This window comes from Nesoenas mayeri, assembly GCF_963082525.1.
Source record: "Nesoenas mayeri genome assembly, chromosome: 8".
NCBI lineage: Eukaryota > Metazoa > Chordata > Aves > Columbiformes > Columbidae > Nesoenas > Nesoenas mayeri.
The window spans coordinates 28,454,107-28,576,136 of NC_137554.1; the positions used below are offsets into that span (position 1 = coordinate 28,454,107).

The 122,030-nt window shown below is 44.4% G+C and overlaps 1 protein-coding gene across 2 annotated transcripts; it reads right to left on the bottom strand.

Moving 5' to 3' along the window:
* Positions 1–6,155: 6,155 nt before the first annotated feature.
* Positions 6,156–110,360, bottom strand: XPR1 (xenotropic and polytropic retrovirus receptor 1). 2 transcript variants are annotated; one of them, XM_080348527.1, is made up of 15 exons: positions 110,139–110,360; positions 103,011–103,062; positions 42,532–42,633; positions 35,959–36,182; positions 31,776–31,925; positions 31,272–31,355; positions 30,685–30,766; positions 27,303–27,490; positions 26,893–26,991; positions 22,936–23,101; positions 21,500–21,691; positions 9,921–10,087; positions 9,294–9,433; positions 8,266–8,487; positions 6,156–6,830 (listed from the first exon to the last, which is right to left on the bottom strand). In XM_080348527.1, the coding sequence occupies exons 1-15, from the start codon at positions 110,205–110,207 to the stop codon at positions 6,770–6,772; spliced, it is 1,998 nt and encodes a 665-aa protein (XP_080204653.1). In that variant the 5' UTR covers positions 110,208–110,360; the 3' UTR covers positions 6,156–6,769. The 2 variants fall into 2 exon arrangements, with proteins under 2 accessions (XP_080204653.1, XP_080204652.1); XM_080348526.1 differs by having other exon boundaries at positions 26,893–27,072.
* Positions 110,361–122,030: the final 11,670 nt, after the last annotated feature.

Genomic DNA, 122,030 nt, shown 5'->3' on the forward strand with positions numbered 1-122,030 from the left:
GACGGGGCACGAGTGGGAGGCGAGGGTGTCCTTACCCCTGGAGCAGCATCGGGAGAGGGCTGGGAAGAGGGAGAAGAAGGCGGAAGAAGGGAAGGAAGCAGGGAAGGCAAAAAAAAAAAATTGAAAAAAAAAAAGACGAACCAGCAAATCCCAGCCCCTCCAGCCCAGCCTGAGCTCAGCCGCTTGGCTGGGCCATGGGGCCGCGGCAGCCCTGCCTCCCGCCCAGGCCTCCTCTTCCTCCTCCTCCTCCTCCTCCTCCGCACGCACCCCACGCTGGGGCACCCAGCCAAATCCTGCCCCAGCCCCGACGCCGAACCGCCTGCCCCCTCATGGCCGAGGGTGGCCCCAAAGGGCGATGTCACCATGGCAGAGGGCGGAACGCAGCACCCCGCGCGGGGACACAGGGACGCCCGGCTGCCTTGGCCGGCTCTCTGGAATGTCCTTTGTCTGGGCTGTGGGTTTGGGAGCGAGCGGGTGAGGGCAGCGTCCCTCCCCAGGCCTGCGGGGGGGCACCGCTGGGAGGTCTGTGCTGCACCAGGGGCTGGGGCTCCAGGAGGGCAAAAAGGGTGAGGAAGGTGGTCCTGCCGTGGTCAGGGTGTTTTCTCTAACAGCCGTCAGACCGGCAGCAAAGCCTCCCAGCTTTGGGCACCCTCCTGCGAGCATCACGTGTTTGCAGACGTGCAAAATGTTGCTGTTTTTCAGAGGCCAAATCCTGCCCGGACCCCCTGTCAAGGCAAGGCCAAGGGCTCCAGACCGAGCATCTTCAGGGGGAGGGTGGTGGGAGCTGAGCTTGGTGTATCCATCATCATCATTATCATCCCCAAAACCAGCGTGCAACACGCACCCCACAGAGCCACCCGCATGGAAACCCCCTCCCCTGTCCTCCTCCCCCTCGAGACCCCACTAAACTCATAAGGCCGGAGCGGGGTCCTGGGTGGGCAGCACTTACCTGGAGCCACGGGGGCCGCCGTCCCCGGGGGGCAGGACGGGAGCTGCGGGGGCCATGGGCGTCCCGGCCCCACGCCGGCTGCTGCTTTAAGCCGCGGCTTTTGATTTTTGTGATTGGTTTCATAATCCCGATCAAAAGGAAATCACCAGGATTATGAAATTGTTTTAATCCTCCCGGGCTCCGGCCACACTGACCCCTGCCAGCACGAGCAGCAAGAAATCAGTTTTGTCTTCTTAAAATGTCCCCTACCACCCCAGTGGCCCCACATTGTCCCCTGGCTGCTCCCAGGAAGGTTTGGCTGGAAGACGCTGGGACCCATCCTTACCTCCATGTCGTCCTGGAGAGGGATCCCGGCTCCTCTGCCGGGGCTGGGGAGGTGAAATTCGCCTGGGAGGTGTTGTCCCCATGACGCTGGGGACAAACTGCCCGCTGAGGTGCCAAAGTCAGGGCAGGCGGGCTTCTGCCACCAGGCAGGGAGCCGCGGGCAGGATTAAACCTCTGGGATGCAGCTGGTGTGAGCAGCACCAGGCTTAGAGTGATTTCAAGGCACCGGGCTCTCTCTTCTGGAGGAAGATTGATTGCAAGAGATGATGATTAAGAGATTTAAGAGAGTAAAATGAAAGCACAGACCCCAGACAAGTCAGGGTTGGGGCTGCTCAGCCTCAGGTCACCCCCTGTGCAGGCAAGATGACACCCTGAACCAGAGACAAGGTGGAGAGAGGCGACCAAAGGCTCCCAAAGAAGGACCAAGAGCCTTTTGGTGGTCCAGCACAGTCTGTGCAGGAGGGTTCCTCCAGCATCACTTGCTGTGCGTTGGGTTTGAGCCCTCAACGCCTTCCTGTGAACCCCAGGCAGGTTGGGAAACCCTCCTGCCCACGTCCTTCCTCCAAACACCTCCACCTCTTCCCAGGACACAGGTGTCCCCCACCTCCGGCCACCGGTGACAGCGCACAGCTCCCGAGGGCGCAGGAGCAGCATCCGGACGGACCAGTGGAAGCAAATCCTTCCTGGATGGATGCAGCACCAGAGGTGGGATGTGGGAAGAAAGACACACAGACCGGGGACAAAAGAGCCATCAGATCATTGGAAAACAAAGAGCTTGTAATAATGAAAAAAAGGACAGATTTCGTAACCAATCACTTTTTCCTTTGAAAAACACAATCACAGTAACTTTGCTTTATACAACCACCTAGAAACTATGAAACAGTATCACATTGTGCATTATTTTTTTTAAAACCTACTTATCAAGAAGGGTATTCCACACTTCAAAATTATATCCATTTGGGGAGGAAAGAGGAGACAGCTAATAGCGCAGTCACAGATACATCATGAGTCCAAGCAAGCGGCAATTCTTTGTCCTCACCTTTTCCACTTAGCCAAAAAAGAAGAGTGGAGAAGGGGATAGCAAAAGAGAAAGAAGGAGGAAAGAAAGAAAGAAAGCACCCACAGAGGACTAATCACACTCCATAATTACTTTTGACATCTACAGGGCTTCATAGAAAGATCATTTAGACCAACACAGCAGGGAGGGGAGAGGAAGGCGGCAGCAGGACCAGGGGGGAACTTTGGCATTTCTACCCCAGGTCCCTTCCAGTCGCCGATCCTTTGCCAGGACCTACGGGATGGGGAGGTCATCACAAGTTCTACCAGGCTGCCCAATTTTCTCCTCTGGAGCAAAGAGCTTGCAATTTTGGTTTCTAGAGCTTGAGGGACTGTCAGGCCATGGGGCATCGTCCCAAGCGGGGTCGGTGCTTCTCGCTCATCGCTCCAAGGCTGTGCTGGGGCCAGGGCCGGGGCATCAGCATCTGGGTACACCAAATATCACCAGTCCTCTCCTCTCCTCTCCTCCCCCTGCAAACTCCACATTTCTCTTGCAGCCAGGCTGCTGCAGCAGAGACCGAAGCCTCCGAGGGATGCGGACACCCCAGTGTAACCCCACGGCGCTGGCGGGTTGACAGCTCATCCCACGGGACAGCATCACAGAAGGGAGGCAAGGTTTGATGAGGTGACAGCCACCGAGCCCAACCGTGACTGCTATAGTTACCACAGGGATTTTCCAGTATTCCCCTCAGGAGCCCTGGCTCCTATTTCCCAAGGAGACAAAGCCATCCAATCACCTTCTGAAATAAAAATGTAAATTAAAAAAAAAATTAAGGCAGAAGATCATCTTCCCCACTGCGAGTGCAAAGCAGAACAGTGGAGAAGAGGAGGGAGGACACAGGGCCAGGATGCAGCGTGTGACCAAAGTGGCTTTTGTGTTCCCAGGGGGACTTGGGTTGTGTCCCAGTCCCGGGGCACATCCCAGCGCGAAGGCCTGACGTCAGGTCCACAAACCCCCCAAAAACCTGGGGTGCATGCCAGAGTCAGGCAAGCAGCATGCGGCAGCATCCCCGCAGGGTAAGGCCAAAATCACTCGGCTGTTCAAACCGCAGGCAAAGCTCGAAGGCTTTGTGTCATGTCCCTGGCTCCTCGGAGATCTGCAGTAAAACCCCCAGGGATTGTCATCTCCCCAACCCGGATCGCACTCCACAAAATGCTCTCTTCCTCCCCATCAAAGATCTTCACACTGAAGGCTGCTGTTGGCCATTCCCTCTTGCCCTGCAGACCATCAGCTTAGGACAGACGGCAAAGACACCGACTGAAGGAGGAGGAACAGAGTGGGCACCTCCAGTACACAGCACAGCCCTCCCCAGGCTGGGGGACCCGGCATTGCTGGTGACAAGGTCCCAAAGCCACCCAGCGAACGCCAACTAGCAAATAAACCCTGGATGCTGCAAATCCAGGCCCCCTGCAACCCGAAAAAAACGTGGAAGAGCAGGAAGGATGGAAAGCAGCAGGGACATCAGCATGAAGCAAGTTCAAAGGGAATCTCCAGAAGTCACCGGCCACACTGTGGCATCTCCTCTGCATCTCCATCTGCAAGGGTTCCTGCCAGCCAAAAGCGGCTTCCATGCCGTCCTGAGCCAAACGCAGCCACAGCCTCTGCACTGACTCGCAAGAAGAGGGGAGAGCTCAGCACCCGAAAGCTTCACAGCGGGCAGAGCACAGACCTGCCCGAGCTTCCACTTTCCATCCAGCTACATCCCAGCAACTAAAATGCTGGATTAAAAACAAATAAAAGCTCTTTTTAACTTTGCTCTCCTCCCTCCAGGAGTGTTTCCAAACACCCCTTAGCAAAACCTGCTCACAGAAGGAAGCCACCCCAGGCCACTCGTAAGGAGGGATGGGGTCATTTTCTCTCATCATTTTCTCTCACCATCTGCTCGGCTTTGTTAGGTCTCCCCTTTATTGGCCAGATGTTCTCGGAGATGCGGAGCCATCCCGGCTTTAGTGCTCGCTCTCAGGAGGAATCTGCACGTCTGATTTCTCAGAAATCTCAGGGAGGGAGGGAGGGAACATGCAGACACAGGACTGGGGAGCTGGGAGCCTCCAAAAGGCTCCAGGAATTCAGGCTCCTTTCCTCCTAGAGAGCATCTTCACTGCCAAAAGGGATGATGTTTTATTTTAGGAGATAACATTTGCTAGCTGTAGCATGTCACCACCCTTGTTCTTATTTCTCCTGCCAGCAAAGACAGAAAAAGGGAAGGGAAAAAGCAGAGCAAGGAGCAGAGCAGACGGACAGACTGAATTCTTGTTTCCCCATGGGCTTTGATAAACTACAGAATAGGCATTTAATTACTTGCGACTTGACCCTCCCCACCAGGTTGGGAAGCAGACGGTTGGATGGCGCAGGTGGGACACAGCCCACCCAAACCATGCCCTGCTCTCCCCATCACTTCCAAGTGTCTCTCTGTATTTTTCCCTTCCCTCTAAAAGGATGAATTACCAGTAAACTCTGCTTCTTTTTGTAAAGAACCACCTGTTCAAGGAACAGCACTGGTTTATTTTGGATTGCCCTCCTGAAGGTCTGGCTTCTCTCCTCTCCCACCGCTCTTGCTGGAAACACCTACGCGAGGTCTGGAAATGTCAACAAGCGCTGCAACGCAAGTTCGGAAACGGAAATATTTTAATGGGCTTTATATCTCAGGCTCCGCTTCCATATGAACGGGGGAACCTTCTGTTTAAGCAAGAACGAAAGACCTAAAGGGGTTAAAGATGGGAAAACAGGCTCCAAAGGGGTGACGCACCACAACCCCTGCTAGTCCAGAGCCCTCCCCGCCGGAGCAGATGGACACAGGAGCTGCGAGAAGCACCACATCATACACCAGCTCCTCCACCACCCACACGCGGAGGCATCTCCCTGCAGGTCCCTTTATAAGCCAAGAGCACGTCACAGAAATGCAGGTGGTTACAGGTTTGCAGCGCTGCCCTCAGCCTGGCACGGGTCCGCCGCCGCCTAATCAAATCCAAATGAAACGTAGAGAACTAGGTTTCCTTCTTCAGCTCCTCTGGGCAAGAGGCACAGCAGGCAAACTGAGAAAAATGCAACGTACCGGTTGTGTAAGAAACCATGCTATTAGCTAATTAAAACAATAATAACCACCTGACAGCAGCTGAGCAGGGATTCCTGCAATTCCATCATGCAAACTAGGGTGCCGGGATTGCGCCCGACAGAGGTTTTTTGCCAAACAAGAAGCCGGGAGGAGACCTGTTTTTGAATTTCACCGAAGGTGAAATTCAAAAACAGGTCTCCTCCCGGCTTCTTGTAGGCACAACACCATCTTTTCCGTGCTCCCCAACAGCTCTCCAACGCACAACCGCTCCCAAAATCCCATCCCTGCGCAACTGCTCGTGGAATCCATCACCTCCTCGCCCCGTCCCGCTCCACTTCTGCAGGAGAACACCAGGAAACGTCCCTGCTCGCTACAGGGGTGCCCTCACGCCATCTATTAAGGCTTTGAAAAATGTTGGGTTTTGATCCGGAGAACGCAGTTCTGAAGCCTTAGTTCGCCTGGTTTTTGCACTGTTGGTAGGACCCAAGTTCTCCTTTCAAAAGGGCCTTTAGGATCATCTGCACGGAAAGTTGGCACCGAACCGAAAGAGAAACTTTGGTTTAAAATAAAAACAGAAAAGAAAGAAAGAGAGAAAAGGTAAACAGAGGTGCAAGAAGTCTCACGCGAGGGGTATTTGCAGGGCATCACCCCACAACCCTGGAGATCCAGATGTACATTCCTGGCTTTGTTTTACCGTTTACAACCGTGATTGCACAGGACTCAAAATCACTCTCATATGGTTGTTAAGTTTCATAAATAATGTGAAAACTATATGCAACAGATACATCATATTTTTCAAAAAATTATAAGAAAAGTTACATCAAATTAAAAAGTAGCTTCATGAATGAAGATACTGCTCTAAGTGCACTTTCCCTGCAAGTGCAGCCAGTGCCTCAGCGCTGGATATGAAGAAAAAAAAACCCAAAACAAAACCAAAAACATCAGGTTTAAAAACTTAAGTCCGGTTTCAACCAGTCAAAACCGGGCCAAGCAGAAACCGAAGGTGCTCTCGGCACTGTCCCATGAGGGAGTCCCTACGATGCTTCGTTATCCAGATAGGTTTGTATGTCCTTGTTGAGACTGTAAACAATCCTTCTTTCCTGAACTGTCCTCTTTATTGGCAAAACAAAGTAAAATATTTTATTTCTTTTTTTTTTCTTTCTTTTTTTTTTTTTTTTAAATAGAACATTAAAATTAACCCAGAAGAAAAGAAACGAAACACAGTGAGCTTGTTGGAGTCCATAGGATCTGGTCTGGAAGAGCTCGGAAAATGTGTTCAGTGTTTTCTCCTGTTTTCAGCTGGAACTGTACCAGAGATCGGGTTACTTGGGGAAGAGGGGAACAGAACGAGAAAACAAAGGAGGCGGCATCGGAGACCACGGCCATCTCATGTGTTCGCTTCATTCGCTAGGTCGTCTATCAATACCTTGGTGTCAGAAGCCTTGGACCTGCGAAAAAGAAAACACACAGGAAACGCTCACTGGGGAGAAGAAATTTCCATTGCTACATGCAGACAATAACACTGCAGTGTGCTTGGAAATGTTTCTTCCACAGAGACGAATTTTTTCCCTCTGCTGGAATTGTTTGGCACTCTCCCACTCTCACTGGGAATAGCAGAGCGGTATAAATACGTCCCAGCTGTACCTGAGCATCCTCCTCCCGTGGCTCTGCCCATGCCACACTGCGCCTGCTCCACCTGCCCCAGCTGCTCAGAGCTACAGCAGCTTCTTTTGGAAGATGCTGGACACGTCCCAGTTCGCTTCTCACTCTCTACAACTGCCTGAAAGGAGGTTGGAACATGGATGGTGTTGGTCTCTTCTCCCAAGTAACAAATGATAGGATGAGAGGAAATGGCCCCAAGTTACATCACGGGAGGTTTAGATTGAATATCAGGAAAAATTTCTTCATGGAAAGGGTTGTCGGGCACTGGAACAGGCTGCCAGGGAAGTGGTGGAGTCACCATCCCTGGAGGGGTTCAAAAGATGTGTAGATGAGGTTCTCAGGGACATAATTTAGTGGTGAACTTGGCAGCGTTAGGTTAATGGTTGGACCTGATGATCTTAAAGGTCTTTTCCAAACAAAATGATTCTATGTCCAAAGGGTAAACAGACATGGTGGTAGGGAATTCAAACAGGCTTTGGCCCACATCCCCTCTGCATCAAGTTTTTCAGTGTCTAGCAGCCACATGAAGACTGTTGGTATCAGTCATATCTGTGTACTCTGAGCCAACACCGATACGAGACAAACATGGCCCAAGTGCTGCGGCTCAGGCCAGAGCACACCCTTTGTGTGACAGACACCGGCTCCCCGTCCTCCCATCTAGTGATGGAAGAGGGAAATGTGCTGCAGGAATTGCACAACACCGCTGACATGCTGTGCTTCAGCACCCCAGGGAGCCCAAGCTTGCCTCTTGGCCAAAGGTGGGGAAATGTCTAGGCTGTAAGGAGGTGGGGTGGGGAGAAAAATGGCATGGCCATTTAGGAGAGGAAGGAGTCTGAGATGTCACACAGGAAACATCAACCAAAACATAACTGAAACGTTGGGGTGGTTTCAGACCTGGAAATGGCCAGTTCAAGAGAACCTCTCTTCCAGGTTTGGATTTACAACCTCTGGCAATGGCTACAGGCTACTTCTTGCAGAAGGGGAGTTTTGTAAAGGGAACTCTCTTTTCCAGTGGTTTACCAGAGCCCCAAGATGATGCAAAGGATGGATCAACCCTCCATCAGAGAAATAGTCACTTACTAATTGGACCTGTCCTCCCTTTGAGTAACTATTAGACTGTGATCTTTGCATGATTACCCAGTCCATAAAAGGCCACCATGCGTTAACAACAGTTCCAACACGTGATTTGGTTTGTTGTGCTAGAGGAGAGGCAAAACATACTGTGAAGCAAGGCGAGGTCTGCGCAAGGACACGCTCTGGCTGCGCTTCCACTGCTTGTTCTTGCGGCGGTTTCGTACACCATCCTCCTGGTCCATCATCTGATCCAAGAGCGTCAGGTCATCGGCGTTGAGCGGTGCCACGGAGATGTCCCTCACGGCACGGAACTCACCACAGTTGTTCAGGTGCTCGTTTTCCAGGCGGAAGAAGTTCCACACAAATCGCCTGGGTGGAGGAAAAAAGTGAAAATTACCAATTTGGTTCCACTTTTATGGGCACCGCCTGTGTTGGGTGAAGCACTGATACCTGCGCCTAGATACCACGGACTGTTCTCAGTGATCTAAGTGCCTCTGGGAACGCCCTGGGACTATGAAGAAACAGCAAATGACTAACAGCAGCATCTGCTGCAACATCTTCCCAGCCCTCTGGAGAAAAACAGATCTGTCAGGCTCATTCCTTGTCCTAATGATGACGGCCCTCGTCTGGACAGCATGCAGGCAGAAGGCATGACAAGCAAAATGCAACCTCCACCATGTACCTGGGGGAGGTTCAGCTTCAAGCGCTTTTACTCATTTCAGAAAGCTGTGGGGATCGGTCTCTAACTAGAGTACAAGTATATAAAGAGGCTTACAGCCTTACAGGATCCAAACCGATGACGTAGAACCCAAATTAATGTTTGGAAAAGCAGCAGAGATTCGAGAATAACTGTAAATCTGAGAATCAAGGGAAGTTTCATCTGGAAATTGCAACAAGGTAATTTTAAGGAGAAATTTAGTAATAACAAAACCCTATAGATTAGGTCTACGATCAGAGGAAACTGCAAACACAGCCCCACATTGCTGCGGAGCCCTCCACAGCTTTCTTCACTCAGCACCCTGCTTGGATTAAATGTTCCTGTCAGACCTAGTCTTCCATTTTCAAGGACTAGTATCTTCCATGTCCAAGGAGCAAGTCATTTCCCATCGTGCTGATGTTAAAACAAGTAATAAAAACATAAAAGTGAAACAAACTGTTAGATCCAGCAGCCTTACCGGAATACTTCAAGCGGGGCAAATACAGTCGAAATGATGTCCCCAGCGTACGGAAAGATTTGCATGGATGTGAGGGAGATCTGGATGGTCCACGCAAAACGCAGGATGACATCTTCTACAATGGCACAATAGTAGTATGCCTGAAGAATAAGAGAGGCAATCAGGACAGGTCATCGTACATGTGCTGCACAGAAGACAGACCTCTTCAGGCCTTCAGGAAGATATAGAATTTGCTGTTCAACCACCAGAGAAGTGAAAAACATGACATGATTTCTTTCAAATAAATAACAGAATCACAGAATAATCTGGGTTGGAAGGGTCATTCAAAGCTCATCCAGTACCACCCCTGCCATGAGCAGGGACATCTTCACCAGCTCAGGTTGCTCAGAGCCCCGTCCAGCCTGGCCTGGGATGTCCCCAGGGATGGGGCATCCACCACCTCTCTGGACAACCTGGGACAGTGTTTCACCACCCTCAGTGTCAAAAAATTGAACCATACAGCTAGCAAAATGAACTATACAACAAGAAAATCCCAGCCCACAGCACTCAGGAAGCACCAGCAGTCACCTGCAACATGCTCCACACATTTCATTAAAATAGTAAAAGCCTTCTCTAATGTATACGCACTTTCTGTGGGTAGACAATTCCTTCTCGAAGAAAGGTATTTTCACCAGCATTTTTGTCGAAGAGACCCCAGTCCATCTTCAGGTCCCAAATTAGGGTATAGCATGAGCTGATGAAATAGAAGATAATCCACAGGTAGAAGAACACTTGGGTGTCACTGTGGTTTTTAGCTGGAAAAGAGAAGAACAACATACTTCTGTACAACTTAAAGCAGATTGCTTCCTAAAATAGCTACAATTCAGATGATTTGATCAGTGGAAATAACACCCCTTTTATTCAAATTCTGGGAAAATCTGTCTAGTTAATCTGAAACAAACCAAAAGCCTTATCAGGACCAGCTGTATATTAATTCTGCTTTAATTTCATGTAATGTTTTGCACTTGGGACTATAATTTGTGCTAATTTTTTCTTGAAACTTGTGGTAGACCTGTCATTCTAAGTCTGAACGGCAGGTGGAAGCTGAGGGCCATTATTTCACAAGGGACACCGGCTTGTACAAAAGAAAACACAATCGGGCAGTGCTTGGTTGGGAGGGTTTTGTCAGAGAATATTTTAGTTTGCCTGAATATAAGCAACTGTGGATTAACGTGCTAAAAGCCTGAAAGGGGATGGGCAGCACGGGAATTTCCAGTGGCCATTTCAGAGGTTGTGGTGGCAAATTAAGCAAAAAGAAGGCAAAATGTTAACATGTACGTATAAATGCCAAAGAAGACTCAGTATTTAAATGCCCAGGCAGAGCTTCTCTTTATGAAACACAGGACTGTGGACCCAAAGTCTGCTCTCCTGTGGATTCGTTTTTGCAACTAAGCTGTTTCCTGTCCCCCCTCAAAAAGGTTACGCTGCTCTCTCAATTCAGCTAAATTTCCTTACATCAGTCAGCTGGGTAAAAACAAATGGATCTGGTCATTCTGTTTGCTTTTAATTAGCAAATCTGGGTCATAAAGTTCATAAAAATACAATATATTGTAACGCTTTGCCAAGCTGAGTTGCTTTGCATCTCGCTGGTGTTGGGAGTCTTGCCTCCTTTCTGTGCAGCCACTGTAATTGCTCACTCACCGATTCTTTCTAACAAAGCCAATAACACTTCCAGTACAAAAAACCCATAATGTTTCCAGTCCAAATCCGATGCTGCCACGCTAAATGACAGTGCTGTTTTCCATATACGTGGCTTTAAAACAACAGAACCCCCGAAGCTGATCACAGAGGGAGCGACAGGGCAATTTTCTCTCTCCTTCTCATTTCTAACAGTTACAACATAAAGGCAGCAATCCGATAATAATTAATGGAGTTGAAAATGAGAGGCATCGTGTAAGAATACATTCCTCCCATTACACCCTTCAGGCTTCCTGGACATGATGCGTAGGATATAGGTCAAACACATGCGCTCATTCTCCGTTCAAAACACTCCCCTCTAAAAGCAAATCTATTAAAGCCACTTATGCAGCAAAGCCCATCTGCGGCGACGCTTCACATCGGCGGAGGGGAAGGACGCGGGGTTTGCGGCAGCTCACAGGCTGGACTCGCTTCCCTGCTTTCTGCGCAAGGCTGGAAGCCTTTGAGCAGCAAACTGGCGTCCTCCGTAGGCTCGGCTTTACCCGGGGACAGGTCCTGCATCGCGTCATCCGCCGCCGCAGAGCCGTGACGTCAGCCGGCACAGACCCTGCAGGCTCGGTGTCCCGGCACATCAACCCTGCTGCTTTGAAACCGCCTCTCCTATTCATTTTTTAAGCACAGCTGCCCACCAAACAGGACACAGGTGAGGTTTTTGGAGCTCAGCAATTAGGGCTCTACCGCAAGATTTAATTCCTCACCCCCACCAGCTCCTCCAAAGCCTCCACAACATTATTTCAGGAAGAAAGGGCAGATGCTGACATTCAGTGACTCAGACATACTAAGCCTATTCTGTCCAACATTATTTTTAGTTCATTAGATCTCCATTTTTAGTTTCCACTACCAGACCCTAAACAATAATTCAGAGAGGTAGTTAAGTGCTTTCAAAGCATCTAAAATGCTCCAAACTACCCTGTGAAGCTGTGTGTTCCTATCAAGCTTAGGTCTGAAGGTTAGGTCATTATGCCTTCCATCCCCCCACTTCAGGACAGAACACAAGAATTCACAGATTCTTACTTCACATCTCCATGGAGCAGACGCAGAGAAGGCAGCTCTGTGCCTTCAGCCACATCCCGGCGTGAGCCACGTCCTGCAGCTGCAGGGCTGAAGAGCATTTGTAAACGACTAACAAAACTACATCCTAGGTTGGCAATTACATAGGAAGGAGATTTCAAAGGTTCGTGCTGCTTAAACCTAAATTGCCTTGAAGGATGCTGTGTGCAATTACAGAAAGAATGAACCCTGGGAAGAAAAAGGCCCAAGTAAGAAATCTGGTGGCATTAACCCCATCAACCTCCAAAGGCTATGCTTGCTCTAGTTAGGTTACTCTCGTGGTGTCAGGTCCCTTTCCCTGCCCCTATTTCTGCAGCAGTCCTTTCAGAGGCACCTGGGGTCACGCTGCTTGCCCCTTGCTCCTGCTCTCTTTCTCACCGACCGGCTCTGTAATGCATTCAGCTCCTGAAAAAATCCATTAAAAACCCCCCAACTTCTCCTCGATAAAATGCTCTAACCAGAACTAGCCTATTGTCTTGGCCTTTGAATCCCTTCCTTTAACCACTTATCCTCCTTTTCCTTCTGCCTGTGATTCTGTTTGATACCTTCCTTCCTTCTGTCCTCATTGGTATTCTGCTGGTGTACAGAAATATGTTTCTGCTCTAGGCAAGCAATTATATCTCAATCTCCACTGGCTGGTCCTAGTGGCCCCTCTTCATCGCTGCTCAGGGGGCTAGAAAATCAAGGCATTCATATTCTGCCCAGAGGGCTGCCAGTTTTTCAGGAGCTGTGCATATGTATGATGATGTCAGGGTCTATTTGAGCAGGAACTGTTTCATCCTGGTGTTTTTTCTTTGTTTAATGATGTGCTAGAAAGCACCAAAAACCATTAGAGAGTCATAGTGTCAGGATGAACGTAGCAGCCCGGACACCTGGGAGATCTCAGCCTCTCTTAGAGAAAAAAAAGACCAAGTTTTCAATGTTCTGTGGACTGCAGCACGAGGTGGGTGAAGGACCCTTCTATTCCACGCTCTAAAGGGCACCACCACCACATAGCAACTTCCTAAGCAACCGTTACTCAAAACAGCACATACAGAAGCACAAAACTCGGTGTGTAAAGTTGCAGGTGCAGCTTTATCCTCCCTGTCAATGGGCAGATTTTAATATATGTTCATGTGAGTGTGTCTGCAACGTGAAGGTGTTCAGCTACCTCAGAGGCTCTTCGAGTCCGCAGTGCCCCAACATCTTCATTTGCTGCAACGTCAATGGGAAGCAGTTTTACCATGGGGGCTGTTTGCAACTTTCACCACTGAATATCCATTAGCATCCTCAAGTTTACCCTATAAAAGTCAATTCCAGTAGATGCTCTACACAAACACACCTAACAAATTGCTCCAGAAGGTCAACTAGATAAATAATGGATGGTTCCTACCTTCGAGCTGAAGCTGTGAATGGCCACAGTCCTAGAAAACAGCCAAAGGCACTTGCAGCAGCAGAATTTACTGCCTGCAAAAATTGCTGATAGACAATATCTTGGATCCCAAACGCAGCCCCAGGGGACAAAATATCTGACCAGCATTCTGAGAGAATAATGCTCTGCAGAAATTACAGCCCCTTCTAAACACAGGCAAGAGAAAGGTTGCTTTCCATCAAAGCTAGACAGCAAATACTATCCCGAACGCTGTTAATATTGACTTTACTTCCAAAGAATACTATCTGTTTACCCTGCTGAATTATTCTGGGGAATGTAAACACTATATAGTATTCAACACAGCAAAAATCAATGCCATGTAATATTGAAGCTCCGGATAAGAGCACAATGGCCCTCGATAAGCACTCCTGGTGTGTCAGCCGCCACAGCTGGCTGGGCTTTCTGCTGATGGTGAGATCCATGATAAAAGCCATGATAAAAGCTGGGAGAAGCGTGAGGTTATCAGGAAACACGGGCAAGTAAACCCTGCGACATCAGGCGAAACTGACCCCACCGGGGCAGTTCTGCCTCCAGCGCCAATTAAAAACCTCCTGGCCAAGGCATGCCAAATTCAGTCTCCTTTGGTGACCAGCCTTTCAATCACAGATGCAAGCAGAATCAAGGCAAAAATATAGATATTTACAGTGTGCTAACCAAGCACAGACACTAGAGCACAGGGCACACACTTTCTGCCTGGGGATGACATGTGCCCATTAACTCCATCCCGGCACACAACGGGAGGGGGGTGACAGCCAGAAGTGACTTATCTCCACAAGAACTGCCACCGCAATGACATCCCAAAGCATCTGTCTAACACCTTACTGCCTGAAGTGCAGCACCACCGATCCCTCAGTAATTACATGGCTTAACAAAGGAGCAGCAGCAGCAGTGCCTTTCTGCCCAGCCAGCACGTACTGCTACTTAACACTGATCCATGGCAGAGCCGTGGCACACGGTGGACTTAACGTAGGGAAAAGGCAAATAACCTGGAGGAGCACAAGGAGAAATCGCCATCGTGCACCAATGGGCTTAGTCAAATACCAACCATTTTGCATGAACAACCTTCTCGTTAGACTCTGCAAACTTCCGCCATAGCCTCCGGGCACGATTTAAAGCAAAGCAGCAAGATACAGCGCAGCAAAGAACTGTCAAGGGGCAACATCTCATTTCTTCTTCTAGTTAGATTCTACATTTGTGGAGTAGGGAAATCCCCAAATTGTGTTTTGACTAAAAACACTCTGCAGGTTTGCATAGAGTTTGTAGGACGATATGACTGTGTCTAATTTCAAGACACAGCAGCAATCTCATTGCTTATATCTCTCAAACAGAAGAACGTGATTTAATTGCAAACAGGAAAAAGCACATCAGCCATGGCTGAGATTTGATCTGAGTCTTCTTCTGGTGGCTTCTCCAGCATTTGAGAAGTGTAACTGCTACTTTGAGGAGGACGGGGTTTCCAATCTAACCGTTTGCCAGCAGTCTCACTAACAAGAACATCTGGGTTCACAATCAGAAATCAATAACGTGGCAATAGGGGCCTTCGCTGGATAATTTAGGGATTGGGACCCAATGTCATCTGCTACCTCTATACAGCTTTGAGATCCAAAAGCAGATTCCTTCAAGATATAATAGCAACCACAAAAATCAAAATTAAAAAAAATATTGTTGGATGATTGCATCTCTCAGATTTCTGCAGCAGAGAGTTCCAGACCTGCATACATTTGAAAGGAAAAATCACTTGATGCTGTCAGTTGCTTTTCTTAAATTGTTCCATTAAAAAAAGGTCAGGTTTTCCCCTCCTGACTGCCCATGAAACGAGGTGTCACCAGGCCATCCTTTTTACTCACACCCTATTCATTAGTGTTCCCACTTCTCCAGCCACCTTTAACACTGCAGTGTATTAAGCCACACAAACGGTTACTATTAGTCCGCTTTCCAAATCCCAGCTATTAAAATCCATCTCTCTCCCAGCTGCAAGCTGAAGAAGCGACAGCACGAATCACCCAGCACCAGGTGCTGAGGCTGCTGGCACCAGGAACGTCCTGCTTGACATTTGCAGACCTACAAAGCCCAGGAAGATTTCCCTCTGGGATTTACATGCCTCATTTGTGCTGACACTCAGGGTGCAGTGGCAATTCCCAAAATCCCCTCCCAGGCTCCCGTCTCATGTCCCGCTCACTTACCCGACCAGGGTGGTCCTGCTGGGGTGCTCCTCACCCTTCCCCAGCTCAACCCCAAAGAACCATCACCGGGACTTGTGCCTAAGCAATAGAGCAGCTGACGAGCCGGCGTGAAGGAGCCGGGCTCGCCCACGGTGCTGCCGAGACCCACGACAAAGCTGGGAGGAGGTCAAAGGCTGGGATGGAGATGTTTGCCCATGGCAATGCCTCCAATTCTTCACTAATGACACTGTCGCTGCTCTGATGGGAAGGATCAGAAAGACTGGCTAATGAATACAACTCATTACTGAAGGTCTCCTGGGCACGGGTTGACAGGGTTTCAGACAAAAATTCATCCTAGCTCACAGCAATGTGACAGACGTTGCACGTTTCGGCTCCAAGTAATCTTCCTGATGGAGCTGCCAGGATGCTGTGCTGAGGCAAGCCGCAAAAAAACTGCAAGTATTAAGAAAGCAGCCAGGAAAGAAGCCAGTTAATCCCATTACAAAGTTTGTTTTACTTCAAGAGGTCAATCCAAACGCTCTACAGGGCTCTTGTGACATCTAAATCAAATGATCTGGCTTGCCGCAGTGCTGAGAAAGAGGGGGAGACACAGGAGATCTCGTATCAACACAAACACTAGGGAACAGGATCTCACAATAGCTGCTTGTTTCAGTCATTCATGAGATTTGTACTTGAATTCTATACGTCCATTTATTTTGCTTTACCCCACTCCCTAGAAATGACGTTTCTCAACTGAGGTATTATAAGCTGCTGCACCAATGCCTGATCTCTGTGAAAGTCATTTTAGTCCCGGTTCTCACCTCACCTTGCCCTCCCCTCCTGCTGCAACCATTCAGGATCACAGTTAATTACTGTTCTACCTACCAGTAAACTCACCCCACAGGGGTTGCACCCTGCAGCTTCTAACACGGCAGTAACCAGGAGGAGGTGACACAACCCACTAAATACAGAGCTGAGGTGCAGCCAGGTATCCCCCCATAGCTCCCAGTGCAATTTGATGTTATCATCATCCTCCCCTCCATCATCATCCTCCACCTGCAAGTCCTACTCCTCCCAGGGCAGCTGTGGTGGGACACAGAGAGAGAGAACCAGCGATCCATTCCAGCATGAAGTGGCTACACCAGCCAGTGTCACCGCTGGTAGCAGCTGAAGCCATCGTGATTAATGAGGAGTGGGCCCCAGCTACAAGACCTGGGAATTTTCCACTCTGTTTTCAAAAAGCAGCACATTTCCCACTCATCTTCATCTGGTCAGACCTGCTCAAACTTCTCTATTAGTAAGGGATGGTCCAACAGCTTCCTGAACAAGCCCATTAATCAAAGAATGACTCCTGCCTCGACACTTCATGTCTCTATTCCTTGGCAAACCAAGGAGTTTCACACCTTTCCCAGGCTTTAAACAAATCGCAAATTCCACATCACTTCATCAGGAGAAGCCTGTTTCTGAATTTATGGTGAGAACATGGACAGAAGTGCTACTCTTTAGAGACAGCCCTATTTAGATAATTCCTGTATTTTTAATTACTGTCAGTTTCCTGGGCTGTTTAATGAGGAAGTACATGGCAGTGACATTATCTCAGACCCACCTAAGGCTCTCCACGGCACTTCCAAACCACTGACAGCCAGCGCTCAGCACTCTTATTTGGAGTACCTGGAAGGTGCGTGGGAGCAGTGTGAAAGAAGAGATGTTTACCCAAGTTTCCAGGCCATGTGGATTAATTTTGGAATAATTCAGAGGTTAATAAACAGCTGGATAGTCCCCAGACCACAACGGTTTCATTGAATAAGGTGTGTAAATCAGAGAGACAATGAAAACTTGCAGAAACTGTCTTTCAGTTAAAGGATAAAATCCCACACAGCCAATTTTAATCCATTATTAAGTGCAGTTAACACTTTTTCCTGAAAAAAACAAGGTAAACACACAAATGCTCACGCTGAAACAGCAAATCCCACAAAGCAAAATGATGTAAGAGTACAAAGCATTGGAGAAGCTCAGTTCTTCATGCACCGATGCCAAACCTATATTCCCTGGGAAACTTCCAGTGATGCCGTGGGAGCAAAAGGCACCAAGGTAAGAGAAAATTGACAGACAGTAGCAAAATGAAGAAACATCTCATTTTACAAAGAACAAAGTTGGAGCATAAATCATGCATAAAGCTTAAGAAGTGACCAGCACTCAGAACAGTACAAGGCAACTCTAGTTGCACTGTTCCTCATACAAGACAAATACCTTAATATAACAATCCTATCTTATAAAGACCAAACCACGTCTGAGTGAGGAATTAAATCAGGGCTGGCTATACTAGGTATGTCAGCACACTCGATTAAATGTAAATGCACTTTATATGTGAGGGGATCCCTGTGGAACACAACTACAAGCTGGACTGAAGTGGAAGCAGCTACACCGGTGCATTTGTTAAGGAAAGCACATCTGCTTTTGGCAGAGCAAAAACACATCAAAAAGCAGATGTGCATCAAAACAACACTGCACTTCGGGTAAATATTCTGCAGTAGACATGAGCTTAATAATTTGTTTCCCCAGCACCGTGTAGTTTTCCATAGGGATTAAATAATATATATTATATATACATATATAGTATTCAGTTGGCTGGCACTAGGGGAAGGCTGCTCGGCACTGCCGCGGAAGTTAAAGCAAGGGCAGGAAAGTTAAAGCAAGGGCAGGAAAGTTAAAGCAAGGGCAGGTACCTGCTCAGCCATGCTGGGAGCAGGCAGGAGCCGGCGACACACACTCCAGTTGCCAGGTAGCTTAGAGTTACAGATCTGCCTCATTTGCCTGTGCAAACATACCCCACAGGAGTATATTTACAGAACGCGGCCTTTGCTTCCCATTCCTTTGAGTGATATAAAAAAACCCCCAAAATAATGAGAATTCTTCCTTTGGGAGCTCAGCAACAGTTGCCCTGGGGCTGCTGCTGAGCAGGCAGCTTGCATCAGTGCTCGTCCACACCACCGCTGCCCGCTCCCAAATCATCTTAAGGGGTAGCTACTCTCACTTCAGCTTCACTAATTCAGGAGCTGATAGCTCGGTGTTAACTCTGTAAAACTGGTCTAGTCCCAGGACAACAGGATTGACTGTTTGGGAGAGAAAATCTAATAGATACTACCAGTCCGACATCCCAACTGCACTTAGCAGAGAAAATTGCATTCTGCATCTAAATCAAAAGGAAGAAAAATAAAGCAACAGCTTCTCTAAGGAAAGGAAGAATCGGAATTACGCACTGCCCAAGCAATATGAATTATTAAACAGTGGTATTTTAGGGAAACTGAGATACTAGTCAAGAGTCCAGAATACAGTGTATAACTGGGAAGATCCTTCACTACAGCAGGTTTGGAGAAAGGACTATCAAGTATGACTAGAAGCAGCACACATCACTTAAACATAATACGGTAGCATTTAAACATTTCTTCAGTTTGAGTTGTTTTCCAACAAGCATACAAAACCACAGCACAACAATGTCATAAGTGCACTCTATGTGAATTAGCTGATTTACAACACCAGCAAACACCCCCAGCCACACAGTCCATCTTCCCCAGCCGGCAGACACGAGCTAAAAGCCTACAGAGCAGCTACAAATGATTCCGTGTTCAAATCATGGGAGGAACACCAGGCTTTCTGGAGGGCTGCGATGTCCCCAGGGCTCCCAGTTGGAGAACAGGCGCTGGTGTGCATTAGCTGACCTTCCCAAAAAAGGCCACCAGTTACTCTCGTCCTGGTAGCCAAAAGCTGTTATTCCACAGGTCATAGGCTTGCAAACACGGGTTTGAAAGACTATTTAAATAAAACTCTTGTTACCACAGCAATTAACAGGCTCATCACTTACTGCAATTTAGAGCAAGTCTAAGGAGCAATGAGCTTTACCAATTTGACACTTATTTTGGGCACTGTCTGCTTTCTTAAAAGCAAGCAGCTATCCCCCAACAGATGTTTTGTAGGTAAGAGATGGGTGTTCGTGATCCTCAGGCAGACACGGAGAAAGTGTGGGCGAGCTGTGCATCTATTTTCAACAGTAACATCATAACAACTTGACAAAAGACCATCTGATTCCAAGTTCAAAAAGAACTGGGAATCTATGTAAAGCACACAGATAAAATCGGAGCTTTAACAGGTACAGTTATGGCAGGATGGGAACAGGCCTACAGGGCTGACGAGACACAGCAAGGTCTTTAGGCAGCCCTCTGAAAAATCACTACAAGCCCAGACACTTACAAAATCAGTGCTAACACAATTTCCAAAGGCCCTGAAGCTTCCAAATTTTTTTTTGTATGACACCAACAACTCTCTGCTATTGATTCCCGATAATAAAACTGAACGGACAACAGCTGGGAGTCAGGAACATCTCTCAGCAATTGGAACAATTTACCTGAGTTATAAACACCTCATTGCAACCCACTCTCTGCCCGCCAGTGATATTTGGCAGCAATGACAACAGGGCACAGATACAGGCTCCGAGGGGAGTAGGAACGGGTCAAATTCTTCGACGGGACATTTTGACAGATGCTAGCTTTCCTCTAGGTTCCAAACTTATCCCAACCTTCCCGCAGGAAGGAGAAGCATTACTCAGCCTCCCCAGAACAGGCAAAGTATGTATTAATTATATACATGATTATATTTGCTATAATAAAAGCATATAAGCAGTGACTACAGCCAGGCAATCCGTACGTATCTCATCTCAGGGTTTGGCGGTGGTGACTAATGGGACCGCAGGGCTGGAAATGAAGAGCTGCAGGATGTCACCAAGCAAATTAGTTAAAATGGGAACAAGCTTGGGGGGACACGGCAGCGGGAGGAGATGCTCAGAGGGGTCAGGCGCTGCATCCGCCGTCCCTCTGGATACGGAGCATCCAACTTCCAGCCTTCAGCCAGCCCACATCAGTGCACGTCTCTGCCGCTAAAACTCAAGTCTTGACCAACATTATTGGTGTGACTTCAGGCCCAGCTATGTCAAAACAGCAATTTCTTGGCCGCTAGAAGGTTTCTAATAACTCTGCCAGCCCTCTAAAAAAACCAGAAGTATGCCTTGAACACTTCTCCCTGTTCCACCACAATAATATTTCAGGATAAATAATTGCTCGGGAGTGTGTGCAGTCACTAATTCCTGGAGAAATAGGAGGCACATGTTTTCAAATGAAAGAACGCCGCTTTCAGGACTTAAGAACAATGAAAGGCAGGGCGGCTGCCTGAAGTGCAGAAACTAAAAGCTTTTTCCCTTCAGAACAAGAGCAGAATCGAGTAATTGTCGTTTCCAGGGAGATGGGGAACTTGAGGGATCAGAGCTCAATCTGCAGTTAAATGGATTGGAAACAACTTCCTATCAGCCGTAGAAAATACATGGATAGAGACACACAGGAAAATCCAGGGAGGGCATTTTCCCAGCACTGTGCGCATCTCCCTGTGTTCAGGAATGATGGAGTGACTTTATTCAGATGATCCAGGTTAGCAGTTCACAAGTGCCAAGGGAGAAGTATTTCCTAGGTTATCCCCCACCTTATACATCTCCCATTCTACCTCCCTTCACAGAAAAAATGGACAGGTATTTCAGTTTTCTCCTTTAGAGAGAGAAACCTGAAAATACTCTATTGTGCTCCAGAAACATCATTCTAAGCAGACCAGGTATGTGAAAAAACCTAAAGGGAGATCTTAACATACTCTTTGCAAGCTAGGCAGGCCTTTGCCTTTCCACTGAGATGTTTCACAGATGCCAAAAGACAAAAGTTCATGCTTCAATGGGAGGCCACATCCCAAGCTTCTCCCATGTAAAAATCAAATCTCACAACTTGCAAAGGATTTTCCAAAATAACCAATACCTTTATGAGTGCTGTAGAGGGCTGCAAATGTCACCACGAAGAAGGTGGTGGAATATTTTCCAGCGTTAACCAGATGAAAGGCCCGTTTGTTATCACGGTAACGGCGCAGGCACTGGATGAATCGCAACCAAGCAGGGATGCACTGGACCACGGCTCTCACTCCGTAGGAGTAGCTGTAACAAATCTGATTATCTGCAAGAAGAAAGTTTCAGGGACACAGAGTCAGTAAGTTTGCAAACTCCTGTCATGTTCCTTTCTGTAAGCATAATATCACTTGACACGACAGCAACTCATGGCTTCAACAACTGGGGCGAGAGGCAACGACACCAACATGACACCGTTGTCTGAAACCCTTCTTTTTATTGAGAAAAACACCAGGAAAACCCCAGCTTTGCCTGGAAGCCCCAAGCAGGCCGTATTCTTACATTGTCTTGCTCAGCGCATCTAAACCAAACATCTCATTAACAAACATTTGTTTCTTATTCAGACTAATGGCGACATCTTATTAGTTGATATTTATCCCAAAGCACTGTGTTATCATTACACTGGACTGGAAGAGCACAAGTTGTTATCTGCTCAGTTGCTTTATCTTATTTTTATTATTATTTGAAATAAATAAATATCTAGTTACTTGCAACACCATCTGAAAGAGAAAGATCAGACGGATTGGAAGAACGAAGTGAACACTGATGCTTATTGAAGCATACTGCAAATTCTTTCAGCAGGTGTCAAAACCATCAGCCAACACGATTTGTCAGCAGCCACCGCTTAAAATGGAAAGACAAAAGCCCGATCCTGGGGGAGACAGGTACGAGTTTGCCTCTGGGAAGGCCAAAGTCGAAAATTCATATGCCAACCATGCGGCTTTTCTGGCTGGGAAGAAGAGAGGCAGAGCACGCACAGCCCGGCGTCACAGCGTCAACTCTAATTGAATAAGGGGTGGCATTAACGAGCTCTGAGGAAGTTCCTAAACCCTCTCTTGCTCCAGGGCACTGTGATGAAGCCTGTAAGATTCAGGCTACAGCACAGAAAATCGTGGTTAACAAGCTCATGCGATTCATTTTCATGCTGAGCAACAGAACATGCTAAAATCAAATACATGGTTAAACCACTATGAAATAAAACAATGCCAGGAAAATGGATTTCTCTCTCCAATCAAGAAGTGTCACGTATAAATTCCTTGATGAACATATAAATCAGGCCAAATGGCTGGATTAGGAAATGAACACTGATGTGAAATTCCATTTCTCTGGATGGAAGTAAGAAAAGGGAGAATCTCTGTAATGCTGTGTTTACAAGGAACGCCAATTATTTTAGTTTCCTACGTCCCTGATAACCCTCTTCAAAACAGACAGATGATGATTACGGAACTGTCTTGCTCAGTGTTTTTCAGATCATTTTGCCCACGTTCGCATGGGCCGTCAGCTTTACGCTACCTGTATTTGCCAGAAGTCCAGCATTGTCCTCCCACTGAACCTCAAAGCTGTAGAAGCAGATCATGTATTCCAGATCCATGAGTATCACGACCAGGCTGTTGAGCTGATCAGCCAGCCAGAAATCTGCGAAGCCTACCTTGTGGAAGGGAGCAGTGAACACTCGAAACTGCCAGGGAAAAAAAAGAGAGAAAGGAATAATTCATGACAGAGTGTCAAAGACATCTAAATGCAGTGGCAGCGCATCACAGCATTGAACAAATATGGAAGAAATGCTTCAAGATTTATTGGTGACCTTTCGCTCCTGATGATAAAAGAAGATAACCATCTCCTCACTTTTATTACAAATAACATTCCTGCTTTTTCCCTTCTGCATGCAACTACCCATGTCCTCTCCCACCTTGATGGTTTTTTACTGGCAGAAGAGCCCAGTCTCCTCCAACCAAGCTCTTTCCCAGAAATGCCCAGTCTCCATGGAGGAGCTCTGCACAGCTCTGCTTCTCCCATGGCTCCTTATTTTGCCCAGTGCTTTCTTTCAACCATTTATGTCATGTCTGTTGACATCTTCCTCACTTACCTTCACCCTCACACTTAATATCACTGAGATTACATGCCCTCAGCATGGCCATTAGCCTGACCATGGCTCAGTTTACTTAACACTTTAGTTGTTCTTTGATGTTAGAAGTTGCAAGAATGACTGTTACTGCTAGATCTGCCAAAGTCTCTAGCAGAAAAAGAGTTAAAGAAAGGGCGGAGGAAATCCTCTTGACTGTCAATTAGATTCCCCCTCAATCCCAGTCCACTTTCTCTCTAAGCCTGAACAGCAGTTTTGCTGCTTTCAAATCAGACAGTTTTCATGGCCCATTACCTTTGATTACAACTCTCTCTACCCGGTTAGTTATAGTTACTAACGGCCAATTTCTCAACGAGACGGCACTAGCACCATCCGGTACTTCAGAGATTTATGAACCTTTAAATTAATGAAAGCACCAGCTAACACTGATCTTTTATATTGCTCTCCTTATTAACCTAAAGGGTGCATGGTTACAGAAACCTGGGAAAGGACTGACAGGTTCCCATCAGCCTGTAATGCTTATTTAAGGCTCTGGTCCTAAATTTCAAAGCCAAATAGGGGATTAAGACTTAGCGGCATAAAGCAGACATGGATCTTGACCCAGAAAGCACTGTGCTCACGTAGGACAGCACCTATTACAAATGCTGAAAGAGTGCCAGGCGCCAGGGAAGTCTGTCCTCACAGCTGTCCAGCTGCACAACAGCTGCTGCAGAGGTCAGAGAAGCCACACCAGCCTTTCTTTGCAAAAGGTCCTTCCTCTGTTTTACCAGCACTCCCAGATGCCATCTCTACCGGTTTCACCATAGACTATTTTTTTTTCCATAAACAAAAACAAATGAAATGTAAAAACAGCTTTACAGATACATATCCTTGGAAAAAAAATAAAATGAAATAAAATCCATGCTGTTATTTAACCTAGGGAGAGACACTTCAGCACTGCCAAATGAGAGCATAGAATTTTTAAGAGAGTAGAAGCTTTCCACCTAAAGGTTACAGCAGAGGAGGAATCAGTAGATCTGTACGCAACCTTGTGGGGGAACGGGTGTCTCAGTCAACTCTTCTCAAGGAGCTGAGCGGCTGTTTGAACCCTCTAAACTACAAAAGGGTGCTGGCAGCAGAAGGCACTGCCTGTGGGCAGGTACCAGTGGCAAGTCTGCAATTCCCAATTCAGAAATGTCTGTAACATCCTCCAGTGAAGATGGATTGCAAGAATAAAGTCATAAAATACCAAAAGCTGGAGCTGACTCTCAGTTTCAAGTCATCGGTTGCAATCATATATCAACGGTGGCACAATCCAAGCACAAGACTTCCTGGTGCTGACCTCTGCAGTTTCAATAAGCGCTGAGACTGGAGATATTTGAGCTGGAGCTAAAGACTTGCTAGATTTTCACCTCTCCCAGCCAGGCTCCCTGCAGTTGTCTGGCGGAGAGCGTGGGCTCGCAGACACCGCGCCATCCCCTGCGCCGGATCCGATTCCTCCCGGTGAACCGCTCTCCTCAGCCCACATGAGCACGCTCGCGGGCTTCTCATCCGGCTGCAAAGGGGCAGAGAATGCTCCCCTAAGCACATGGGCGAGAAAGAAGAGCTTGGCATGGGAATTAAACTTACTACAGGATAAATAACTTCTTTCACTCCGAGGAAGATCAATTCAGGTCCAACCTGCAGTTCCTCAGGTGCGAGCAAAGCAGATCCCACTCATGAGTATCAACAAGCGGTTGTTGATGGTCAGGGGTGGATGCAGTAAGCCTCCCAGATCCATCGCAAAATGCTACAACATGCTAAAGTATGATCCCGATTTGGTTTTAGAAAAATTGAAGCTGCCAGTGATGCTGTACTACACCTGATACGTCAGACATCAATTGAGGCTGGAAATGAAATCCATCAAGCATGTGAAGAAAAACACTCACCAAAGCAAAATTTGTGTGAACAGAACGGTTCTAAAAATCGTGCTATTTAAACCTCCTTTCACCCAGACAGTTGCTGGCAACTGCAAGGAGAAATAAAATACACCCAGCTGGCCAATTACATACAACAGAAATTAGAATAGCCTAACAGCTACTCTTTATGTGGTTTGTCTGGCCTATTTATTCACCTTCCTCCTTCCACATAACACACAGCCAGAGGTACTGTGTCATTTTCCACCATTAAGGTGATCTTGCATTTGATGAAGCTTTTTTCCCCAGGAAGCCTAGGGATGAATTGGCCTGTGCATGCTCAAATGTGTATCTGTACCAGAGACTGCAGCACTGTCTAGAGAGAGCTGGGATAGAGCAGGTCCTGGAAACTAAGAGCTCTGTGAAGATTGAGAATCTTACCCTGTTAAGACATTAAGATAAATTAGAACATATATTGCTCATGTGGTTAGAGCACTTCCAGAGCTTCCCCCTGCACCAAGGGACAGCGGTAAGACTAATGAGGCTTGGGACTAAAGGTACCTCTGTGAGAGATGGCTGAAGGCTGTAAGGCAAAAATAGGAAGGAACTGAAATAGTAGTAAGCGAGCACATAAAATACCGAGGTTAACTAGCTGTGTGTATACCTGCACACATATGCCTGAAGCACGATTCTACGTTTCATCTTTGTCATGTTCCAAATAAAGTTAAATGTTTTAAATGGCATTAAAATGGTTCTGCAAAAAACATCAGTCGGCCAAACCCTCTTCTGCCTGATGCTCTCGGAGCAGTTCCAGCAAGAATAAGGTATCGAGGGAACCCACTTGATTAAAGTCAATTTAAAAGTGCATACAGGGTGGGGATGAATATGTGAAACAGCCATTGGGGAAGAAACTGATGAACCATCCAACAAGTTTAAAAACTGTTCTTTTGGAGCTCCCACCTATAACTGGAACACTGAAGTAGCATGAAAATTTACATCCAATTTACCAAATCTATCTTACAAGGAAAGTAGAAGTTGGCTCTAAAATAAATTCCTTAAAATCACAAACAGATTTGCTGAAAAAAAAACCACCCATGAACATAATTTTATAAGCAGTAACCTTTGCAAAGGTTCCCTCTCCATCATGAGCCCTCCCAGTGCTGGCACTCGCCCAGTTTGGGCTGAGCAGCATGCACGCAGCCTTGTCTTAGAGCCCTGTAACCCCATCAAACTGTTTCACTACATTCAGGAACAAACAAGCAAAGATATCCCAGTGTTTCTGTATGTACAATAGTATGTATGTATACAGCTGCCTATAGGAAGATTAAAAAGTAGCTACCTGCAATGAGAAGATAACGATAGGCTGGTACAGACAAGCTCTGTGATACACAGTGACATAAGCACCCCTTTTCCCTCAAGATTAGTGCTGCTTTTATATACTTAACTGCTGCTGCTCAGCTACAGCATTTTTTAAAACTTTATTTATCTATTTAAATCAGGTTTGAGACTTACCAAGAGTTTGAGCAGCCAAAACCGGGACTTGTAATAAAAGGTTTTGGTAGGGTTGATGAGAAAAAGCAACATGAAGCCGTACAAGATGAGTGGGTTCACCTGCATAGGGATGTAGATGAATTTACCATATATACATGCCAGCAGGCTCAGGCACCACAAAACCCCCAGGAAACCAGCAATCTACAGAAAGAAAGAAAACCACATAGATACTTTATGAAAATATAGCTCTGAAACCTACAATGAATTCTCATTATAAGGAAAGGGAGAGCAGTGCTCAATCCTGTAATCTAATCAGACTTGAGCGACTTCCTCTCCTAATTGTGTTAGAATTCCTTGCCAGGAAATGGTGCAGGATTTATCCTCCCGATACACCACACGGCTCCACCACTCCTCCAATCTATTCTGTTTACCTCAAAGAGATGTTGATGGGACAAGTTGCTGCGGGGATTGAGTTCGAAGATGAGGACGTGATTCACTCCAGCCTGTCTCCAGCCGTACGTGTTGATACCCAGGAGAAAGAGGAATTCTATCAGGAGAAAGCCACCTCGATAGATTCTCACCAGTGGCCACACATTTGGTCCATCTATAAAAGCCACACCTGGCAAAGACAAAAAAAAACCAATCAATCGACCTTAGTGATGGTCCAAATTGTGTCACAAAGCTGCTTTATGGTGGCTCTCAGACTCTTGGCTGCACCCCAGGAAAACGGGGTACACTCGTACACACCCACATACTGCAGCATGTGGAGGATGTTTTGTCTAACCTGTCAGTGGATTTAGGAGTATTCTGGGGAAAATTCACTCTCCGGTTGGCGTAGTCGGGTCATTAGCAGCATCTTAAGTCCCCTGTCTCACGCTACAGGCACGAGGGACAGCACCAACACAAATAGTGACTATATACGCTCAAACATTCGGGTTTAATGGAGACGAAATCCCAACAGACAGATACACGAACACTTCAGCTCCACACAAAACCAAGAGGCACCATTTACAGCATTTAAAACAATGCTAAACTGTGCCTAATCACTGAACTCAATGCAGCCGTAATGTAATGCATATTCATAACTAACAATGTAATTTCCAGCCGCACCCAAACAGAAAAGCCAACATAAGGCAGCAATACTGGAAAGCCTGTTGCTTCTTTTGTTCGGTCTTCAAGGTTCTGGAAATAAATTTGCTTTATTTCAAACAACGCCTTATACAGCATCAGTTTTCTCTAGCACAAGACCCTTTGCAAAATAACTATCCCCCAATTGCCCAATATGAGAAAAGCACAAATAAAATTCAGTTGTTTGAATCCTCACTTTCAGTTTCACAGAGTGTTTCTTACATGCTTTTTAAGATGGGAAAAAAAGAACATGCAGTTTTAAAGAATCGATGCTGAGGATTTATTCTCACAAACCCTCCTGTCTAAATTACAGCCCCAAGTTTTTCAAACTTTTCCTCCGAGAAAGCATATTTGGAAGAAGTGTCTGTATTTTATACCACATGAAATTATGGAGGAAAATTGCACAAGGGCCAATTACTCCAAAACTGTTGCTTTGAATTTAAAACTTAAAGAGGATATTGGATTTAGGCAAAACAGAATCAAATTTTGGATGGAAATGACAGACACCATGAAGAAGGTGAAAGAAATGAGTCCTAAATATGGAACAGCAAAAGCATGAATTTCAAATTTTAATCTGAAATGCCTGCAGACAAAACCAAGGGAGGTGCTTCCAAACAGGACAGAGTAGCCCCAAAAATATTGAATAAGAAATGAACAGGGAGAACCAGTACAGATGTGCCATGTGCTGGTCGAGACAGAACACCCAGACAAAGGTTTATCCTGAGATGGACACAGTTCGATATGACAATATAGCATGTGACTGTCATAGCTAATGCCCGCTAATCTTATTTCTGGACTCAGTGTGTTCGAGGACTGTCATTGCAATGTGGAACAGTAGTCAGTTCTGGAGAAAAAGCAGATAGAGCACAGTGCTGAGATGCTAACACGCAGAAGCTAAGACTAATTCTGTGTATTCTCTCCTCTGATACCAAGACCCTATTTAGTTTAGCTTTGCAGTGTAAAAGCCAGATTCAATTCCCTTTCACTGGTTCCTAACTGAACTGTTTCCTTCACTACAGCCAAGCAGTTTGACCAGAGACCCTCAAGGTCCTCAGGGAAGTGGCCACCAAAGGCGTCCGAGGTCTCAAGCTGGCGTGACCCAGCTCTGTACTACAGCCCTAAGGCAAAGAGATTTTCCATTCACATACTCATTCCACTTAAATCCAACACTACAAGTTTGGCACCTACAAAAGCTGCCACAGCCTCAAAATTTGTCCTCTTTAGGGTGACACCCTCCTGGGACCCACCCATAGCATTTGAAACCTTTAATAGACCCCAAATTATAAAATGTTGCTGTTCTACTTTTAAAATTATGCACTATAGAAGAGGTTTACTACTAGAAATCATGTTCTAATGCTGTTTCACACACTCTACACATACAACACTAAAATCCTACCTCAGTCAATAATAAAAATGATTTGGCAAAAGTAGCATAGAGGTTAGCAAAGTAATATCCAATTAAAAACAAACACTTTGCAGTTAGAATATAGTTTTTGCCCAGTATCTGAAGTAACATATAGATATCAGGTCATGTCTACTGATGCACACATACCTATTATTCACACTAGGTTAGTAACATCTGCTTTAGAGATATAATAATTTTTATGAATTCATTCTCACAACTGTGTCACTTCTTCATTCTTAATACTGATAGACAAAGCAAATACAACTGGCTTTAATCGTATTTGCATCTCACACAAAGATCAAACATGTACGTTACAGAAAAAAAGAAGCTACGATGAATAAAGAACAGCTTATACACATTAAACGGACCCTTCACACAGATGGGTCAACTTTCTGCCTCTACCACAGCAAGACCAAAAGGAAAGCGCTGCAAACAGCTTCTCAAACAGAGAAACCTTATCCCAAGAGATGGCTGGATCCAATTACAGAAACATCTGATTAAAAATTCTCTTAAGTCAAAAACACAGACATGGGCTTCCCCTAACGCAAGAGCTCGTATGTTGACTTATTAAGCTTTTTCCTTTGTACTGCTTAAGCAAGTTTTAACGCTACTGAAATCACACACACAATTAGTAAAGCCGCTTGTGATTAAGTGCCGTATCTGGATCTACAGGACTGACATGGCTTTTACTCTAATCAGAGTCTAACTCAGAACGTGCAAAGCAGAATAAAACCAAGGCCTGAGATACGCAACAATTTATTGTAGCTTTTAAACAACCTTGCCAAAACCTGCCAACAAGAAAAATTCTATTCATTCCATGAATAGGCAGCAGGCACTGAAATCCTGGACATTTCTACAGGAAAATGTGTTGAGTGGCATAATGCTTGCATGGCTCTGTGCCTGAGAGTCAGTACCATGCAAAACTTAAGTTCTATGAGCCCCTCTCTCAAGGTGGGTGAGAGCTGTGTGTTCACAGAAGGATAACAGAAATCTGCCTTTACACATGCATGTTGCACCTCCAGGATATCCCTCCAAGAATAAGAAAGAAACCAGAAGAACCAACCATAATATGTTCGAAGTCCAAAATTCACGTATATAACACAAGAAAAAACACAACCTATTACTGAGCAGAACTAATAATTCACAAGTGTGATCTGTCTCAGGCTGATTTAACCTCAAACGTCCTGACCAACCCAGTTCAGACCCAGGCCCTTGCTAAGTGATGAGAACACCCCCAAACCACAGTACAGCAGCCAGCCGGTCCCCCCGAGGATACCCACCTGAAAGTATGACAGTGACGTTGAGTGCAATGAACAACCCACAGAACAATCCAACCCTGAATGTTGTCCAGGCTGGGACAGGCTGTGAACAAAGCAATAGTGGAATTCAGGGAGAGTAAATAGCTTATCAGCAAAGTTAGATTAATTTGCAGAGTAAATTTAAAATCGGGGATACAGTGCCCTGATCGCTGATCACACTTTTGCTCTTGAAGCGAGGTTTTTTTTAAAACTGAAAATGCTGCATAATATTCTTGCTTGTTGCTGTGTTGAAACAGAGCTTGGCCACCTCAACACCCCTTGAAAAATATTCCAGAGCACGCAAACACTAAGCATATGCCATTATTAGCACAAATTTCCTTTTACTATTTATCTCATGCTTTCATTACCTTGTCTGCATGCATTAGGAATAGTAAGTAAGCTATTTCCAAATCTTCCGGAACTAAAGCAGATTATGTGACCGTGCTCCCCGCACAATTTGTGGAGCACGCTTGCATCAATTATTTTCACTACTTTGTTCAAATGTTGAATCTAATTTGGCAACTTGACAAGCTGGAGAAGCTGCTTCACTATATAACCCCATCCCTCACCTGAGCTGCTCCTAAGGGTGGAACACGCAAACGTTTCATAGCTTTCTGTCTGTCTCCATCTTCTAACTCGTTGGTCACCACTTCCTAAGGAGATAAAGATACATATTGCAGAAGTTCATTCTAATGATAAGCACAAGGTACTGCATTAAAATAAAAAAAAACAGCGGTTGATTTCCAAGTTACATTTGAGCCCTGGCCCAATACTCTTCTAACGTGTGGTAACAGAGACATGAAAAGCTCACTGCGCTGCATCATGTTTAATATTACACAATACAAGCTAATCCTGCATGAGCTTTTCAGAATGAAAAGTTCCCAGCTGAGAAGAACATGCCCAAACTTATGTAAGTGCTGCCAGAAATTAGTGGCATTTCAAAATCAATTAGTAGTTGTCTTGGTGGTGAACACAAGGTACAGAGGGGGCAAAACATTATAGGAATCAGCAGTGAACAAGGAAATGTTATTTTCTAGTTGAATGAGGGGCAGTGCCCAGACTGGCGTCGTTACCTCAGTTTCGGAGATAAGCTGGTTGATCTTCTTGCAGGTGTAGAAAGGCGCCACCTCCACCTCGGCCACCCGCCATTCTGCCCCCCGTGTCGTCTCCAGGTTCTTGTCATGCTTCTTCAGGATCTTGCGGAAGCCGGTGAAGTTCAGGTTCTGCAGACAAAGGAAAACAGTTATTGGCTTTTAACCTCAGGTCCCAAGAAAGTTAAATGGTTATATTCCCAAGTGCTAGCAAAATAACTCTGGAATAGTTACTAAGAAGAATCAAAATAATTGTATCTATTGTCAGGAAGTTTTTGAGTTATTAGTTTATTAGAAGCAATACATATCTCTTGCAAATAACAGAAAATATGTGGGGCTTGAGGGCATAAAAAGAGGTAACCTGTTTGCAGGGAACTACCTAAACCTCATATTCCCCGAAAAGCCAAATCACTGCCACTTTCCTCCTTAATGCAGGAAGCGACAACATGCCTGATGAAAAACTTACTGAAGACAAATAACCTGTGGACATACTCAAAACTTGTATGATATAGGTTATTTCAAGACACGCTCCCTCTGCCAGGGTACGCCTTACTGCATACATCCCAGGTACTGCAACTCAGCAATTAGTCTCTGGATTAGAAGTAGCTGTAACGAGCTCTTAACAACAACAGAAAGCTGCAGGAAGAACTCCCGCAGTCATTACGAACCCTTCAAGGTGTTTTCCCTTCTAAAAAGGCCAGGCTACTGACTTCTGGTTTCTTTAAACTTTATGCTGGTTTCAAATCAACATCTCCAGACAAGAGGTATTATAGAAGGGAAATCCTTGTACAACAGAAATCTTGTGGAAGTTTCAAAAGCTGCAGATTAAACCCAGACAAGTGCGTCCCCACAACAGCATCCTTTTCCACAGAGTGCACTGCACAATGACTGCAAACTAGTTTAGGTTTGCAGGTGTGGGAGAAGTGACTCTCTAGTCTGTTGATATAAGCACACGATGCTGCACTAAAGCAAGAATTAAAGGTTGGTTTCCAAGTCGCATATGAGCCCTGACCCAACACTCCTCTAATGGACAGTGACTAAAGAAAGGCAAAGATTCTCAACGCTGCATACAATTGCTGCGACAACATGCGTTTCAAATCCTACATTTAATCATACAGAAAACACCACTCGAAAGAATCAACATTTCATTTGAGCAATAGCAGGAATGCAGACAGACCACAACAAGATTCACTTCTAAAAAAGCTTAGAAAGTAACCTGGAAAGAAAAACAAGAGGAAACAGCAAAATCCAGTGCCCTGGGGAGAGGCGCCGACTACTCACTGAAATTATTCTCAATCTAATTATGCTTAGAGTGATTTAATACCAGAACCCAACCGTATAGGTGGGGAAATGAGGCTAGGGAGACAGGAGCAGGAAGCCAACGCATTAACGATCTGCATTATTGCAGACAAGAGACTTTAATTACTTTCTATTAGAAAAGCCAGCCTTCCACCCCCAGGGAGAGAAGACCGCTATTCCATACATTTGTAAAAGATGCGACAAAACGATGGCTTTGGTCAGAGATTTTTCTGCAGCCTGAACTAACATCACTTTATCCGTGCAATCACAGCTGGGCTCTGGTGTGCCGCGGCAGGGCGGTCATGGTCCCATCAGACACCCCAGAACCTCCCCAGGAGCGTCTCATCCTCCCGCTGCAAAAATTCTGCAACTCCAAAATGCTTGATAAAAACACCGCTGGTCACAGTGATGCTTCTGATGAGGAACACGCAGCCATGAACTGTGAAACAGAACCGGCAAACACCCTTTTGTCAGGTGTTTTGTTGTTCTCACTGTTCATGATGCTTTTATTGAGCAAGGGGCTTTCTCTGCACCTGACTTCCATTTCTGCTGGATACTAATCGAATCCATTGAAGTGAATCAAATAATGGTATATTTTGTCATTAAAGGGAAAAACAAAACAAAACAAAAAACACACACACAAAAAAGCTCCAAATCAAACCAAAAAACCCATCAGTGTAACTTATGCAATAATATTATGCAAGATCACGTTGAATCAAACAGTGGACTCAAAATCTTTGCTCATTACAAGCCTATTAGGAAATGCACCAGCAAGGCAAATGCATAGCAGTTTAATAAGACTGATTCAGCCTCCATTATTTGCCCCACCGGTGTCCGATATTATATATAGTATATATCTATATACTTAATTTCTCAAGATGTGTTTGTTGTAAAACACATTTGAAATGAATAGATTTATTTCTATACATATATACTGTAGAATCATATGTTACTGTCAACAATAAGTTAATTTTATTGGAACCTTAATCATTGGCAAGTAACAGCTGCCCTGCAGCGTAAGTTATAGTTTCACCTGATGTTTGGTTTGTGAACCTCAGGAACAAACACACGCAACTTGTGCTCTTCCTTCAGTCCTACGTGACTGAGGAATTTGCTGGAAATTTCCCTTTATGTCCTACACGAAGGCCTCAGCTGTGTTATCTTCCCACCACGTTACTATTTTCTCTCTCTGAAACTGCAAGGTCTTGAATACTCCTAGTTCTTACATTCTAAGCTCAGAAGTGATTGAGAGTAGTACTCTGGGTTTATGTTTGGTTTAGTACTTGTGTTCCTTGTCCTAAACCTCAAAACCAATTTGAACTAGTTTTTCTCATTCTCTCTTTGAAGTTAGGTTGTAGAAAGAAGATCTGCTCCTTTTGGAAACTGTGAAAACTATCAAATCCAGATGGGCTTTACATCAATATTTCATATACATACAACAGGCCTGGAGTTGTGGTAGCAAAAAGCAGAAGCATAAGCGTGCAAGATGCCTTTCTTCACTGATACAGAGTAGGAAAAGATTTTTCCAAAGGAATTATCTGTGTCATCCCCTATTTAAGTTCTTCATCAAGCCTCAGAAGTGATATTTGTAACCGAGAGTAAAAGCTTTCTTTTCTTAAAAGTCTGAAGAAATCACAGCAGGTAATCCTGCTTTGCTCCATACCTGAAAAGTGAAGGATACTCGACCTTTCCCAGGATTTTGAACTCTCCCTAGTAGTTAAAGGGCTTTATGGAGATACCCATAAATAGTTTCTGCAACTACAAAACCTGTGTTCAGCACTCACAGAGAGGTGTCTGTTCGATCAACGGCAATAAGTAGTCAAAATGTTTGTAAGAAGTGATTGAACACATCCCCAAGAGCTTCCCTTGGGGGCAGCATGATGCTTGTTCTGACACAAGATGGACCCAGATTTTCCGACCTGGAAACTCAGTATTAAAAAAATTCCAGTTGAGGCATCTAGAGTGAGTGTCGGCAATGTATGTGCATGTGCTCAAAGGCATAACATCGTTTTAGGAGAGGTACAAGCATTAAGAACTTTGGAAGAATTAAGTTTTGTCCATACCGCAGACTGGTACTAAAATAATTCTTATGGTGAATTTTGTTTAGTAAAATTCTCCAGTACAGTGCTGGTAAAGATCTAAATATACATGCAGTGAATTTAACTTCAAACATTCTTATTTAACAAGCTAAAAATCTTGCAAAATAAAGCATTCGAAAGCATTTCGGAGTATTTAACTCCAAAAAAGCTAGCCCAGAAAAAAAATATTTTAACAATTACAGATCTTTGCTTCAAGATTTTTGGAACAAAAATCACCATCTGCAATATTTACCATGCCCTTTCATGCTAGAAATCCAAGTACGACTAAAGATCTGGGTTTTTTGTGCTTCGAGGCAAACGAGTGTGTATCCTACAGAATTAAAAACATTTTTTTTTTTTAAATGGATGTTTTAAGATGAAATTCACATTTAACAAGGTCACAGTCACTACCATGGTAACACCAAGAGGAAACAAAACATTAGCATTCCAAGTTTCATTACAAATATTAGATAAAAAGAGCTTCTTCCCCAAGTTGCCGTGCACAGGACAACACCCTGCAGAAGAAAGAGGCCCCAAAGTGACTTTGTGGCCTGGCCATGCCTGGGACAAGGATGCTGGGGAAAAGGAAAAATAAAGAAGGTCCTTCTGCATTTCTAGCTCAAAAACCAACAAGACACACGCTGCTAGGCATCTGCCTTTCCTTTAAAAACATTCAGGAACCCCAAAATAAAAAATGAATAAATAAAGGATGGGCTTGAACGAGGCGTTTTGAGGATACACAGAGACACTTGCACGCAGGGCTTTGTAAAACCACCTCCTCGTGGTACCTGGTAGTTCTGCAGGAGGATGAGGCTGAGGTAGAGCTCGCTGAAGGCCAATTTCAGGTCCTTGATGTTCCTGTGCTGGACACGCTCCTCGTGGGACAGGTGGAAGACGGGCTTTCTGCGCCGCGGCAGCGTGGAAGCCCCGCTGGCTTCTTTCTGGGCGTCCAAAGTCGATTGTAACTCCGTCCGAAGAGTCGTAAACCTGCGCTGGGCTTCGGCGAGTTTTTCTGTGAGCGAGGAAAGGGAGAAGTCAGACGAACAGGGAGCAACTTGCCTGCTGAACCCGCAAAAAGCGCTACACCTCTGCCTCAAATATCAGATAAAAAGCATTTAATAACCTACCGCATGGCCTTCCTCCACTAAGGGTTAAATTCAACAGCTCTGTGTATTTCTCTTTTACGAAGCTCCTTCTCATTAGGTGTTTTAATGCACTTCTATGTATAATACATATAATACATTTGCATAAAAGTGAGTGGAAGTTACTGTCCTACAGAGTTTCAGGCTGACAAGAGGGGAAATGCAATAGTTTCGGGTTCTGTTTCATCTTTTGAGTTCACATCCGGAACAGGAAAAATGGTAAATTGTCATTGGTCAGAAGCAAACAAAGTATTCATGAAATCTTCTTGAAGCACCTTTCAGTATGTTGACATTGAATTAGACAGCTTCTGGTCATGCGTAAATGTGTCAGTAATTAAAAGCGATATGAAAAGAACTGATGAAAAAAATGGCTATTCACGGAATTGTTAATCAAATAGGACAAATGGTGATTTTGCTGTAATCCCTAAACCCTACAGGAAATGTACAAAAAATGAAAAGTAAATCAATTATAACCATTCAGGACGCCTGGTCTTTTCTTGTCCCTGCGCTCTCCAAAACAGAGCTGTCATGTCAGACATTATGTTAATTAATATAGTCAAAATGCTGTCATGTCATACATTATGTTAACATAGTAATACATAAATAAATAAATAAATAAATAAATAAATAAACTAATATCACAGAATCACAGAATCGACGGGGTTGGAAAAGACCTCAGAGATCATCAAGTCCAACCCTTGGTCCAACTCCAGTCCATTTACTAGATCATGGCACTAAGTGCAATGTTCAATCTCAGTTTAAAAACCTCCAGGGTCGGTGAGTCCAGCACCTCCCTGGGCAGCCATTCCAATGCCTGACCACTCTCTCTGCAAAGAATTGCTTTCTAATATCCAGCCTAAATTTCCCCTGGCAGAGTTTAAGCCCGTGCCCCCTTGTCCTATTGCTGACTGCCTGGGAGAAGAGACCAATCCCCACCTGGCTAGAACTTCCCTTCAGGTAGTTCTAGAGAGTGCTGAGCTCACCTCTAAGCCTCCTCTTCTCCAGACTAAACAAGCCCAGCTCCCTCAGCCTCTCCCCATAGGGCTTGTGTTCAAGTCCCTTCACCAGTCTTGTTGCTCTTCTCTGGACCTGCTCCAGCACTTCATTATCTCTCCTGAACGGAGGGGCCCAGAACTGAACACAATACTCCAGGTGTGGCCTCACCAACATCAAAATCAAGGGGCTGTCCCTTCAGGGGACAGGTGGCATTAAAAGCAGACTCGGACCTCTCGACTTCCACCCCAGATCTCATTTCTAGGGGATGCTCGTTCCATAAATACCCATTAGGGATGGAAGCAGCCCAAGCTGTGCAGCTGACACCCTGCACCTCGGGGGGATGCGGGGTCCAGCCTCCCCCCACGGGCTGGAGACGGCCGGGTAGATAGGGTCTCATCCAAATACCAACGCAGTGACCGCACGTCTGCTCTGTGAGCAAAGGAGAGCTGCTCACCTTCCTCAAATCAAGCAAAAAAGCATTAAAAAATAATAATTCTGAAAGTCGACAGTTAGTAAGCAAAGTACTTTTCATATCTGCGCACGCACTACCGTGTGTTTACTATCTTTTTATGTGACAGTAAGGAAATCAAAGTAAAAAAACCAACAAACAACATACTTCAGATGTGACACTGAATTTTGGAGCTCAGAGAGCAACGCAAGCCCTCTGCCAAGCTCCGGTGACAGACAAACACAGCTCCTGCTTTGATCAGGAGTTACAACACTAGTAGCTGCTGTACATGATCCGCTGTAATAATTTATCCCTCTTTTCCTCAGTTTAGGCTCCCGCAGGTTGGAAGCACTGCCTCATTACTTACTGATTAAAGGGACAGTCAACCTGAATTTAAATATCATTTTGATGTGTTTTCAGAACAAGTCAGTCTCTCTTCTTCACATCTCAAGCACGAGAAAGGCGTTCCTTTAAACACGCTGCTTTGTGTACTTTCAGAAAACAATCTTTTTTGGCTAAATAAAATCTTTTTACGCTGAAAACAGCACAACTGACAGCCTTATCTTTTTGTTCTGTACAACTAGTTCCTTCCAGGATTTTTTTCCTCCCCCTATGGCTTCAGTCAGAGCTTTGGCACCTGTGCCCATGAGCAGCATCGCAGGGCACGGGCTCTGGGGAGGAAGACTCCGAGCAGGCTGATGGTGGTGGAGCACAGGGCTGGCAGCTGGAGGACACAACGCACCGCACCGCACACCACAGGGTCCCTCCACCACCCAACGCATCCTCCCGGCTGTTCATTTAATTCTCTTCATTAGTATATTGCACAACAACTCAATGGTAATTCTCGATCGCTCCCTCGTCCCTCCCCAGAAGTAAGATTTACTCTTACGGGTGCAGTTCCGACCTTTTTCCTCAGTTTCATTCAATTCTGGTTCATTTTAAGAGCGAAACTCTATAAATAATTTTACAGCGCTCTGCGTCAGATGTTTTCCAGAAGGGAATTCCAAACAGAAACTGGGGATCAATACAGGAAAAAAAACATGTATGGAAGAGCCTGAAACTCTCTATAGCTTTCTTGATTATGAACTTTATTCAATTAAGAGGAATGGACAACCCCTCTCTGAGAACTTCTACAGCTGCAAGGACTCCATGGAACGGAGGCAATGAAGCCCACAGTGAGAAGCCTCTGCCCACAGCCTGCAACCACATAATATTTAACACACATAAAGTCAGACTGCAAAACCAATCATCGCTCCCCACTTTGGGAACCCTTGCGGGAAGAAGTAACAGATATCTGTTAGAGTGGCTGTTAGAATCAAAAGCTTTCATATAAATAAAACTCACAAGTTCACCCTCTAGATTCAAAACGTTGTATTAAACCATCTGGTGACACACTGACATTTCTTTCAGATCAAATTATTAAATATGGAAGAGTGTACATTTGCATCTTCCTATTGAAAGCACTGTTCCATTTTCCCTATGTCCAGAAAAGTCTTAAAATCCATCAGCCTAATAACACAGTATTTAAAGATAATACTTTGAAATAGTTACAAAACTGCTGTTGCAATTTCCCTACCTGTTTGCAAACCAACATCCACAAAAAAGCATCATCTCCAAATACAAATATTATTTTTAATTATGTGCTGCTGAAAAGACTCATGTGCTGTCTTCTATACAGCCCGGTCCATCCATAGGGGAGTACGTGGCTTTAAATAAAACTGACCTGGTCCTATAACAAACTGCAGCTCCTGATGAACGGCAGCTCTGCCACCTTCTCCCTCCTGCCCTCTCTTGCACTGACTCTGGTCATCCAGTCCACAGATTATTTCATCTCGCTAATGTATGATTTTTATCACTCAGATTCATTGCAGAAGTACAATAAAACAAAATTTGTACTGCTGTTCTTAAAACTTCCCAGGAAATTGGTAAAGGAGCATAGAAATCAATTTCTTGGTTTGCAACGTACTCCAAAATATTGAGGGGAAAAAACCTAAAACATAAGGCACTCAAGAGAGTTAGAAAAAAGCAGCATAAACTTCGAAAGTGGAACCACTCTTGTATTGCAGCATTTTGTGTGACCTGATGCTCACCGAGCCCTCAGCTCAGGTATAATCTCACAGCAAAGACTAAGGAGAAATCCCAAACCAACAAACTCCAACAAAAGTGCTTGTGATAAAGAAGAAGCTTTGCCCCCAAACTATTCCAGCTCCTGACTAAAAAGAAACACCATCTAAAGTTATCACCTCAACTATGCAATTCCAACTTGGTTTTGACTCAGTTTTCCAAGTTTAGAGAAAAATATACACGTAAGGATCAAGAAAAACCCCCCTCATGCCAAGGAGCTAATAAAATTTCCCCCCAAATCACGGTTGTGATCAAAACCTGTTTCACCAGACAGGAGGTAATGGAACAGCCCCCGCCTGCTCCCAGACACCTGGTTGGGGGCTCTGCATATTTCAGGCAGGCTCTTTTAGCGCCCATTCCTTTTCCTATATACTATGTTCCATATTTTGCTTACCAAGTTCAAGCCACGGCTCCCTGCAAATAATAAAGTCCTCTCCTAAATTAACCACAAAAATATTACTAGCTAAACAGTAGCCCCAGCAGAACCTGATGATGCTAATTTATAACAAACCTCCTCTCTAGGAAATCCTAAACACAAACCAAAACTGGCCATAAATAAAATGTTAGCATTGAGCAAGCATTAGTCTACTGGAACTACGTGAAAATTTTACTGCTCTTCTCTTTTTCTTTCAATTGAGCACACATTTCCTTGAGCGTAGTCCAAATAATCACAAACTGTTTATCAAATCAGACTCGGTTAATGGTAGTTTTCCCTCCTACAAAGCTGGGACGATGGTCTGGGGAATTAAGGCTGTTTGATGAGAGCTGACGATCTGAGCACGCAGAGAAAGGCAAAGGCAGCGCAGACCCCAGCGCTCTGTGCTGCGGAATCCCTGGCGATGCTCCCCCGGGATCCCTCGGCACAGGGAAAGACGATGAGGAAATGAAGCGTAGATCAACAGAAAGCTTTGCTTTCTTACAAACAGGCGGCATTTATTGTCGTAAAGACAGGCGTGTAATAAGCCATATAATTAGCCTATAATGAATAGGATGTACCAGGTCATAACCCAAGCCAACACATGCCTGGAGTTACAATAAGGCCTGAAGTGACAAATTTCTGACATGATCAACAAGAGGATCCACTGATGGAACATTTCTTCATGTAGCTTGATGTTAATAACCCCAATAAAAGGGTTTCCATACTATTAACATCACATTGCTCTTCTGCAGAAGAGTTATTTTAATCTTATCACAAGAGATTTTCAAATTACATGTGTTCTCTCTCATAACTTTTTGAAATGACAGCAAGCTGAAAAAACCCCTATCCTGTATTATTAATGCCATTTTAAACAATGCTGGAAGGGGTGCATATGTGCTAGCAGGTCCTCATTAGGGAAAATTATAATCTGCATGTGCATTGACAGAACTTCCTCCACAGGGTCTAGCTCATAGCACAGAGACCTCTTATCAGATCAGCTGATGTAACTAGAAAAGCAAGACAAGTTTCCGAGCATAAAAGCCTTACCTCGGATCTGGGACAGCAACAGAAGATCTCACAGGGAAACAAAACTGAGAACAATTGTTCTGAGATAGGTACATATGAATTGCATGTAGAAAAATGCCTATAAAGTGCAAAAGCCAGCTAACCTAATAAAACATATCGCTTCTACCTACAGACTGCTCCTTGCCCTAACAGCCAGCCTGATGCAGGGAGCCAGGGCAGCGGCACAGCCGGCACGGAGAGCTTTAGTTCCCTGGATGGGAGCTGAGCAGAGCCGAGCTGCAGGGCAGCTATTGCATCTATGAAGCTTTCAGCCACTCTCATGTTGACCATCCAGGTTCTGCTGGCAGTAAGGTCATCACCTGATGGTTATTACAATATTTTGCACAATTCTACTTTGTAGCCAGATTAAAATCAGAAATACAACAGGCTACCACATTGTGCTGCAAAAAACTGCTATAACACTAAGGTAATAAATCACCACGTTAAGAGAAAGTATAGCAGAAGTCAATACACCATTATATTCATATTTAAACGCTTTGCTAGTTGAAAACCCGTTTTAAACCTTACTAAAAGAGGCTGAAAAGCAGTTGAAGTACAATGGTGGGTAGAACGGGAGCACACTATAACTAAGCCTTTTGCAGCAGGGTCAGTTTCTGATTTTCCCATTCTAATCTTTATTTCCAAAGCACAGGGTAGGAAAGTAAACTTTCTCAGGGAAAACAAACAAACAACAGCACTTTGAAATACGATCCCTGGGAATCCCTCCTCTTACCACCATTACATTTTTAGCCAATTTATTACACAGCCAATGACAAAATGCTGCTGGCTGATTTACTCCAAAAAGTTGCAAGGGATTGAGTAAGACTTAAGTGCTTAAAAACTTGTCAAACACATCAGGACGGTCAAGATACCACACACAGGCAAGTCCATAATCACTATTCCTGCAAAAATTCAGGAAACACCAGCTAGGGAGCCTAACACGCCTAAAACACACATAGGAGACATGGGTAAGGTTACAAACTGTGCCCTTAAGCTGCCACTTAAGTTTAAGAGCATCTTCAAACCAGAGCAGTTTCCCATCATTTTGCCCTATAAATACCTGATGGTAGACCTGCATGACCACTGTGGTTATTCTGAAAGTACGGGAGCTTCAGACTCTTCCTGTGTTGCTGTATTTTCCACAAATATACACAAATAAGTACCTTACCTGAATAGAAAATGTTGATTTTGGCAAGTTCTTTCTCACAGGTTTGGAAGAACTTCTCTTCAAACGTGGCAAAACACCTTTTCACTGTGTCCTCATCTGTGTCTATAAAACAAAATAGAAAAAAAGAAGCTGTAGCAGAAGAACATATGAACAATTCTCTAAGTGGCTGCCATGCAAATATTTCTTCAGAGTAAATCCACCTTCTTTGCCATACAGAGAAAGAAGAGTAATCAAGTCCAAAGGGAACACATATTTGGCTGTAAAATGAATTTCACTGGGACAGAGAGGGAAAAACCCACACCTACAGGATCTTTTAAAAAAGACATCTCACATCACAAAGTCACCATCCTAGAAAAATCCCAGAGCTCCCACCATTGCAGCATATTCTGTGCTGGGACTGGGATACAGGTTTGGAACCTACCACAAGCACTGGTCTTGTTCTTGAAGAACAAAACTGGCCATGTAAAGTATTAATCCCAGCGTAGTAAACAATTGTATTTACAAAGAATGTGCCAAGCTTTTAAGTGAAGGCTTCATTTGACCTTCCAAGAGGACTCAGTGTCTCCAGCCACCATTCCCACCTTCTTATCATTGTAATCCTCCAAATAACAAACGTGGCACCCCAGCAAACTAAAATCTGCCCAGCGAGTGAATGGGAAACTGTGTGGAAACCACCTGCTTCCTTCCTGGAAAATAAAATATCCCTCTCATAAGCAAAGTTTAAAGGAAGAGTCCTAAATGATGGCAGATTCACAGTTTTCCCCACTGCTCTGGGACTATTTTAACTTTGGAAGCACTAAGTACAATTCTGATTCAACTCAAATTCTGCAATTAAAGCAGCAATTCAGTCAGTTTGATATTATAAGGAATATAGTGCAGCACCTCAAAGACAAAGTAAATTTTCTAATAATTTTTTAAAAATGTGTTTAACCAGTAAAAATAGAAGAATTCACACTATAATTACAAATGTTAGCACTGTCAAACACCTGGCGCAAAAGCTCCTAATGCTGAAACAAGGCAGACTCTTCATATCTATCAGCTACAGTTCCCGAATTCTCGCGCAGTTATGCAAACTAAAAAAGGTCAGTGTTATTACAAAGAGGAAAAAAATTAAAGTTTTATTACGGTCTTAATAAGGTCAGGAAATAGATTTTGAAATACACATTACTGAATTGAGATGATGAGCGTTCGCAGGAAAGTTTCACTCACCAGCAGATAAACACTGTGGATTGTCACAGAATCACAGAATGTCAGGGGTTGGAAGGGACCTCAAAAGCTCATCCAGTCCAATCCCCCCCATGGAGCAGGAACACCCAGATGAGGTTACACAGGAAGGTGTCCAGGCGGGTTTGAATGTCTGCAGAGTAGGAGACTCCACAACCTCCCTGGGCAGCCTGGTCCAGTGTCTGTCACCCTCACTGAGAAGAAGTTTCTTCTCAAATTTAAGTGGAACCTTTTGTGTTCCAGTTTGAACCTGTTACCCCTTGTCCTACCATTGGTTGTCACTGAGAAGAGCCTGGCTCCATCCTCATGACACTCACCTTTTATATATCTGTAAACATTAATGAGGTCACCCCTCAGTCTCCTCTTCTCCAAGCTCCAGAGCCCCAGCTCCCTCAGCCTTTCCTCACACGGGAGATGCTCCACTCCCTTAATCATCGCTGTTGCCCTGCGCTGGACTCTCTCCAGCAGTTCCCTGTCCTGCTGGAACTGAGGGGCCACAACTGGACACAATATTCCAGATGTGGTCTCACCAGGGCAGAGTAGAGAGGCAGGAGAACCTCTCATAACAAAAAAACTCCTTTTTCTTTTAGCATTAATTTCTAGGTAAAACCAACCCTCAAAGTAGCACTAACATATATTAAATGTAAACTTTAAATATTTAGAATTTCCTGATTTTTATGTTTGTGGCATTGATTTTAAACATCATGAATCTACAGACACTATATTAAATATATCTGTTCCAAACTCCAAGTTTTGACTCCCAAGGTCCCTTTATTGTCCAACAATTATACTTGCAGATTCACATTACACCCAAGGCTGGGGGCTCCATCCCTTGTGCAAACCACCCCCAAAATGATGGGGCTGTGACTCCTCTTGGCAGCCCCCAGGTGTCCTTAGATGCAGACTTTGCAGAGCCTCAGTCGCTCAGGCTCAGCTTAGTGCCTCAATCAGCCTAAAACACCAGAAGGATGGAAAATAACTCTGCTTTGGGGATGGGAATTTCTAACAGCAGAGTCACAGAAGTTGCAACATCCTACCCCGGGGCTCTACCAGCAAGACCTATTGGAACTTGCCTGCCAGAGCCATAATTCTTGACCCAACAGCCGCTAAACGCAAAACACAAACAGGCAGGTGAAGCAACTGAAGTTACCGCAAGATACTTAACACACAGAGATTTTATTCACTTAGCTGCCTGAAACTTTTCAAATAATAGTAATCGGGGCGTATCAAAACTGAGCTGACTCTTAAGGAAGGATCCAAAGGGCAAATTCTTCAGCCCAAAGAGTTGAGACGTCTCTAGCAGAAGAGCTTACCCATGGATGCTTTCTGACATGGGGTAGTCATCCTTCCCTGCCTTCAAAAATAAATCATGTAGAAATAAAAGCACAGAGCCTCAATGCTTTGCTGCTTCAGAAACACTGAGCCACTTCTATTATCCCTTGTTTCTAGGTTTCAGTAAGTTCACAAAGCAAAAGTAAAACCAAGCCAGTTTTTAAACTTCAGTCACTAGAACTATCTAAGGAACATTCCCCCCCAACAGACAAAAACAACAACAAAACAACAATGACAAACAAATAAAAACCCCAAAACACACAAACCAAAAAACCCACTCATGAGGAAGTGGAGTATACATTTTGTCCATGAAGTCAAGCATGAATATTTCTACACAATCAAAATATCACCTTTTAAGATAGCAAAAAGCTCAGCAAAACAATGTAGTGTTAAACAGACATAATGCCAAATAGATTAATAAATATCTTGTTTTATACATTATTGACCAGTTCAGGAAAGGATAAGTGTGTTAAACTGTCTGACTACTTCTGAAGTTTAGAAGAGGAGAAGGGGCTTTAAAACACAAACAAACGACTACTGGAAGACATTGTGAAAACCTTGAAATTACGAATGCAGGTCTCTGTTTCAACCTCAAAACATCGCTGACTCAGAGGAAAGCAAGTTCTATATAAACTATGCAAAATCCTCCTCCAAATGTCAAACGCCTTCTTACAAAAGATATTTTGCAGACCACGGTAGACGCCAGCTTAAAAAAATATAAATAAATAAAAATAAATCAGGATTCTCTGTGAAGAAAAGGTTTCCCCGTGGTCCTGTTCCCATTGCAGTTCAGTCATTTAGCTGCAGTAAGAGAGAAGTGCTGCCAAGGCTATTGCCTTTAGTTATTTATTCCCCCCAAGGCTAGGGCAGGACAACGTTCTTTTGCCATGAGAAAAATCACGGTGCCAGAAACCGGCCTTGGATTCAGGAGCTCCATGACAACAGAAGCTGTTTTTAAAAGGCATCCAGCTCTTGCTGCCAAGAAGGGTCGGCGGTAACCTTCCTTTTGTTCATTTTCTATAGTGCTAATGCTCCATTTACCCCAAGCCCCACGAAGTTGCCATGAACAAGGTTGCCAAGAAGATGGTCTGATCAATATTGCAGCTTCCCGACCTCACCCTCCCATGCAATTGCCTGCTGTGGAAAAAAGCAACAACAAAAACAACCCCCAAAACCAACACAGTGAGCCTGAAAGGTTCTTGCTTTTCCTTGCAAAGCCAAGTGGTGAACCAGCAGCAATCTGGATGTGCTCCCCTCTCGCCACACTTGGTAGTTTGCAGAGAGTTCGGATGTTGGCACACCTAAAATAGAACCTGAAGCTGAAAAATTAACATGTAAACTACATTCCTGGGCTCTCCCAAGCAATTATTTCTCAGGGCATCTGTCAACTGTTCATTTAATTTCTCATTTTCTGCAACTGCAGTATATATGATCGGTATCCCAGGCCGCTCTGCTTACTCACTTCCATGCAAGCAGACAGTAAAAGTTGCTGTCATTAGAACAGTGCCCTCTAAAAGTAACCATCAAACAAACAAAAAAACCTTCAGTCTTTATGACGCTGAACTCTAAGGCGCATTTAATTTCAAAAGATTAATTAGCTCTGTTATGAGATCGGCACAGGTGTAGTTCTCTGAATCACCACCTGTTTGCCACGAAACAGTTTTATCTGAGTAAGGTCATTTCAACGCTTCGGCTAGAAAGGAGGTAATTTTATTTATTAGTAGGGCTCTGCCATCTATTCAGTAAAACAAAAACAAAAAACAAATGTGTCAAACTCAACATTGGCATGAAACGTATCAAGTCATACTATGACAGGTGATCACAAGTTTAACATCAGCACCATCTTGAATACACTACATTTTTAACATTTTCCATGCCCTCTTGCTGACTAAAAGCTCAATAATGTCTGTAACAACAGAATAGGGCTCTGAAAAACTAACAAGATTTATAAGATAGTTCTTCTGTTCCCAGGTCTATGAAGACAATAACTGCTTGTATCAAACTGTGTAGTTCATAAATGCAAGGACAAAGATTACCTTTACACCTCTAACGCAGCATTCTCCTGTTTATCATGTTTCTTGAGGTATTTTTCCAAATAAAATGTTCTTCCACAAGGCAACTACGCTTGGGTCAGCTGCAAATTGGCCCAAGTACTGACAGAGCTTCCAATAAATCAATTACTCACCAGGCATTTTCATGTCTAATCTTGTGGCAAATAAAGTTCTGTATGAGAAAACTTTTAGGAGCTTAAAGTACAGATATAGAAGTTTCTTCCTAGGACATATTCTTGCTATGGGAAGAGGAAGGAAGTCAACTCTACTTGCAAGTAAGGACCATTTTGCATTCATGTTATTCCACATTAACTTCTCAGTTGCAGTTTGTACATACATGTGTAATGGTGTGCATCTCTCTTGGAATTTATTCCATCAACCCAAAAGTGGGCCTTGAATTAAAACACTATAAAATCAGCAAGAAAGCAGCTTCATGCACTAGCTAATATTAAAAAACACTAAGGAAATTCATAGCATGCCATATCTACTTTTCTAAACCATCACAGATGAGCTGCTCAGCGCTCCACTTAATGAATGCCTTAGCCCAAATTAGATTCAGTTATTAAATTATTTCCCTAAATCTAGTAATAAAAAATGACCACTCAGGTAGCAAATGAGGTTGGTATTGCCTGGACACGCAGCATTTATGTGTGGGTAGGGGAAGCAGGAGGAGAAAACTGCTGCAGGTCACCAACACAAGTTCTCTCAGGCTTTGGCTCACCATTTTGTTGTTTTTACCAATTAACCCAGAATTAATGGAATCGGTTTCAAAACACCCTTAGAAATTATGACTTTCAGCTTGGAAAAAATTCTGCGTCCTTATTTTTAGATTGTATCACTAAAACCTCATACGGAAACCAGCCAGATTCTTGTAGATGGTTTATTTAGCTGGAAAGAAGCAGCAACCTCCACAACACGCCTACAAGCTAGATATCCAACCAAGTATCTACTATAAATTATTTATATTGGTGACTCTGTAAGCATAGATTCCAAAGCAGTGACAGCATCCTGGTATGAACTTCAGGTGGAGAAGACACCGGCCATGCAGTAGCTAGATGTGACAATCCAGCTGTTGCCCAGCTGTCTGGCTATGAGCTTTGTAGGTCAAAGAGCATCAGGTTTTGCAGTCTACAGGGCAGCTGCACAGCTGTTCCACTGTTCTCTTCTTTAATCAAGTCTCCAGCACTCATGAGAAGCTTTTGTCAGCTCTCAGAGGGAAGTCACCAAGGCAAGAGCACGGCGGTGCCGTCACCGGGTTCTGCCGGCGCAAGCGCATCACCGCAACAACAGCCCCACAAAGCCACCTGTGCAATGGTGCTTCAAGGCTGACCTTTTTAAAAATTCTATTATTTCAGAAGACAAACATTCTAACCCTTCAGTAGAGAAGTAAAAAGCATGGCTGGGTTAATCCCGAGTATCTGAAAGTGGAGCTAAATAACTGCTTTCAACATAGCTGGGGTGGGGGTGCAAAAAGCCACAAGTGGGTTGGCACAGCTTTGGAGCAGAGATGACCCCAAGGCTCTGTAAAGCTTACATCCCAGCTGTCCCCAGTTTTGCTGTTATAATTGACCATTATTAGGCTGTTGTCTGAATTTGTAAGCTGCCAGCGTCATCTCAGCTTTGGGACTCTATTATGTCCTCAGTCCTTATTTGTGACCACGATGCTTCAACACTTTTATGACGTTTCGCATCTGCACCATTAGCAAAATCAATACTCCCAGCAGGATAACAAAAGCGAGGCTATGTGGCACCCAGATTTGAAGGACAGCTAGGCAGAAACTTGTGACAGAAATGAAGTAGATTAAGAGAAGCAGCACAAATGTCTAGTAATATTTTAAAACCTACAATAAAAATATTGTTAATACGGTATGACAGACCTGGATGTCAGGAGACATCATACAGTGACAGGACTCTCAAAACCTGCCTTGCCTGGGTTAAGAACAACCTTGAAACTCTTACTCTTTTCAAGAAGGAAAGTAAAGATTCTCTACATGTTTTTCCAAAAGTTTGCCAATATGCTGGATGAGAAATACCGTCACACAGTCAAGGGTTAAGAAAAGATGGTCAACAAGAGCTCTGACTCTAGATGAAATTTCACATTGACAACTACACATCCAGACTCCAAGGCAAAAGATGGAGAATACCGGGGCTGAGTTAGTCAGCGCATACTAGAGCCTGTCCAGACAAAATGGTCACCTATGCTCAGTTTAGACAAGTAACCAGTGATGCAAATGGAGATACCATGGTTGTGGAATTACCAGAATCACACCAGGACAATCCCCAGTTACACAACTCACCTGCACATTCCTCAAGCTGCTGATCTGCTGCCTCAGGTTCTGGATTTCATTTAAACAAGACAAGACAGCAGCAATTACGGTTGCACAAAAGACTGTATCACAGTTTACACATTTGAGCTTAAGTAATGCAGAGATACTCTGGCCTCTTACAGACAAGAAGTCCAAACTAGGCCACCAAACTAGGAGATTAGCAGTATATGTTCATGTTTTTAAAATCCACCAAATGGACCTCATGTAAATAAGCACAGCTGCGTTTGACACAGCTACAAAACAGCGTGGAAAAAACCTTCCTTCTGCTAGTTCACACGGATGGAAATAAGGATACTTCCCTAAGTTGCCCAACTTGGTCCTTAACCCAAGCACAGAAATGCAAACCAGAAGTCACAGCAGCACTGATAACTGAGAGCAGAGCTGTTGATTGAGTCAGGCACTCAGGGTTTAAATTGAACTTTTTCCTTGTATTTTCCTACCCCACGTTTTCCTTCAGCCTGGTGAAACTCGGTGAATTCAGCAAACCCTCTGCTGATACTGGTACAAGTGATTCAGCTCCTGATCTCTCAGCCAAGTGACATTTAAACAAATATATATGTAGGCTCGAGGAAAGGGAAGGGAAGATTTTCCCATAGATTTGGGGTTTTGGGTCAGCCCCCAGATCACAGATGGAAGAAATTACCACAGGGACTGGAAGCACAGCAGCAAGGGGCAATTGAAGGAAACTCAAATACTGAATACAGTAGAGATCCCTTGCCTTAGAACACACAAATACTCTTTCCCTGCCCCATTTCCTGAACAAAGGCCATACTTCATGGCACAGAAGGAGAAATAAGAGGAAACTTTCCAATCATTTTTTAATGTGCATTCATATCTATCAAGAAAGACATAAGCTTAATGAATGTTTTAATCAAGCAACAAAGGTTTCCGTCAGGACATAAAGCTTTATTATAAAAATGACTGTTTATGCTCCTTTTATTGAGTCTCCAGTTCTAATAGTTTTATTTCCAGAATTTTACTAAGCAATAACAATTACCTTCCCATTAAAACTGCACTGAAACCTTCAGAACACCGACATGACCAAAAACACAAGATGGGGATTAAAACAAAACGGAGCAATTACAGCTAGTTAAAGGAAGGGTGATAAAGTGCACTTTTAAAGTCTTGTATTATTAAATAAAGCTTTTCCTTCCCATGAAAATCGCATGAAGATGGAACGATGGGGAATTTTGGCGGCAGTTCCGACTGCCCTTTGTGTCCTCTCTCACACACCTGATGCCTCTTCCCTTGTCCTGGAACTGCTGCTCATTCGAGCCAACTGTGAACCAAAAGAACCATTAAACCCCTAACTGATCAATAAACAAGTTTCTATTCTACAATTCTTGTGGTTTAGTACCCTGAAGCAGCTCATCACAGGTAGGGAGCAGTGTGAAGGAGATTGCCCCTCTGGCAGCAGCCACCTGTTAGACTGATTTAACTGGAATATCAAATCATCCTCCCTTCAACTCACGTCTGTCTTGTGATGGGAGATGATGAAGAGCGTTACCCCACGGCTCAGCTGACAAGAAGACGTTGGTGAAGCCAACACAACTCACTGGAGTTGCAATCACATGCCTGTACCCTTGATACAAACACAGCAAACGTCTCGATTATTAGTTAAACAGATTGAACATGTTCAGGCTTTGGTCTTTTCCTCGGCAGCACCTTACGCTCCTGCCAACGCTCCAGCAGCACGTCTGCCTCTCGTCTTCTTCTCAGACTCCGGAATGATGTGTTCATGGGGAAGAGCCTGCCCACCTTGGATGCAAAATACCCAGTTCAATGTACCCCAGTGCAAATGATGATAAAACATTTTTGAGGTACTTTAGTGTATTTTAACTAGGAATTAGAAGTTCTTTTAGTGTAAAATGCTTAAAAAAAAATAAGCTGGAAAACAAAGTAACATAAGAATTAATGGTGACGTGGCGTTACAAAAGTGACTGCAGCAACATCTTGCTATGCCAGCTATACCGCGACCTCTGAAACAGGCAATCCTTTGTCAAAGTACTCATGGGTACGATGGTTGGTCACTGTCCCCTCCATGGGTGTCCTTACAGGGATGTCTTCTCAAAACACCTGTGCTGACAGGTATTACCTGTACCGGGGATGCTCTGCACATGACTGGTCCACATTTCCATTCGTTGCCTCGCAGACACTTTCCTTATCCACAGCCCCCACAGGGCAGGTGACACTGTGCATGAAAGCCACATATAAAAACTAGGAAGAAAATCTTCTCCCCAGAAAAGAACTGAAAAGGCTGAACAGGGTTCATACGTGTGTGCTGCGACAGGCAACCTGTCACCCACTCATCTGAAGAACAAGATAAATGCAGGGCAGAATCATCTGGAAATGTAATTCAAGTCTTGTTCTTCCAGTGCTTTCCCCCGCCCTTACTTTATTTCTCCCTCCCTCCATCAAACATCAGTTTCTACAGTATGTATATATACGCTATTTTTCTTTTTAAATTGCTGGCAAAACATCATGTTGTGTGCGAGCAAGTCCTACAAGAAAAGTGCTAATTTATGCTGAAAATAAGATGCCCAGAAACTATCAACAGCCACCACTGCACACGCAGCCTGATCAGCAGATCTGTGCTTCGCCAGCCAGGGCACCCACGTTTGCCCAAACTGAGACTCGTGTAACCTCAGCAGTTCTGCTCTTCAGCGGGATCTGCAGGTGGTCACCAGCAGGATACACGCTTCAGGAGCTTTAGGAAATACCATCTTTCAGCATTAAAACCATTCAGGCTCCTTGCGTGGGTGCTCTAAGAGCTCCCCACGAACATCTGGCTGCCCACCGAGTGCTCAAAGCTGCAGAAACCAGACACACATCAATTCTTCTGGATTCATAACTAACACGGGAGTAAAGGCATCAAATCAGTTTTTACAAAACCTCACTTTGGACTCAAGCACTTCTTTGAGAGCCAGTCCTTGTGCCCAGCAATCTCAGCTGCTCTGGTACAAGTGTGCCATGAAACGGCGATGGGCTGGAAAGGTTATTCACAACCTGCCTGGGTTCCCCAATGGACAGTGTCAGGCAGCTGTGAAAACATGAATGAGGGGCCAAGATAAGAGCTAAAACAAGCAGCAAGGTCAGTTTAAGGCAGAACAGGGAAAAAGGCAAGCTCTGACTACAGAGGTAGTGTGAAGAGTGCCTCAAAATATTTTTTTCAGCTTTTTAAACCCAGTTATGTCATCCTGCTGCAGATAATTGAGTATTTACATTGGCAAATGAAAATCAGGACTGTTTAGAACAGCAGAATCGTCACAGAATGGTTTGGGTTGGAAGGGACCCTTGAAGACCATCTCGTTCCAATGCCCCTATCATGGGCTGGGACACCTTTCACTAGACCAGGTTGCTCAAAGCCACATCCAACCTGGCCTTGAACGCTCCCAGGGATGAGGCATCCACAGCTTCTCTGGGCAGCCTGTTCTCTTCTCCATACTAGGCAGAGAGCACGTACCTCTGTGTTACCAAAGCAAAAATCACCCAAAGTGCTTCAAACTGTTTCAATAAAGCCTTCACATGACAAGAATTTCTGTCAGGGAACTCCTCAGCTTTCTCCTTGTTCTCCTCTGCTGCCGCACATGGAGCTGGTAACCTCAGAGCCAGCACCACCTCAGAGCTCTCAAGAACATTCTGCTCAGTCGCTGGCATCTGTTCTCTGCCTCGCACAGCACCCCAGAAACTGCCATTTCACACTTAGCCGGCAGTCCCCCTCACAAAGCATCCCACGTGGGTACTCACCGGGGTTGGCAGGGCACTGAACCACCTGCTGGGACTCTGCACAGCAAAGGACTGAGCTCAAGATAAAACACTTTGCGGTCCGGGACAGTCATTTATTTCCATTGCTGCTGACAAAACTGTGAGAATCTCGAGATGGAGATACTACCTCCTCCCATAGGTTCCCAGCAGTGACACTGAAAAATCTTTGGGGAAACGGTGTAATTAAGAGCATTATCACTTCTTAAACATACAGGGAGGAGCAGAGCATCCCTTCTGATCCTACTGCAGCAGAGACAGGACGGGGTGTAGATGGGGCAGCCCGGCCCTGCGCACCACACGGGGTCCCAGGAGAGACCGGCTGGGTTGTGTTTGTCTGAGGGGAGGAGGGAATGGGAATTACAGCTAATTGAAATCATTTTGCATAATTGGAGCTGATAAGAGACCTACACCCATCACTCCAGGAAGTCATTTGCATCTTTCTAACAATTATAGCACATATAAAATTCAGACATTAAGCAAAGAAATAGAAACACTAATGCTGGCGGTACAAAACAGGTGAATAAGTGAACCACCAACATTAAAGGAAAAAAAAACACGCTACTTTTAAACCTATTTTCAGACACAAGAGAGTATTTTTTGTTGGCGATATCAGAAGGGGGTGGGAGGGGGAATGACAAAGGGCAGATTAACAAAACTGTGTCTTGGGGAAGACTTCAATTAATATTAAAAGCAATCAGAATGACAAAACAAATGATGCAGAACCAACTACAGGCTCCCCATATGGAGGGCAGCAAACACACGGTACGAAAACAAGTCTACTTTAAACGTGCTATCAATGGCTTAATTTCCCCCCAGGGAGCGAACACGACTCAAATTCATTTTTCCTTTTTTATTTTACCAGCTATTAAAAGCAAACAGTTAGCAAAAATATAATAAGCAAGCAATTATCAGATGAAGAAAAAACATGTTTCCAGGGTATCTCAGAGAAATGACACGATACTTGAGAGCTGCTCTGTGCAAGATTTTACCAGGGGACCTTTACAGCCAGAGCATGTTCAGCTCTTTCTGACTTCCTTGGAAGAAGCAAACATAACAGCTTTTAAATTCTCATCAGTGATTACATCAGTGTCTTCCTAAATGCTTTGCACAATTTGAAACAACATTTTTCTTTTTAAATGATACATGCCTAGTTCAAAAACCACTAAAAGCATTAAGCTAGCTGCTTGTCTACTCAAGGCAGTAATTCTTCTGTTTTAATTCTTGCGTTATTACAGTGACAGATGTTGTAAGATCCTCACGGCATTACAAAGCCTACCCCAGGTTATATTCCTCCTCCTCACACATGTGCACGGACACCCAGCTGAGCCCCACCCGGCTACTCATTAAAAAATATGTATTAAAGCAATTAGACCGTGCCCGGAGACACTGTGGTAAATTCAAGACAAGCAGGAGTTCCCCAGCGCAGGTCTCCACAAGTTTGGGGTTGGTTTCTTTCAAAACCACGTTCAAGTAGCATCCCTTGCCTTCCCTTATTCTCAATCCTGGGCTTAAATGGCTTGTTTAAACCCAATTCAAGTAAAAGTAGCATTCCTCAGACAGCACTTCGCAATCGCAAGTTTTGCTGTGATTTAGGTACATGGAAGGAATAAGCCACAGCTCAAATGTCCTCCCTTCCTTCAAGGGAAGATGCTCTTTGAAAGGGATTGATTTGAAAGCCTGTGCCCACTTCAACCCTTCAACAGAGCTACTGTGTTCAAGGGGTAATTTTAGTTTAAGATTAAAATGCAACAGAGACAAGGACTGCACTTGTTTGTCTGTCTGTCTTCCAAGCTGATCTCTTTCTTTTTGCACAGCACAAGCCCCAGGCCAGAAACCCCAGGGCTGGGTATCTCCTCTTGGAGCATCCCTGCCAGACTGGAACTGGAATCCTTTTCAAAAGGAGTTTTACACCCCAAATGAGAAGAAAGATTTAAAAGGCATGTGATTCCCACCCCACTTCCCTCAGGCTCAATGCACATTGCCGCTGGCACTTGGTAAATAAAAAGGCAAAAGGAACCATTCAGTAATTTCTATTGCTTACTGAACAAAACCTGGTGGGAAGGGAATACACAAACTGCAGAAGTGACTGCCAACAGAAAGGTTTTGCATCCAAACACAAATTCTAAGTATGCTGAGGGTAAAAAAACAGAATGGCCCAACTTCCTAAGTCACCTCTTATTTAGATTTCAAAGAATGCATTACAGAGCCACCACAATTAATTCTATTCTACACCTATTTGTGACAGTGGCAAAGAGCCTGAATTTTAAGTCCCAGTTGCAGTATCGGCTGTGCAAAGGGACTGAATAACAATATTTGTAATGAACTTGAATAAATCATCTGTGGATATCTTCCCAAAGAAACCTGCTTTACCTTCAAGTTGGCACAGTCACCAGAGATCCACGGGAGAGACACTAAAACACCCTGCAACAGAGGTTAGAAACCAGCTAAAGTAGACAAGTTACAGCACATAAGTTCGGGATTAGGATGAGCAACCTCAGCCTTACTCTGTAGTATCCCATACAACAAAAAAATTCAATGAGGAGGTTTGAGTGTGTCGCTGTTCTAGAGAAAAAGCTGGGGAGAAATATACAAGACACTTCAGATATCAGGGACCCATTTCCCTCTCCATCCTGCCTTTACATTTGCTGACCTCTAAACATACCTACATCGCCTTACACACCGGCACTTTCTCTGTTAAAGGTAAATGAAATTAAGCATGTTTTGCTGTCAAAAAAACCTTGCCTGCCCCTGCAGCAGCTAACAAGATACTGCCCGCTTTGAAGCTACGGTTGGTTTGAAACCTTGTTCCTTGCAAAACCCGTCCAATGAAGACTGCTCCTCATTTAAAGTACGGGTGGCACAAATGGAGCTCGGAGCTTTGTCCGCCAAGCGTTTGAAAAGCTTTTGCCATGCTCCGATGAACCTGGACACAGCGATGCTCGTTCCGGCCATGCCACCCATGAGGCACTCTCCTTATAACAGCCAGGCCCAAAAATGTTATTCTCCCTCCCCAAATCCTGCTTTTAGCTTTGTGGTCATGTCCTCACAGAAGAAATGTTAACACAACAGATGACCGTAGCGTCCAGAAGCACTGCTCATGTAGCTGGCACGCTGCTAATCAAGAGTTGGAGCAGATGGAATGCAAATCTCCCAGCGAGGGGAGACCAGGAGGCTGTCACCATCCCGCTCCGACAACGTAAATGAGCTATTATCAATTAGGAGCTAAATTCAGGCAGAATTTTGGTGAAAGGCAACACTTCAAGGTGTTTATGGGGAACTCAATCTGCTCCATTTAAAGGAACCCGCCATGTACTGTAAGGCTATTCTGCGCTGTCATTTCTGTCAGCAAAGCATCAGCGCAAGCTGTTGTTGTCCCGTTTTATATTTCCTGCAAGGATTTTAATTTAAGCTCTAGGCAAATTAATCCAGTAACTACAAATACAGAGAGGACGGCCTGAAAGGTAACATGCTTTTCTTCTCACAATAAGGTGTTTTTTCTGGCAAGTATTTCAGAGGATGGAATCAGCCCCTCTTCAACAGCAAAAGACAAGAAGAATGGAAAAAGCACCACCCAAAAGTCACATGAAAATAACATTTTGCTACAGCCATGCTGGTCTATACCAGCAAGCCACAAAGAACCAGCTTCAATAGGTTTGGGGGTTTCTTTTAAGCATATTGCACACAAGAAGCATTGAAGCTGCCCCAGTTCATTCACTCAATTGATTCACCAACTGTTCTGAAACATGAATAAATATGTAAGAGGCTACTCTACTCTAATTAGTGACATTCAGTGAATCTAACAACAGAGGCTAGACCTCCAGCCCCTGCATTTAGCTCTCCCTTGGGAACTGAATAGCAATCAGGTACGTAATGCAGGGATGGCTTCTTTTTTTTCTTCCTATTTAAGATAGAAAATAAGGGAAGTGAGGCGAGGAGATAGCATAGAAAAAATAATTAAATCCTTAAACCCTGGCAAATGGTCTAAACACGCTTAAAGAACTGCTTTAAGGGGAAAAAAAAAAAGTGATTAGAAAATAGGGAGAAGGAATAAAGGAAAAATAAAACTGAGTCCAATTGCAGAAAACATGAAGCAGATGATGCATTTCCTATGTGATAGCTTAAACAAGTCCCAAGGCACACCTCCTAAGTCCATCAAATACCAGATTTACATAAAATCATTAATTCATTACAGTCATGAAAGAGAAGAGGGATGGGTTAGGATGGAGAGGATGGAATGAATGAAGCGAAAATTCAAACCAGAGACACAAGTAAAATATCCATATGTATGTCCGTAGAGCTTTCTGAAAAGGACAGATACACAACTAACCTCCAAGAAATTTCTCAAATGGCAAAACCTTCAAAGTTTGCCAACACTACAACACCGTGGCTTTGAATATACAGCAAAACGTATACATGATAGCAATGCCACTTGTACGCCTGCACTCTGCAGTGATACAGAGGGAAACTGCTGACCCCTGACAAGAGCTGTTTGCTTCTGATTTGGTTTCCATCACCCCGAATTAGAAACACGGCCTCTATTCCTGCTAAACCTGCCCGAGGGCGCCAGGTCTCACCCACCTCTTTTGACCCACTGGAGTCAACTCCGCTTTCAATGAATCTTCTTGCCGTATCCCTGAAATAATGGTGGCTTTAAACCAAAAAGTAACTCAAAATATTAAAGCCCCCTGCAAACTCACATACACCACATGAATTAATTTTCAGGTTTCTTTGCTGTTTTAGCACTTGACTCACACGCACGCCCTGAAACCGCAATTCTGGAGCTCTGAATCTGCCCCAAGAGCTGGTGTTATCACTGCAATCCCACCACACGACACAACTGGTCTTACAGACGGCTGCACTATTTTTAAAGCGGAACATGGATGTATTTTCCCCTCTTTTGCCAAACAAGTACATGAAATGTGCCACATGGCAGGTAGCACGCAGATGACAAAACAGTTAGAATTCAGCAGAAATACAAGATGGGATTGCCAGGATGCCAACAAGTCTGTGTCAAGAAATACACTGATACCTACTGCTACAAAAACTTTGGCGTATCTCTGCTCTCCAGAGGTGATAATTTCCACAATTGCTACTACTTTTGTAATCTCACATTCAGTTGGATAAAGGGGAAATGGACCAAAAGGACCAAAGGTGTGTCCCAGGTATTGGATGCAAACTTATCCAATCTGATGTGTCTGTCTTAACAGCTCAGATGCAGCAAGAAGCCACCACCATTTTTGAGACTATTAGAGGAGGAACTGCTGACACAAAGGAGAAAGCTTCTGTAAGGAACAGACTCAGCACATACAGCTCATTTTGGGGAAAAAGTGTGACTTTGGAGCTCACCTAAGAAGCACTTACAGGCTGTCACATATACCCAACACTGGATACAGCAGAAGCGAGTCTGAGAAAACCCTGTGGGATGGAACACAAGTCTTCATACAATTAAAGGGTCTAAAATTCGCAGCCAGGACCAAGCTGAGCATTTGCTACAATCACCCCATCATCTGAGAGATGGTTTTGTGCTAATATACTCAACAGCTATAGAACAAAGATACTCATGAGACCTATGGGCTTTGTATCATACAACTACAAGAGAACATGTAGCAAAGGCAGGAGAGACAAAAGGTAGACAATACAATGCAAATATGTTTAAGGGGAACTGTAATAATTTATTGGGGAAAAAAAACACAGCCTTCCTTTTCTAAGGGCTGCATGGGTTCCTGGCCTTAAATTCAGATAAGCCGTGCCTAACCCACAAGCCGAGTCCTCCTTTGGCAGCGTTTGAGCAGCCCTGGAGCCGCAGCCACAGAGCACAGAGCTCAGCTGACAGTATCGGTGACACCGGATTGTTTTCAGGGACAGGAGAACACCCACAAGGCACAAAACACAACTACACACGGGCAGCCTCTACACAAAAAAGTCGCTGATGATTAAATCAATCTTGCTTTTTAAGAACAAGCTTGAAAAGACCAATTGGAGCGGCTGCTGCTGAACTAATGGATGTGTTTGCTTTTGTGTTTATTGTACAAGAGCAAATGTAGGGAATTTATGGCAAGTAACATTTTATGAGGAAGTGTATTTGCAGCTAACTTTAATGAATTTTATCATTTTAATTTCAAAATGCAAAAGCAAACACAAGGGTTCACTAACACATGACCTCGCATGCCTCATTAGCACGTTGTTTAACACTACTTAAGAAATGATCCTGAAATTGTTCTTTAGTACCCACATACTGTGTATCTCTCCTCATGAGCGGCTCCATTAGCACTGAAAAACAGAAAATAAACTAATTCCCTGCAAATGCAGTATAAATACGTACCGCCTCTGCAACCACTAGTAACAAAGATTTAACAGCGACAGCCCATGTGAACGTATTTCGAACACTCACAACATAAGGTTTCAAGTAGGCACGTTTGGCAAGAATTAAACGATGTTCCATAAAAGGTGATGGTGTATTCAGGTGACATTTACACTTTTAGAAATGCTACCGATACTGAGAAAAGGCTTGTAACGTTGTAAAAAAGAGATTTTATTATTTCAAACAAGTGCTTCTTATTTTGAGAGGTAAACTACTTGGCAAAACAAGTGTTTCTTGTGAACCATAGCCTCCTGACCCAGAATCCTCTCTGAAAATTGTTATTATTTTATTATAATGAAATAGTGACATCATTTTCAGAGCCTGAAACTGTAACGCTATCAAAAGACATGCTGACAGATAACCCAGTGCCATCGACTATTAAGCCTGACTGCCTTCAACAAGACTTTGACAAAGTCTCAATGAAACAACCTCTACATCACCACGGTGTTCATTAGGGAGCCAGCGGTGAGCGGAGATACAGAAAACCCCCGAGCAGCTGCAGCGGAGGAGTTTGCATCTGTTTTACCGATGGGTAACCACAAAAATCACATCATTTATTTCACCAGAGGTCAGGAAAACAGCCAGCGGAGCAGAGGCGAGCGCTGGAGCCACTCCAGCACAGTAAAACTGAAGCCCAGATGCTGTCAGTAGATGAATTCAGATGCGCTTGGGTCTGCTAGCCCGGAATCCTTCACTGCTGCTACCCACAGGCATGGAATCTATGTGAAAAGGGGCAGAAAAGCCATAAACACAAACTGGGAAACACGTTCTACATCAGGCTAAGAGCTATACCATTATGATATTGTGCTTGAGAAACAACAAGTGATGGAGACACACACACATTCCCAAATATCGACGGTGACACTTAACAGGGAGATAAAACTCTACTTCTGCAGTAAGTCTGGGATGGAGGAACAGACCTTTCCCAGGAGGTGGGAGGGCAAAATCACAGAGGTGGATCTTTACATGAGTTTAAAGCAATCTTTCCAGATAAATTAGTTTCTAAAGAACCAGAAACACCCTTGCTTTGCAACGGCAAGAAATAAGGTTCTTGCAAACTCTCTCGCCTTTTTTTATTTCTTTCTTCCATATGTAGAATCATTAATGGATCCTCCATCTGCACTCGCAATTGCTCTTAACATCTGCGGAGCCTGAAACAAAGATGTTCTCGGTGAGCTGCACTCCTCTTCTGGCAAATTGCAGAAATGAAACGCCAAATGAGCCTGGTGACATCTTTGACCCGTGACAATATGGCAGGTTCTTGGAAGGAAATTCCTCGATGCAATCAATACAGGGCTATAAAACCCTGTCAGCTTTGCTATCGCTCAACAGAAGGACTGGATCAGCAAGACAAAAGAGACAGAAAACTCAGTCCCAGGATATGGGAAGGTATGGAAAAGAGTGGACTGTTCCGGCTGCAGGAATACAACCTGCAGGAAACACGTGCAGTGAGAGGAGACGGCACGGCGAGCCCTGCTCCTATGTCTCCTGAATTCCCACAGCTGGGAAATGGGACAAAGCTTTCTTTTGGAAAAGAAACACAAGGCTGTAATCTATAAAGAAATCAATATATCATTTTAAGAGTCACTTTCTTCCCTCATTTTACCTGCCTGCTGCACAGTCCTGGCACACCCTGTCACTGCTGATGGGTAATTCCCTTTTAAACTCGGGACGCACGAATGGGGATCGTGAACACACAGGTCCTTCTAACAAAGAACACTCTCCCATCCACGTGGGATGGGGATGTTTCACTATCATTTCCATCAAAACAATATTCTCAAGGCTACAGTATCTCCCAGCGGCCTGTACTTAACTCACGCAAAGATGTTTTGTATGCACAGCAGCCACGTGAGAAGGAGCAGGACATGGCTAAAGAGCACCGATATAACAATTTCCTCTCTCTTACGTTCCAATAATAATCTGCATTGGCAATTCCTGACTTCTGCAGGTTTGTGCAGACCCTTCCTGCTTTTTATGAGGTGTTTTTAGGAGGGCTACAGGCTTCCTCAACAAGCTACCAGCAAATGATGCATTCGCAATCCTCTAACGCTTGCTATTGTCTCTGCTCCCACTCGCTTAAAATTCCTACGGGATACCGACATATTTCAATGGTGCTTTAATAATAGCCTAATAATTGCTCCAGACAATAACTTACATTGTATTGAGACCTCGCCTGTGGGGGGAGGTGGGTAGGAGGGGTTGCCTTGGTAACAGTGAAAAAAATAATATGGCAAATAGAGATACGGAAGGACACGAGCTGATCCATTTGCTCCCTGCTCAGAAATCCATGGGAAACAGTGACACGGGCAAGAAAGTGAGGCTCTTCTGGTCAGAATGTGTAAATAGCATTAAAACTCAGCTTATCTGGAGGTTTAATTAAGGCGTAGGTAAAGATGCCACGACGATTTATGCAGTGAGGGCCAAAGGCAGCAGACACTACAAATTCAGTGTGCTATTAAAACTGGTTCTCAGTCTCAGTAAGATGGAAGTTTGTTGTCTGAACAGCTTAATTTTAAGTGCTGGAGTGAAGGTAATGAGGTCAGTAAACTCGGATGCTCCAAGCTTGTGTTTTCTCTTTGCTCTATTCCCATCAAGTTGGCAGCTTTCTTCAAAAGACATCAACATTGTAATATATAGTAACTCAGACTCAGCTTTTAAAACATGGCAAGGATTGCTGCTGTATGGCTGAAAATAAACATGCACAGACTACACATTCTTGCATTTGTCCTACAGAGCAGAAAAAATACCTCTTGCAAGTGCAAACAACCCAGCTAATCCCTCCATGTTGTTTCTGTCTCCCAAATCTGCAGAAAAACTGGCTGCTCACCAGGAAAGAGCATTTAAAAAGAGGGCTGTGGCTATTAGTGACATAATGGCTCACAGGTTCGTGCTCCTCAAAGTGACAGCAGTAGACAGAGCAGACAGGAGGAGATCACATTAATGGATGTATTAAGGCCAACACAACCAGCAAATTGCAGAGGCACAGCCATGGCCAGGAGCCGGGCAGCAAAGCTGCCACTGGAAAGGCTCCCCTGTCACTTTCTCCTTAGTTATCTCAAATCTAATGCATTTTCCAAAGCTTGACAAGAAGGACAACAACTAATAAAATTCTAGCCCCACGATGCCATTTTATGTCCATCTGTTTCTGAGAAGCTATCTATGGCTCCATGTTGTTACATGTACCATGAACATAGAATCATAGAACAGTTTGGGTTGGCAGGGACCTTCAAAGCTCCCCCAGTGCCACCCCTGCCATGAGCAGGGACATCTTCACCAGCTCAGGTTGCTCAGAGCCCTGTCCAGCCTGGCCTGGGATGTCTCCAGGGATGGTTCATCCACCACCTCTCTGGACAACCTGGGCCAGGCTCTCACCACCCTCAGTGTCAAAAATTTCTTCTTCATGTCCAGCCTGAATCTCCCCTCCTTTAGTTTAAAACCATCACCCCTTGTACTATCACAACAGGCCCTGCTACAAAGTCTGTCCCCATCAGATTCATGCAGGTATTGGTGATCACACGGGTCATTGGTGAGAATCAGTGTTGATGAAGGAAAAGCAGGGACATGGTGTCAGGAGCTGCAGATGGGGCTCAGCCCTGCACCAACAGGGCAGCTCAAGGAGGGACACGACAGGCGAGAAACATCAATGGTAGGAGAGGCAGGAGGCTCTCAAAGGACAAAGAGCTCCTCTGCAAAGGAAAATGGCACCAGCTGATAAGATGGATGCCTTCCAGCATGGGCTTTCTTCCCAGCAGCCAAGCAAAAAGGTTGAGCTTTCTTAATATTGCCTTTGGAAACGGGATCAGAATAGGATATGTAAAAGTATGTTCTGGCACGGACCCAGTTTCCTTGCCAGCAAGATTTTCAACCTTTAACACTGTGCAAAATGCTGCTAATTGCAGAATTGTTCTTTCTTCAGAGAGTCGTTTCTTACAAAGCTTTACAAAACCAAAGACATCAGATGAGGCCAGTACCGTTTCTTTATTCTGTAAAACACGTAATGGCAGAAATTTAAACCCACAAGGATGAGAAAAGAACCAACATCCAGTACTAACTACAGAGACCTCATTTGATTTTGAATTTCACGTTTCAAGCCGCCTGCAAGAAAGCTGAAAAGAAGCTGTCGGCTTCTACCGTGAATTGGAAACATAGCACCGACGGAGGAGAAAAAGAAAACGGGGATCAGGAAAGGGCTGGAAAGGTGAAAATCCCCTGTGACATCCCAGTCATGTTTTGCTGCATATCACAGGATACCAGGCCGTCTCAGAAATGGAAGCGACAGCCTCCTCTGCTATCGGGAGCATTTATCTGACGCATTCTCAAACCTGGGAAGGAAGCAGATCGATGATACTGCAGTTTAGTTCAGCCATCCACACTGACTAACCAAATCTACAGATATGACTAAAAAAACCTGGTTTATCTACAGTGACTATGTGCAAATTTTTTTTTATGCCACAAAACTAAGGGACAAAACCTCTAACAGTCTTGTTATCCATGTTTCAAGATAACTACTTAATCCAAGTCATCTCTTTGTCACCTGTACTCTCAAATTATAGATGCAAGAGTGAGTGGCCCATAGGAAACAGGCTTTTTTCAGTTAAATAGGATTTATTTTGAGATGAGCCAAATAATCTTCTCAATACGATTCAATATCCTTTCAGTATAAGGAGTAAAAGACCACTTTTTTTAGTCTAAGTCCTAAATATAGGAAGATACACATACAGACACATAATACTTCTTTTTTTTTAACTAAAAACTCTGAGAATAGTTTAGACCGATCCTCAAAGGAAAGGAATAGATGAGAGATACCAGAACTATAAGACAGTATTGTGGATACTGAGCATATACTAACATCACAGCAAGGGAGAAAAAAAGGGTAGAAAAAGCAGTACAATGTTTTAACAAGTTCAAACTTAAGTTGATGTTACTAAGCACAGTGGAAAAACAGAACATTAGACTAGAGGAGTGTAATGGTAAGATTAGCCAATTATTATGCTTTTGCAACAAGAAGAACAAAGCATGCTGCAAGAAATCTGGAGCAAAACCAGGACCCCCTAGGAAGTGACACCAGTTTCCTGAATATTAAGCAAAGGAGGAAAATGGACAGAAATGTTTATTTGGGAAAGAATTTATGCTAGAGCAGGTCTTTTCCATGGCAATGTTGTACCTCAGTGTAAAAAACATGGAAAACTGGCATCCAATTGATTCAAGTACAAAATTTAACAAGATTGGCCTTGGTGTTTTGTTTTTGTTTTCTTAAAGCAGTATTATTTAAGGTCAACAACACAAAGGCACAGTGCTCCGAGCTGGAAAACATACCGTGAGCAAATACTAAAACTCCCACACCTTGTTTGCAAATAAACTTGTATTTAAGCAAAGATAATTAACACCACAACTGGCAAGGAGCTCTAGGTCGGCAGATGTCTGAACTGGTTCTCTCTGAAAACACAACCATTATTACAAAGAAGCTGGTATAACCACCAGTTTGACCTTCTCACCTCTGCACCCCAGATCTTTGCCCCTGTACTCCCCCCTTGCACCCCCAACATCTGCAGGCTGAGCTTTGAATCAGAGAACTGCCCCAAATTTAAGAAAGCGAGCAGGTACCGCCCTTGCCATCCTCCTTTCCCTCTTCCCCCGCTCCTGCAGAGGAAGATTCTAAACCAGAACTACCACCTTTTTTGTTTCCTTTTCCCCCTTTTTTTAAAGGTTTTAAGCCAGATTCTTTGCTTTGGTGCACAGGCTGCTGTGCCAAAATGCAGCGGTGGGAACAACCGTACTCCAGCAGTGTAGAGGGTGAAACGCTCTCCTGAAGTCAGTGTTGCTGTTGCTTTGTACCATGAAACTGTGGCTCCAGCTTGCAGTGCTGGCAAAAAGAACAAAAAAAGACAGGTGAGCATTCCTCACCTGTCAGGAGAAGACACAGAGGGATAGAGGAGATACACAGGGAAGATTTTTGGCTGTTCAGTGTCTTACTTGTGGAAGATGTATTAATATGCAGTCAAAACCATACGAGTCTAAAAAAAAAATGAGTCTTTAAAATCTGCCTGAACTTACAAGCAACACACTTTTCTTAGAGCAGGACTCTGTTTCCATCTGTACAGCCTGAACCAAGGGGCAATACTCAACCAGGATAAAAAACACCTACCTGGCAGGTCAGTGAGTTCCCCTTGGGCTGGACTTGTTTACAAACAACACAAGTCTGACACAAGGCGCACAACGCCTGCAAGGGAACGCTGTTCAGACTTGTAGCCTGGAACACGCAAGAAAGCCTCAGCAGTCTTTCACCAACTGGTGATGTTCCAGTGAATATTTCCTTTCACCTCCAAAAGCAAGAAAGGTCAGAAGTCTTCTAGATCATCTGCATCTCTCTTACAAAAATATCAAAAAAAAAGCTGAGAGAGACACTAAGAAGATTGGATTTGTTCGGTATTAAGAAGGTGAATGGCGAAGTCTTAACTACTGTCTGCAGCTATGTAGAGGGTGCAGAGAAGACCAAGCTGGACTCTTCTTGAAGGTGCACAGAATAAGGACAAGAGGTAACCGACAGCTGCAACATGGGAAAACACAACTGGAGAAAATGTTTTCATCACAACAATAGTCAAGCACTAAGTGTGAGTCCAGGGGGTGGTGGCATCTCCATGCTTGATAATATTCAAAACCCTGTTGGAAGAAGTCCTCACCAGTCTGACATCTAGCTGGACCTGCTTTGAACATGACCTTGGACCAAAAGCCTCCGGAGTGTTCTTCACCTGCATTATTCTATGAAGCTGCAAGGAGTATCTTTCATCATGGGAAATGTCACATGCAAAAATCTCAAAATGAAACTAAAAAAAACCCCACATGACAAACAACCAACCACCAAAAAAACAAAAACAACATTCTGGAGGCCAGACAAATGGCTCATCAGCATTTAATTATGTCAAATAAACCTAATATGTGCCATAGTCTGCACATACAGACTTGATATTCTAGTTTTAGTCTGCTGAGGACAAACTGGCTTTATGTCAAGGTTCTTTTAAAAAAGGGATATACCTCATGCTCTATGACTTCTCCAAATGTGATTAAACAGAAGAAAAAAGGGAAAAGTATCATTTAGGAGGTCTCAAAGATACTTCAAGCAGAAAGGCAAACTTTATACTTCTCTTTTTCCCCAACCTCCCCTCCATGGTAGCTTCTCTACATACCATAGTACCTGCAGAAAGAAAAGCAGCAAACCACCTTTAAAAAAGTCATTCTGTTTAACAAAAAAGAACATGGAGTACTGCCGTAGTCATGAACAGTACATCACTGTTGTTTTCAAAGCTAAATTGCATTTTGCTTGACTTCAAAGTGTCTTACCCAAACATGCGAATACCACGGAGGAAGAAAAATTGGTTCGTTTAGGATCAAAACTTGCAGCCTAGAAATCTAAGCTGAAGGTTAACACGGAAGGCAGGCAGGCACTTTTATCTCATGGCCACCTTTTGACCTCCAGCTACACTCTACAGCACAGAAAACGCTCCACATTTCTACTAGCAAAGCTACGGATCTTCTAGAGTTAATCTTGGCATCTTCAAGCAATGAGAAGGACGTCTTTACTTTTTGGGAAAAATATTGGCATCCCATTTACATGAAGGTGAGGTGGAAGGGGAGACGCAGAGTTGAGTTTGAGGGCCTCACAGTGAGGAAAACATCTCCAGAGATCATTGAAGGAGAAAAGATACCCAACCAAGCAGTACTAAAGCAAGAATTCTGCAAATTTGTAAAACGAGAACTATTTATCCCTTGTGGTTAACAAGGGACAACAAGGCTAGAGAAACTGAATATAACCCCTCCAACATTTTAATGTGTGAGAGGAGCTGCAGTAAAGGTCTGGGCTGCAAGCAGAGGAAACTCTGCCAAGAATTCATGTGCCATATGAAGCCTGTAACATCACGAGCCCCTAAAACCAAAAAGGAAGATGGGAAGGAGAAGGCTTAGCCAAAGCCGTACATTTTAAAGCTGTCGTCTTATTATCACAATGTCATGAGTTGGAACAATGTGTGTGTTTGAGGCATACTGGAAATGATAGGTTTAATTAAATATATTATGGAGAATGCTTTTGACGCTTTCAGAGTACTTTTTATGGTCCTAATACTGTGGCAACACAGGAAGTTCTATTCCCATCAAAGACTGCGCCCCAGACACAAAGAATTTGGGATTTGTGCGTCTGAACAGTATGATGACTCAGGTTAAGAGTCAAAACAGAATAATTAGAATTTAACTGGAGTGAAGAGAATGGGAAGCAGGAAAGATTTAAAACAAACACTACACTTAAATGCATATAGCAAGGTCCTCCTAGGAAGGTGAAGGTCACCACCACCTCATCCCTGGCCGTTGGTTTGGTCTTGAACACATTCACTCAAACTTGTGACAGTTTTACTAGGCACTGCTGCTCTTTTTAGCCTTCAAAGAAGGGCTGGCACGCGGGTAGTCTGCCTAACACCGAGGAGGGAGCAGGATGTATGAGTGTGTCTGCGTGGAAAGACCTTTCCTCTGGAATCCAGGGTCACCCCGGGATGAATCATGGGGCAACCTGGGCAGGGGCTTTTCCTGGCCAACATTGTGGCTGCGGCACACAAAGTACTTGTGAGGATCAAGGAAAGAACACAAGACTGGAGGTGTCTTGAAAATTTAAGTTGGACAAGCCAACCATCTAAGCCATCACCTAAGTGATAAAATAAAAGTTCACCAGTTAAAATATCTGCTCTCGCACCAAAAAGATGCAACCCAAAAAAAGAATATCAAGGTAGAGAAGCTATTCCAGAATGAGTTCTATACTGAGAAAGAACAAAAATGTAAACCAGAATCTAGTTATCAAGGTAGAACGGATTAAACCCTGGATATCCATAAACTCACATTGCAAACACTTATAATAGTTCAGCAAAGTAGCTAACCGAGCACCATGATGTCTGAACTGGGAATATACCAAGCTGCTTTGGTGTTTTTCTAATACAAACAAAAATAATTGAAGAAGGGTACTGGTGTGAGATGTCACTACATGCTTGAATATGCAGCATGTAGGGACTTCTACCAACACCAGAAATGGGTAACAGCTTTAATCCTTCAAGGAAAATTTCAGCTCAGTCTAAGAGAAGATGTGCTTACCTGTGACACTCCAGAGAGGAAACTGAATATGTCATTACTGTTTAGGTGCTGTACAATTGCATCCTAAACATTAAAATACCAAAGCTTTGCCTTCTTCTACCATCTTTCCAAGGCAAGCATCCAGTTCACAGGGAAAGGCGTGTTTATTTTTATTAGAACTGCCACATTGAGTCAATCCTACAAACCCACCACATCCACTGAGATTCTGTTTTCAAGCCACAACTTTCCGTTGAGCTTCCACTTCTCCAGAACCAAGGTTACTGCTGCACTTTGGTTGAGAAAGGAAATCGGTCAAAACACAACACTGCGAAGGACACCAACTGTGTCTTCTGTAAGAAAGAGACAAATATTTTTCCAGAAGAGGTAAGGTACGTGCTGCACCATGTGCTGTGTTTGGTAAAACGCACATAACAGTCACAGCTTTAAGGTTCGGAACAGTTTCCCACTGCCTGTTAAACAAATCTTTGCATGATTTTCTTTTTTATTGGATTTGTTTCAAGGTAAGAAACTTATAACCAAGAAACAGCTCAAATGACCTGACTCCTTTAAAAGCCTGTAACAGCTTGGAGTTCAGATTTCTTTTCAGTATATAGACCTTTACTCTCCCTTCACAGCTCGTGCAGCCACCAAGCACCAGCCTCAAGCGTTTTTGATGTTTTACTTGATTGAATGACTTATTTCTTTGAATATATAGTCTTTATTTGTTCTGTTCAATTTTTACAGGCATAGCAAGTGACATTTAATTTATGTTTTGTACAGATGCATACAGTTCTGGGAGAAAAAGCCAAGCAGAATTTAACAGCGGCTGGAAATATCACCAGGTTAATACCAAGTTAGAAATTTCAAGCTAAACAAATATTGAAGACTACTCTGTTACCTAAATAACAGTCTACTAAGGACTGTTAAAGCAAAGAAGAACAAACGCATCAAAGCAAGGCAGCACAAATCATTAGCAGCAGCAAAGAGCTATGTAAGAGCAAAGAAAAAAATATATATATATATATACGTTAACATTTCAAAACCTCCCTGGGGATTAGCTAATTGGTATGATCAATTCTGGTTTGTTCACAAAGGCCTGGACAGCTAGTCAAATGGGGGTAAGGAAAGAACTGAGAAGGGGAGATGCAACTTTAATGGGCTTTCAACCAGTGCAGACACCACCCCGAGGGACACGCAGGTGCAGGGCAGCCCTGGAGAGCATCCTACCCAGCACAGCAGCTTCCCACCCGCCACACATCTGCCAAGGGCCGGCAGGAGCCGTGAGGGCGCATTCATCTCCTTTTGGGCAAAAGCCGCTGAATTACAACTACCTAATTCATATAAGTCAGCATCCCGGCAGACGCACCACAAAGCCAGCGCTGGTACCATCGTTGTGCTCGGCCGTTTCACATGTGGCGGATGAAACAAGCCAGAAGCACCTGGGCTTACATCGCTGTTAGAACAGCCCTAACAGCTGGTGGGCACAAGCTTAGGCAGATTTTGAGTGTTTAAAGCCGGACACACCATCTCACCTACATTTTGCCCAAAGCATTAAGAGAGTGCTTTTGTATCATCAGGTATAGGTAATCAGACCAGACAGAGATCAGCAGCAGCCATTTGCTGTTTAACATCTCCCTAAGATGACGTGCAGCGTGGCCGGGGAGGGAGATCTGCCCCCCAGATCACTTTGGGATGGAAAGAAGCTGTAGAGCCAGCGGGGCAGCCAGGCTACTTCCAATGACAGATGATGTCTCACTTATCAGATGTAATAAAATTATTCACTGTTCTCCAGAAGCAAAGAAGTTCCGATAGCATTTATTAAACTCCTAAAATACTGGGATTTATTTGAGGAAATAGGTACATTTGATTGCTTTGCTGCACAGTATTTACAAAGATCAAAACACTTGGACATATTATTTTCAGTAGAGATGACACAAAGACTAATAATCCTCTTTAAAAAGAGCTGTCGTAAAGCATGGATAAGGGTTCATTACAGTGTCCTTGTTCTTCTCTTCATGCACAATCTGGGTCAATCCAAAACCCGGGTGCCACATACGCACTGCTCACTGCCACTTGTCACAGCTGACCAGCATCCTTGTCCCACCATCCCATTTCCAGACCAGCCCTGCAGTCGCATTCACCTGCTAATTCAAAACTGGATTTCAAAGTGCATCTTCAGCGATGAAATACAAATGGATTGTTGTGACCACAGGGGCATTCTGTTTGCCTGTGTTAGCTGCCAGGGCAAAGCTTACCCGGTAAAATAAAACACCACCAACCCAACCCACAATGACTGACAAGTTTCACATAAGGTAGTAAAACTTGCCATGTGAAGTGACCTTTGTCAGAGAGTTCCTACAGTATTTAACATACCTTTTTAAAGATGCCATTTCTAGGTTCTGATTTCAGAAGGCGCACTGAACACAGACCACAAACCAGCCCAGAGTAAGCCTCGCTGTGTCTGCATACAGATCCTGTGCCTTTTTGCTACTTGATTGCTTTGCCAAGACACAGGGTACAATTAATGCACATTCACAGAAGCAGGGACTGACATCTGCCCCTCCATACTCTTCTTTAAATTAAAACAATCATAGGGGGTGTTAACAATCCCACACTTTCCATTAATAACTTTCAGTGACTCTAGAAGAGACTGTACTTTGCTGTTGTTGCTTTGAACAAACACTGCAGTTAAACCTCTTTTTGAGGCACAAAAGGAAGACTGCACATAAATTAAGATGTGCAAAAAGGGACATTTCAGAGATTTGTACTGCCAGGACATTGTATTAACAAGCAAATTTTACAGGTCATACCTGCCCTCGTACAGCGATATGCACACTACTAAGGAAGCCAAAACAATGGACTAAATCCTCCACAAATATTGCTACAAGTTATTTTACAATAATTAATAAAAGATTTTTTGCAATTCTTATGCTTTGACTTGGGAAAAACAAAGGATAATCAAATCCTGGTTTTCTGCTGCTATAAGGCAATTCTGTGAATCTAACTGAAAAATTCAGAGCGGATATATTTAAAGATCTATTGTAACGTCCTAAGAAAAGAACAACTTCAATGGAGCAGCTTTTCCTCATAAAAGTTATGTCCATTTTGCCAGCTGTATGACAAGAACTGCCATTCCAACTTAGGGAAAAATGTGCATTAGCCCAGTAGCTCATCCCCAACACCACCCAGGAAAGAATGCAAAGACAAGGCACCTCTAAGTAACCTCTCCAGAAGTAGCTATTTGTGGTTAAGGGGCTTCCTGACTTTATGTATGGAACTAGAAATAGATTGGGCTCCTATGGAATTTGTTGATTTTTGTGGGTTCACAAACTCCTAGCATTCTCCAGACCTGTAACAAGTTAATCATGCCTCCTTTTGCTTTGCATCTGGCATCAACTACTTCCATTTGATGTCCCCTCGTTCTCATTTTGGAAGAAAGAGTAAACCTTTCATCTTTTCAATCACATTGACCTCTATCAGATCTCTCATTCAAGGCTGAATAGTGCTAATAAACGCAATCACACAGAAGCCATTCTACACCTTCACTGATTCTTACCACCCTTGTTTGCATCTTTCTCCAGCTTTGCCTTAAGACTTGAAGCTGTGAGGAAGAGGAGCAACACCAGAGCTGCACACAACTGGTCTGATACAAAATACCGGCTTTCCCTAGCAGCTTTGCTTTCACATGATTTCACTTTTCCAAGCCTTCCACCAGCTGTGTTTGCTCCTGATACAAAATCAAATCCTGTGCACGGAGAGCAGGTCCTGACCAGAGCCCAGTGCATCCACAGCTGTGTGTTTCCACGCTTCACTGCAACCCTACGTGCAACACAACGGTCCAGAGGAAACACACACCAATTCAATGCAAAACACTGTCAGGCGAAAGAAAAAGCCCAGCTATAGATAAACCAGGAGAGACTTATTTAGTATCCATCCTCCTCATGCACTGTCAGTTTCTAGGGGTCTCATTCAATCATTTGAGTGTGCTGTCCTCGATGAAGCACCAGCCAAAACTGTGAAAATAATATGCAAGAAAGATGATATCGTTTCTTGATCTTAATTTCCACGGTTGGGTAGCTATTATAGCAACACTTTGTTCTTTCATAGGGATGCGAGAGACAACTTGCATAAAATTCAGCTTAGTGAGATTAATAATCAAAGCGATAAATCAACAGAAAGCAAGCAGACAGAACGCTGAACTCACTTTTAATCCTCATGTTTAGTCAATCAAAAGAAAATGAAACACAGATTTTGTTAATTATTCACAGACTCCCCATACACACACACCTTGAACATCAATACAAAGTTCTTATGCATTACAAAGCCGTAGCATCCTCCCAAGTCTACCATTATACATCCAAGTGGAGTTCTTGTCTTTTCTGAAACAGCTTCGTCTGGCGTATAAAAAGAATAACATCCAGAGTTATTAAAAATAAATGTATTCAGATAACCAATACAGCACAACATTAAACGTCTCCACTGAAGACACATTTTCGTGTCTCAAGTGCAATATGCCTGGATCTTTCCAAGTGCTGCTGGTGTATTCAGACAGCAAGGAGAATTCAAGGACAGGGCAGAGCGGCTGTCGCAGGGTGGGAGCAAGTTGGAACTCTGCAATCAACCTGCTGTAAAGCTCAAGGTAAAAAGTTTTGCCCTGGTGATCTCAGAGCTGAAAAAAATGCAGCAGCAAGCACTGTATTTAATGTGTGGCTAGTGTAAATAAAGTACATTCCTTTTCAGATGCATGCTAGCTATATAGTCACATAACTCTCCTAGCTCCCAATAAGCTTTTCCTTCTCTGCTTCTATGACTGCTGTTCTAATTCCTCAGTTTCCAGGGAGATGAGAGCAGATCTGTAACAAAAGATACATTTAAAAAAAAAGAAAATTATAAACTGCAAACTGCAACTTCAACCCACGCAAACGTCATCCTCACGGTCTACCCTGTGCCTGGAACCCAGCTGCTATTAAAAGATTTCTACCCCCTCTTCCTTAAGGACTGATAACAACAAGAGAATAGTGAATGCTTTCACATTTCACTTGGAAAAAAAACAAGTGAGAAAGTCAAGGCATTAACTTGATTGTTTACTACAAAAGAAGAAATCAAACCACTTAGAACGCTTCTGGGAGGGTAAAAAGATTTTTGCTCCAATGTCTACTCCAAGATTGCTGTCCCAACAGTTCATGTTCCTGCAAGTGTTCGGGTGAAAAGACAACCTCCCTGGAAGATATTTGTCATTTGTGGCTGCAAAGGACAACACAATTAGCTACTCACACCTCTGCCCAATCCCCTTCACAAAATTATCTCAGGTACCATACACTTGCATGAAATGTCTGTCCCGCCATTTATGCAGGGTTCACCAAAACAAGGTTATTTCTCGCTTCTCCCCTCTCAAATTATCAGCTGTCAAATTTTACACCTGAAGTCAGCACTGAAGTCTCTTCACTTTACAGCATTAACTGGTGTGGCTGTTGGAGCAGTTCGATGCAGTCACCCTCTCCTACAACCAGTCGCGACAGAGAAAGGCATCGCTCTGGCTCTGAGGAGCCATCAGGCGCTGTCTGGCTTCCTACCCCCTAGCTGGGCGCAAGGTTCAGGAAGAGGATTTCAGAGTTCTTATCTTCTGAACTGAAAAACATTACAACTACAAAGTGGCAGAAGAAAGTGTGATTAGATCAATATTATTTCTTTTAAACACCTTCTACTCCAGCTGCTCTGCAAATGCCAGCCGGTTACCAGAGAGCACACCCACAAAGCGTGAAAGAACGTAAGTCCAGTGCCTCTCCTGGCCCTTGTCTTCTCACACCAGATACCTCACATTTGCAGCCACCCTGAAGGAAAGAGAACACTTTGGACAAATCCAAGATTTCCTGTTCTTCAGGTTTATCCTCAAACTACACTTCTGCCCTCTGACAGTATCACAGGCCTTATACACACAGTTGTGTGTGCGCATCCATGTGCACCCGCTTTCTTCCAAGGAATGCAATGGGTTAAATCTTCATAGCATTGCTAAGTTCATCCCTGCTACATCTTCACCAGCAAAGCCTGTGTTTTCCAGGAACGTAACCAAAAGCATATATTCTTCCGTTGTTTTCCAACAGAAGAGTTCTTTGAAGGGCACTTCCCAAGTATTGAAGCTGGTTTCCATTAGACCTCTCCAATTCTGACCTTTTTTTGGCCAATATTTGGCAAACACCATCACACTGAAGTAATTAATAGTCATGCTTGGTAGCATGAAACAGACTGGCTTATTAAGATATTTCTTCTGTTTCTTTTTCCAGTGAAACTAACTTAGTCAGGAAATCCCCATTCCCAGCCCTTTCCAGTATTTTGGAGCCAATTCAAAATACTGAGATCCAGAAATAGGCTTTCTTGGCTTCTGACTTGAAGGCATCTTGCAGATATTGATTTCACATCTGCTTTTGCAAGATGCTTCAGTGCCAGCTGTATCAACAGTGATGGGATATCCTGGCCATGGGCATATTTACAATTACATACATTTTTTTGATAACTTGACTTTTCCAGGCCAAAAGGAGAGCTGATGTGACAGTTTTAATTAATGGCTCCCCGTGTCAAGTTCAGGCTATTTGGAAAGCAGCAGCTCCCAGGATCACCAGTAGGATGTTTCTAGAAGGTTCCCAAGACAGACTTTTGATGCTTAAACAGCACCAGGGATACATGCCGTGTTTCTCAGAGCATTCTCCCCCCACTCCAGAAAATGTGTCCAGGTAGAAAGAAGATGCATTTGTCCAGGATCTTCAGGAGTCTCAGAGAAGTTGCAGCCAGTATGTAGGATGCTTCCCCAAAACACGGGACTCACCAGTTTTACTACCCACGTGCTCAGATGATACACAGCAAATCTGATGCATCCTGAACAGAGAAGCCTGAAGGTCTGGACACAAGTGTGGCTACACATTTCTGGCTTAACTTATGTCAGCCAGAGCAGAGGTAGGAGAAGCCAGGAAGGAGCGCTTATCTAAATTAAAGAAAAAGCCTTAAAAGAAAAGAGAAAGCTCCATACACTCTTTTCTCAAGGTAAGTCAGATACTTACCTGCATTAGATACCATCTCAATCACCACTCCATTTTCAGTTTCTGGGAACTAACTTGGATGATGGAAGTCCATCATAATGCTCCCAAAGCTGGTTTCAAAGACAAAAAGTCTACCAAATTTTGAGGACCATCTTCCATGCCCTGTGGAACCCTTCAGGAGCCATGAGCTACATGAGTATATAAGCCCCTTTACCTTACAATTTACTGTAAAAATATTTATGAATGTGTGGTGAAGGTCTGCTTCCAAAGGTCACAATTTAACATCAGTTCTGGATACCCTCTTAACTTCCTTCCCCAATTATCAGGTTTACAGAGAGTGGAGGGAAACAGTCTTTTTACCTCGAGATATTAGTATATCAGCCTTGCCAAAATTACTTAAAGATCTTCAAAGTCTCTACTTCACTGCCAGCTGATCAGTCCTGGACACCAGGCAGCAATCTGCAAGGGGAACTGTACTTGCTGTTATTGCTGGAGTAATAAACACAAAGTTTTGAAATTCTGCACACTCTAAAGGGTCTCCCTGCACCCGTGTCCTTCAAATCCTCATACCACACAGCTTCACGTAACCCACAGACAATGAGATAACGTTATAAATAGCAGCAGCGCGTCGTAGCAATCTGCCTCAGTAAATTCCACCGTGAATAAGGCTCAATGACTCAAGGCTAAACCGCACTTGATGCAATAGTCATGGGGAAACAGTTTAAAACAAGAAGTGAGACACTGCTTTTCCATCCGTACCTAAAAGTCATGCCCCTCTCATCTGTCCACAAAGGACAGCTGAAAGACAGCAAGAAAGCTGAGCATTGCTGCCAGGGCCGCGTTATAGCCAAATTCCTTGCATGTTCTTTTGGTCTGCTTCTCCATCTCTCCAGTCTCACAGATTTAATAAACCCAAACTTTAGGGGCTCTTCTTCTGCAGCTGTATTTTCTTGTTCCCGAATCAAAGATCTAAAAGCTTTAGGGAAATCTTATCTACGGACATACAGAGTCAAAATGTGCTTCAAGGACACAGCTTTTCCTAGCTTACTATGGAGAAAATAAAATTGCTGTCTCCCCAAGGAGCTGTAGCCATGACCACTGTAACAATGTGTAAAAGAACCAACCAAGTTCCCACTAGAGCCACAACCCACCTCCACTCCAATAGTTAATGATTAAATATTTTCCATTTTAAAAGCCTCCTGCCTCACTTTTCTTCCCCTACAGTACCAAACCCTGCTGTTATTGAATCCCCAGATCACAGGATAAGCACAAACAAGCTAGAACAATAAGACACACTGTTTACATGACCTCTCAAATATAAATTTCAAACTGCATTATAAACACAAGCATTGTTAACTTCTGATCCATTTCTGTGCTGAATGCTATAATTTACCTTCATTTTGGCTATGGAGGTAAGCCAGCCAGCCACAATAGCATTACAAAATTACAGAACTAGCCAAAGCCAGCAGCAGTAATAGTGGTGTCAAAGCAGAGGGCTACAAGACAAACAGCCTGCTTGGAGCTCTTCACATTTACTGGATCAGAAGAGGCGTGCTTATACCTGCTACGTGCTCACATTTTGCAGGTGGAACTTGGGAATATTATCCCTCCAGTTACTACATGAAGGAGTAGGTCAGGGTAATGGCATTCTGGAGAAGCTATGCTATGCTAGAACTTCTGAAGACGAGCTGGCACACCAGCCAAAGGCATGGAGACGATACCAAAATACCCCGAACAACGATGCAAATGGCATTCGTTATTGAATAAACCCATAAAACACTAAGGGCTTAAGATAAAGAGAAGATAAACACAGAGAAGATAAACTTCAAGAACAGCACCTCTTAGTTGAAGTACATAGATCTGGGCTCAAAAAGACCGTAGCTCAGAATCAGATCTCGCTAATGGCTTTCACAGGTGCTATGAACAGTCACATCTTGACAATGAAAACCACATTGCACTGCCAGTTCAAGGCAACATCCTAGTCCCTAATTCCAACACTAGACCAGGTGCACACATCAGATTTCCTTCAACTTCACAGGTGATATGGAGAACGATGACATATCCATAGGAGAACGTGAAGCTCACAGTGATGAGCTGCACCACATACGAAGAACGGTGGTATTTTATTTCTGACAAAATTTACTATAATTAAAGTAAATAAACGGGAGTAAAATATAGAGAACTTTTACTCCGTTCTACCAATTAAATGAAGTAAAATTACTAGGTGGGAGACTTAGGTGGACAAACTGGGCAGCTACAGTTTTGAAGCTGCACCAAGAGACGACAACATTACAGGGCCAGAGCTGCTCAGAAGTTACAGACCACGCCAGCCAGAGGAACAACTTTGCAATAAATACACCGGCAGTGATGTCTGTTCTCTATTCGCTCACTCAGCCTGGAATTTTACCAGCTGCTTCTCAGAAATAAGCACAAGGATTTTTCTGAAGTAGCACAGCTTGCTCAACATCACAAGTTGCAGGAAAATTACCTTCTCCTTTTCCACAACTACTTAGAAAAATCCTCTAAAGTAATATTGTAAGGAGAATATCAAGAAGCGATAATTAAATACTGACCAACAGGCAGTTCTTGGTTGAAATAGTACATTTATTATTATTCATTATAACCTACAACCTAGAGGCTCATAAGAAAAAACCAGCAGCAAGCATGTATCTTGACACAAGTATAGAAGGTCATCAACTTCTAAGTGGTAACAATTATAAAATTCTGCAGAGTTTTTCGGCATCGGCCGGACGTCCTCAGGCAGCACGAACAACAGCTTCACTAGGGCAGGAGAGACTGCTCCTCATCAGCAACTTTCTGCCTGCATCTGATCTCACGGCATCAGCTCAGAAATGCTGTGTTCCAGTCCTGTAGAAACCTCTGCACCATTGGGAGGGAAAAGCTATACATTTTCTTATTATGCTGCATTGTCACACTAATCATTTTACATTGTGTTGTACTATGCACAACACCACAATTTAATTAAAAAATTCTAGCTTGCATCATGGATCTCCATCATAGCGAACCTCGTGTTTCGTTTCTTTTGTCATGTTGCACTGCTTGGTGTATCAAACACAACACTCTAGACCATTACCTTGAATACGTAAGTCTGAATAAGTGGGAATGTTTCCTTACCATAATCTAAGTTTTTTTTACTCTTTACATTTCTCCTAAGTGAATTATTCTGAAATCCTGACTGCTAGAACTGGTTGATGTCTAGATGTGCTGTTTAAAGAAAGCCACAACCTCATCTCCAAATCTCATGTCATCCTCCAAGTCGTGCCAGCTCCCTGGAGACTGTGTTGCCGCCTCCAATTCCTCCGTTTAGTTTCCATAAAAGCACAAGTGGCCAGCAAAAGCGAGGTCAGGCTCCACTGACCCATCAGGAAAGTACATGAAAGCAGGAGACAAATCTGGGTGATGCTCACTCATCTGTGGCGGTTCTTTAAAGAAAGAATTCCCCTTGTAAAACACAGGTACTTTTTATTCTCTGAGAGCATTTGTATGGTTAGAGCAAGGAAAAAAAAAATCAAGAATAAAGAAAACCCAGAGGAAATAAATGGGGATGACAGAACTTCAGAGGATGCCAACAGACCTCCCACAAAACACCTTTATTCTTTAGTTCAGAGACTTCTTGACTACTACAGGAAAATCCACACTTTGCAGAATAGTCTAAACTCAACTTCATGAAGTTTAAAACTGCTTAAAATGTTATTTGCGTTAGATCTGAAAGAGAAAGGCTTGTAAGAATAAAAAACAAAACAGGATCTTTCCGAAAAAATCCTAACTGTGCCAGTTTCTCCAAACGAGGTGCCCTTTTGACAAAGCCAAACCTAACTGGGCGACTGTCACTGACAGATAACACACCTCATATGTCACTAGTGATATCTCCTTAGAGAATTGTTGGCATCTACAGGTGATGATGTATCAACGCTTGCTGCTTCAGCAAGTCTCAAATTCAACAACCTGTTTCATTGCTAATCAAGCTGCTTCAGCTATCTCGGCAGTTAGAAATCAATCAATGCAGCAATTAGTAAGCTGGGTGTACCGCAGCGTGCAGGCAGACAGATCCGAAGGTAAGTTAGTATGCAGATACGGAACGAACGACTGTCCAAGAGTTTAAACGATGTTTTCCTAGAGAATGCGACTGTTTGAGCCTGGTTTCTGTAGCTCTGCCTTCCCACATAGCCTCTCTCAACCCAAAGTCTCTAAACCCATCAGCACCTTCTCCAAATAAGAGAAAACAGTAGGTAAAGGGGAGAGAATGAAACTCACTGGAAACCTGTTTAGATGAGTGTCTGTCCTGAAGTTACTCCTAAAGAAAAGCTTTTGGTCTCAGCTTGTACCAGTCTCAAGACACCAAAAATCACAGCTTGAGAAACATGGAAAAAAGTGTCAGTTCCAGAGCTCAGGAAACAGCTCACTCCTGAAATAGGTATTTTTAAGACTTGTGTAATAAGCTATCAATATTTAGAAACTGAAGAATAATGTCAGATTTAAATACACACAACCCATTTGCTGACAGATATGGCACAAAAGACCATCCTTACCCTACTGAGATAACAGTTGGAGCACAAGCGTACCACACAATTCAGTACCACCAGCCAAAACAGGTAGCAGTTTTAGCTAATAAAAGACTGAGGGTGGCTTGAGTTCAGAAAAAATAGCATAAGCCACCACATTCAAAGACACAGGCAAGTATAAATAATCCTTCATGACAAGACAGCAGAGCTGAAAGCCACGAGGCAGGTAGGTTTCCATGATGGATTAAGGCTATCGGATAGCAGGGGTGGTGACCAAACTCATACTAAAATAAGACACCAAGGCTCCAAAACAGCTTTTGGCTCCTTACCTCTTATGTACCTGAGAAATGTGGAGTGCTGAACCCCCCAGCAAAAGAATCCAAAGTTTTCTTCAAAGTCTGAGCCACGGAGTGCCAAGAGTTAGAGAAATTCTAGTCTACTCCTTTCCAGGTACACAGGGTCTAACTACTATCAAAGAATCGCAAAAATGGGAAAGGAGGCAAGACTCGGGAGATTTTCAGATCATAGCACACATTCTCCTCTCTCCTCCTTCCTTTCACTCCACAATTAACACTAATACATCCCACCTAGAGTAGCAATTTTATCTCCAAGCAGGATAACTACAGGAAAAAATCCCTCTAGGGTTTTAACAGTATTTGCCACATGTGTTTCTTGGTTTTCTAGAAGTTACTGAAGAAGGTGCCCTTCTGATCACCAAAGAAGATGCCCCAAGAGTCAGAACTGTTCAGACACTGTGGGCTAGAAAAGACCAGTTTTCAAATAATGCTTTCTGATGAAAAAGAGAGATATATTTCAAATTATCTTGCATTATCCATTCAACCCAAGTGATCAACGAGAGAGGTTTCCTTTAAAGAGTTATGAGATTTTAAGTAACATGTGCAATATTCCATATATGCTAAAACCCCATCACTACAAATGTTATAACAAAGAGGATACATTCTCATTATTTCAGCAGCTATTAAGTCTCAAATGATCACAGTGATTTACTGGAGATCATGTCAGCAGCTTTTCTTAACTAGGAGATACAGCTGATGCTCACCAACACGGACCTGAAACAAATTACCAGCTATGAAAATGGAATAAATATTGGTTCGATTCCTTCTATTTTTAAATGAAGAACAATCTGTTTTTCTTTTACCATTCTATGTTAAGCTACTCTAGTTCATGATGTCTCAAAACAACCCATCAAACAATATATGTTAAAGTTAGAAAATGCATCCCATTTAATTATGATGTTGAGGCAGTACGAGCTTCAAAACAGAAAGAGGAGCGACCTCATAAGATGTTCAGCTAAAATAAGATGAAAGTTGTTATAAGAATGCATTCCAGCTTCTAAAGACTTCTAATTTCTGTGTAGGAATCAAATTTAGATTTAAAGCTCCTTGTGTTTGAAACTACACTAAACTCTCAGTCCCAAACTCCCAGGCTACAAACAGCCATGGATCTGCCTGCACCAGACCCGTGACCAGATACTCCTCTTTGTGCACACAGACGTCTGGCAACTCTGAACAGTCCAAATATCTCAGAAACAACTTCATTCTCTGACTACATGATGCTTCACAGAGGTAACTAATCTCCCGTAGCAGCAAGCTCACTGGATACAGGAACAACCCCAGGAAAATCACAATGGAATTGGAAACTCCAGTGACATTTTCATAATATACCTTAGCCCTATATTTATACCATTACTCAGTAGTAAATAAGCTGTTACATAAGACAAAAAAATTGGAAGCAAGTTCTTCATGGATAACTATTATCCCCCTCCAGCACCACAATGCAACAAACCAAACTCATCTTCCAGAGCTACTGTAGGTTAATTCTGCTTTCTTGTGTGAGCCCAGCTACCAGCAAACAAACCACCCTCGACCACTTCTTTCTACAGAAAAAATAAAGTAAATAAATAGCAAATTAGCAGCGCCAAGGCCCTTCCACCCTTCTATGGAAACCACATCACGAGCTCAAAAACTGCAGAAGAGAGACGGCAATTAAAGCCTCACGCTGTCAAGAAATGAGGGAATAAACCCCTTTCCAAAGCAGTGTTGTGCTTCACTTGTAGTTAGTTTCACTCTCATTTTATAGAGACAGTAACACATATGGTCCACATCTAAAAACAAACTGGGCTCTTACTTTAACCTCAATTCTAAGTTTAAATGCTGGAACCAAGACACCAAAAAAGCATGCGGAGCGCTCTTCAATTTATTCTTGATTTATTTTTCCCCTGCAGCCTATAAAAAATAAAATAGCAATAAGAATAGGTTACTAAAACTTCAGGCAGCCCACTGGAAGTGTTGCTCATTTTAGGTTTGGTTTTGTTTGTTTATTTTTTGTTTGTTTGCTTGTTTAACTCATCTTTCAGTGAAACATGGTCCAATGGCTAGTAGAAAATTAACGGGTTTACTGTTTTATCACAGAAAATTCACCAAACTTTCTGAAAGTTACAGAGATTCCTCTGCTCTGTTGCCAATATAAGCCATGATTTCAAGGCACAAAGTCCCTTTAGTTGTAATTGTGCAGAGCGAAGAAAAATCCCACTTTTTTTAGACTGGGAATGAGCCTATGCATTCCTCAAGTAACACTTTTACAGAAGCCAAATAGTTTTTTGTAACTTCACACACAATCTTTCAGGCTGCCATCTACTCAACTCCGTCCTCTGGAGTTACGAGACATGGAAGCAGCTCGAGTTGTTTGCAAATACACAACAGAAGCTTTGCACCGCCCAAGTACTTCAGAGGGTCTTTGCCAAAAACTGCCCACAACACTCAGAAAACTCAATTGTTTCATTCTGATCTGAAAATGCCAGATTGTATTTTAAATCAGACTGCCTAAAAGCCAAGGGTGACAGAAATTGGTGATTTGAAGAGAGGGAAGCCTGGGGTTAGTAGGTCAGGGAGGTTCTCCTTCCCCTCTGCTCTGCCCTGGTGAGACCGCACCTGGAATACTGTGTCCAGTTCTGGGCCCCTCAGTTCCAGCAGGACAGGGAACTGCTGGAGAGAGTCCAGCGTAGGGCAACAAAGATGATGAAGGGAGTGGAGCATCTCCCTTATGAGGAAAGGCTGAGGGAGCTGGGGCTCTTTAGTTTGGAGAAGAGGAGACTGAGGAGTGACCTCATTAATGTTTACAGATATATAAAGGGTGAGTGTCAGGAGGATGGAGCCAGGCTCTTCTCAGTGACAACCAATGGTAGGACAAGGGGTAATGGGTTCAAACTGGAACACAAGAGGTTCCACTTAAATTTGAGAAGAAACGTCTTCTCAGTGAGGGTGACAGACACTGGCCCAGGCTGCCCAGGGGGGTTGTGGAGTCTCCTACTCTGCAGGCATTCAAACCCGCCTGGACACCTTCCTGTGTAACCTCATCTGGGTGTTCCTGCTCCGGCGGGGGGACTGGACTGGATGAGCTTTTGAGGTCCCTTCCAATCCCTGACATTCTGTGATTCTGTGATTAAAAAGTCGACAAGTTCTGAACCTGTGATGGGTCTAGTGAAGAATAACTCCACCTACGAGATTAAAGCAGTTTAATGCAGCCAAGACCTGGTTGAAGCAACGCCATCCATCACCACAGACAGCACTTATTCGCAAGTCGTATAGAAAATTACTCATGTGTTAATACAGTGTGAGACTTTCATGCTATCATCACAGTTGCGAGTGGCTAAATTCTGGTAAAAAACAAACTAAGCAAAAATACAACTGCAGCAGATATTATGAACATGCAGTACCCTCCTGCAACTGAGTAGCATGTTCTGGGGTGTCTCACCAGGAATTTATTCTCTTAAGAGTATTCTGTACTACATGTATGCACACTAGGAGTCAAGAAATACCAGCACAGGGTGAAATTTTGACCAAATAAGCCCAAGGGTCCAAAGAACAGAACCATTAGGTCTGCTTACAGCCTACGTCACCATCACAAGTACCAGCTCTTCCGACCAGATTTAAGTGGCGTAAGAATGCCATCATTTGTGACAGCACAAAAATCAATTTCCACAATTCTGCCGGTTGAAATGAATATAGTTTTAAGCTCTTTTATTATACAAATGAAAATTAATGGAAGAAATGCAAAAGTAACCGATAACTGAAATAACACTACTTTCTACCCCAAAACTTTTCCCTTCCAAATCCCCCAATACCAGGTCTGCAAGTGAATCCTCAAGCCTGGATTGCAGAGATAAGAAACTTGGGCAAACAGACGAACACCACAAAATTACCTTATTTGAAGACGTTAAAGCAAAAATACGCAGCACTGAGGGAAGCATTTTCTTTTCTTTGAATGTTACTAACCGAAGGCTGCCAAAACAGATAACAGATGGCTTGCATTGGACGAATGATATTCAATATCCATTGAAGCTGGAGCTGTCTGAAGAAGTTTCAAAAAAAGTTTTCTGAAAGTTAGAGAGACCAAAAGCATCCAAAGGAACATCAGGCAGATTCAAACAGAGCATTGAATTGCAGCAACAGGCTTCCTGCTGTGGCAAGAGCAGATCTCTGTCCTCACGGATGTCCAGCAACACCACCCAGGTAGTTACGGCACATACAGCACCAGCCATCCTTCAAGGAGAGATTTATCGAGTCTTGAAGTAACTCAGAGCTTGGCCATTACCTTAAGAATTCACCACTACTGCACACTCTAAATAGCATCTGCTTAAAATCAGACAGGCTTCCCTTAGTAAAGGACTTGAAGAGGTTAATCTACAATTCCTATCCTTTTGTCTAAAACAGACATGTTAAAATAGCGTGAGTTTGGTTTGGGTGTATATTTGGTTTGTTTTGAGGGGTTTTGGTGGTGGTGGGTTTGTTTTACCTGAATTAAGTGCTGACATGGATTTCTTGTAAGAGGAGGTCAACCTCTTGACTCAAAACACATTGAGATCATGAGTAAATTGTAGCCATAAATCTTTCCCCTCCAGTTAGTTTCTACAATCAACTGAAGAACAGTATCAAGAATACCCTGCAGATTTAAATAAGAAACGTCAATTTACAAGATGTAAATAATCACTTTTGATACAATTTGGAACATGACGATAATCTCATAATTCTCTAAGCACAGCTGCATCCTTCTGGAGTCAAGCACAGCCTTCCATCAATGTTTTAGTCTCTGCAATCATCTTATTCCTAAAGTTCAGGTGCTGTCTCATTTTAGGTATACCATATTTTTACTTCAAGTAGATATTCATACTGCTACTGTAAAACTATAAAAAAAAATAAAATCCTGTGTGTGCAGCTCTTGCAATTTGACCAGGTTTTGAAAGACTGCCTAAAATTAGCAGATCTAGTTGGGCACTTATTTCCATTGCACTGGAGTCATTCAAATCACAGTCACATGAAGCCTGTCGTTAATCTGAAATCTTGACTGTGCTCGTTTTTCCCTCAGCTTCATTTTCCAAAGCAAGTGAACTGTATGATAAGTAGTTTAAATAAACAAGTTTCAAATGAGTTTGCTTATGGATCAACCTGACACAGGGCCAAGGTTCTACATGGTGATGCACCAATTTTCTCCCTTGTCTTATCATGTCTTCCTCACTCCTATTTAATAACATTTAATACCACTAATGACGTACTCAAGTCATTCAACAACCGAAGAGTGAGAGAGCTAGCATTATCTGTTTTATCAAATTAAATATTTGTGAGGGAGCCATTCTAACTCCTGTCTGATCTATGTGCATCTACCTCACTAAGCTGTTCAAAGAGCAGAGTTTAACAATTAGCGCAGGGTCATGGCACATTAATGGATTTTACTGCACGCTGTATTATATCGGTGTTCAGAAAGATTAATGGCAGAAAACTGCATTAATTAATCATCTTAATGAGCTTGATTGGTTCTCTAAAGGAAATGCAAGAACAGTTCTTGCCTGCAACTGGAGAATGTGCCCCATGTCCCTCGTACCGCTCTGCATTCTGTGGTTACTACACTGCACAAACACAGCTCGCCCCAGCGTCCCGCAGCCTCCCGCACCAATGTTCTACCTAAGACCACTCTGTCTTTGTGAGAAACATCACTGGGGCTTCTCTCTTCCACGGTGGCAAGAGGAAAAGAAGCAACAACAAAAAATAACCCACTAGCATTGGGAGGTAGTAGTACAGTGTTTAGTTCTCAGATCTTATTTACATGTAAAGCTGCAATTTCATAATTCCAATGGGACCAGTTCTGCTACTCCCCCTAGGTACCATTCAAGACTCCAAATTAGCACTTCCAGATAGAGTAACAAAGACATTTTTAGGTTCAATTTTAGGTTTATTTTCAGTTTGCAGATGTATCAACAGCTTAACTTCTCCCTCTTCACTCAGATGGAAACCTTCCAACAAGCATTTTCAAAAGACATGCTTGGTACTAAAACAAATTAATAACATACACTAAAACTCCATTTTGGCAAATCTAAACAAACTCTAAAGTGCCAGTGTGCCTTTCTTTCAGCACTCAGTGACAAAGCGCAGGTGAAAGCCATTTACCACCCGAGTCTAACAGAGGTTTACTCCAGACAGCAATGAGCAGCCTAACTCTGGCATGATTATCAAAAAGACAAACCATCAGATATAACTTCTCCCAAGAACCTGGTTTCTCTGCTCCTGACGTTATGGCTTTGGTTAGATCTAGAGCTGAGCTTCTCCTATGAGGAAATTAAACATCTGTTGTTACCAGTTTCAGCTAATAACATCCTACTCCTCCTGAACAGAAGCTGAAGTTGAAATGGAAAGACTCAGGTTTACTGCTCTTTAAAATACACTTTTACAAATTACGACCTTCTTTTCTCACTGCTTCAGTTTACATATGTTAATAAAATTAACACATCTTCACTCATCTTTCTAACATTAAACACTGAACGAGGTCTACACAAGAGCCTTATCTCCAAGTCCACCTCAGAGAAGCTACCTGCAACACAGATGTCAGAAGCTGCCTGTAGTTTGAATTTCAAAAGCAGCTCCTATCAGCCCACATCAATCACAGGAACATATAGATCTGTTTACCTCTGTTTGCTTCTGAGAAAAGATTTTTGCCTTTGTAGCTGTAAAAAAAAGTTTCTTAAAAACTATATTGATTTTAACAAGAGCAAGAAGCACTCAGATCAACAAACCAAAACCTCCATTAACCCTTGGGAGAAAGTCTTGTAGCAAGTTTTTCAGCCCTTCAAATAAGCAGCTGCCAAATAAAGACACCCATGTATAGTGGCCATGTGTTAACATTTGACCAATCTATATTTTGCCTTGTGGGGGCTAAAATTCTTAACAGTCACACCAGCTGTCCAGATGCATTTCAGGAGAAGCCTTCCCTTAGGCCAGGTATCAAGTATTTGTCATTATACCTATTTGCCCTGAAGCACACAGGCATGTCCTAGAAGTCACGTAATTAGAACAGTTAATGAATCATTTTAACACTGCAAGTCCTTAAGGGTCTTGGGATCTCTACCAGATTTCATGAATTTCCAACTGGGTATAGGGGAGTAATGAAAAAAAAATCCAGATGATTAAAGTTTCTTCCACAGGATAAATTTACTTATAATAAATCACTTCCAAGATACTCAAATGAAGTCACAGCACCACCAGGGAAAGCTCTAACACACCTTCATACACAAACAGCAAGAACAGAGAGAAGCCAGTAAGACTTTTTTTTTCCATCCTCAAGCTTGTATTCAGATAAAGTTCTTAATGCTGCTGATTAAAGCTAACGACTGAGTCCAAATCAAACGAACAACACCCCTCGCCTAAAAGGAAATGCTTTAAATATGTAAAATGGAACCTCAGGTTAAATATAAAAAATTTAAATATTAACACACAGTGAAATGCCTGAAATTCCATTGGACTCAGGGCAGAGCAAGAGATGCAAAACTTGGAGGGCTTGCAGCACTGGCAACAGGTGACGCAGACAGCGAAGGGGCAGGAGGACAAAACTCCCTCGTGCCATCTGTAATAAGCAGAGCATCATGTCCTTGCTCTCTGCCAGCACCAACTGCTAGGGAAGCTTAAAATGAAGTTCATTATAAGTAAATTTTGACCCCAAAATGAGCTACAGCAGTGAACAGTGGAATAAGGTGCAATCTGGCTGTTACGAGCTCATCTCCACAACTGGAACAGTCCTTCTGATGACTCGTATAAGATGCTTCCAGAACAAAATTAGTCCAGTTGCTACACTGAAAGGGAGTTTTAAGAGAAGGGAAAAATAAAGAGGGAAGTTTACAGAGAGCAGCTCATGGAAAACAGAAAACACCAGTGGCTTAACTGATCAAGCGCCACAGAAGATCCCAAAGCAGGAAAAAATAAAGAAGAGAACAACCTCGAAGTCACTCAGAACCCACAAGCAAATATTTTCATACTTGTCAATCATGACAAAAATCATGATCAATTTTCTACAGCCTCAGCCTACACTGTTCATGGTTTCTAAGAGAATATAGACAGGCATGCATGTGCCTTTTTCAATAGCTTTCACAGGCAACGAGCTAAGAATGATAACTGCCTAATTAGACACACATCAAAGCTTGTATTTTTCAATACTATAGAGCCATATCCAGACTTTCAACAACACTTAATAGAATTCTGCTAAAAAAAGACACAAGAAACAGCCCATCCACTAAATTACCCAACTTAACCTTGGAGGCAAGGCAGGACAGACCTTTTTCCCAGATGAGAGACTTTTGCTTAGGATACAAGCAAGTTGAGATACCTTTAAGTTAATCTGGCAGACGCACTTTAACAAATGTAAGGAAACGATGTCATGTATAAACAATGTACCAGAAAGCAGTAAAACCTCTGAGCTTACTGATGTTATCTTACTTTCCTCTATAAGAAAGGCAGTCACGGTGCCAACAGGTTTACAAGATTTAATGTGTGAGGAGTGAACGAGCTCAACACCATCAATCTCAGGTTTTTCCCCTTGCCAAGTGCCAAACCTCCTGCAGGAACTCACCCCTTGCCTAGAACCCAAACCAACCTTTTCTGCTTCTTCCTCTTCCTCCTCCACTCCCCAGCAGTTGCACATAATTTGAGTTTAAACTCTTGCCCTAAAGTTTACAGAACATACAAGTGTCTTCAGTCACTGGACGTTAAATTAGCTACCAAAAAACCACGTTACAGACTATGCTATTTTGTACAACAAGATAGAACCAGAGTCAAAATCAGCTTGTCAAAGATTCAAACACCATCTCCTATTTCAGGCATAAAATTCCTCACTACGCTGTAAGGAGAAAGCTATAATAAAAATAAAATCACAAGAGAAAGCTATTCAACAAAATCTGCCTTTAAATATGATCCGGTATCACAAATGCTATTTGTTCTTTGCGAATGTAACCAATTTGACAGAAGCAGTAACTGGAAACAGATTGTAGTTGGCACGTTGACGTATTTCCACTCTTGATTTAACAGGGAATTCTTCAACTTTTTACTGGTTTTCTAACTTGAAATAAATTAACAATGAAAGAGAAGAGATGAGGACCTCACTGTCCACAAAGAAGAGGCCACAACTTCTAGCAGCTGGTTTAGTTCTTCAGCTGGCTCTTTCTGGATAGGGACAGCCAACATTTCAGCAGATTGAATTCCTAAACCACTAGATCAAAGTTCGTGCTATTTATTTATTTCAACAGGTCACAGAAACTTTAAGACTTGCAGGAGTTTCAATTCAACCACGGAAAAATCAGTTTTACGTGCACAGATTTATTGCAAACAACCTACAAATGAAAATGCTTAGGTGCAGAACATGGGGGGGAAAAGTATTTGCTCTAAAAGCTGTTTCTTTTTACATTAAGATTATATTGACTGATAACAATATATACAGGTGCAGTTTGCATTAATAAAAGCAAAAAGAGTGCCTTTGAACATAGCTACCTAAATGAATGCCATTTAGGTGAGAATATCTGGAAAATGGAAATATATGGTAGGAAAAGACACAACCTGACTGCCTACCTACAGCACAAAAGGCTACTGTAATACATATTTCTAGCTTCACATACTTCTCTATTTCGGTGATAAATACACTGCTTAATAAGACAGACATAACAGGCTTTACATTCAGATTATTAATACGTATGTGTAAAACAAAATCCCTCTTTTCTTTATACGAAAAGCGTTCTGAAAACCCATATCCACAGAGGATGCCCTGTATTCCTTACAGCCAGGTGAAGATCAGCTTTGCACTGGGTATAGAACTCTATGCAATACAGCTTTCTGATGAAAGTCAACCCGTTGTTTGGGCTTTGAAATACAAGATTAAGTATTCCAACAGAGCGAACAGCATATTATTCATATCATCCTGTCGACAACAAAAAGCCCGTCAGTTCAGGTAGGTCTGCTTCAGAGCTGCCATTTCTCCCCCCTCGCCAGTTTAGTTCCACGGCAGCAGCATAATCCTCCTGCTTTGATCAGCTGCAAAACTGCTTGTTGGAACCAGACAGACGTGGGGAACAGTCACATCCTGCAGTCAGCGATCTTCTCGCAGAGTCACCATCCCAGGAGTGAGCACCGAGCAGCGAGTAACAGATCCCTTAATTAAAGATCAAGAATATCTGTAAATAAGTATTTGTACAGAATGCTTATTAAACAGGCCACTTTTTATTAGGATCTGGAGAGATAATTTGTCTCCCACACACCGAAGGAAAGCACGGAAGATTAACTGAAGGTTGGTGGGTGCAGCCTTGGCTCTTCCGCCTCTTCTCAGAAACAGCCACGGTTTTTTCAACCCAACCGTGAACTTTCCTCTCCATCAACAAATAATTCCACCCAGCGTGGCGTACGAGAGAGGCAACGGATAAAAACCAGTCACCTCGCTCACAGACAGCACGGTCCCTGCTTTGTTTAGGTTTCAAATACCTATTTGAGCCTTTGTTTTCAGTACAAACACCCTCTCATCAGGCTCCAACTTGGAAATCTGAAAAAATCTAGATAAACTTTCCAATGAAGATCAGTGCAACGTTATGCAAATCAGAAAGAATTAGTGCGGTGTAAGCCAGAAGCTGCAAGGGCAAAGCTGCTGTACTCACTTCCGACACTGCAGAACTGAAGCCTAACTAAAAATCTAGAGTGAGACTTAGTATTAAAAACTCTTACCAACTAAAACCTTGAAAGAATAAAAAAGACACAGCATGGCCAAACGATGACCCAAACCAAATCTGAATCCACAAATGAGACTCAAACACTTTAAACAGAGAAGTTGCCGACTCTGACCATGCCCAACACTGAGACAACTAAGCATAAAACTTGGAGCGCTTCCTCGTTTTTGCTAATTTGTGTAAATGTAACTGAAAAACAGAGGACAAAGCGGCAGTTCTCAAGCAGTCCAAGATGTATTGGCTTAGCACAGCCAAAGGGCCGGAAAAAGTAAACATAAGAATGGGAAGAGAACTCACAGTGGCATTTTCTCCGTTCCATTAGAGCCAAATGGTGTTGTCTGAAAAAAAATTAACTGAAATAATACCATCTCTTTGGGTTACAGTTACAAGCTGCTCCTAAAAGATTAAAAGCTGTATTAACACCGGGCAATCTTCTGAGAGGCTTGGGGTTCACTTCCTCTGTTCAAAACTCTCACAGCAGCAGAACCACGTGAAGACTGTAAGGTCTGATGAACATTTGCAAGATAACTCCAGGAAGTTGTGGTATCTGACACTATGTCTAAGCTTCTTCCCCTCTTTTTTTAATTAGAATATTTCAAGTGGTTTCTCCTGTAATTGGTATAAAGAGATTTTACAGCAACACTATAGCACCAGAAATTGAACACTTCCATTCTGCAGACTACACTTTAACAAAAAGACTATTTTCAAACTCAAACTGAAGTAACTGCAAAACATTCAGAGAAAAGAGTGTAAGTATAGAGTGCAGTTGCATGTAAATCCCAGCTTCTTGCAATATTCAGAACAAACCTCCCTGCAATATTTCAGTTTTGCACTTTCAGCACAATTCAGTATAGGAGTTAATAAAAAAATCAAGTGTTTGGGTACCAGAAAGTTAAGGCAAACTGAAAGCTAATATTTGGAAGGTTTTCTCATTGTTATTCAGTATTCAAAAAAAATTCAAAAGCCCACAGTATCAACAATAATCTTGAGGTTCTTGTGCCTCTTCCCTTCGCTACAGCAGGGAATCACCCCTTTATCTGCTATCGCGCATGGTGTTCGTCCAGCAAAGGTAACAGAATTGCCACAGTGGCTGGGAGTCATAACAGCATCTCTCCACAAGACCAGCAGAGGTGGAAGTTATGATGGGGAAGTTCATAAAGCAGTATGAAAATACAGATCCCAGCCTTTTCTACCCACTCTAAGGAGTAAAACAGTGCACATAAATGAAAATCTCCAACAGACATTGACCTAGTTAGGTACGAAAGAGCACATGATGCCATAATTTCTCTTCCGTACTTGACAGGTAAAGTTACCACACATCTTCAAAAACAATTATTGTACATGAGACCAGCCACCATAAGCCACATGCCACAGCTGAACACTTCCCAAGAGAGCTAAACAAAATGAGAACGGCAGCCAAGGATAAGCAGGTGATGGAGGAGAAACATCTTCCCAAACTCACCCCATTATCACCCATATACCTCAGTAACCATGAAATCACTCCTGAAACCAACAGAGAATGGCAAACCCCGTTTATGCTTACCACATAAACAGGACTCAGTAAAATTGCCTCCTGTGCAATTGCCATGACTGAGGTCTGCTGCCTTTGGTTTCAAAATAGCCAGTTAACATTTTTACGCAAGTCAGGTAAAGAGACCAAAGCCTTTAAGCACAGGCTATAAAGCACTCGTGTGACTACTGAAAAAACAAACTAAAGGATTTGGCAACCCAGCCTGACTACATTACCAGGGGTGGGGGAACCTTCTCAGCTGGTGAGAGTTCCGCATCAGCAGTTCCTGACTGACAGCTGGGCTGTACCCGCTCCCTCTCCGTGTCCCCAGGGAAGTAAATTCCGCGTCTGATGACTAATTCATTACTGGGATTTGTGCTTAGGCAAGTCCAAGCTCAGATCACGCACCTTCCAACGCTGAATTGCTCCTCAGCCAGCAGGCGAGCGGGTGCACATCTGCTCCATCTAGAACGCAGCATTAGCATGCGGCCACATCAACCCAGCTCCATCAGCTGAGAACAAAAGCTGGAATTGAATCTGTCGGAGCTGGTTGAAAGCAGAAGAAACTGAAAGGGAAACTAGTACAGATCAATTCTAGCTCAGCTGCATTTGGATTTCTAAAACTGGAGTGGAAAATTTGGAAGACCTATTGAAAGCTCTTTAGCAGTACCTTTGGAGCCTTTGAGACTCAGTAGCAAATTAATCTTCCACTGCAAGAAGACATGGGTGCAGCTAACACCAGAGCCAAAGACACCAGCCAGGGAAGAACAGTGTCCACGTACACACAGAAACATGAGCCAGGAACCAAAATCAGCCTGGCAAGCTCCACTCCACAGTGCAGCCCCAACCCAGCTCCAGGCAGGCTGGATGCACACAGATGAACCTCTTCACCTTTTGCTTTCACTATCCTCCTCGGTCCTTCCTTCGCTATTCTCCTTGGTCCTTACTTCACTGTCCTTCTTGGTCCTTCACTTTCTAAGGCTTCGCCACAAAGACGACATCTGCTCAAGAGTATCAAAACTGTGGCAGGCTCCCCATTGCTGATGCATTGCTAAAATTCACACCTGATATGGGGTATTTTTGCAGGATCTGAGGCGCTCACCAAAACCAGCAGTCACCTTACAGCCAGGAAAACTACAGCAGATGGGGCTGATCAGGTGTGGGAAACCCTACAGGCTCGCCACCCTGTCTCTAACCTCTCTGCTTCCAACTGCTCATCATTTCATTCACAATCCATATTTTACCGACTTACCCTGTGAAACATGAAGCTTCAATAAACAAGTCTTTTTGACATCCTACTAATTAAAACCACAAGATAAATGAATGTCATGTGTTAAGATCATCACCTACAGCATTTGAAACCCATAAACACAGCCTCTACACACACAATTATTACTTGTGAGCACTGATGTTAATCCGGTTCAATCACAGATGAGCAAAAGGTATTTTGATTTTTCTCTTTGCCCTCTCTGGGAAGCCTTCTTGTCTCTAGATTACAGTGAATTGTAACCCCTTAAGGGTTTCAAAAGGACAAAAAACTTCCAAGAAATTATTTCCTGCACCTGTGTTCACTGAGGTCCGAGCAGAACCAAGGCTTGACCCAGGCTTCTAATGGAGAAGTGTCTTCTGTGGCTGGGCAGTCACAAACTGAACCTTTGCCTTGGGTTGCTGCAGAGCTCAAGGACCATTTGGCCTATACAAAAGACTATGCAGTAACACGGCTCTCGGTTTATTTTCTTGCTTTCTAATTGCTACTTCTGTTTAGGGAAGACAAAGTCACACTAAAACACTGAAGTACAAGCCGAATTCTATTCAACTATTTATAGATTTTACCTTAGAGGTACATGGACCAATCTTGCTCATTATTACCCCATTTTACTGCACTGCCTGTGACTCACTCCTACAGCTGTGCTCATAATGGAGCTGCCTTTAAAAAGCACCTGGATTCACAGATTAGCAACCACACTGTATATGCTGCTGATGCCCCGATGCACAGCATTAAAAAATACAAAAATATTCTGAATGAACTGATTTAAATGATTGATCAACTAGAATAGGAAACGGCGCAGGCAAAGAATGAAGGTTTAGAGCAATGATGCCCATTTTTCCCTATATCTGACACATTATGGGACTGACAACCAGACAGGGTAGTTGGTCATAGCATCATAGATTCATTTCAGAGCAAGGAGCTCAGCAGAGCTGTCCTGGGAGCTGGGGGGGACAGGACACCAGCAAAGGTGGTACCAGAATAGCAGCCTTGGCCACACGTCAGAACAAGTCTACAACTGTGGGACAAGACAGATCCCGAGTTAACAGCTCTCTCGTGCTGATCTTCTCAGCTTCTCTGTGCTTCCCTCCACAAATACATTAGGAACATTTATAAAAGCATGCTAAGCAATTACAGTAAAAATAAAACCAAGGTTATAAACACAGTCTAGGATGCCAAATTCGCCTCTTCTTGCTATTTAGAGCTCACATTTTAGCACGCAAAAAAATTCTCACGCACCCCAAAATGTGTGCCTGGAGCCATATAGCACATGCAAAATAAATTGCATTTATATTACCATGTTATGGCATGCAATTTCCCTTTTCTCAATCACACCGCCTGCCTCTCTTGTTAAGTCAAATTGCCTGTCAGCTTCTCATCAGGAAGTAGAAATGGGTTTTCCATCTCCTAGGAGACAAACACGGCCTCTCTCTCTGCAGAGGGGAAGTTGTGGAGCTGCTGAGCACACAAGGCAAGAGCCAGTGCCCACAAACAAGCAGGGGCTGGGCTGTGCTCGTCCTGGGCTTTGCACCATCCCAGGGGCACCGTGCCCGCTGCAATAACCACTTCAAAACGCAGATTCTTCTGTTTTCATACTGTTTTCCCTGAGATTTTTAGCTGAATGTACACAACTCTGACGCACAGTGCTGCTGCCTTACAACTAAGGAGCTTTAGGTATTCTCGTCATACCACGCATTAGTAAAATATCCTTTATACCTCTGTGGTTTTCTTGAAGCTACTCCCCTTCTCAGTTCACAGGGGAACAGAACCATAGGATCAGACTTTTACATTTAGGCTGTACTAAATCAGGAGAAAACGCTTACCACACTCAACAAAAGTAGCATAAAACTATCTAAATATATTAACTGAATGGGCAAAAGTGCAATAAAATAAATACTACTTAACTCTTTTTGGCTTTGTTTGGCTGAGGTGTTTGTTTCGCTTGGTTGGGGGTTTTCTGTTGGGTTTTTTGGGTTTTTTTTTTTTTGAACTGTAGCTTTGTAAAACTAAGATGCTGAAATTTTGCACTTTTTCGCTGTAATTAAAGATTATGTATTTACAAAAAGCACAATTACATTTTAAAATTAATTCATTATCTACTTTTACTAAAAAGGGGTCAAGCTGCAAGGCTACAGACACTGTAAAACAACCCAGGTGAAATACACAGCTAGCCCTAATTTTTACTTCAGGAATCAGGAAAAAGAAACACGACCAGGAATGGTTTTGCTTTTCACCATATCCTTGCTAATTTTAAAAGTACTTAAAGAGACACATGTTCTCATGACCCGAGACCATCACTGCAATAGCTGCTGCACAGTGTGGCCTTACAGCAGGTTTAGGTGACACGACTGCAAGAGGGTGCCAGGGACAGTCTTTGCTCCTCTGCCCCATCATGCAGGGACATCAGGACTCCATAGGGTATTGGCGGGTTGGCCATTTCTCAAAGGCATCTTACAAGCAGTTACGATGTAAAAGAATGAGATTTCCTTCCAGGGCCATTCTGCTCATTCCCTTGCCCATAGCATGCATTTTTAAAGAGAGAGAAACCAACTGAATTTAATTCATACTGCATTATTCACCAAGTAGCCACAGCCTCATCCAAAAATCTTAATTGCCTAATAATTCAAGTCACCTATTTCAAATACAGCTCCAAAGGAATGACCAGAAACCCAGAGGCTTCTTCCTACACGCACGCTAAATCTTGCTGTTAAGATGTCTAGTGCAGTCTTTTCTTGAACCAAAGCAATAAATACTGGCCTTTTGTATATACATGTGCAGTGCTTCCTCATGTCTACAGCCAAAATGCTGTTTGATGTTTCGCTGTTGTCTCAGGAGTGCTTCATAGAAGGCACCGCTGTCTGTCAGTCTTCCAGCTCTGCAAATCTTTTTCTGCTTTCTAAGCCTCGAGTTTTGACCGCTAACACGAAGCCTGGCACACGCCGCTTAAATTACAAGCACCGTTAATTCCTCTAACCACTAAAAAGGTAGCAGACGGGGATTTCAAATTACTGGAAAGCAAATGCAGGAAGGAAAATGCACAGTTGAGCATTTCTAATGTTGCTGTTACCCTACATACATCATCAAGGAATCACCTACAGCCCTTCTGCAGCTGAACTGATAAGCACTTTGCAGACTCACAAAAGAAACCTGCCTCTAGATATAGCCCTTTCATATAGGCCAGCCTTGGCTACCAGGTCCAGCTTTCACTGCTGCCTCCTGAGCCACATACAGCTCCTCCGTTATTAACTGCCCATCCCTAAGCCTTGAACTCTTTGGTACTCTTAGGACTCAAGTTCTTCACATGGTGTGAAAGCCTCAGAGATCTGTCAATACATCAGAAGACAGGGGAAAAGGAATAAAAGACTTGCTCAGCCATAATACGAGCTCCCCAGCTTGTGCACACAGGTGAAGCAGCCCCAGGAGCTGGCCTGGGGCAACTGGGAAGTGTGAGGAAGGCCAGTTATTCTCCATCATTCCAGCTCTGTATCTTACCTGCCCTTTATTCCAGAGCCACATTATACTAATTAATGGTTAGGCAGAATTCAATCACTTGGTCCTCCATAGCCCTGGGGAAGTCACTATATCACTATATCTGAACAGCAAATGGCGCATGTCGGTACAACACAAGCACCGTGGTCAATCTCGCTGTGGACACTGTGCTGCTTTCAACAGCAAAATTACTTATACATGAGGACATGGTGCACTATATTTTCATAGAGGCATCAGTTCTCCAAATATTTTGGTGATCATCCAGCTGTTCTCTCACACTACTCCACACCCTGTTCCAACCACATGCACTGTTTACCTTTGAAATTTTACTGCCCTAGGGTAAGAGAAACCAGACTTCACCTCCTTTTCTAAACACTGGTATTCAGCCAGATTCTCCTCCTGTTCACTGGTTGTATGCTCTGGAAGCTAAGGTGTTCAACAAGCCAAATAACCTGTTTTTCTAGAGCTACTCCAATACCTGACATCAGGTCTCCAAATGAGGACAGGCATGGGATTTTATATATTTTTATATATATATATATATACACACACACACATACACATTTTTACATACTAGTTGTAAATATGAAGGCCTCCAGACAAAATTACAACCTGCACAGAATCGAGGAGCAGCATCTGTGGTATAGGACACCAACCTTCTGTCACACGCGTCTTTCAGATGGACACGGATCCCCATGTCCTTGATGGGTGTGCAACAACATAGTGAAATAAAGACAAAGCGTTCATCTGCTTGTGGCTGCTGCATGTGAGCTGATGCAAAGCAGTTCTGTTGAAGACTCCCTTAAGCTTAAACACTCCCACGTAAACAAAATGTGGACCTGCTACAAAGCAAGTTTACACAATTGGAAATAAATGTTTATTTTGAAATCAAAAGATGACATCTGCATGCATACAAACCATAAGCCTTTGATCAACTCTGCAAGGCATGTCTGCATATAACATACAAATATTGTCAGCCTCATAACTTCCTCTGGAAAAGAAGAATGTGATTTCCCACACCCTGCTTATTCACTAAGGTTACTTATCACCCTCAAGAATACTACTTTATTTATTTAGTAACAGAAATAAGTCCAAACTGAAGATTAGTAGCTGTCAGTTAACATGCTAAGTGCATTACAAAGGAAAGCAGAAGCAAGAGCGTAACCATACAGGACACGCTGCTGCTCTCGGGATGTCCCATATCTGCACCTCTTGCTTTTCTAATCTAGTAATAAGTGAACATACAGATTACAAGTACCAGTGGAGGATCCCCATGACCCCCAATGCTTTTCCCCGACCAATCAAACATTATCTTAATGTCACCTATTAATTTTGTACTTGAGTTCTATTCCAAAGCATCTCTACTCCCCACTCCTGCGCTCTCGCACCATTCCAGCCCCACACAGCCCTTCACCAAGGCGTGATCCTTGTTCAAAAGGTGCCGCTGGAATTCGAGGTTAAGGTTAAGTGGAATAAGTCACCTCCATAATAAGACGATACAACAGAACGCTCTTGTACCATCTGATATTACAACAACAATGTTTGTTTACACAAGTATTAAAGGGAGGTTAAATTTCAATATCTGAAAGACAAATATTCTAGGAAATAATATTTAGAGTGGACCCTGTCCATTCAAGCAGATAATCAGAATGAATAATTTACAGCCACACTTTCATCTCCATCGCAGCTGAGAAGAGCTGCATCGTAAGGAGCTTGGGGAGATGCCGACACATCTGTTCACCGAGTGGAATAATCGGGAGGACTCCAAGCAACAGTGGTCCAGTAACCTGTTTTACTTAGGTGACAAAGGGGACAGCAAGCAGTGGGAGGAACAAGGAATGTAAAATAAAAAAATAGATAAATTAAAAAAAAATCAACATGCTCATGGTGAGGTCAGTATTTGATGCTTTTATGATACAGAGAAAACAAGTCCTACACTAGTTTTTCACCTCTCAATTGTCACAGCTTGTTCCTAGAGGTAGCCCAGGGTGGAGGAAGGGTGCCCGCTCCCACGGACCTGGCACACTTGCACATAGGCATTCCTGTCTGCAACGAGGACTCAGAAGCTGAGAATAACATCAGGGGAGCACCAGTTCATCCATATTGCTCCAACAACAGCAACCATCACACAGCAAACAGCGAACAAAAGCAAACACGCATCAAAGAATCCTCCAAGTCCCATCATACCGCTGGAAATCAAGCATCATTTGATACTTTTTCCAGTGATGTGTAATGAGATTGAATTAACAGACTAAGCACTAATTTTGTACAGATGTTGCTCAGGTGGAAGGACGGTGCAAGTTTCATCAGGGGAAAGCCTTGTGAAAAGATGATGAGCATCTGGAGGAATAACCCTGGCACATAGAAAACTGTTGTTACATTTTTTTCCCCTGCCTGTCTACTTTGTACCTTTGAACAGATTAGAGGAATCTATATGTACAGCCAGCAACTGCCAAAAGAGACATGCACAGGGGCTGGTGTAACTCTCATGAAATACAAGGAGCTGCAGCACCTCGCAGTAGCGTCAGGGGATGTATATAAACCATCTCCTCCTACCATACAGCCTTGGCACGCTTTGCTTATTCACATCTACATGGTTTTTACTTAACATTGCAGCCTGGGTTTGTTACTGGAAAATAGGAAAAAGCAGATGGGATCAGGTATGATTCAATATAGCACAATGAGAAGGGTCACCATATAACTAGGTACCAACAATTGCACAATTTAGAACCAAGATTCTGTTCCCTGAAATGCTTTGCCCACTAAAACAGCACTAGGACCATCCATCAAGAGCTTAAGAGTCATTCTAAAGTTGGCTCTGTTCTCCTACAACCCAACCATGAACAAGAGTCTGAAATACAAACCAAATAAAAAGCTTTTACTGATGGACGGTTCACCTATTGCCTGCCTTGTCTATTACAACTTGCCTTGGGTGGGTAGCACTTTTTTTTTGGTTTTAAAGTGTTTCCAAAACGCTTCCAGTGTTCTACTAAGCAACACAAAGCATTTCTGTATGAGTACAGATTTTACCAACTGATGAAATAGGCGGCCTGCAGCAGAAATCTAAGGAACTCATTCACAAGTCCTGAATTACACATCCAGATGAGCAGAATAAGAACCAGGAGCAGCCTCAGCTTTGGTGTACCAAACTCCCTTCGCTTCACAGTCCAATGTATTAACTGGAGATTAGCTTTACAATACATGTAAGGGAAATAAAACCCAACTGTGCGCATCTGCAGCGTGTGTGTGATCAACTAGATCAATTAGAAAATGGATTTTACTTGGACCTGTCTAAAATAAGATTAACATTAGGCTCATACTGGGAAGCTGGGTTTCAGTACCACACTCCCGTAGTTTCTGTGCTAAGCTCAAAATAACACAGAAGGATCCGTCACAAAATCCATATTAAACTGAAAACATGCTGAGTTAAATGTCAGGGGTTCAACACCATTTGGATCATTTCATCTCAATCTCAAAGTACAGTACAGAAGAAGAGACCAAATCCGCACCCAAAAATCCCAAACAGAAGACACTTTTCCCAAGTAGAACAATGTTAAGTCACTACTTTCCTTCTGTTGAGGTTTCTAAAGCATGAAAAAAGTAGAAGCACAAGTTAAAATTATTTTAACATTTAAAAGAACATACAGAGACTTTTATACTATTTTATTCTTCACCTTCTCTCCCTTTGCCAAATATGTTTACACGCAAACATCACTGCACATTACAAAATATCAAGATATCACAAGCAGCATTGAAAAAAAGAAACCAAAATAGTGCATTATAACACTTTGGAGTTTTATGGGCTAGGAACTCAAAGCCCACCTTGAAATTCCATGTACCACAAGGAAAATCCATCAAATTTTATTAGCACAGACACCATTTGCTGCCATTGTCAATAATAAACTGATGAAGAAAAAAGAAAACAAAAAAACCACCAAACCTCTTGTAAATGCTCCAGTCTTCCATAAAACTAATGATGGATTTTCAACAAAACTGGCAAGTTGTCTTTAAAAGTTAATAAAGATAGTCAGTTCGGCTTACACAAAACACTTCAGTTCCTTTTAGCTAGAAAATTGATTTTGTGCTGTGGGGGAAAGAGGTTCTCTAGGTTTATGGGATTTTTAAGCAATTTTGCCACTCAAAGAAATAAAGTGAGACTTCACTCTTTTGCCAGTATATTGCTGGCAAGTTTGATTCAGTTTTCCAAAAACAACCCATATATTTTAGATGATGCTAGGACCATAACCTTTACAAACGTAGCTCTAGGACCCGCATTTTAGAGGAAAGGATTATTGATTTAACAAAATTAACAGGCTGTCAAGTGAGCAACCAAGCGTCAGCTTAAACCCTAAAAATCAGACCTGTCTGAAGTGAAGTTTTCAGCTTAGACTGAGCCTCTGAAGAATACAACCAAAGATTGCCCCATCACACACACACACACTTGATCTATCAACTTTTGCAGTTTTTGTTTTCAAATTCTAATCAAAGAGCAGGCAGAGTTAAATCTGAAAAAATGATATTCCTTATTATTTTAACTATGTCATACCTCATTGCCCATTTTTAATCGGCACCAAGAAAGTCATTAATAAGCTAACATTAGTAGTGACTAGCATTATTTATTTCAGCCAACTGATGCAGTGGTTGTTCTTCTGCTCTATAAATATGCAAGAAAGAAGCCCAGAGCCACATTCAAAGAGGTTTGTGAAATGAATGTTGCACTGCAATGAAAGTGAAAATAACAACAGTAAGGAGATTAAAAAACAGCTTGAAATGAACAGAAAGGGCAAGAAAGTAGGGAGTGAAGCAACATAAAGGCAAAAACTATTCAGTATTTCAAAGACAATGAAAAGAATAAAGAAAGGGCTCTATTGAGAAATTTGGCGCGGATCATCACTTAATTAAACCAACTATTCAAAATGCACTGAGCTTAAAAACAAATACTGTACTATAATAATCTAGTTTGAGAACTCGGTGGCTGTAAACACATGCAAACAAGAAAATATACTCATGTTGACATACGAGAGGTAACACGGCATTCGGGGAGGGCACAGAACGAAAGGACGAGACTCTTCCAGGCCAAGTCACCAGTAACGAACAGGAACCGGTATCTCTCTAGCACACTTATCTCCCGAAGCGGCTCCCAGTCACAGGAAAACAAAGGTCTATTCTCAAATGATGAAGAGAGTACTTCTACCAGTGAATGTCCTTATAAGCAAGAGGAATCCAGCTGTTGAAGTCCCCAACTATACAAAGACATTTGTTGTCCTAATGACAAAGGACAAAGAGTTCTAACAATCAAAAATAGCACGCAGGCTATGAAAGGCCAGGCATTTGCCCATCAGTGTATGAAGTTTACCAATTTAGGAGGACTGAGGACAGAAAAGTAGCAGGACTACTTGTCCAGCATCCAATGCCAAGAAAAACATGACTCTCGGTTACAATTTGCTTACCTTCTATAGAAGGGGCCTGGTCCACAGCTGCATATAGCATCTCTTTCAAAGCCTGTGAGAAAGAGCACAAGGAACACAGTTACTATTAAATAATATTATATATACACACACATTGTTTCGATATGCCTGTTTGAAAACAAAAGCAATTAAAGCCCTTTTATTCTTCAGAATGACACAGAAAGCTATGGAACATGATGCCAAGGCTATCACACACGAAAGAAACACAAGTTCACATTTATTGACTGCTTTGTCTAAAGGCTGTTACCCTACTAATCTATCAAATTTATTCCAACTGTATCCTTCAACATCTTCCTTTGGAAAAATGTTTCCCAGATGATAGGGAGTTAAAGGTTTTACGTTAATAAAAAAAAAAACAAAACACAACACACAAACAAAACAAACTACACAACATCGCGTGACAGAAAGGAGTTTGTCAAGGCAAATGGAGGAAAAGCAGCCTCAGGGATTTCTTATCACTGTTATATAGGAGTACAGAACTACACATACATTCTAAAAGCTGAAGACAACATGACGAAGGAGATTAGGGAACCAGGGGTGACGGCCTTCTCTTGAGGTGAAAACTGAAGGACAACTTAAACACTGGACAGAATTATTAACTCGGTCTCCATGTCCTAGAGGCACCGTGAGCTGCCTCCCGCAGACCACAGGACCAGCCGCTCACCCATGTTCAGGTGCTGGTCCAAGAGATGAGCAGTGCAGGCAGCAGGACCAGGGGGCAAGGTGGTACTACAGCTCAAAACAGAGCACCCCCAGCAGCAACCCCTTCTGTGAGGGGGCCAGGAGGGAGGCACCACATCAGAAACCTCATCACTTGCAGCTCCTTTTCAGAAGAGCTCTTTTCAGACAGCTATTAAGTTGCTGGTATTTTTCCAGCCACAGACTAAAGACTTGTGCTCTCTCACATCACAAGTGCAAGAAGCAAATAAACTGAATTTGGATCAATAGCTGAAGGGGTAGGTTGAACCATCATTTTGGAACTAGAAGCCACCAGGAATGGCCTGTTCCTAGTGCTGAGGGGATTTGTTTACACACCCCCCACATCACTGAATATAGACAAGCATCTTAATGCACAGACCAAACGTGAATGTGCTTCACACACAGCTGTTTTACTCCCTTACTTTTGAACCCACAGAAATCTAACACACAGAAGTCATTCAGGTCTTTCGAGTTCCTGCCTCTTCTGCCTGTTTCCCAACATATTACATACTTCTATAATCCTACACCTCTGCCTTGACCATCTTGTGTGTCTATCCATATATCCTCCAAGGTCAAAACATCACAACCTAAACAACAAATTCCCCAGTACCCTCAAGGCAAAACCCACAAGCTCAGCAGCTAGAAACTCAGCACAGTTGTAACACGGTGGTTATGATCCTGTTAAGTAAATATAAGGTCTAAAGGACACGTCTGTTTATCACAAGATATCCCAGGTGGCAGGCTGCACCAGCAGCTCAGACTTCTCTCAAAGGTCTAATTCCTGAGTCCGCAGAGGTCTCAACAAAGGTCACTTGCAGAATTGTTTTCCAAACCGAGCGACCGCTGGATGATTCCAGCAGCACAGATCTACCCTCAGTGCTTCCTTTGAACCCCTCCCAAACACTGGCCACCTCAGTCCTTTTCCCCCATGACTCACTGGCCAGCAGCACATGATCTGTCTACATGCATGGAGTGACCAAAAAAGCCTTCCCCCTTTTTCACCCCACTCGTCATCTTCGCCTACCTGTAACTTTTTCCATGAACCACAACCACGCGGCACGGGATAAACAAACCTGAAGACACAACAAATTGAAAGTCCATGTAGTATGAACTCCAACCCTTAAGCCACTCAGAGGTAAACTCTGTTTTTAGCAATCTTTTTTTTTTAAAAAAAAAAAGAATAAAAAGGACCACAACACTGATGGTCTTGCAATAAATCTTGAAAGTTGAAGGTGTCAGTCTTCCCACCAAGCTCTCCCCATGCAGACTGACATACAACAATCTGGCAGCTGCGGGGCAGCACATTTTGTTATTGCTTCCCTGACCTATATAAGTGAATAACCCGAAAGTAAAAGACTCAGTGCTCCTTCACACCTAAAGTATTTAGTCCTCTAGGTTACAGAATTTTAGAAATCATTGTTTTCACAAGTTATCCATCACTGTCAACTTCAAATGTTTAAGAATTACCCTTTCTGCCCTCAAACTAAACAAAAAGGGTTCTTTCCTTGCTTGACACTGTGCTGGTGATACACCTTGCACCTGCAGAAAATGCACATCAGACCACAAACAAAAAGAGCAGCAAGAAAATACACCTAAAATGCAGATGTCAAACCTCAACAGCAAGCAAATTCCAGGACAAAATCCTTAAAATGCTGGAACAAAAGCGTTGTTTTAAACAAGTAGCTTTCAAACTGCTTACACTCTTCTAAGCTCATCCAGTAACACCCAGAAGGACAACCAGGGAAATAGCACACCAGATTTGTGTCAGGAGGTGGCATGCCAGGGTGTGAAGTGCCTATCATGAAGCAAGGTTTGACGAGCAGAAAATTGGCCACCTCCCAAAAACCAAAAGCCTGTTTCTGGAAGAGAGACTCCAAAGGCAAGCAGGGTATGTCAGCTACCCGGATTGATTTCCCCACCTACTTCCTGATGTAGATTGTGTCTCAAATACATGATTTCCAAAGCTTAGCAACCTGTTTCTCTTCTCCAAAGGCAACAGTACTTAAAAAGCTGGAGAGTCCTTAAAAGGGAAGGGAAATCACCTGCTTGTACCTTTTACCAATCTCTCCCATGGACTTTGCAGCCATCATAACTCTTCTGATTCTCCTTCTTCCCTAGATGCTGCAATTCCAAAAGTATCACGCACTTTCTTTCAAAATACCATCAGACTTCTGCATCCAGATTAACTGAAACAAAACTGCAATCTGGCAACTGTAAAATTGCACCGAATTTCCATCAGCCGGACATACACTTACGCTTAGAAGTCTGAGCAGACGGAGCAACACTCTCCTCTTTCTCCTACAAGCACTCCAGAGATGGACCCGAGAGCAAAGCAATCTGCAGCATGATTTACAGCTAAACAGAGGACCAGCAGCCCAGCAATCTCACTGCATCTAAAAATTGGCACTACATGCAAAAAAGCATCACCTGAAATTAATCTGGATGTTACCTTTATTTGTTTGGTACCACGTGAAAAAGATAATTCTGTTGTCTGACACACAAAGACGGGATTTTATTTGTTTTTGTGGTTTTGTCTTTACACCAAAGGAACTGAAGAGTAAATGAATGGTCCAAAACTTAAGGTTTTAAGACAAGAAGTCCAGGTGAAGGCTACTAAGTGTACAGGGCACTGCCCAGGTAAGTGTGTGAGGCAACCAGCAGCCCACAGACTGGCACAAACCCCTAAAACCACTGCTCACCCCATCTTTGCACAGAGAAGGCAACGGGTACAGAAGCTTGAAGCATTACTTATCACAAATAGGAAGTTTTCAGATGACGGATGTGGAAGTCAGGACCAAAGCCATTTGAAACTTCAGCATGTTTAGTGTTTAACATAAATAACAAGCATTTCCACAAATTAAGCATTTGTCTATACATTGTTTTAAACTGAATTGCAACCAGGAAGCAGCCTGATAATGACACTCAATGCTCCAATGCTAAAAATGCCCCTTTACATTGTCATTAAGTCTTACATTACTGCACTGGTTCTTACATAAAGCGCTCCTGATCATTTGCACTGACTGAGCTTCCAAGAACCATCAGCTGGGTTGAGTTTATGTAGTAAATGTGACATAAAATTTGCATGCTTTCATGCAATCTTTAGAATGGAAATTTGGAATGGAAAGTCAAATGAAGTCAATCAAGGTTTGTGTAAGGCTCCATGTTGTGGACTCTGTCATGGCAAATGTCTTTGCAAAAAGCTGAATGAGAGAGAATAGCATGTGCCATCATTTTTCCTCCTTTCTACAAGCCTAGAGCTCTTTCTCAGAAAGTAAACATGGAGTAGTGGTCACTGCAGAGTTTTTGATGAAAGAAAATAAGAATCTAAGCCATAGCTATCAAAGTATATCTTCCTTTTGGCTGTTTAAAGAGAGTGAATGAATTTTTATCTCTAAAGCTCTTACACCAATCATGTATCTGCCCTAAGTCTGGGCAACTTCCATACTTCCTACAAGCACAGTTACAACACTTTGACTTTTGTTGGAGGGAAAGATCGCATTAATGGTAAGAACTTTGAGGCCTGTAAATCGTTAAAGACCATCTGAAAGTGAAACTACATTTTTAGGTATTCAAAACACAACAGTCTCGTTCTTCTTCCTGACGTTATCGCCAACAGATTACAGCCTCCTCCCAGTTTGACTGGCAGTTTATGGGAGGCAAAGCTCCTTGCAGCCACACTCGCTGAGCACCCGATCAAACCAGAAACACATCACCCGGTGAGGATCTCACAAGTTACCTGGGACTTGCCACGCTTCAGGGCTGTCTGATGGCAAGAGTCAACCTGCTCTCCAATGGAAATAACTACAAATATCAGAGTAGAAAAATAAGATGACTACGTGTAAGCTTTCTGACACAGGATAACCAAAATAAAGCAATTTCTGCAATATCTCCTAGTCTTTTCATCAGTGTCATAAACGTGACACGGGAAGTCCCTGGAAACAGGAATAATCTTTTCAGAGTTAAGAACCTACACAACAAGATCTCTCACTCCGAAACAGCGCTTGATTACTGTTTTAATTAAGAATGAAAAGACAAACTGTCAGATGAAGAAACATTACAACATGATTAAATATACAAATAATTTTTTTAAAATTTACTACAATGTGTGCTGCAAGCAACATTGCAGGCAAGTAACGAAAGCAACGCTTGGCCTTATGTTGGCTAATCAACAACTCGGAATTTTTCTTGACAAAGGAGGGCTGTAGGCTTTTTCCCTCAAGTATAATCAACAAGTAAACCCAGGTAGCGCTGGCCTTTTATGCGCCACACCCACACGACCACTAGATCCTGAATAATAAATGCCAGACTATTCCATTACTGTAATATGCATGAGAGGGAGGCTGACTCACATTCAGCCAGCTGCAACAAGGGAAACAAAGAGTTTTGAAACTTATTAGTAAAAAGAAGGGTGGGGTTTTTGTTTTCATTCACTCTATGTTAAGCGATCTACCCGAGGAGATCACTTGGAATCTAGAAAAAGTAACATCTTGAAGGAAGCTTTTGCTGAAAGCTACCTTTATTTTAAACTGGGGTGGGGGAAGGGAGAACGAAATAATAACACTGCCCTAGTTAAAACAGCTGAAAATTAACCTCCCCTAATGAAAACAGTGGCCGAGAAGCAGCAGAGTTTTTCACACATTAATCAAGGTGTCATAGTTCACTGGGTATCCTTCACCCTCCCTCTACATCTGTCTGGCCAGCCTGCAGCCAAACCTTTTGCCCTTCTATTTCCTCTTCGCCTGCCCCTCCAACCCACCTCCAAACCTTCTCTTAGGGAGAGATACAAGTTTTCTGTTTCCAGGAACAAAAAAACAGCTCTTGCAGAGATGTAGAATTATCCTGGTACTTTATTCTATCAAGACAATGGTTTTCCTCCTTTTCCAAGACCAATCCATTATTTGGTCATCCTGTTCTCCACATAATGCAAGGAGATAACAATTTTTTTCTGAAGTCAAATCTGACTACATTTTTTATTTCAACATCCATCCCTTTGCAGGAAAACAAAGGAACAGTCAAAAAAGCAGATATAAACTTTTCAAATTCAACATTACAACAAAGCAAGCTAAGACAAACATAATTTTCCTTGCAAATGCAGAGAGACAGATTAGTAGGGATATTAAAAAGAAATTCCTATTATAGCCCTAGAGAGAAAACACAGGCCTTCAAATGATAACAAATGTTATATGGTTTTGACTGCCTCAATCATTCAAGAAGTTTTGCTGATCAGGGCTCTCCCATAACCAGCTTTCCGTTGTCTAGGTTTGATTATTACTTGTGGGAAAGACCAACATAACAGGCAGCAGCCACTGCTAATGCTGAAATAGAAAACGGTTCTACTACAAATAACCACCTTGAGCTTCATCTAGTTAAACTCAAGTCAAGCACCACTATGATAAATCTGAAACTAAAGCAATCAGCGTGACCTTTAGAAAGCCGGCATAATAAAAACCGAAAAGCTGTATTCTGCAAATAATTCGTGATTAATGCAGCAGAACTTTGTGTAAACAGTGTTTTATAAATGTCCCAATTCAAGCGGTTCGCCTGCAATCAAGTAGGAAATAGCAAGATGCAAAGCCTCGCTAGCTTTATTTACCAAAAAAAAAAAGGCAATCGATGCCAGGTTTACAGCCTGAGTCGCTCGGGGAAGCTGTCGGCATTACCAAAGCAGCTTGTGGCTCTTCTCGGGGCAAGGCGGGCAGGAGGGGAATGGTTTTGGTCTCGGCAGAGGGCGGTGGGTGCTGCCCAAGCCGCTCGCCCCCCGGGCTCGCCCTTGGGAGCCGCAGCCGGCGGCTGGGAGCCGGCTCTCAAAGTCACCCCTCTTCTGCCCGCCTGTGCGGAGAACTGGCGGTGGTGCTGAAAAAAACAACCCTCGTTACGGACAGCCGGGCTGCAGCGAGGGCTCCGGGCCGGCTGCGGGAGGGGGATGCCCGGGAGCGGGCACGGCCGGGCCCGCCGGCTTCCATGGCGAGCAAACCCCCGCGGGCGGCGAGTGCTCCCAGCCCTGCACATGCCACCTATAGCAGGTCACGCACCGACAGCGGACTCCTCCAGAAATCCGGCAGAACAATTTATTTTTAAATATCTTGATTATCCCCCAAGCCTCTGACCTTTGTCCCGCACCAAAAGGTTAAAGGCAACAATTAATATATTGCCCACCCAGCGCTTTTTCTCCGAGCGGTCTCAGGCTTTTTTATTTGTTATTAAAAAAATAATAATGGGGACGGGAAGAGCTTTAGACCGCTCGCCGCGTTGCTTCTGCAACGCCGAGCGGAGCAGCGGGAAGCTGCCGCCCGCCGGACCCGCCGCGGGGCAGGGGAGCCGCCTCCCGCCCGCTCCGCACGGACAGCCCTGCGGCGCCTCCCGGGCTCCGGCCGCCCTGCCCCGGGGAGGCGCGGGAAAGCGGGGCCGTACCTCATACTGGATGTACTGCTTCCGCCACTCCGGCGTGATGTGCGCCGCGAGGTGCTCGGCGAACTTCATCCTGCCGCCGGGCCGGGGCCGCGCTCGCTCTGCGCCGGCGGAGCCGCCTCAGCGGCGCCTGGTTGCGAAGGGGCCGCCGCCGCCGCCGGTAGTGGGGGGCGGGGGGGGGCCGCCGCCGCCGCACATGGGCCCCCGCCCGCCCGCCCCGCCACTCCTCAGCCCGCCTCGGGCCTCCTCAGCGCCGCCCCGCCGCCACCGCCGCCGCCTCCTCCGCCGCCGCCGCCATCTTCCCCGTCCCGCCGCGCCGCCGCCGCCTCCCCGCCCGTCAGCCGGCCCGACAACCAACCGGCCGCCGGCAACGAGCCATCGCCACGGCAACCGCCGCCGCCGCCCACCGCCGCGCGGGGCGGGGCGGGGCCCGCCGGAGGGGCGGGGCCCATCGCGCTCAGCCCCGCCCCTGCCCGCGGGGCCGGGGGAGGGGGCGGTGGCGCCGGGGCTCCCCCGCCCCTCTGCTGTTAACCCTTTCTGCTCCTTTTGGGAGTGGGTTTGGACCCCAGCGTGTCACCTTCGCCCCTCGAGATCTCCAGCTGAGCCCCACCATGGACGATGGCAGATCTGGGACAGCCGCAGTTTGAATCCTGAACGCTCTGGGGTGGAATGGACTGGGGTGGGAATGGCGATAGGAATGGGAACGGGAATGAAAATAGGAATGGGATCGAATGGGATGGAAATGGCAATAGGAATGGGAATAAGATGGGGATGGGAATAAGAATGGGATGGGATGGGATGGGATAGGATAGGATAGGATAGGATGGGATGGGATAGGATAGATAGGAATAAGAATAGGAATGGGAATGGGAATGGAAATAGGAATGGGAATGGGAATGAGATGGGAATGGGAATAAGAATGGGAATAGGATAGGATAGGATAGGATAGGATAGGATAGGATAGGATAGGATAGGATAGGATAGGATAGGAATGGGGTGAGATGGGAATAGGAATAGGAGTAAGGATGGGATAGGGACAAGGAATGGGACGGGAATAAGAATAGGAATGGCAAAGAATGGGATGGGATTGGGCATGGGATGAGAAAGGAAGGGAATGGGAATAGGAATGAGATAAAATTGGAATATGAATAGGATTAGGAATGGGAATAAGGATGGGATAGGGACAAGGGATGGAATGGGAGTAAGAATAGGAATGGGATAGGATGGGATGGGAATGGGGTTGGGATGGGATAAGATAGGAAGGGAATAGGAATAGGAATAGGAATAGGAATAGGAATAGGAATAGGAATAGGAATAGGAATAGGAAGGGAATGGGATAGGGGCAAGGGATGGGATGGGATGGGAAGATGTGCAGCAGGGAGAGTGGTGTACATGGAAGGCAAGAGGTGAGGGATGTACCAGCCAGGTGAAAAAGAAGGAGTGAGGATGGAGATGGAAGGGAAGAGTAGGAAGAGACATAAGAAAAATGAGTAAGAATTGAGGAAGGAGGGAAATTAGGCTGACAGGCCACAAAAAGCCAGGGGGAAGGAAAAGAAAGAGAAGACAGTGCAAAGGGGAAGAGAAAGAAAGAAAAAAAAAAAAAAAGGAAAATTCTCTGAAAGTGGCATGATCACAAAGGGGTGAGGGGGACCAGGGAAACCCCAGGCAGGTATAAGAGCAAGCCCACCCATGCAGGGGCACATCTGCCCCAAAACAAAGATGGTCCCAGGGGCTGGAGGGTTCGGTAACCACTGCATTATAGCCTGAGAGGCCAGATTGGAACTGCTGGGAGTGGGGCCGCATCCTTCAGTTATCCCAGGGTATCCCAGCGGCCCTAATCCTGCCGCTTCCCAGTTCCCAGATTTTGGGAGTTTGCTGTGTTTGGGATTGGTTTGGGGTTTTCTTCAAACCTCCCAACCTCTGGAGATTTTTCCCGTACCCACACCGGGGACCATCCCATCCCATCCCATCCCATCCCATCTCAGCTGCCAGCCCCCAAGCACGGCAGCGTCCCTGCCTGCAGCATCGCTCCTACCGACGTCTGCCAGAGCAGAGCTCATTTGCTGACGTGATTTATCGGGGTCCTGTCACAGGCCCGGGGACCTCTGATTTGCGACGGCTCTTACTCACATTCAGATTTACCCAGCAGCAGCAGCACATGCAGCAGCGATGCTCGCTGATACCATCTCTTAATTATGTTTGCAGAAAACCGTTTAATGAATAGAGCCTTAGTGCCCTTCATCTGAAACTTCACACTCAGCAACCTGCCTGGCGCTGACCCCAGCGCCAGCTAACCACGGTGTCACAGCTTGACTTACATTTAGCAGGTCACCAGCTTTTTAATGCAGTGCTTTTGCAAGCTTGTACCAGATAAAATCACTCAGGGTCTGAGCCTGCTCCCACCACGATCAGTGGCACCGACTTCAGCAGGAGCAGACGAGGGGTGGGTTTTTGCAGCTTCAACCCTTTGAATACCATCAGGCTTCCGAGATAACATCCAGCATGGGGGAGGAGAACGGATTAAGAAATAAATATTCTCTTTATTGTTTCCTGCATGCATTGCTTGAAATGTGTACCATGATAAATAATAAGTTAATGTCTTCTGATATGACAGCGTGCAAATTCAGCGACAGAAAATAACTAGTGATCCCTGCTCCTCTTTGTACCTCAGATGGTTTTTACCCACCAATAAATGCTATTTATTTAATCCTAATAAACGCTAATTATTTTTTTAATACCAATAAATGCCATTTGTTAGTATCGAAAAATGACAGGCAATAGCAGGCAGAGCAGAGCAGAAGCTGGACTACTTCTCACTCACCATTGCCACGTTCTGTAGCAATGACTCTGTTTAAATATCTGATGGGCAAACACCTGCCTTTCATTATCGGGCACGCTTTGGGACCGTGTTTGGCATCATGACAGTGTTTTGCTACTCTGCTGGGACTTGGGGCTTTCCAACTCCTTGAAATGTTTTCAAAACTCTCAGCCCTGCACATCCAGGGTCTAGGGGAGGAAGGCAGGAGGGAAGAGGGGGCAGGAGAAGCCTTAGATGAGAGAGAAAGGGCCTCTGCTGCCTTCTGCCCACGGATGGGCTGGAGGGCAGGGGGGCTGCAGGCAACACATCTCAGCCCAGGAGGGATGCTGATCACAGCCAATCCCAGTCCCCATGTGTCAGCTCTGGATCCCGGCACCCATGCCTCGCTTGCACCAAACTGCCGCATTCCCTTAATCTCTTGCTCTTTTCCAGGAAAGACTTCATATTGTGATCTTCCCCCATGCTGTTGCATCTAGGAAAAAAAATTAAAGAAAGTAGTGCTATTTGCATTTTTCAACCAAGCAAGGAGAAGCCGGGAGTGGGCTTTCCGCCAGTGCAGTCTGGCACTTGCTTTGTTGAGAGCATATAGAATAATTTATAAATAGCATGGTGTTATGGTTTGTTTTTTTTTTTTTTAAATATAATTATACTTTTAAAGATCCTACATTGCTGGGGAGAGTCTTCTAAAGAGGCTTTAGAAAAAGAGTCTTGCAGAAGGAAAATTTTCGTTAATGGCATAAAATCACAAAGAGCCGGGTTTTCTGTAGTAGGAGACAATGCAGGACACCCACAGACAGCCACTCCCACACCGCTCTTCCCACCTTCTCCACAGGCAGCTGACTTTTAAGACCCCTGGATATTTAGGGGCTCAGTTTGTCAGAGGAAGGCGACACTTTAGCGGCACAACCCTCCCTGTCGCACAAGTAGAGCAGGACGTGTTGAGTCTGGTCGACTGCATAGGTCAACATCAGGGAGAGCTGAGAAGACAAATTCATCTCCTCTCCATTGAAACTAGAAGAAATAATGAGGAATGAGCAGGGGCTTCACTGCTTCCACTTGGGAAGAAAGGCGGGGGGGATAAATAAATAAATAGGGAAGTAAAAGCAGGTCAGGGGCAAGCTTGGCGTGGAATGATGAGGGGATTTAGTAAATCATGCCAGGAGATGCTGCGCTGCCTTCCAGGATCAATAGAGCAGCAGCCCTGGGCTTCAGACATCCTCAGCATTCTCCAGCCAGCCCCAAACACTGCCATTATCTGCTTCATCAATACCAGTCTTGAGAAATGTGATCGATATATTGGATTTCCTAGAGACAATGGTGCAAAATGCACAAATACTCTGACAGCTCAGGCTGAAGCTATTGATTTTTCATATATTCTCCCTCCCCACCGGGAACTGTTGGAGGACGAGGGTGTGATTATGAGCATCAGGAACCAGAGGGGGGTCTCAGTCCCCAGGGCAGAGGCAGCGCACAGGGTCAGACTGATCCACTGGGAATTGTGAAGATGTTCATATATTGCCTGCAGCAGGATTTTTAAGCCAAGAGGAGCAGTGATTTCCAGGCAATAATAAGGCATTGGATGGGCCTGATGCAAGCGGCATGAATGTCGGTACCGATCCAGGCTTCCAAGCGCTGTTCCAGCAGCCAGGACCTCCCATGACCCCTCCAAATGGGGTAAGATGATGCTTTCGTCCCCGTTTCGGCAGAAGCCAGGATGAGACCTGCCAGGAGAGGCCGTGCCTCCTTCTGCCTTGGCTGCAGGTGGGTCATTTTACCCACTAACTGAATTTGATCCATTGGGATTCGAGCCCATCATGGAGGTGAATTTAGGACTTGAGATCTCAAACATCCAGCCTTGTGCTGTTATGGGGACAGGGATGGGACAGCCCTGTCCCCAGCCACCGGCTCATGGGTATGTGGGTCTGTGGGCAGTAACCATGCCCTGCCTGGCTTATTTATCACCTCCCCAGCACTCTCCAGGGCAGGATTTGGCCCGTACATTGTTGACCCAGTGTCAACATGCCTGATCTTAAAAATCCTAAGGTCGGGCAACAACGTACCCCTGGCTGCAAGCCTGTGGGTAGAGGCATGATTGGTACCAAAACACATAGGGATGCAGGAACATGCAGCAAAAAGCAAAACTGGTAGCAGTTCCTCTTTGCTGGGAGGCTGCCCTGTGGGGGGGCATAGGGGAGGGGGGCTGCCTCTGCTCACACCCAACACCCCCAAGCAGGCTGACCTTTCCCAGATGATTCACGACCGATGTATGCATGGCTCCTCGCCACCTTCGTGCGTCCCCTCCTCTTTATTTGAGATCACAGGGGTGTCCTGCCTGCAAACCCAGCCAGGGAATAAGAAATGAAAACATCTGCCAAGACAGTTTAGGTCAAGATGCCCCTGCCAGGTTGCTTCCAGCCCCACTCCTGCGCTTTGAGAGGTGCAGTGTTCCCCACCACCGTGGAGGGACAAGCCCTGGAGAACTGTGCTGGTGGTGGCTGGGCTGGGGACTTGCTGTGCTGTCTTGCAACCGGGAGCAGATGGGGGGTTTCACGCCCTTCACTGGCGTGTAAGTGATTGCTCCTGGATCATTTCCAGTACATATATATGTGTCTGGTTTAATTTATGCACACTTGCTTTGTGCGAGAAGACAGCAGCTGACCGGTGGTTAAGAAAACTGAACACCCCAAAAAGGTCTAAAATTAGAGAAGAAACAAGAGCTGCTTCCTCCGAGCCCTGGAGCTGCCTGGGTTGCTTCCAGGAGAGCCCTAGGAAGAGCCTCTGCCCTCCCTGCTCCCTCCCTGCGTCTGCTCTGCTGCTAAATCCCCTCCTCGCCTGCTGCAGGGTGTGCAGCATCTGTCCCCCCAGCACATCTCCAGGCTGTGGCATTGCCCTGCTGTGCCCTGGGGCAGGATGGACCCTTACCCCTTTGGGATATTTTCCAGGGGACTTGGGGCTCGTAAAGCACCAAGTGACCTTGGGAACTGGTACAAAGATGCTTTATGTTTGGCGAGTGGTCCCTGATGGGACAGAAGAGCAGTCCGTACCCCTGTGTGACAGTGTGCATCGGTGTAACCACACGCTGGAGGACGTGTCACTGCGATTCTCTGAGCTAAATCTGTGTCCCTTAACCAGCATGTCTTTAATGGCAACCAAATGCTGAGTGCAGGCAAGGCTGAGGTGTGTGGTAGCAGCTATGGCAGAAATCTCCCTAGCCGGCTAGACTTCCTGGGAATTTTTTGGAATCCTGCCATAGCTTTGTTGGTTTTTAACAACCTCTGAACCTTATCAAAGTGCCCAAAAGGCTACAGGTTTCCTATTTGCAAGGGTCACTTTAGGAAAATAACACTCTCTCCTGCCAAACCTGCTTTGATGTGCCCTCTTGGGCTCCAAACCTCACCACTGAGCCCTGCATCATGATCACCCTGAGGGTGCTCATCTCCTGCTGATGCACCTGGTGCCTTGTCCACAGCAAGTCCATTTGGTGGTCTTCTGAGATGGCATGGTGCTTAAGCTGTCTCTCTATGGAGGGTCTTTCCTTGCCTGGAAGAAATAGTGTGTCTGCAGGTCATTCCCTGATGCTTCAGGGATGAGTGTGAACTGTCTGTATGTGCTGTAACACACAGCTCCAGGTCATGCAGCCTCAGGGCAGATGTCAAATTGGGAAGAGTCATTTAAAACAAGTGGGGACATGTCTCAAAGCTGCTTGTGCCAGCAGGGCAGAGAGCGACAGGCTGCATGGCAGCTGGGGCCTCATCCCAGCTGTGGGCTGGGAAGTGGCTGGGCTGGGCTCATGCGGGGGGCTCCACATCTGTTCTCAGCCAGCTGCTTGGAAAACAACAGCTCTGGTCTCTGACAGGAGCTGTGGACAGGACACAGCCTGGCTTTGTCCTCACTGTAGAAATTAGTCCTGGTGCTGCAAATTGCACGTACATGGAAAACCCCCCAGCATTTCTCAGTGCCCTTGATCAATGCCAGCAGATTTGGCAAGGGTCACCCCTGCAGCCTGAGAACCCCACCTTCTGGCTCCAGATGTCATTGTGATTTTATGATACGTCAGGCAGGAATTAGGCTAAACCCCTTCCCTTGCACAGAGGGTCTACCAAACAGGCAGGGGTAGGAGCTCTGATATCCAGGCTCATCCCCAGTGGGATGACATGGAGGGGACACCGGGTGTCCCCTTTCTCTGAACCACCCCAGCCTGCTCAGTCAGGACACACTGACCTGCAGCCTAAGCCCTGCCTGCTCTATTTTATGGCCAAAACAAGCTATAAATCTCCTTCCTCAGAGCTGGAAGGTGCAATTGCTTTTCTGCGGTGCAGGTTTTTCCTTGCACGCCTTGTAGCATCACGTGAGGGAAATCTGTAAGTAAAAGTCAGGCTGGAGCCATTTATAACGGCAAAACCATGATTGTTACTGCTGACAGCTGCAATTACAGGCACTCCCTTCGATCGCTCCTCGCTGCGGGGGAGCGGAGCCAGTACCAGAGCTGGGAATGGGTCAGGAGAGGCTTTTCTGGAGCTGTGTCCCCTCTCTGATGGACCTTGTCACCCATGGGCAGTGCTCAAGGAGGGTTTGGGGGAAGAATGCAGGATGCTCTGCAGTAAAATGAGCTCATTGAACACATCAGCTGGTGCTCACCTCCGTGGACATGACACCAGCTGGTGCTCACCTCCATGGGCAGGATGGGGGATTGCCCCAGGGCTATGAAGGGACAGACTGTGTGTCCAAGTGCTCACTGAGGAGAAATGCTGCTGGTGGCCCCAGATCACCCCCAGGTGGGCTGCAGGTGAGGGCAGCATCACCGGCGGGTCACTGCCAGGCACATCTTGCCAACACCACGGTCTAGACCTCCTGCCTGTGAGATGTCACAGCACCTGGGGAGCTGCTGGAGGATTTGAGAACCAGGTACCTGTGCCCAGAGGGATGCAGAGCCAGGTGTGGTGTGAGCAGGGAATGGGTGGGGAGCAGACCCAGCAGACCCAGCAGACCCAGCAGACCCAGCAGACCCAGCCTGGGGGAGGTGGAGAGCAAAATGAGAGATGTTTACGGCCTTGCAATGACAGGGCAGTGACAAACGGAGCCATTACTTGCTGTCTGCTGCTGTGCGGAGATGTGAGACAAGGGGGGGCTGGCAAGGGGCAGGGGGCATGGAGGCAGCAGCCCTGCAGCAGCAGAACCTCAGCGGGGCTTTCCCTCTGAACACCTCAGCTCTGTCTTCTCTACACAGTTTCAGGGGAGCTGAAGGTCTGAAAGTGAGCTAAATGTCATTATTAGCTTAGGTGAAAACAAACAAACAAACAAAACCAAAACGTAAGAAGTGACTTCTTATTTTGCTGGTTTCAATGAATAACACCTATGGTTTCATGTCAAAACTGAGGGCTCTGCTGTTGTTTTTGCACATGCACGAAAAGAAAATGGGAAAGGGGAATAATGGAGCTGGAGGCTGAATAAAATGAAACAGAAATTAAGGTTTTGTGCTTGTTTCACACCAAGCAAAACACTCTAGCTCAAACAAAACTGAAATTTCTTCTGTTTTCCATTTGAATTTAGAAAATAAAATACCTTACAAAATTTCAGCTGACTGCCCTAAACCAAAAGGGTTTAGCGGTGAGATACCACTCTCCACAGAAAGACCCACTATTTGCATAGCTCCAGCTGCAACCTTTGAACCGCCGGCCAGCTGCAGTGTTGCAACCGTGCTAGTGCTGATATCAGCGCTGCAACGCTTCAGGCACGCTTGGGGAGCAGCGCTTGGCACCTGGCAGAGGAGTTTTTCCACCAGTATTTAAAAAGTTTCGTGATATACTGGGGAGAGGGGAGATTTATGCACTTTTGAGAGGGGTGATGCATTCTTTTTCCATCGTGGCTACTGATTTGTATTCACCACAACGCTGGAATTTATGGAAGGAGGGAATCGATGTTTTATTGATATTTAAAAAACCTGTATAATGGATGTGCTAACTGCATGCTTTTCTCCCAGAACTCCTTTATTGTACACAAACAGATGGCCCTGGTGTTATAATGAATGTAGGTAAAATGTGCAATGGAACCGAATGCCGTCTAGGTGATGCTTATGCCTTGCTTATGCCAGGGCAGAGACCTCAGCCCTTTGTTTAGCGTATTCCCTGGCCAGTGATGAATTTGGGTTTCCTGTTGCCTGTGGCCCCATTTCCATTCCATGGAAATCACCTCCCTTGTCAGGGACAGGGTGGACATGGCTCTCACAGCCATGCTACAGGCTCCTGGCTTCTATGGCATCTATCAGCCCCCAAAAATATTGAGCAGGGGGTGCATTTGCTCTGCCTTGCTAATATGGGGCACATTCACAAGGTGAAAAATGAGCAGGTTTATTTTTCATCTCAGTCATTATTTTTCCACCAAGAGGATGCTTCGGCAGGCAGCTCCCATTCATGCAGCTCCAGGCTTCGTCAGTGGGCAAAGCCTGGCCTAACCTGGGCGTCCCTGGCTTTGGGGGGGCTTGGTGGTTCCCCAGGGAATGCATGGCTAAGGCTTCCCCTGCTCCCCATGGTCCTTGTCCTTGGGAGGGCACGCGTGTCCCCAGCCTGCTCCTCCTGCATAGGCAGGTGTCTCCCGCAATAAAATGCACAGACGCAAACAAACCAGCCCTTAATTCCCTCCTTCTCCTTTTGTTGTGGAAAAATATAAATACATATAATCATAGCTTAGCTCGTAGGGATCCCTTCAGATGTGCCTTTCAGGCTGGCTGGGGTTTGGTGTGCACAGTGGCCTTTACCCTCTGCAGAGGGACAATGACAGGTCTCCAGGCTGACCGGCAGGATGGATATGATAATTATACAGGGATATTTTTTTCCCTGCTCGGCACTGCTGGTCACAGCCTGTTATTGTGTCTCTGCAACACCAGCATGGGACGTGGGGCTGACCCACATGCACAGCTCATACAAGGACTCTGTGTGATTTTCTGTGCTACTCAGTGCCCATAATGCTTCTGGTTTCGTGCGCTCCCAAGCCTGGGTCTGGGAGAATGGGCTGAATTTGGCCCAGCTCATACTGGGATGACCAGGGCTCCCCCAGTCCTGAGCTGCTTGTGTTCACAGGGGTGGTTGGTGCATCCAGTACAAGGGCATCGGCACCGGTGTCCCCCGAGCACTCGTCCTGCTCTCTCCCAGGCTGCCAGGGACCAGCAACCAAATAAACATAATCCCACAGAGCAGGCGCAGTGCCTGAGCCCAGCATCCTCATCCGCAGTGTTCCCATGCCCGGCTCCCAAAGCCTCCACAGGTGCCTTGTCTCAAACCTGCTCCCACGCCTGCCAAAGTGGGGGGGCGGAAAGAAGGATCAGGCCCTCGGTGCAGTCGCTCTTGAAAAAAAGGCAAGGAAAAAGTGAGAGAGATCTCGTAGGAGCTGTAAGTGCTCTAGCGAAGAAACCCAGCAAGGTAGCAAGGCCTTTCTCACCATGGAGACGAGCTGGAGAGCGTGCGGAGGCTGTGCGCTCAAGTTAATTTGCTGCAAGTACTTTTTCCAAGCTATTCAGGGAGGGTTTCATCCTGCCAGCCTGCCCCTGTCCCTTGCTGAATGCTGGTGGGCTCAGATCAGGCGATGCTTCCCCACAGCAAGCAGGGCTGGTTAGGGTGACACAGACAGCTTGATGGAGCCGATGGGCTTCTGGTGGAGAGCAGTGGGGATGATGATTTCACAGTCTGTTTATGAGGCTGGGTGTTAATCACACACTGGGGAGGGGCTATTCTTTTTTATTTACAAGCAGTAGAGCCAAACTGTTTCAATCTTGCCCCCCAGCTTCCAATTAATCTCTCCTGCGCAGGCAGAGAGGCTGTGGGGGCTGCAGACCAGCTCACAAGGCACCCTTCATCTCGGCGGGCAGCCCCACGCAGGCCAGATGCCGAGCTCACCTCTCCTCCAGTACTGACCAGAAACTGGGGCCCCATCGCCCTTCTCATGCAGGCTGGGACACAGAGGTCCCCTCCTGCTCCATGCAGGGCTGATCTGGCGTGGCTATGCTGCTGCAATTGGACTCTGACCCCCTTCTTGTACACACAGCCCAGGGACAGGGACATTGCCATGGCTTGGGTGGCCCAGCAGGAGGGTGGTGGTGGCCCTGCAGGGCCGTATCCAGGGGCTCCAGTGATGCTTCAGCTTGCTGCCCTGGCTGTCTTGGGGCTTTTTAGCCCTAAGTAAAACTTCCTGCACCCAGTGGGGCAGGGAAGAGGCTATGAAGAGAATAAGAGAATAAAAGCCAGCTTATTTCTGGCTCTGATAAACGGTCTTTTTTTCCACAGCTCCTGCATTTCCCCCTGCAAGCCCCAGGATGGAAAGGCGGGTGCGTGCATTGCTCACACACTGTGTAAATGAGTCTGTAGTGTCTGGGATGTGGCTGGGAGACCTCAAGGAGGTGTGCAGATGGACCCCATCATGCGTGGGATGCACCTACATCCTTGTCCTTGTTCCCAGAGGAACAGGAGGAGTGCATCCAACAGCCAGTGCTTTGGGGCGAGACTGGGACCTGTAAAACCATGGTGCAAAACCCCAGTTAGCTGCTTGCCCCTTTTTGCCTCAACGTGGCCACCCATAAGATGGGGTCATGCTATGGGTCAGCCCCAAATGCAATGCAGCGGGCTGGGGGAAGCAGCGTGACCTGGCCGAGGTGGCCGGAGGAGGAAGAGCAGGTCGGGGTGCTGCCAGTGTGGCCAAGGTCTCCCCTGGGGACCCAGAGCTGCCATTTGCTGAGGACGGGGGTGGAGGAGGGAGATGGACTCGACAGCTGTGCCAGGGAGGGGGGAAAACTTTCCGTCCGAAGTAGATACCAGCCTAAATATAAACCGCCTTTGGGCTGGCGCTTGGCCGGGACCCCCGGAGCGCCGGGTAAGGCAGGCAGGGCCCGCAGCCGGCACCCCGCACCCCGGGAGCTGCTGGCTGCGGTCCCGCTCCGCCGCCCCTCCCCGGCTCCCCCCGCCCCGTGTCGCCCGGAGCCGCGGCGGCCTGCGAGTGCCCTCCAGCGGCTGCAGGGAGCGGAGAGTTCCCCTCTGGCCCAGTGGCCGCGGGAGCGGTGTCACCGGCCGCCGGAACAGGACCGCGGGGGA

What these genes read in the sequence shown, in the direction of transcription:
- XPR1 (XM_080348526.1), bottom strand. Translation starts at nt 110,207, where the DNA reads ATGAAGTTCGCCGAGCACCTCGCGGCGCACATCACGCCGGAGTGGCGG. An exon ending in TCCTCCTGCAGAACTACCAG is followed by an intron (nt 31,926 to 35,958) that starts GTACCACGAGGA and finishes CTTTGTCTGCAG; the next exon opens with AACCTGAACTTCACCGGCTT. An exon ending in CCTCTACAGCACTCATAAAG is followed by an intron (nt 10,088 to 21,499) that starts GTATTGGTTATT and finishes TCTCTTTTCCAG; the next exon opens with CTAAAAACCACAGTGACACC.